Source organism: Mytilus trossulus, chromosome 9, assembly GCF_036588685.1.
Source record: "Mytilus trossulus isolate FHL-02 chromosome 9, PNRI_Mtr1.1.1.hap1, whole genome shotgun sequence".
NCBI classification, from domain to species: domain Eukaryota; kingdom Metazoa; phylum Mollusca; class Bivalvia; order Mytilida; family Mytilidae; genus Mytilus; species Mytilus trossulus.
This window is the reverse complement of record NC_086381.1, coordinates 36,898,068-37,013,284: the sequence shown is the minus strand read 5'-3', so window position 1 is coordinate 37,013,284 and position 115,217 is coordinate 36,898,068. Positions and strand designations below refer to the sequence as shown.

General features: G+C 32.4%; 3 protein-coding genes across 4 annotated transcripts; all 3 read right to left on the bottom strand.

Moving 5' to 3' along the window:
* Positions 1-13,952: 13,952 nt before the first annotated feature.
* On the bottom strand, positions 13,953-34,282 carry LOC134685662 (uncharacterized). 2 transcript variants are annotated; one of them, XM_063545620.1, is made up of 14 exons: positions 34,181-34,282; positions 29,618-29,769; positions 28,446-28,521; positions 27,806-27,917; positions 26,998-27,145; positions 25,825-26,142; positions 24,771-25,001; positions 23,181-23,323; positions 22,777-22,845; positions 22,008-22,109; positions 21,511-21,594; positions 19,526-19,740; positions 16,449-16,936; positions 13,953-15,923 (listed from the first exon to the last, which is right to left on the bottom strand). In XM_063545620.1, the coding sequence occupies exons 2-14, from the start codon at positions 29,756-29,758 to the stop codon at positions 15,828-15,830; spliced, it is 2,223 nt and encodes a 740-aa protein (XP_063401690.1). In that variant the 5' UTR covers positions 29,759-29,769; positions 34,181-34,282; the 3' UTR covers positions 13,953-15,827. The 2 variants fall into 2 exon arrangements, with proteins under 2 accessions (XP_063401690.1, XP_063401689.1); XM_063545619.1 differs by lacking the exon at positions 34,181-34,282 and adding an exon at positions 34,005-34,084.
* Positions 34,283-38,052: 3,770 nt separating this feature from the next.
* On the bottom strand, positions 38,053-58,282 carry LOC134683858 (uncharacterized). Its single transcript, XM_063543163.1, has 7 exons — positions 57,826-58,282; positions 51,600-51,706; positions 48,849-50,090; positions 47,483-47,513; positions 44,858-45,144; positions 44,397-44,424; positions 38,053-38,348 (listed from the first exon to the last, which is right to left on the bottom strand). Exons 1-7 carry the CDS (start codon positions 58,280-58,282, stop codon positions 38,053-38,055), a joined length of 2,448 nt encoding a protein of 815 aa, XP_063399233.1.
* LOC134683860 (serine/threonine-protein phosphatase 6 regulatory ankyrin repeat subunit B-like) lies at positions 58,233-73,681 on the bottom strand. The gene is made up of 8 exons (XM_063543164.1): positions 73,589-73,681; positions 72,627-72,725; positions 64,778-64,876; positions 63,613-63,711; positions 62,550-62,612; positions 60,786-60,849; positions 59,337-59,583; positions 58,233-58,332 (listed from the first exon to the last, which is right to left on the bottom strand). Exons 1-8 carry the CDS (start codon positions 73,640-73,642, stop codon positions 58,323-58,325), a joined length of 735 nt encoding a protein of 244 aa, XP_063399234.1. The 5' UTR covers positions 73,643-73,681; the 3' UTR covers positions 58,233-58,322.
* Positions 73,682-115,217: the final 41,536 nt, after the last annotated feature.

The following is a 115,217-nucleotide window of genomic DNA, read 5'->3' as shown; positions in this document are numbered from 1 at the left end:
CAGTGTGTATTGTTCGTTTTATAGAACTTGTTATTAATGTGTATTTTGCATTATAAGCAGTCAACCTGACTACAAACTATCATTATTTGTATTCCGTGTGGAAAGAGGTCGGGTCAATTTCCAGTGTTATCTGACATCTACAGATTTTTTAATTAGTTCAGACGTTGATATAACAATGAAAAGTCGACTGAACATGATTAATATTGCATCTTCTATAATTCAAAGCGGAATTCGGTTTATGAACGAGAAACCGTAAAGCGTTTTCAATTTCGGTATTAGTTATGTATGTTGTCTACGTATTATCCTGGTTCCCGGTACTTACCTTACCTCTGTATCTTTAACCTCCTATATAGGAGAACCACACCAGTGTCTTCATAGGCACCAGTATGTCTAACATGTGCAGCAATATCCTCCACCTGTGTGCTTTATATATACGTGTAGTGCAGTCCAATACCATCGAATTTGGTTTAATATATACAGTTTATTTACACATTGTTCACAGCACTGATTCTTGGTTATTACACCTTTACGTTTTTCTTGTCCTTTTTCCATCCTTTTGACAGGAAACGATATCTGGTGGTGTGTAACAAAAAGGGAAGTCGGCGGCTACAATATTCAATTTCGGCCATTAGTTGTACATCTAGTTTTAGATTTTCCCGCAGCATTGTAATGTCCAGTAGAATTTGCATCTTTACTTTTGATGATTGCTTATGAAAGTCTACATTTCTTGAATCCTTCATAATAGCACTAATTTCATCCATAATTGAATTCCTAGTATCGGCTAACCCTTCACATTCCAGGATAAAATGTTCAAGCGTTTCGTCTCCTTGGTGACATATAAGACAGATCGGGTCTGTTTCATTTTCATACATTTTGATTCTGTGTGACTGCAAAATGTATGTGCCGGTTAGCATTTTTAGCTTTGGAGGAATTCTTCCTATGTCTCTAGCTGATTGACATTTGATTTTTAGTAGAGGATGTAGCTTCCCTTGGTGAAATTCCGTGTAATTTAAGTGTTGTAGGCCTTTGTAGTAAGGAACCATTCTTGTTATTGACTCGCTCCAGTGTTTTTGGGTAGTTCGGTTTATCAATGTGGTCCATTTTTCTTTCTTCATAGGTATATCAAAGTAGGTGTTGATTTCATCCATGTTATATTTTGAAAGGATCTTTTTGAGTTGTATAAACCAGCTATTACTGTCCAGCGATTTAACACTGATTTGTCTCCGCGCCAGTTGTTTTTCCGTGCTGCTTTCATCTTGGTTACAGATGTACGTTCCGGGTATTAGCTATTTGATATATCTGATGTGTAACATTACGATCGGGTACCAGCCAATCTACGTGTGTATGTGTACATGATTTCCCGCCAAAATGACCGACTTACAGCTATGGAAAAATAGTCCATAAACGTTCCGTATAATGATATGCAAATTCATAATTAATCGTAACTTTTTTTATCTTTATATATACATAACAAAATGGATTCCACAAAATTGAAAATAGCATTATTTTACGAGGATTTCTAATATTTTTTTCACTTCCGGGCGCAGTAATACGTATGTTTTGAAGAAGCTCGAAGAACGACTGAACACAAGAGTTAATGAATGCAACAATTATATATACTGAAGACTTGGGCTGTACAATGATAGTGTACGTATATCATACTGATAATTATTCTAGCAGTAATTATGTTAATTTAGGATGTAATGACAGGAATTCATGAGCTATGCTTCAGGCTTTCTGAAAAAAATATCAATGACAATGTAAACAGGAACAAAACATTGACACGAATGATGCTCTCTTCTATGTTATAGTTATTTAGGTATGTGTGTTGCACAAGTTTAAAAAAAACTTAAGTTATAAAACTTTTTTCAGGGCACAAACCCACTTTAAAGAGACTTGTCTACTGCCATACCCATCCTATTTTCATGCACCATTTGCAAGCAAGAGACTGAATGGTTTGCAAAATTAAAAATCAGGACGGTGTCCAATTAAACCTAAAGAACTAAACTGGATGAATATTGTAGGAGAAATCTAGAGGAAAGTTTTGATTTGTGAAATTGGTTTTCCTGAAAAGTCATTCATCCTAGCCTGCAGAAAGGAACTATAACTGTCCACCACCAACTGACGAGCTAATGTTGAGCTTCACATATGGAATTACTCAAATACCATCAATGTCTATGTTTTCAGCACAGATTTCAAAAGTTATGACACAGCTGTGCTTTTTTATGCCTGTTAAAGAGTTGTATACTAAATTTTTTTATCAATAAATATATATTGTGTCATTTAAGAACTTGTATTTTGCCAAAAGATGCATACTAGTGAATGAAAGTGGTGCAGTTCATTTTGCTTTGGTATATAGAATTGAATTACAATTGTTCATGTTATTGGAATGCATATAAAAATAAGGAGATGTGGTACAATGTATATACATGATATTTAGTGAGTTTTTCAAGCAAAAGTGAATAAGAAATAGGTATAAGCAGTTACAGGTACTACTGTACAATCTCAAACAATGAGAAAAACTCATACCGTAAAGAGAATTTCATATTTACAAGTAAGTTTTGTTTTTGCGTTGAATAATTTTCTTCTATTGTTTTAATTGCAAATATGGGAAGTGGTTAAAATGCTAAAGAGACAGCTGTTATGGCCACAGAGCCTTAATTGAAAACTTCTTTTTCATTCATACCGGTAGATTTTGCCTGGAGTTAGAAACATATCTGCCAAATTTTCAAAATGCACATGGGGGTTTTACGTGAAAGATGGTTTTTATAGTCATACAAAACCTTCAAGGGGGCCTTCAAATGGAAGCAGGACACGTCGCCCCACTTTTAAAATACCTGCCACAAACTGATTTATCAAATCGCCCCACATGTGAAATTGGTTAAATCATGTTTAATATTACTCCTTCCAACTCGCCCTACTTATAAAAATACGGTAATATTTCGATTAATATATATATATATATAATTAAAAATAAAAACTCCGGCACCACTTTAATGAAAACTAATCTACACAGAATACAAACAAACCGAAAATTTTTTTAATTACTATTATTGATATACTGAAATTATAATTCTAAAAAAAATGTATTGTTGAAGAATAACTGTAAGTTTTGAAGCTTAGTTATTTGCATAACAATTGAAAAGAAACCTGTTAATTGTTTCATAATGCAATATAAGGAATTTAACTTATATTCAACGGGATAACATCTTTTTCCATAAGTGGGGCGAGTTGGCATTACTAAATTCATCCTGGTTAATAATATATTTATCTAGATTTCACTGATTTCCATTAGGTGGGACCAGTTGGCAGGAGTAATATTAACGGAATTTAACTTATATACAACGGGATAACATCTTTTTACATAAGTGGGGCGAGTTGGCATTACTAAATTCTTCCTGGTTAATAATATATTTATCTAGATATTATCGTTTTCTATTAGGTGGGGCGAGTTGGCAGGAGAAATATTAACGGGATATAACACATTTCACAAGTGGGGCGATTTGGTAGTCCAGGTTGGGGCAAGGTTTTTTTTTTTAAAGTGGGGCGAGTTAGTGAAAAAGTGGGGCTATTTGTCATTGATTTCCTTCAAATATATTCTAATGTGGTTTTTGGCTTCTTCGTGCATTAACAAGCTCATAGCCATTGTTGAATTAATTGTTTTCTTTAAAATAGTCAACAAAATTGCTCTTACAAAATTTCCATTTGGGAGCCTCGAGCTCGAGCTCGATGGGGGAAATACTCTGCAAATACTGACAGTTGGCAGGTATGGTCATCAAAAAAGTTGACATGTTACTATGTACATTTACCATTTTTGTTACTTGATGTTCTTGCTATACACACAGTACAGAGACTAGTCAATCTTTGTGAACTATTTTTTATGGGAGTCATAGAATATGCGTATACAATCAATAATTAAAAATAGTCTATTTATATTGAAAAGGAAAAGTTCTTATATGTCTAAAGAAGAGGGACGAAAGACACCAAAGGGACAGTCAAACTCATAAATTTACAGCAAACTGACAAGGCCATGGCTAAAAATGCATTTCATGGCGAGGCACAGAAAATATACTGTAAACAGTAGACTATAGATATAGGTGAACTAGGTACAAAAGAACTCTAAATCTTAAATTCTACAAACCACCTCTGTTCTATGGAAGATAATGATATTACTGGAGTAGAAATACACACAACCTGTAATTAACTGCCTTTACAGCGCTTTCGCGCTTTGATTTATATTGTATTGTAAACCAACTTATTTTGCAGATAATTATTTCTCTTTTCAGACAACCTTTTGGCAATTTCATTTATGAAGCTTTCTTTGAAATCCCTTTTTCCATGTAATAAATATATTAACAAGGGTGCACACACTGAAATGTCTCGCCTTCTTTACTAATCATTGATATTATGTTGATAGTCCTACGAATAAAGCTTTATTACATCTGTCACATAAACTTGACAATAACCAAGATAGCTAAACAAAGACCAATGAACCATAAAAATGAGTTCAAGGTCAGATGAACCATGCCAGGCAGACATGTACAGCTTACAATGCTTCCATACAACAAACATAGTTGACCTATTACTTATAGTTTAAGAAAAATAGACCAAAACACAAAAACTTAACACTGTGCAATGAACTGTGAAATTGAGGTCATGGTCAAATAAAACCTATTAGAATGACTTATAGATCATAATATATTTCCATACACCAAATATAGTTGAACTTTGGCACAAAATATAAGATAAAAAGACCAAATATTAAAAACTGAACTTTGTCCACTGAACCATGAAAATGAGGTCAAAGTCAGATGACATCTGCCTGCTAGACGCGTACTCCTTACAATCATCCCATACACCAAATATACTAGCCCTATTGCTTATAGTATCTGAGATATGGACTTGACCATCAAAACTTAACCTTGTTCACTGATCCATGAAATGAGGTCGAGGTCAAGTGAAAACTGTCTGACGGGCATGAGGACCTTGCAAGGTACGCACATCCCAAATATAGTTATCCTATTACTTGTAACAAGAGAGAATTTAACATTACAAAAATTCTGAACTTTTTTTCAAGTGGTCACTGAACCATGAATATGAGGTCAAGAACATTGGACATGTGACTGACAGAAACTTTGTAACATGAGGCATCTATATACAAAAAACCTTTGCATTGTAGCCTGTATATTCAGGGAGTGGCATACCTATTTTATTTATTTTTACGGAATTTAGGGTCTATTTCCGTACTAGTCTTTAATTTTACTATCCGTTTCAAAACTTCCGGTAGAGAATTTAACAAAAACTGCATATTTGAAATACACATTTTTTAATATTTTTGGTAAGAAGTAATCGGTTTTCAAGCTAGTCTTCGATTTAAAAACTTCTGGGCCACTTCACTGATATGAAAAAATACACCGAACACCATCTCCTCTTGGAAATAGAAGTAAAATCTTATCTGTTCTCTGCGAAAATAATGAACCGTTAAAAAATGACTCGTAGACCTATAAATTATAACTGTGAATTTGTCCTAGTACTACTTCAGAGGAATCTCTGCACATAATCGTGAGATTGATAAACAAACACTTATTAAATGAAACTCTTGTCAATACATTTTATCATACAATAAATGTTTAAGTGTTAGTTTCACTCTGGATAAATACAATATACATGTAACACTGAAATGAGCTGATGAGAGATGCATGTACATGTACAGTTAAGATGGGGTCAGCAATTTTAATTCAATTGTATATAAAGATGGTTGTTTCGTGTATCAGGATTTAAAGGTGTATGTGTATATTTGTATGTGTTTTTTAAATTTTTTTTCTTCAATTGTATTATTGCATGTACCTGTGTTGATAAAAATGCTTTGTTGTTATTATGTTGGTTTTTTTTTTTGTTTCTTTTTTTCGTTACTTTACTTTCTTTTATTTAGCATGGGGATTATAAATTAGCATGTTGACTTTTATTAATATATATGCTATTCTTTGGTATACATTGTCTGAGAATTTGTCTCTCTTAAAAACTAACAATACACAAATTAAAAATTAAAACGTGCAAATTGAGGTACAAATGAAGTTTCACAGAACTTTTTGATATATCTTTCAGTTTTACTTTAGCACAAAAATATTTGCTCATTTTATTTATACTATGATGCTCTCGACACTTTTTTTGGGGGGGTTGGGGGTAACTCTAAGTAAAAAATTGAAACATTGGGAAAACACTTTTACGTATAGATGCACATGTGTATGGTTTGTGGATACTGTTTGGATATATTGGGGTTATAGATATTTATATTTATTATTATTTAAGCTATTCTTGTTTAACCACTTGATAATATTATGTCGACTATAACTATTGGTAGTGTAAACTGCAGGGGTTTATCAGAAACAGTTAAAAGAATTGATATATTTACAAAATATAAGGACTTATATGATATAATTATATTAGTAGACACCCATAGCACATCTGAAAAAGAAAAACAATGGCTGCATGAATGGGGATATGTGGGGAAATTTAGTTCTTTTTCTAGTAAAAGTAGAGGGGTAGCTGTTCTTTTCAGAAATACTTTTGAATTTAAAATCCATGGAGAAAACATAGACTTGTCTGGTAATTTTGTTATATTAGATATCACCATTCAGGACTATCGTATAACTTTGGCAGCAATATATGGACCGAATAATGATGAACCAGCCTTTTTTGACAACATAAAAAACAAAATATCCCACTTTGGCAACTCGTCAATTGTAGTCGTGGGTGATTGGAATGTTGTTCAAGATTATGAGATGGACACATTATATTATAGAAATGAAAATAACCCCCAGTCAAAAGCTAAGTTACATGAGGTTATGCATGACCTTGATTTATTAGATATATGGCGCCTGCAACACCCTTTTGAAAAGAGGTACTCATGGAGGGGTCCAAATCGCAAACAAAGTCGTTTGGACTACTTCATGATTACCTCTGATATAGAAGCATTTGTAATTTCATCAGATATAGGAATTAGTTATAGATCGGATCATTCTCCAGTACTTATTGATTTAAAATTCTCTAGCCAGATTAGAGGGAAGGGTACATGGAAATTTAATAACAGTCTTTTGAAGGAAACTGAGTTTATTGAAAAAGTTAAAGGGGATATCAAAACTGTCATTGAAGAATATGAGTTTGATCCATCTATTGATATTGAGACAGAGGACAAACAGTTTAATATAAGCTATCAGCTTTTATGGGATATGATTAAATTGAAAGTTCGTGGATCTGCAATCTCATTTTCGTCTTTCCGGAAGAAGGAACAAAATAATAAAGAAAAAGAATTATTATACAAGATATCATTATTAGATAAAAAAACTCATAGAGAATAACTTGCCATCAGTACAACAAGAAAGGGAAGGGTTGGAACTAGAATTAAAATTAATAAGAGAAAAAAATGTTAAAGGGATAATTACAAGAGCAAAGGCAAGATGGCATGTAGAGGGGGAAAAGGGAAGTAACTATTTTTGTAATTTGGAAAAAAAACATTATACAGAAAAAATTATTCCCAAACTTATTCTGGAGGACGAATCTGAGATAACGGATCCATGTATTATTAGAAATGAACAAAAACAATTTTATAAAAAATTGTATACTAGTTCTAACCCATTGTTACTTGAGACTCACAGGAGCACATTTCTTCAGCATGACAATCCTTTTATTACAAAACCTATTGAGGAAGAGGTGAAATCATGTGAAGGACCTTTATCAGTACAGGAATGTCTGTCTTCTCTTAAACATATGAAGAACTCTAAATCACCTGGTATAGATGGATTCACTGTTGAGTTTTATAAATTTTTCTGGAATGATATTAAATTTCCACTAGTAAGATGTTTAAATGAGGCTTTAGAGTATGGAAAGTTCTCTATCACTCAAAGACAGGGACTCATTACCTGTATACCAAAGGAGGGTAAGTCAAAGTTTTATCTTAAGAACTGGCGACCTATCACACTGCTGTGTGTAGACTATAAGATAGCTACAGCCAGTCTAGCAAATAGATTTAAAAAGGTCTTGGTAAATATAATTAGTCAAACACAAAAAGGTTTTCTTAAAGGTAGGTATATTGGTGAATGAACTAGATTTATTTATGATTTAATGGAAAAGATGGAAGAAGACGACATTCCTGGACTTTTACTTTTAGTCGATTTTGAAAAAGCTTTCGACACAGTCGAATGGTCTTTCATATATGAGGCTTTGCAGTTTTATGGATTTGACCATACATTTATAAATTGGATTAAGGCTTGCTACTGTGATGCTTCTAGTGCTGTGTTGAATAATGGTTATATTTCTTTTTTTCATTAAAAAGGGGGGTCCGTCAAGGGGATCCTCTGTCTCCTTACCTTTTTATTTTAGTGCTAGAATTACTAAGTGCAGCTATTAAAAATGACCCTGAGGTTGCAGGTGTAACAATTAATGACTCTGAATTTCTGTTGAGTCAATACGCAGATGATTCTTCCGTAGTCCTGGATGGTAACCAAAAATCCCTAAATCAGTGTTTATACTTGTTTGATAAATTTTCAGAATGTGCTGGACTTAGGTGTAATGTTGACAAAACCGAAGCTGTATGGATTGGGTCAAAAAAGGGTAGTATGGAAAAACTTTTGCCAGAAAAAAATCTTGTTTGGAACCATTCTGGGAGGTTTAAACTACTAGGTATATGGTTTGAACTTGCTAAAATGGATAAAACTCTATGTAATTTTACAGCCAAGATAAACAGTATCAAGTCATTACTCAATACTTGGGCTTATAGAGAACTGACATATATTGGGAGGGTTGTAGTTATTAAGACTTTAGCACTTCCCATTTTGGTCCAAGTTCTGACTGTCCTTCCTAACCCCCCAGAAGGGGTTTTGAGGGAGATTCAGAATATATTTTTTAACTTTCTATGGAAAGGAAAACCTGATAAAGTGAAAAGGGCAGTGATAATGTCCGAACACTGTGATGGTGGTCTTAAGATGCCCAATATTTATTATTTTTGCTATAGTGTAAAAATGTCTTGGCTGTATAAATTATTAGATCCCCAAAACTACTCTCCTTGGAAAGTCTTGCTACTTAGTTATATACAAAAATTTGGGGGGGACAAGATTTTACACTTAAGTCAGGAAGGTTTACTTTATTTAGCAGAAAAAGTTAATCCATTTTGGCATGATATCCTGGTAAATTTTTCCAAGTTAAAAAATAAGCTTAAAGTTGAAAACAATACTGAAATTTTGACCCAGTCCATATGGCTGAATCCAAACATCAAAATAGATGGCAAGATGATTTTGAGGTTCAAATATGTTGAAAATAGTATATTCTTCATTAATGATCTTATGTCAGATAAAAATACATTATTCTCATATGATGAATTTTAAAAAAAGTATGATATCAATACTAACTTTGTAGAATTTTATAGTATTTTAAGTGCGATTCCAAAGAGATGGAAAAGTATGATAGAAGGTAGTTCAAAACTGGAAATTATTGAAAATAAATTAATAGATAAAGTTAAAAAGGAACCAAAATGTTGTAAATTTTTCTATACATTATTTTTGGAGGATAATAAAGTGTTATCTTTATCTTCCCGTGAAAAATGGGATAGAGATTTAGATATGCAGATTGAGGATTGGAATGCTATTTATTCCATGCCCTTCATCATAACCAGAAACTCTTTTCTGCAAAACTTCCAATTTAAGATTGTTCATAGGATTCTACCATGTAATTCATTTTTATTGAAATGTAAATTAAAAGAAACTGAACTTTGTACTTTTTGTTCAGAAATTAAAGAAAATATTTTTCACATTTTTTGGGAATGTAATGTATCACAAAACTTCTGGCTATCCGTTATAGATTGGATTAAAAATTATGGCATTCTCCTGCCTTTCAGTGCAAAAGAAGTCATTTTAGGTGTGTCTGAGGATTTTGTCAACAGTAAAATAGTTAACAATATTTTGTTGTATTTCAAATATTATATATACAAATGTAGATGTAAGAACATATTCCCCACAAAATGTGGTGGGGTAGAATATTTAAAATATTGGATTAATATAGAAAAATACTCTGTATGTTTCTTAACCCCTGTACAAAAAGTAAAAATGGATCAGAAGTGGCATTTGTTAGAAGCAGCTTTTATTTAATTTATTTGATTAATTAACAAAATCTTTTTGTAATATTTATATCTATATCTTATTATATCCATATGACTTAATTGATTTATCAAGTATTACTTTATTTTTAAAAATGTGTATCGAATACTGTAGTATGTAATTTCACATGTTTCATCATCAAAAATAAAATAATTACAAAAAATATACAAAAGTATGAAGCATCCAGGTCTTTCACAATCTAAAATATTAACCTATTAAGAAGTTAGCTAACACCGCCGCTGCAGTAGCCGCAGCCTGATCACTATCCCTATGTCGAGCTTTCTGCAACAAAAGTTGCAGGCTCGACAAAAACAAGAATGTGTCCATAGTACCAGGATGCCCCACTCTCACTATCATTTTCCATGTTTAGTGGACCATGAAATTGTGGTGAAAATTCTAATTTGGCATTAAAATCAGGAAGATCATATCATAGGGAACATGTTTACTAAGTTTCAAGTTAATTGGACTTCAACTCCATCCAAAACTACCTTGACTAAAATCTTTAACCTGAATCTTGCACTATCATTTTATGTTCAGTAGACAATTGGATTGGGGTAAAAACTCTAATTTGGCATTATCATTAGAAAGATCATATCATAAGGAACATGTGTACTAAGTTTCAAGTTGATTGGACTTCAAATTCATCAAAAACTACATTGACCAAAAACTTTAACCTGAAGCGGGACAAACAGACAGACGGAAAGACCAGAAAACATAATGCCCCTCTACTATCGTAGGTGGGGCATAAAAAGACTTCCACTGAGAATGCACAAGATGACATGACTTGATAATTGGACAGTGGCAAGAATAAGAAACTCAGTAACCAACCATGCACCAACTTCAAAATACAACAAACAAATACTGTCTAAATCATAACAATGTTTATTTCAAATATAACTCAATAACAAATGCATTTTCTTGGATGCAAATCTTTAACAAAATATAACTGGCTAATATAGTGCCGAGACAACAAAACTTAACAATAAAAACAATCCTGTTGATTATCAATAACATTCATTATCATCCAAATAATACAGGAAAAAATGGTTTCTCATTTAACTTTTGACTTGAGATGTACTTGTTAGAAATAAAAACACTGAACTGTATCTTTAGACGTGTATTCATAAATCTGAATTACAAAAGACAAAAATGAATGAACTAGCTATTGAACAGTGATGATGTTTAGATTGTTATTTTAAAATTACAGCTTGGCCGCAGTAACAGGAGAGAAAATACATACATGTTTATGTATAGCAAGCAAATCGTGCACAACATTTGAATATGAATTCATTCTTTTTTCACATAATACTTTGACAACCAACAATATGTTTCATACATGATCATGTATTTCTATGTCAACAATAAGTAATTTGAAATTACGGTAAATTCAAAAATTATAGCAGGATTTTTATTAATACAAATAATGCTACTCCTCAAGTTTTGCAATAATAAGAAATCACATTCTGATATCTAATACACATCTTTTTTTTTTTTTTTTAAATTGCAATGCATTAACTCTCATTTCTATTCATTCTTCAAAAATTGCAATAATATATGCATGTTATAATTTCTAAATTTACAGTGAACTTATATCTTTAACAGAGAAATGTTACAGCGGATTCCATTGAGTGTGTAGGGAAAGATAATATCTTTGGTTAGCTTGCTTGTAAGCTGAACCGCGAGGTCATTATTAGGTCAGGTATACTACCCTATTTTCAACAGACAGATCGAATGGGTTTCTGTTGGACTAGTTTATTCTTAAAGTAGGGTAGTTTACCTAACCTAACAATGACTTAACGGTTCAGCTATCAAGCAAGCTAACCAAAAATAATGATGTTTGGCTACACACTCAATGGAATCTGCTGTAACACTAATACTAATTACAGCCGATTCCATTGAGTGTGTAGGCTAAGGTAATATCTTTGGTTAGCTTGAGTCCTAGCTGAACCCTGAAGTCATTATTAGATAAGGTATACTACCCTTTTTTTAAGTAGCCTAGTCCGACAGACATATAGATTAGTTATCTGTCAGACTAGTCTACTCTTAAAGGAGAGTAGTTTACCTCACCTAATAATGACTTCACGGTTCAGCTAGCAAACAAACTAACTAAAGATATTACCTTTGCCTACACACTCAATGGAATAGGCTGTAGTTCAAAAAGCATTACAGCTTATAAGATACATACACAAGTTGCTATTTTGAGTACAATCATACAATGGTATTTAAATAGTGCACAACAATAAAATCATTGATACATGAAGTTGGTAAATTGGGTGACCAAAATTGAAATTTCAGACTGAGAATCATTTTGTACCATATTATTTCATTCATAATTGAATCTGAAATCAAATACGCCTAACAGTACTAAAATTTCATCCATTTCATCCTGAACTACTTGGAAAAATAATTTGACACTTTTATAACTATACCAACAATATCTATCAAAATCAGTCTAGTATCAAACAGATATAACAACAAACAATAGCCTGCTTTTCTTCTAACAATGCCATTCTACAAAAACATCTTCTCACCGGGAACCTGCCATTATATACAAGTTTGTACATTACACTAATCAAGTTCATTTCAGTCTTTGAAGATATTGTACCTCTGTTTCTTTATCAATATTTCTTATGCAATTTAAAAACAAGTATTCTTGGAATCTTTTCCATACAAATAATGAAAAAATAAATAACTGAAAGTATAATATGTTGCCTTATATAGTTTTAAATTTTTTATTCATGTTATCCCTATTTCTGTAAAGACTGAATCAGATTTAAGCACTTGTTGACACCATGATGAAAAAAATTAATCAAGAATTTGATCAGAAATTTCTATTTTGCCATTAAAAATCTTTTAAAACTATGAATGAAATTAAAATAATCCAAGGTACAGTCAGTCAAAACTGATCTATTACACTAAAATGGGGTATAAAATTGTGCCTTCTTTTATCCTGATGTACTAGTCTGAACAGGTAAAGCTTAAGCTTGCCATTTTAACCAAAAACATATACATGTTTTACCATCAATTTTTACCAAAGCTCCCCATAGCAAAATCTATATACACTCAAAGTCCCTATTTCGACTTTATTAAAAATTAAATAAAGCCATCTGATTTATTTTCTATATACATTTATACAATATTAGCTTGCCTTATCTTTATCTTTGATATGAAAAATATTTAAGTCTCTTGTAGTTTTGCCTTTAATTCCATTGTTTGCCTTAACAAATTGCTTCTGAACACCTGAAAATGCGACATTTTCTAAGCTGTTTAAAAACAAACGGTGATTACAAGCGTAAAAAACAAATGTTATTCATTTTGCTAGTCAGAAAAGTAAACACCTATAAATATAATAAATAATAGAATTAAATCTTTATTTTATATTTTTTCATTTTAAAATCTAATTCTTTAGAGCTGGAAACTTATCTGTAACATTAGGAAAAGCTAATATGTTTTTAAATATGATATCTAGAAAATCACAGTTCTAATGATATAGTATAGTCTTCTTTAATAGCATGCTTTTTGTAAAACACCCAATTGATGTAGGGTAAACTTCAATTTCTATCATAAAATATACATTTGTTTTATCATTCTTAAAACTCAGGATAATGTCTTCCTTTTCTCAACTTTAAAAAAATATACTCAATTTCATATATTTTACAAATTCTATACAGACTAAGATTCACTATTTACATACAAGTTGTTTAAAGAATGCTTAACAAAAATACTATATTACATGTACAAATAAAAGAGAGGGTTCAGCCTTATAACCAAAAGCCTGAGGGCTGTTATGCAGAAAACTATTTCAGCTTAAGAGGTTTTATGCATATCAGCCCAGACTAATAAAACATAAGGTATTAATGTACACTTCTAAATACAGCATCATCATATCAATATTTTACTTTTGTACATTGTAAATCTGGAGAAGGTTGATTAAGTATGATTTTTTGTTTCCAATTTATTTTACTTTCATTAAATGTCTGATATAAACTAGACAAGAGTTATATTACTTGGTACCTAATATGTAATGAAACTTCAGTCCTTACTATTCAAAGAGGCTGTTAAGTACGAGATACAACCTATACATAAATCTTTTGAAAAAAAAAGTTTAATTCAAGTTAATTGTTATGGAGCAGTGTTCTCAAAAAGAGGTTGTCAGAAGGTTTTAACAAAATTTTTTTTTGCTAGGACAGATACAATTTTGGTATTTTGAAATAGAAATAATAGTGAAGACCTGACAATTTTCTTCAAGGACCTCCAGGGAAAAAGGTTTCAAGAACTCTGATTTGGTAGGGGTTCATATGAAAATGGAAATGTTAACTATGCAAGTTCCGTTAAGGATGTCAAACTTTGCAGATCTTATCATACGGACCTCTAACATATTATCTTAATTAGACCTGCACATACCTGTGTGCAATTTTAGTATCCCTTTATAAAAACTGATTTTCAACATATTTCCTCAGCATTCTAGCATATTTTTACCTGTAAACTTCTTCATAATGAAAACAATGCATTCCAACTTTTATAATCCTTCTAAAAGTCTTATTCAGTTTTACAGCTCTTCTATAAAAGCATGCAAAACAAAACTTTGGTCAACTTGCTTGGATGTTTGCAAACAATAGGAAAGCAGAGTTTCAATATATACTGGGATTTGATTGGACATGAATTGAAGTTAATGTTTATTGCTCAATCAAATTCCAGTAAATAGTAAACAAACTACCTATCTGTTGTTTACAAACATAATACAAACAAACAAAGCGAGCAAGTTAATCAATGCTTTGCATTGCATGCTTTTATAGAAGAGCTGTAAATCATCTTAAATTTAGACCTGAAAATAACCTCTTACTAACGATCATTTACAAGAATAATTTCAGATGTTTTATAAAACTAGCATCAACAAACAAACTACCACATCTACTTGATACAACAGGTAACAAATTAAGTTTTAATAAAATCAACATCCACAGGGGAATTTTGCATGATCATTAACTTCATAAAATACAACATATTCAGACACAATCTTTACATCAATATCATAACTCTGATCAATCTATTATAGCTTACAAAATAATCCTATCACAATCTATAAGTCCTTACAAAAAATGAACAATTTTTCATAATTATAATTTTATTTTTTTCATTATTAATATATTTTGTGTTATCTTGTCTTTTTTTTTGCCATATTGGACATGTCTGTAAAAGAAACTTCAGAGGAAAGATTTATAATAAAGAACTTGAAATAAAAGTGCAAGTCATTGGTGAAGGAAAGACTCTTTGAAAAAGCATTTGGTCAGATTGACTTTTAAAGTTCTATTAATGATATGGTTGATTATACAATACCTCTAAACCCCGCCCCTGTCTCCACTTCACAAAACAAAATAATTTCAAAGCCCTAATGAGAAAATTTGACAAATTCACAACCTTTAACAAAATTTCATGATCAACTTTGAACAGTTCTGTACAACTAATGAAGGGAGATAATCAATATTTTTTTTTTAAATTGCCATGAGTCAGTATTATAACACATTTCCACTTAGCATATCATAACTATTATTATAACTTATTATTTCATATTCAAACATATCTATGAATTAATCAATTCAAACTAATGGCACTTAGTAATTAGTATATCATTATATTGTACAACTTATTATTTCATATTCAAATTAACATTTCTATGAATCAAACTAATGGCACTATCTGTCCTTTCCATTCTGTCAGATCTTCTGATGTAATCTGTGGACTAAACACGTGTTGGAACTCTTCATTCATACTGTTCTGTAAAAAATAATGTAAATTTGATGTATTCTAAAATACTTGTGTGAAGTATACATGATCAATCTGTCTCGAGGCATTAATTCTGAAAGGCTATTGTATCAGTCATGTAAAGTACCAAGTCACAGTACTTTTTATCATGGTTATACAAAGGTAAAGAGACAGCTTCTTGCAGACAGATGTTATATAAATGGAGGAGTTTCTCATTGGTATTCATACCACATCTTCCTATATCTATTTCACATCCAAAAGATACTGCCATTTGCTATTAAGTATTTTTTATGACATGATGATTATGTTCTGTGTATCAGTCTTTTCATTTGCTCTGAATCATGTTAAAAGCAGCTTTATTTAGGTAGTTTACCACGGCATGGTAACATTAACTTGAAACTTAATGCACACGAAAAAGTGCAAAACTTTTAAAATATATGCCATATTTTTTTTAACAACAACAAAGAGCCCTTAGTGCACCTCCTGCTTTAAGGCTAGCCATATAAATGAAATCTTTAATTCTTCTACAATGTTTACCTCATTTGATAATGAAATGAACCCAAGGTCATTGGCCCTTGTTCTGTCAAAGTGACATAACTGACTTTCTGGTACCATCTGAAAATCTCCCATATCTGCAGAAACCTCAACATTTTGTGCTATCATGTGATCCATTTGCATAACTGGTTTACTCAAAGTATAATATGGTTTGTTCATTGTGAATTCTGGAACAACTGCTGCTTCTGAGGTGTCTGGAACTGTCACCTGTTCAGAAATCTCAGGAACTAAGATCTGCTCAGATGACCTAGGTAAGACAACTCTACCAAGTGGAACTTCTTGCACATTATGTTCTGGTAAAAGGAAACGATAAGATTTTGGAATAGGTCTTTGTGGAAGGAGAATTTGTGGTTCTTGTTTGACTGAAAACATAACTTGATTGGCTCTAACTTCTTCATTTTGGAATGTGTGGTGCACATCATTGTGGAATGTCTGGTGAACATCATTGTGGAATGTCTGGTGAACATCATCTGAAATAGAAAGAGTTTTCAAGGAGAATAAATAACAATTCATGGTATAATATCAAGCAGTTTTGTTGTTTATATAAAAAAAAAGAAGATGTGGTATGATTACCAATGAGATAACTCTCCCCAAGAGACCAAATGACACAGAAATTAACAACTATATGTCACTGATATGTCACTGTATGGCTTTCAACAATGAGCAAAGACCATACTGCATAGTCAGCTATAAAAGGCCTTGAAATGACAATTGTAAAACAATTCAAGGTGAAAACTAGCAGCCTAGTTTATGTACAAATCATTGAATCAAAAACAAACATGTAACACATCAACAAACGACAAGCACTAAATTACAGGCTCCTGACTAGGGACAGGCACATACATAAAGAATGTGGTGGTGTTAAATATGTTAGTGGTATGCCAACCCTCCCCGAACCTGTGACAGTGGTGTGACAATACAACATGAGAAAGAACTATAAAAATCAGTTGAAAAAGGCTCAAATCATAAGATGGATACAAATAGAAATACATCTAAAAAAAAAATACAGAGTGGACGTTTCCAGGTAATTATATACTATGTCCTCATTTCTGAAGCATGCCAAAACTTGATCATTTATCAATTTCAACCACTGGCCTTTGTTAGTCTTGTATAATTTTTTTAATTTTCTAATTTTTGTTATTTATGTTTCTGATTTTTAGTGTCAGATGTCCATTTTTTGCTGAAATAGTACACATATGTGTTAAGAGGCCAGCTGAAACTAAACTCAGGGGGCTGGGTTTTCTTCTTTGCAAAAGACCCATCAGTGGTCTTGAGCTGTTTTTTGTCTCATTTACATGATCCCCATTTCCATTCTCAATCTTATAAATTTTGTTGGAAGAGTTTGGTGTTAGTGGTTGATGTGGTCTGTTGTACTGTGAAGTTTTTTTTATGATTCCTATTATCTATTACTACACAGTGCTGTATATTATCTGATGCTGGCCTGGTGATCTAGAATGAGTAAAGAGTTTCTGAAGCTGGCCTGGTGATCTAGAATGAGTTAAAAGTTTCTGATGCTGGCCTGGTGATCTAGAATGAGTAAAGAGTTTCTGAAGCTGGCCTGGTGATCTAGAATGAGTTAAGAGTTTCTGATGCTGGCCTGGTGATCTAGAATGAGTAAAGAGTTTCTGAAGCTGGCCTGGTGATCTAGAATGAGTATAGAGTTTCTGAAGCTGGCCTGGTGATCTAGAATGAGTAAAGAGTTTCTGAAGCTGGCCTGGTGATCTAGAATGATCTAAGAGTTTCTGATGCTGGCCTGGTGATCTAGAATGAATTAAGAGTTTCTGATGCTGGCCTGGTGATCTAGAATGAGTAAAGAGTTTCTGAAGCTGGCCTGTTGATCTAGAATGAGTAAAGAGTTTCTGAAGCTGGCCTGGTGATCTAGAATGAGTTAAGAGTTTCTGAAGCTGGCCTGGTGATCTAGAATGAATTAAGAGTTTCTGAAGCTGGCCTGGTGATCTAGAATGAATTAAGAGTTTCTGAAGCTGGCCTGGTGATCTAGAATGAATTAAGAGTTTCTGAAGCTGGCCTGGTGATCTAGAATGAGTTAAGAGTTTCTGATGCTGACCTGGTGATCTAGAATGAGTTAAGAGTTTCTGAAGCTGGTCTGGTGATCTAGAATGAATTAAGAGTTTCTGAAGCTGGCCTGGTGATCTAGAATGAGTAAAGAGTTTCTGAAGCTGGCCTGGTGATCTAGAATGAGTTAAGAGTTTCTGATGCTGGCCTGGTGATCTAGAATGAGTAAAGAGTTTCTGAAGATGGCCTGGTGATCTAGAATGAGTAAAGAGTTTCTGAAGCTGGCCTGGTGATCTAGAATGAGTAAAGAGTTTCTGAAGCTGGCCTGGTGATCTAGAATGATCTAAGAGTTTCTGATGCTGGCCTGGTGATCTAGAATGAATTAAGAGTTTCTGATGCTGGCCTGGTGATCTAGAATGAGTAAAGAGTTTCTGAAGCTGGCCTGTTGATCTAGAATGAGTAAAGAGTTTCTGAAGCTGGCCTGGTGATCTAGAATGAGTTAAGAGTTTCTGAAGCTGGCCTGGTGATCTAGAATGAATTAAGAGTTTCTGAAGCTGGCCTGGTGATCTAGAATGAATTAAGAGTTTCTGAAGCTGGCCTGGTGATCTAGAATGAATTAAGAGTTTCTGAAGCTGGCCTGGTGATCTAGAATGAGTTAAGAGTTTCTGATGCTGACCTGGTGATCTAGAATGAGTTAAGAGTTTCTGAAGCTGGTCTGGTGATCTAGAATGAATTAAGAGTTTCTGAAGCTGGCCTGGTGATCTAGAATGAGTTAAGAGTTTCTGATGCTGGCCTGGTGATCTAGAATGAGTAAAGAGTTTCTGAAGCTGGCCTGGTGATCTAGAATGAGTTAAGAGTTTCTGAAGCTGGCCTGGTGATCTAGAATGAGTTAAGAGTTTCTGATGCTGACCTGGTGATTTAGAATGAGTTAAGAGTTTCTGATGCTGGCCTGGTGATCTAGAATGAATTAAGAGTTTCTGATGCTGGACTGGTGATCTAGAAAGAGTTAAGAGTCTACATGCTTTCAATATAGTGATATTTTTTACCATTATCTTTATCAAAAGGTTTGACATCAAGTTCTATAAGGTCGTCGCTAAGGTGACTTGAATCTGATTGTGACCCTTCTAATGCTGCCATGGCAATAAATGTATCTTTTGTGTCGTCTGGCATTTCTTTCCACATCTGTGATACCTCACTGGCCATTTCACCTTTTAATGTCTCCTCTGTATCACCCGCTACAAATTGATAGAACAGGAAATATCTGAAAATGAAACAAAAATAAATAAAATTACAAAGTAGCCATCTTGACTAGCTTATTTTCAGGTCTGTTCAATCCTCAATCTTTTTAACTTGTATGCCTATTCGACATGTTATGCAGTTCATTCAGGTAGATAAGCAGTATAAACAATAACAAAATTATTAATAAAATATTCATTTATTGCTGTATGTTCATTTGATATACTGTAATTTGAAAAAATGTTTGAACAATTAGCAAACATTTGAGATTCGTCATTGCAATTTCAGGAAATACTACATACTAATATGAGATTTTAATTATTTGCGAAAAACTGTCATGTCACAACTGTAATTTACTATAATAAAATCATCACAAAAGTTATTGAAATTACAATTTTAAAAATACTCAAAGGAAGTGTTTTTTGCTTGGTGATTTTTTTTAATTCTCTAAATGGAATAGTATACATTTACTGTCTTTTGATGAGGTAAATGTCTAGTTTTATTGACTTTTGAAAAGTGAATATCAGTTTTTCATAAGTCAATTAAACCACATATTAAACGAAACAAAAGACAGTAAATGTTTTATTCCATATTCCGAGAGAAAAGAATATAATGGGAAATATTTACCAAAACAAATTGTACATCAAACATTTTTTACCAAAATTATACACGTAAAAGCATGTGACGTTTTGCGCAGTGAATATCCTTTTTCGGCAGGTGAATATGCTTATTTATCAAAAATCCCATTCATATAGAAAAACCTACTATGGCCTTAAAAAATATATGTCTGTTTCCTGCTGCTAAGGCAAATAAATCAGGGTCGGTAGGTCGGGATTTTTTTTTTGCTTTTTTTTTTGCACCCCCCGTCAGATTTGCAGTCGGTTAAATGTCATGTTTGGTTAGGGTCCTGTCATTTTGATTGTTTGGGCATAGTAAGATCGGACAAGAAATTATTTTTTCCGGACTGGAAACGATTTTTTTCCGGAATTGAATAAAAAGATCTAGGGTCGGGGGGTTTGAGTCAGGGTCGGTCGGTAGCAGGAAACGGACATATACTTTTTTTGGCCTAATATTTTATCAATATGGAACAATCCTCATTATTTGTTATGTATTTCATGAATTGTGATTGTGGAATAAAACATGAATTTCAAAGGTTCAACAAAATAAATTTTTTCTATCGGTTTCATTTAAGTAGAATTTGTTAATCCTCTAAATCAAGTGGCCACAAAGATAAGTAACCAAAATAAATCTATCCATTAGACAACCTATAAAACATTTTTTTTTCCTGTATGTAAATAGAAATAAAGTTCATTAGGTAGCATTTTAGGTTTAATATGTACCTGGTAACAATTGGTATTCAATTTTAACACATTGAGATATTTGCTACGACTGATGAGGAAATACTTTTCTCCTCAATTCTTTTTCTATACCAAAAATAGCTCTCTACATACCTGCCAACTTTTGAAAATGCCCATTGGGGTTTTGCGTGCAAGATGGCTGTCATAGTCCTAAAAAACCTTCAAGGGGGCCTTCAAATACAGTTTAATGTTGTTTTTGGCTTCTTCATTGTAAATTAACTGTTTTGTTTAAAATTGTGGACAAAATTGCTTTCAAAATTTAAATTTGGGAGCCTCCATGGGGGAAATCCCCCGCAAATAGTGACAGTTGGCAGGTATGTCTCTATATTCATTTGTTAGATTTTTTACTGCAGAGTTATCTCCCCTAGCTACAAAATCTGCTTTCAAAGGTACTGAATCCAGAGGTTTTTATTATAGCATAACATTAAAAGACATACCCATCAAAATCTAGGCAATTTGTATCAGTATTATCAAAAACACCCGTAATCACTGGCAGACTGTCTTTTTCTGCTGTGAAGCACCTGGGGGAAAAGAAAAACAACTATTCACAGTTTCCCATTGAAAAGCTCTGGCATTTATAACCTTTGGGTAACAAATGTACAAAAATTGTATGTTAACATATTTATCATTAATAAAATTACTAGTTGCAAAAAAAATCAAATTTAACTCGAGAAATGCACACATTTTTTATAATTAACTTTTACAAAAAAAATAGAAATAATTTTTCATCCTTACATGAAAAGCATATAAAATATATAACTTTATTTGTAACATATTCTTAAACTGTTGATTAAGAATATTTTCAAATAAACAGAACCTTTTTGAATTTATTGACTTGTAATCAAATTCCAAAACCTTTATTGAACAAAAATAGTTTTGTGTCAGAAAAAAAACTTTGTAAATTAACTTGTTTTTCTAAAATATCAAAACTTACTTTTCTAATTGCCTTCTACATTTGGCCTCTGTATTTCTACCCTTTCCTCCAGAGTGGCTTGTCTGGACAGAGTTACCTCCACTTGATGAACTTGACAATGATCTGAAATTTTTGCAGTTTTCAAATTCAATACTCATTTAATTTGCATCTAATTTACAGTATTTATGATGATCAATTCACAACCCTTAGAGATTTATATATGTTTCTAGCTAGATTCTATCTTATTTTCTCAATTTTGAAAGCAGGAATTGGATTCATATCCGATTTTAAAAATTGCTTACTAGCTACAACTCAACATTATAAAGCTGAAGACTATATATTAATTCATTCCCTTTCATAAAAGTCAAGAAAACTTTGCAACAAGTTTACATTCAGTCAGACGGACGGGGTCAGGCAGTTTTGCAGACCTGCTTCTGCCTACAGCAACAAAAGTCATAAAAGGTGAGGTGGTTATTCATCATAAGACAGCAACCAAACAATACACATGTAAAAATACTGTAAACCAATTAATTTTCGAGAGCAATTTATTTTCGCGACTTGAAAAATATCGCGAAGTTAAATCGTCGCAAATATGTAAAACTTGGATCTTTCATTATTTAACAACATCAAGTTAATTAGAAAATCGTGAAATTAAATTGCCGCGAAATGGACTGGAAAGGGCTAAACGCAAAATAAAGTACCCGCAAAAATAAGTTGGTTTACAGTATTCATCTTCTCTTTATTTTAGTCTATAGACAGTGTGTATATAAAACAATTTCAAATCTTTTACCTGAACTTCTTGCCTTTCTCAGCTATTTTATGTCTTTGCTCCTTTGGTTTAATACTGTTTTGAGGTGTCCTAAAATATTTGAAAAGCTACGTATGTAGAAATGTAGAAAATACAAAGATGTAGAAAATGTAAAAATTATACCATTTCATTTTTTATCCACTGGTCTGCAGCTACCTATCAATAGTTCAAATTCAGATAAATAAATGAATACTGTTAATTCAGATATTATTGCAAGGTTTTGATAAATTGGAATAATGGGACCAGTAAAGTATCCCAATAATAATAAAGAACTTGCATTCTAATATCTAAAATATAAAGGTGAATGTAGATTTTCCCCAGAATGGAAATTTAAAGTTATTTCAAATGACAATTAAAGTTTTTTTTTAAACATAATGCACAAGTACCTGGAATTTTTCTCAGCTAAATCATCTTCGTCTCCAAGATCCATGTGATCGATTGTCTCATCACATAACAAACTGGTCAATCCCATCTGCTCTGACCATGCATACTCATGGTCAAGACGTTCCTTACTATCAGGACTTAAAGACTAAAATAAATAAATGATTACAGATTCAAATATTTGTCAATCACATCTTTTCAAATTAAATGTATCACACAATTCTACCATATCTGATAAATTAAACATTTCTAGCTTCTTAATTTCAACATCTCCCCTATTAATCAGTAACTTATTAAGGCTATTCCAAAATCAAATGTATAGGGAAGTCACTTTTCCTATGAAGAACCCCTTTCATACAAGCAATAATTTTCAATATCAAACAGCTATAATTAATTGATATGAAAAATGATCTGACATGAAATCATTAAAGAAAAATTTGTAAGGGTTCCGCGGAACCCAGTGCCTCGCCTACTTTTGCTGTAAATCGCAGGCTCAACATAAAGGAGGAAAAAAATCATTAAAAATATTCCTTTTGATTGTAAGAAGCATCTGTCCAAGTTTGGTAAAAATGTAGGATAGTTAATGAATCTAATTAATGTTTTGAAAACTTAAACTGCAGACTGTATGTTATGTTAACTGGAAGAAAATGTAAGTCCCTTTAAAAGTAAAATACAGAAAAAATGGAAATATCTTTTAACAAAATTTACTTCTGGATACTATCTTATGATCATAAATAAGCTTCTGTCCAAGTTTGGTATAAACCCAGCTAGTTTAAGAAAGTTATTAAATTTTTAAAAACTTTAACCACAGAGTAAATGTGATATTTCTCTGTAGAAAAACTAAGTCCATTTAAAAGTAAAATACGGAAATAATGGATTTATTTTTTTACAAAATTTACTTCTGGATACTATCTTATGATCATAAACAAGCTTTTGTCCAAGTTTGGTTCAAACAAAGGATAGTTTAAGAAAGTTATTAAAATTCTAAAAACTTTAACCACAGAGTGAATGTAATGTTTCCCCGCAGAAAAAACTAAGTCCATTTATAAGTAAAATACGGAAAAAATGGAATTTTATTTTTACAACTTTTCTTCTGGATACTATCTTATGATCATACACAAGCTTCTGTTCAAGTTTGGTAGAAATCCAGTGTAGTTTAAGAAAGTTATTAAAATTTCAAAAACTTTAACCACAGAGTGAATATTTGTGGACGCCGCCGCCGCCGACGGAAAGTAGGATCGCTTAGTCTCGCTTTTTCGACTTAAGTCGAAGGCTCGACAAAAATACACTAAATAGGGAAAATAAATGCTTTATTTTGTGAAAAAATTGTTTGAACCCCACAACCCATACATTTTTTATGTAAGATGCCTTTCAGGATGCAGGACATTTGAGCAAGAAATTCAAAACAAATAGTGAACATTTTATAGCCAATGTTATAGCCAGTTTTATTGCAGGATTCAAAGGTAAACATAGATACTCTATTTTAGAGAAAAATTAAGAGCTAAAAATATTTTTTTTCTGGCTCAGACTTTTTTTGGAGCAAGAGCAGCCCCTGTACCAGGAATAATGTTAGTATTTTTTTACATTTGATATACCTTCATACAAATAGATGTGAACGGTGATTCAGGTAACATGGAATCCACTGTCATTTTGATGGGAGTATATCCTGATGGGACATCTGAAAACTGACTTGGTGTACCAAACTCTGTGGGAAGTTTTATGGGAGTAAAACCAGTGGGTACACTTGGAAGCTGTTGAGGTGTACCATGATCCAGTTCTCCTTGAAGTTTAACTGGAGTAAATCTACTGCAAGTTTCAGGTTTCAACTGAATATACAAGAAATAATAGTACTGTTTATATTTAATATGAGCTCTTTATCTTTGTATGATGTAAAGGGTCTTAATACAATCATACTTACAATGTTTACCAGTCTTATGCAATTTTTAAAAGCTATAAAGAACTAAAATATTTTGTTTTAATTTCCTTCAAATTATTTTTCTAAATATACCAGTATCAGACATTTTCATCCCACTTTTTGTGGAACCTGCATTTTTTCCCCCAGTTACATAATCCTATAAATTGCAATGTTTTTTGGTAATAACACTGCCTTTTGGTATTGAATGAAAATCAACAGGGCTCTATAAGGACTGTGTTATTGTGCAAATGATAACCTTAGGACCACCACTTGTTGAGAACTCATGGTGATGAATTTAAATGTATTTGGAATCTATAATCATGATGATGGAAGTGTTTAACAACCTTGACTGACTATACATCCCTGGCATGGTCAGCTTTATAATCAACATACGACTTTCAATGTATGCAATTTAAAGTCATTCAACATGTTCAAAATGAATAATTCTACTTTTTAATTGTTGTATACAACATATCAGTCTTTAACATTTTGCTAAAGAAAAGGATCAAAATCTAAATCCTGTTCAAGCTATAAAATGATTTTCATGTTGTCAATTCAGGCATGAATTCAAAATAATCAGCTAGACCTTCTATGTAATGCTAAAAAATGACAGAAATTATAAGTAGAAATTCAGACCTTTGAAATATGTGAATCTCAATAAATTCACATACAAAAAACATGTATTTATATTCTTAATTAAGGATTGAATGGCTGCTTTAAAAAGTAAAAGTTACCTTTGTTGAAATTCTGCCTGGTGTTTTGTAATGTTGATGTTTATGACTATTCTTTGGTGTCCTAGATAAGTAAGAATAAGCTTTATTTGGAGTTACTTCCCCTGGAGCATGATATTCAAAGTTCTTGACACATGATGAAGCATGATCTGTTCTTGACTTCGATTTTACTGGAGTTTTCAGCAATGATACCTGTTGAGGAACAGTCTGGAGATGTTCAAATGGAAAATGTGTTAGATGAACTCTTTCTGTGGGTTTTACAATAGGATTAAAGCCTGGTATAAATATATTTTCTCTGTTCTCTTCTAACTGCCTGGTATTCTGAAAATAAAACACATACATGTATTTAAATTGTTTATATCTTAACCCATTAATTAAGATTTAAATAAATTTTTGTTTGAATAAATTTTAAGTTAAACAAAAAAAACAATTTTATTGCATACAATACTTTAATGGAGCAAACTTTAAGCAACTTACTAATAATTTTATATAAGTAGGAACAGAATTTATTAGTTATATATTAACAATAGAGTCAAATATTGGAAACTTTGAGGTATAAACAAATTTAAGCCTTCATACTAGATTCAAAATAGCATAATTGTTTGTGTTAAATTGAAAACAAGAATGTGTCCAAAGTACACGGATGCCCCACTGGCACTATCATGTTCCATGTTCAACAGACCGTGAAATTGGGTCAAAAGTCTAATTTGGCTTTAAAATTAGACAGATCATATCATAAGCAGCAAGTGTACTAAGTTTCAAGTTGATTGGACTTCTACTTCATCAAAAACTACCTTGACCAAAAACTTTAAACCTGGAACTCCCATTTTCATTTTCTATGTTCAGTTGACCATGAAATTAGGGTCAAAAGTCTATTTTGGCTTTAAAATTAGAAAGATCATATCATAAGCAACAAGTGTACTAAGTTTCTAGTTGATTGGACTTCAGCTTCATCAAAAACTACCTTGACCAAAAACTTTAACCTGCGGACGAACGAACGAACGGAGCCACAGACCATAAAACATAATGTCCCTCTACTATCGTAGGTGGGGCATAAAAATTAAATCTGAGCATAGTTAGATAAGTTTTGATTGGACAATTTTATGCCCAAAACAGATAGCTTTTATAGATTATAAAGGTGGGCATATGCTCCACTGAAAATATTTGAGTTCTTACTGGTTCATCATTAGGTGTACTTGGAACAACTTGTTGTTGTAGACATTCAGTAGGTAATACAGTCAGAGGACAGTATGTGGATCTGAGGTTGATAATCCCTGTTTCTATATCTGATGGGATGTTACTTCTCTTTCTTTGTCCAAAATTCCTATTAAATATATTTTCATCATTAAAATAAAGTATTCTGACAATCTTATCATCAAACTTGACAGCATCAGAATGGCAAATTTTATTTTGATAATTAGAAATATTAATATTGTGTTTAACTAGGTTAATACATATTCAGTGTATTAAAATCCTTTGAGTAAATGTCATTTCATGAAAAGAAAAGTATATAGTATAGTATATAGTATATTTGCTAATGATTATAATGTGAAACTGTTAGAAAATTATCACTTCTTATAACTTTCATGCATATAGAAGGAAGGTTGAAAACAGAAGTTAAACACAGTCTTATTTTAAATTCAGAATTTTTTCAATAGTAGAACTAAAATAGGGATGAACTGATAAATAGAAGTTGATGCAAGGCCAAATAAAAATATGTGTGGTTTCAGTTACCCTACTTTTTTGTCTTAATAATAGCCAACCCTAAAGATGTTTTTGTCATTTTTCATTAAGCACTGTGAAAGTCATAATGTTGCTCCCATAGACTAAATGTAAAAAAAACACCATAAAATAAAAAGAAAATCCATAACTTTTTTCCAGATATACTTAACTGCTTGATATCACACATACTATTTTATTTGGCCTAAAGATTCTTTAAAAAGTTTAATAAGCTTTAAAAAAAAGTGTTAAGGAGAAAACCTACTGAAGATACATATTCTGCTGCTTAAAGACAAGGTCTTGCTGTACATCATCCATGTTAGCTTCTACAAGTCCCTTTTCTGTCTGATATAAAACAACTTTACCTCTAGACCGAGCTGGAATAGATATATATGTTCAGTTATCTCCCTTTTAAAGGCAATATTTAAAAACAAAATATTGCAAACAGTAAAAAATGTAAAATGAATTGTGCCATTATAAAGAAATGGTATTGCAACTTTTTAGGATGAATTTGAGTAGGTCAATATCAAAAAGGTTGTGTGTAGAGGGTTTCTAACTGTCCATTCTAAACCCTATATAGTGTTTTATGAGAATTTCTTCCAAAAATTTGTCAACCATATATTATATATCATGCAACAGAGAATTGATCATAAGACTTATCAGCATTTAGTTCATAGACAAATGATGAATTGCAAACTTACAGTAGAAAAAGAGAAAAGTAAGTGTAACATATAATTATCTGATTTATCTCCCCTTCCAGAGCAAAGTGGTTTTTTTTTTAATTCACCACAAAATTTTGGAAAACTTTAAGATTATTACCAGAAATAAACATCCTATGAATATCAATTAAAATGAACACAAATGAAAATTTGCATTTCTGTATCAAACTTCCTCCTGAAAATTACCTTTATTAGATAGTATGTCTGAAAGTACATTTTCTAAATTATTTATATGCTTCTCTGTTTCCTGCAAAATCAAGGCCTGTAAATAAAGAGTAAACAATTAAAGTGAAGTATTAATCAGGTCTGTTTGTCAATGTTACATGTCAAATCTGTGCTTTTTAAGGTCATTTCAAGACATATATACAAGACATTGATTAAGATTATGAGATGGATAGTGAAGATAACAATCAATAATTTGTACATGGCTGTGAAGAATAAAACTAATAATCATAAAGTTGTTTTGCGTTAAAAATTAAAATATGTTATTTATTTTATTTTAGGATAAAATTAACAGATTTTGTAGGACTGATAAATAATCTTGACGGATAAAAAAATGTTTTCGTGAACCTTGCAGATGTACAATAGAACTACAATGGACAAGGATAACACTTAATGTCTCCTTTGCCTATAGCGACAAGGTCATAAAAAATGTGTTCTAACCTGGAACTGAAGGCTTTAATTAACCTGCATAGTAATTGTCATACATTGTAAGGTAGAAAAAAGCAAAATTTAGCTATAAATTCCTTTTGGCTTTAGTTAATAGACTTAAAGACATCTTTTTTTATATGTTTTGTGTTGGTATGTTTGTGTGCATTGTATTAATTGATCTCACCAATTAAGCCCTTTTAAACAGATTTTTATTGACACTTTCAAGTTGCACTGTTACACCACTGTCCCAGGGGAGGGTTTTGGCAATAGTACACATGTCTAACCTCGTCACATTCTGTATGTGCCTGTCCCTCTTAGTCATCCAATGGTTGTCAATTGTTTCTGTATATCACATTTGTTTTTCATGTATTGTTTTGTTCATAAGACAATAACAATCAAAACCAAGGAGCAAACAAATACTTAAAAAAAAAAAAAGGACATTTACATCAACAGTTATAAATAATAAATAAGAACCAACACGAACTCCACAAAAAAAGGGAGTGAGATCAGGTGCTCCGGAAATATAAGCACTTCCTGAACCGTATACCGCACCCGTCATGTTATTTCTTTGTTCAGGCAGTTTGTTTCTCATTTGAATTGCTTTACATTTCTCACTTCATAGCCTTTTAATGCTTACTTTGCTGTATGAGTTTTGCTCATTGTTAAAGGCTGTACTGTGATCTATAGTTTATCAATAAAAATCTTACCTTTGAAATTTTCCTTTTTGATATTTTATCACAATCTGGTATAACATGTTTAAGTGTTTCATAGCAAGTAGCAACACTGGCCCTCCATTTGGCGTCAGATTGACGTCTTCTAACACGCATTGGTAATGATTCTCTTCGCATCTAGTTCAAAACTGCAATATTTTATGATGGAACTATACTAATTATGCATGCTTTTCATACGATGAAGATACACTCCTTCAGGCTTCAATCATTTTAATTGAGGTCTGACATTGCTGGCATGTCAGTTACTGCTGGTAGTCCTTAAAAATGTTTATTTATGCATTATTGTCATTTTGCTCTATTACTTTTGTTTCCTATTCTGACATCGGAATCATACTTCTTTTAACCTTATTTTTACTGTGTCTATTTTAAATGCATGTTTGATTTTCTGCATTGGCTAGAGGTAAATATGGGGAGTGTTGAGATCTCACTGAACAAGTTTAACCCTGCCTTGATTTTGGACCTGTCCCAAGTCAGGAGCTTTGTTCAAGTCGTGTATGCTTTTTAATCTTAGTTAATTGATATATTTTGGAGTTTGGTATGGTTTTCTGCTCTTTGGTCAGGTTGTTATCTCTTTGAGTTTGACTATACATGTATATATTCCAATTTTTATTCTCCATTTTATCATCATCTACCCCTACTGTTCTGCAGCTAACACGTTATATGTAGGTGGTCTCGGACCATAGGTGGATTTAGCGGGCCCAGGGCCCCCTTTTTCGGAAAAAAAATGGTTGCTTTTATACGGAATTACTGAAGCGAGCCCCTCTTAGCCTCTGGTCAGTCAGTGGGCCCCCACTTTTGAAAACTTCTGGATCCGGCACTGTTAAGACTCCAGTGGCCGTCCAGAAATTATCTTTTGTGGGGTCCTACTGACTGCTTAAGAAGGGTCCAGCTCAAGTCATGCTTTAATCATTCTCTATATAATATATAGTAATTTAATGTGTGGGTATTTGAATATCAATAGCCTTCGCTATAAATTTGAATGCATTAAAGACTTACTACACCGAAATCTAGTAGATATTCTCTTTTTATCAGAAACAAAAATTGATGAATCTTTTCCCAATGCTCAATTTTGTGTCGATAATTTTACAATGTGGCGTGCTGATAGAAATCAACACGGTGGAGGTCTCATTGCATATGTAAGATCTGATCTTGCAGCTGATAGAAAAATTCAACTTGAATTCTCAGATGTTAAATCCATTGGTATAGAGGCAGCAATTGGTAACAAAAAATGGTTCTTCTGTGGGATATATAAACCTCCTAGTATGTCAGATGACCATTTCAGTACAGACTGTACCAAAACTATAGACAAAATTATATCAAAATATGACAACTATATTTTTATTGGTGATTTTAATTATAACATGCTTAACTGTGATAAGAAATCTGTGATATTTTTAATTTAAAAAACATTATTAAGAAAGCTACATGTTTTACAAAAATTGCTAAAGCAACCCTTTTAGATTTGATTTTAATGAATCATGACTGTGATTTTAAAAAGATATGTAATTTTGGCACTGGAATTAGTGATGTGCACAACTTTATATCTGTGCAGTTAAATTGTGATTTACCTAAAATTTTACCAAAAAAGAAGATATGCAGAAGCTTCAAGAATTTTGATGCTTCAAATTTTTTAAATGATTTAGAAAATCAGCATTTTTATATATATCTGAATTTGATAATGTAAATACAGCATATGATAATTTTAGCAAAAGTTTCATTGAGGTAGCTGACAAACATGCACCTTTTAAGGAAAGGAAAATTTTTCCTAATCAAGTACCATATATGAATGCAGAGCTTAAAAGTGCCATTTATAAGAAAAAAAATGTTATATAATAAATTTCAAAATTCAGTGGTAGTAAGAACTGGGAGACATATAGGCGGCAACGCAACTATGTTACAAAACTAAAAAATAAATCCATTAACCAATATTTTGTAGAGAGGTGTGCTGGAGGCCCAAAGTCGAAAGATTTCTGGCCAACAGTGAAACCTTTTCTTACAAATAAGGGAAATGTACACCAAAAGGAAACTGTCCTCTCTGAAAAAAATGTTTTAATTACAAAACAGGAGGAGGTGTGTGAGATATTTAATGATTATTTTGTAAATGTTGCAAAGAATATAGGAAGCAGTCAAATAAAGGTTAATGATGATCACCCGAGTATTTTGGCCATTAAAGATAATATTCCTGATCTTGATCAAAACAATTTCACCTTTTCCCCTATTGATCAAGACTTTGTTGAGAAACGTATACGTAAAATTAATGTTAAAAAAGCCACTGGTATAGATTGCATCTCACCTAAATTACTGCATTTTGATAAACCTGCTATTGTAAAACCCCTTACTGATATTGTTAATTTGTCATTATCATCATCAACCTTCCCTGACCGTCTTAAGAAAGCTCAAGTTGCACCTATTCACAGAAAGAATAGTGTTTTAGAAAAAGGAAATTATAGACCGGTAAGTGTATTACCGGCTATTTCTAAAATTTTTGAAAATGCCATAGAAGTACAATTAGTACAGTACTTTGATAAAATCTTCAGTCCTTTTTTGGCAGCTTTTAGATCTGGTTTTGGATGTCAGTCAACTTTATTAAGAGTGATTGAAGATTGGAAATTAGCCTTAGATCAAAATAAATACCTTGCAGCTATCCTTATGGACTTGTCCAAAGCATTTGACTGTCTCCCCCATGACTTACTGCTACTGAAACTAAAAGCTTATGGTCTATCCAAATCCTCACTTGATATGTTATATAGTTATTTAACCAAAATAAAACAATGTGTGAAAGAAAACCAAAATTTAAGTGGTATGCTTGACATATTTAAAGGGGTACCACAAGGTTCTATCCTTGGACCCATCCTATTTAATATTTTTATTAACAATTTGTTCTTTTTTGTAAAAAATTGTTCTTTATATAACTGTGCTGATGACAATACTTTGTCAAAGTCTGGAAATTCCTTACAAGATGTAATTTCTGCTCTTGAGGAAGACAGCAATTATTTAATACAGTGGTTTTCTTCCAATAAAATGCAAGCCAACCCAGAGAAATTTCAAGCTATCTCTCTTGGCAAAAAAACACATGATTAAAAGATTGTGTTTGACTTGAATGGTATTTCTATATCATGTGAGGATGAGGTGAAACTTCTTGAAGTTATGATTGATTTTAAATTAAACTTTTAATTTACACATTTCAAATATTTGTAAAAAGGCTGCAAGACAATTAAATGTTTTGAAAAGAATTGGGAAACATCTATTAAAACAAACTGAGTAAGCTTACAATTTACTACTCTTTTGTTATGTCTAATTTTAGTTACTGCCCTTTGACTTGGCATTTCTGTGGGGAACAAAATACCAGAAAAATAGAAAAAATACAAGAACGAGCGCTTCGATTTATTTATGAAGACCATCTGAGCTCATACAAAACACTCCTACAGATTTCAAACCTTCCATCATTAAAAACTCATAGAATGCGCTCAATTGCCTTGGAGACCTTTAAAATAATTAATAAAAAATGTCCTTTATTTATTCAAGATTTAGTTGTAATAAAAAACAATTCATATAATTTCAGGTATGTAAACACTGCTGAGGTACCTATCCCTAGAACCTCCAGTTATGGTAAAAGATCTTTTAGATTTGAGGCAGCACAAGTATGGAACTCACTTCCTAATGAGGCTAGACTCATGACTTCTTTTGACCAGTTTAGGAATTACATAAATTCTTGGTGTGGGGGTCAAAAATGCTTCTGCAGTTCATGTCGTTTCCACCCAGTGCTGTCTCAAAGCTGAAATTTCTTTCTTTCTTTTTATAATGGCCTTTTGCTCTGCTTTTTATGCATTTTTTTAATATATCTGCCATTAAATGCTAGTGCTTATTTTTATTTATTTATTGTTTGTATGCTTTTAGTTTGTTATATTTTATGATTCAAGTGATTTGCTGATTCCCCCGTTTCAATGCACATAGAGGCGCTTGCCACATGAGCTTTGTCTCTGGAGGCTCACAAATCAAATAGAAGTTTGCTTTCATTAATACAAATATATTGCATGTTTTATTTGGTAGTATTTGTATGATGCTACATGATTTTTTATGTGATAGTCGGTTAAAGAGCTCACCAGAGCTCATGTTTTCTCTGTTATAATGTATATATATGCCGACTCTAAATAAAATTTACTTACTTACTTACTTACTTACTATATAATCTACCGAAACTTGTTTTACAAAACGTCAAAAGAGGGGGGCACCCCAAAATCCGCCTCTGGTACCTGTATTTGTTATTCTTCGGTCTCATTCTTTACGATGTTCAACTTTTCAGTAGATTTATTTATCATTTTTCGCAGGTCTGTATTATTTTAGCGATAAAATCATTGTTTACCTTTTTCTTAAGTTTATTTACATGTGTCTGCAGTCGTAAGATATAAATGGCCGATGGCGCAATTTTGTGTTTTGTAAAAGTGCGCATTTCTAACTTATTCCCACGTGACCTACTATGTTCAATAACCACTCTTTTCATCCCTCCAAATTTATATTTTGTCTTTTCAGTCTACTTACAAATTTGGATGAACACAATCATGACAACTGCAACAAATTAATAAATAAGAGATAGGTCACAGAAAGGTCACCATGATCATCCACCAGTCACGTGCGTCAGTGTACCAAACTGTCTAGTTAACGTTCGAGTTCAAGTTCGAATCGCATTATTTAATGTTTATGGTTCAAACGCGATAGTTGTTTGAGTGGGGGATATTTAGGAGAAAGGGATTGAATTTGAAAGCAGTGGTGAATATACCATAATGCACTGATCTTTTAAAATTAATACAGTACGACAGTGTCACGGAATAGAAGACTAAATACCACCGAAAAATATCTTTATAAGTAAAGAATTGTCGTATAAAAATTAAATACACAAAGTTCACGTAATCTAGTTTGATAAATAATTTTACAAAAAAAAAAAAAAAAAAAAAATCCGAGCAGAGAGGTACGCCCTCTACGCCCCCCCCCCCTGAATCCGCCACTGGAAGTTCCTTCATAATATAAGTTCCAAAAGGAAAAAAATGTTCTGGAATATTATTTCCACAGGATTAAATATTACAGTAAATTTTCCCAACGGAACAAATGGTATAAAATATTTGTTCCAACAGGGATAGATAGTATGACAATGTTTATAACAAAGTTTCCATTGGAACTTCTGTAGCCGTACGCGTGGAACTTCAAACTCAGATATACGTCGTTGACAACAGTACCGACCGTACGGCACAGGGGCTAATGACTAGAATAGTAAGTGAGTCTTACTACAGTAGGCTTACATTAAAAATCCTTGACAGCACCTGGCTACTGAATGGCTTCTTTTGTCGGTTTTAATTCAGACTTGTTCATTTGGTTGTTGTCTCTCTGCGGATCCTCTCTGACATAATTGATAACGGACTTGTGCAACACGTATCTTGTTTCATTTGTAAATCTGGGGGGGAAACTTTTCGGCATTAGCATATATAATAAGATAAGATCAGATACTTTTATTCCAATTAAAGGCCCCATGAAGAGAAAAGCAATTTATTACACTGATCTTTATAATTGTTGCAATAATGTTGGCATAAATCATAAATATGAATTTAACTATTTCAATTCTTAGATGTTAAACCACAGCCAGATCAGAGCCCTACACATAAAAAGGCATAACAATATACCCATAATTAACAGGCAAATATTCTCAACGTCTTAAATAAAACAATATCTATACTATATTGGAAGTTTTCTCAGTTCCAAACATTTATTTATATAAATAGCAATATTTTTCAATACCTATAGGTTTTCTTGAATAAAAAGCCAATTAAATTTTCATTATATGTCTTGTGAAAGACTAATGCTAAAAACAAAAACACCATACTGTATCTAAATTTTAACTATAAAAGTTCTTTCATCTGTGACAATATTGGAATTAAGAGTTATTTATTAGCTCCCTTTTTAGCTTAAGCATATTTACATTTTATATAATTACAATTGTTTACATGAATACTTGAATGTTAGATCAGTCCGTTCACACATCAATGAAAAACGTAAAAACGAGATTTAAAAATTCATTTCTAAATCATCGGCTTTTCACATATGATGAAAATAGTCCAACTTTTCCCGAGAAAAATCGTATTTACAGTCGGATTAATATAGATAACCGGTTATATATATCAATATTATATTTACACCACCTTCAACAAAATTGGACTATTCAATTACTCAAATATCCAGACAATTCCGTTTGAAATAGAAATAATTTTATTGTTTTTCAATGCAAAAATTCTATAAACTAAACAAATAAACACTTTTCTTTTAATTGTTATAAAATATATTAAAAACAATATCGTGTTTACTCCTGTTACGTCTGTTTATCTGTTCAATTTACCGCTTGTAAAAGGAGTAAACAAATACAGAGAGAGTTTGACCTACCTCTTATAGTCACAGTCAGCATACATATACAATTAAACATGAGCGTTTAAAAAGCTATTTCACTCGACTACAAACACAAATACACACAACAAAAAAACTAACTAACAGTAAACAAAGGTAATTGCGTTATAAATAAAGGCAGCAGTAGTATACTGCTTTTCAAAATCATAAAACAACAAGAATGTGTCCATAGTACACGGATGCCCCACTCGCACTATCAATTTCCATGTTCAGTGGACCGTGAAATTGAGATCAAAACTTTAATTTGGCATTTAAATTAGAAAAATCATATCATAGGGAACATGTGTACTAAGTTTTAAGTTGATTGGACTTCAACTTCATATAAAACAACTTTGAAAAAAAACTTAAACCTTAACTTCGCACTATCAGTTTCTTGTTCAGTGGACCGTGAAATTGCGATAAAAACATTAATTTGGCATTAAAATTATAAAGATCATATCATGGGGAACATGTGTACTAAGTTTAAAGCTAATCGGGCTTCCACTTAATCAAAAACTACTTTGACCAAAAACTTTAACCTGAAGCGGGACGACTGGACGCACAAACGAACTGACGGGCGGACACACAGACCAGAAAACATAACGCCCCTCTACTATCGTAGGTGGGACATAAAAATGATTTAAAATAGATATTGGAAAAGGCATTAAAGGTATGTATATTGACTTATTCAATGAAGTATCAGCTTTTGATATCGCCTGAAAACTTTGAAATTTAGGAGATTTGCAAGTTCGTACAGTGTTGATGATAAGAGATTGTCAATGAGAGAAAACAAATCCGGGTTACAAACTGTCTTGTATTGTATATGAAGTTTTGCGGACGTCAATCGGTAGTTTCAAATTGAGTTTACCTGGCGACGCGTAGGTGGACAAAAACCTAATATAGATTCAAAAGAAGATTACATCGTTTTAGGTAAATTTCGTTTAATGAAAACTTTACACCAAAAATATGATTTAAATTGAATCATTTGATTTTTCATTTTTCATCTTGATACAGATAACTGTATAGTATTGGAAGTTTTGCGGACGTCAATTGGTAGTTATGATATCGCAAATTGAGTTTACCTGGCATCACGTACTTAAGTATACATCTAACAAAAAACAATACAAAAAATCAAAAAAGCACTCGTCAATGGCATCATGAAAGCGCATTAGTAATAAATCGATCAAATAATTGAAGTACATGCACATTAAATTCACACAATAACCAAAACATGAACAGGTTTGAATAAGCAGGTAGACAAAACGTAAAAAAGTTATACCAAACGCAGGAATATAATCAGGAATGAGGCAGAGACGTTCAGCGTTATCTAGTTACAATCACTACAAATCAAGTTTTGACCACCATTCCAGCTACAGATGTGTATACATTGCCATTGTATAGTAAAAATTACCAATAACTTATTTGGTGCGTTTATAGTCATATACTTTTTTAGGGCAAAGTAGACCTTTGATTATTTTGGCTGTTATGTTAAGTAGATAATCTATCTTGAATGTATAATGCGTTTGGACTCACACACTATTGAGCAAACGGTTGTTCATGAACATTAAAGTGCTTCATTTTTATTTGGTATCAAAAGTTTTCATTTCCATCACCAAATTGGTGCCGCACCGCAGACAGTGTTCATAACTCAAAAATAAATGATGCTTGTAAATTCTGATCCTAAGGTCAGATCTGTTCAAATTTGAAAATAAGACGATTTTGATCTGTAGAGACTTCAATATAGTATAATCATACACGGATTTGTCCTGAACGTATCTAATGAAAATGATGTTGAAAAACAGTGTTATGTACATCAATTGACACCATACTTTTTAGAAACAATATTTAACTGGTGAAGTGGTTTTCTTCAAATTGAAAATGAATATGTTTCTAATTGAAAACAAAAATCTCACTATATATAATCCGACATTTGACACTATCAACCTCTTGTTCCAGCAGAGTTATTGCTCTCCGATAAAGACTGTTTAAGGATGCAAATATTCGTCTCTTAAAAATGTAAGTCCGCCAGAATCTGTACATTGGAGAGCAAGCATCAATTTATATATGGTTGGTTTTATTTTGCTGGATTGCTTCCATTTCCTCAAAATGTCATATATCTGACTATACATGTCCTTAAAGTGGTTATGCATGGTTTCCTCGATACTATTGAAACTGAGTCCTAATTCAATACCAAGCTGTATGACACAGTTTCCTATGTGTTTCGGCAGTCTGTTTAGAACTTCATCAGCAGGCACCTCTTGTAACCGACTGTCTGCAATGTCTGAAATGCCAGTAAAAATGAATTGACGAAATATAGAAAGTACCGTGTCGCTTGCAAATATGTTAAAATATTAAGTTAGTACAAGTTTTAAAATAGCATCGAGGCAATAGTATTTTTATTAATGTTATATAATATATAGATCATTTAAGATATTGTACAATAATTTTACATGAATTACTCGAATACATAAATGCCTTCGGTAATGCTCATAATAGATTTTTCCTGATTCTAATAACAATAATAAATACATGAAAGATAGTACAGTAACCCATCGAAAAAAACTGAAACTTAGGCTTCGCTTTGGCTGCATTTTATTTTCATATATTTTACCCTCTCGGGCGATTTTTCATTTATATAATGACTACGGCAACGACTATCCTTTGGACTTTTCGTGCATTTTTATTGCTAGTATATCAGCTGTTTATATTCATGATCTCATCATACAATCACATTACAACCGGTCTGTATTAGAATTTTATTCCATTGCCTGAATAGCTCCGACAATTTAAAAATCTGAGGTATATAGAGAGGGTTTCAATTTTCCATGGCTGAGGGGAAAACAATCAAAATATTTTCAAAAATTTTGTAATACTTCTGGTAATTATATAAAAAAAAAAAGAAGATGTGGTATGATTGCCAATGAGACAACTGTCCACACGAGACCAAAATGACACAGACATTAACAACTATAGGTCACCGTACGGCCATCAACAATTTGCAAAGCCCATATCGCATAGTCAGCTATAAAAGGCCCCAATATGGCAATGTAAAACAATTATAAATGCAATGTTTTACTATATAATTAAGCTGGTATAGACATGATACCATAAAAATGTAAGGTCTATTGAAATAGTTTCAATTTTCCATTTTATTCCTGCCAAGTATCGAGGATACTTACTAATGCATTACTACTACACATGCATAACAACGCTGACATATAGCTAAGGCAATTTGAAAATCTGAGGTCTATGAGTGGAGTTCACTTTTGCATTGAAGGGGGTTCAATTTTCGGTCATGGCTTAGTAAAAATAATAAAATATATTCTAACCTGCTTAATTTCTACCAAGTACTTATTAATGCATAATCATTACATAACAGAAACCAGCTAAAGCCAGAAGTTAGAAAGGAGGGTTTGAAATTTCCGCGACCGAGTACAGAACGGTTTATAATATGTTTTATTGTAGTAACACCGTGACAGTATACAATAGCTGGAATAGCTACGGAAAGTTGGTAGTAGGGGCGAAATATACCGGAGGGAGTTTCGATTTCCATGGCTTACAAAGAAACAGAAAAACAGAAAAGTACACAAAGCACAACAAAGCTTAATAAGGACTAAACAACACGAACCCCATCAAAACATGGGTACCCGGAAAGATGAGCAGATCCTGCTCCACATGTGGCAGACATTATTTTGCCCATGTCAGTACAAACCCAGTAATAAGTCTAATTCCGTAAGACACATTCGTGAAAAGGGAACAGGATTGTAGTTAAGACACATGGAACTTTTACGCTATCATCTGTGAGATAGATATTCCATTACCGTCAACCAACTCATTGGGGCGTTCGTTAAATATACAAAGTGATGATTTCAACTTCACCATTTGGAACTCTTGGTTTAATAACTTCCATGTGAGCAGCTACCCTCTATCAAGGAAATAATGGTAAAAAATAAAATCCCGGGAATATCGTTTCAATTGGGAGATATATACTTCGTATGCAGTTGCTGCTGTAATGTTGCTACATAAAAATGGAAAATTCATAATTTAAAAGCTGAAATCACCTCTTTTGTCGTAAATCTTTGTTTTCAAACGACCCTCATTGTTAATTTCTAGATGTAAGCCAAGATATGAGACACACTGTGTCTGTTTTATCCTTTATCACAATTTCGATGGGATAATTGCTTTCAAACAAGTCACCAAATTTTGAATCTGAGGTCTATAGAGAAGGGTTCAGTTGTTCATGAGTGGGATTAAATTTTCCATTGCTGAGTAAAGATTTTAAGAATCATTTCTAACATGTTTAATTTATGACATACTACTGTTGCTTTTTTTTTTTACCAAATACTTATTAATGTATTATTACTATGTAACCGAGCTTAAATAGCTATGACAATTCAAAAATCTGAGGGTAATAAGGGTCGAGGGCAGTAAGATTTCAATTGTAGGATGTCCAATTTTCCATTTTTAACATTTCTATAATTTTTTTTAAAATATTTTCTATGTTATATAGTAACAATGCATTAGTAATTACCTCTCTACATCACATTTTTAATTTGACATAGTTATTTCACCAAAGTAATATACTAATTATATATCAATAAGTACTAAGTAGGAATAAAACATTTAAGAAAATATTCATATACAATTACATTGTATTTACTTTATTTTACTCAGCCATGGAAAATTGCCCCCCCCCCCTTTTTCCACTTTAGACCATTTCATGTTGACATAACTATTCCAGCTTTAATTTGTTATAAATTAAAAATGCATTGATAAGTACTTATTTGACAGGCTTATAAATATTTGTTAAAGTTCTTACCCCTGTCACGGACAACTGAACCACCATAAAGTCTTCTAATTCAAAAATTATCATAGCTATTCCAACTATGTTATCTAGTAATAATGTATCAATAAGTAATTGATAGAAAAAAGAACAAAAAGACTCATCCTTGGAAAATGTAACCCCCACAATCGAAACTGAACCCCCTTTAGACTTCAGATTTTCAAATTGTCATGGTTATTCCAGCTAAGCTATATAATTATTATGCATTGATAAATATATAGAAGAATAGTACATGCTAGAATTATTTATGTCAAAACAAGTTTATTTGCCTATGGCAGCCCCCTCTCCATCCACAATTGAAACTGAACCCCTTAAGACCTCAGATTTTTCAAATTGGCATAGTTATTCCAGCTAAGCTATATAATTATTATGCATTGATAGAAAAGTAATACATGCTAGAATTATTTATGTTAAAAAAAAAGTTTATTTGCCTATAGCAGCACCCGCCCCCAACCGCTCCCACTAATAAATCTTAAATTTTCAAATAGACATAGCTATTCCACCTTCGCTTTAAATTATAATGCATTCAATAACAAATATGAAAGGATTTTTGAAAATGTTTATCCAGCAATAGTAAATCGAAACCAATACCATTGAAAACTGAACCTAATCTTAACCCTACCATGCATGGTAAACTGAACTATTCCAGCTAAGATGTATATTTATAATGCATTATTATAAGTAATTGAAAGGAACAAAACATGTTACAAAAAAATATGTAAATGATTTTACTCAGTAATGGAAAGTTTAACCCCTACCATATCAAACTGACCCCTCCCCCAATTAAATACCTCGGATTTTCAAATTGTCATAGCTATTTTATATAGTAATAATTCCCCAATAACTACTTGAAAGAAATGAATCATGTCAGATAGTATTGCTGAACGTTTTAATTAAGCCATGGATGATTAATGCATATACCATGGAAAACTGAACCACCAGATTTTCAAATTGTCATAGCTGTTTTAGCTTTGTTATATATAAATAATGTATTTATTTGTTCTTGGTAGGAATGAGCAGAAAATTTATTGAAAATTTATTCACTGAAAATTGTCAAATTGTCATAGCTACTTTCGCTATGTGATATAGTAATAATGCATGCATTGATACTTGGAACAAGAACAACATGAAAAAATTTGTAAGGGTTCCGCGGTACCCAGTGTCTGGCCTACTTTTGCTGAAAATCGCAGGCTCAACAAGAATGAGGAAAAAAATCAATAAAAATATTCCTCTTAATACTATCTTTTGATTGTAAGGAGCTTCTGTCCAAGTTTTGTAAAAATCCAGGATAGTTTATGAATCTAATAAATGTTTTAAAAACATTAACTGCAAATGGTATGTAATGTTAACTGAAAGAAAAACTAAGTCCATTTATAAGTAAAATACAAATACACAGGTACTAAATATTAACAAAAGGAGTAGGTCCGGTAAGGACACATTTTGACTCAAATTTCAGTTTCATCTGATGAAAGATTTTGACCCCTTTTTAAACACTTAAGTGTCTATTTCACTTGATTCAATTAGTTTATGTGAAAGATTTTAACTGATTTAGTCATTAAAAACGATCCGATTCAAGCTCAAATACAAAAAATCTCTCAAATATGCCAAAAAACGCCACTTTTCAGATGGTTTTTGTCAAAAATAAAAGTGGCCGTATCCGTGTTCATCCACAACCTTTAGATATGTTATGTATTATCATAAAATACAACTTACATTTCAATATTAAGGATGAACACGAATGCGGCCACTTTCGATTTACACGAAAACCGTCTAAAATTTAACTAAAATGATAGAATTTTGAAGATTTCAGTAATTTAGCATGACTTAATGGTGCTAAAACCCGATATATGTGCATTATATTGTAAAAAAACAGCCCATATTCATGTAGCAGAAGCATTCAACTGTCCAATAAATAACTAAAAGTTTACATTTTAACATTTTTGTAAAACTGTTATATTTTGTGGCCAAAAAGGGGTCTTACCAGACCTACTCCTTTCCTTCTAGATACTAGCTTTTGGTCATAAACAAGCTTCTGTGTAAGTTTGGTACAAATTAAAAATAGTATCAAAAAGTTATTAGTTTTTTGAAAATTTAACCACAGAGTGAATGTGTTGTTTCCTGGCCAAAAAAATAATCTAATTCCATTTAAAAGAGAATACGGAAAAAATGTAATTTTATTTCAACAAAAATTACTTCTGCATACTGTCTTATAATCATAAATAAGCTTCTGTCCATGTTTGGTAGTAATCCAGTAAAGTTTAAGAAAGTTATTAAAATTTCAAAAACTTTAACCTAAGAGTGATTGAATATAATGTTTCAGTCAGAAAAACTAAGTCCATTTATAAGTAAAATACGGAAAAGATGTAATTTTATTTCAACAAAAAATACTTCTGCATACTGTCTTATAATCATAAATAAGCTTCTGTCCATGTTTGGTAGTAATCCAGTACAGTTTAAGAAAGTTATTAAAATTTAAAAAAAACTTTAACCACAGAGTTAATATAATGTTTCAGTCAGAAAAACTAAGTCCATTTATAAGTAAAATACGGGAAAAAATGGAATTTTATTATTACAAAATTTACTTCTGCATACTATCTTATGATCATAAACAAGCTTCTGTCCATATTTGGTAGTAATCCAGTACAGTTTAAGAAAGTTATTAAAATTTCAAAAACTTTAACCACAGAGTGAATATTTTTGGACGCCGCCGCCGACGACGACGACACCGACGACACCGACGACGACGGAATGTAGGATCGCATAGTCTCGCTTTTTCGACAAAAGTCGAAGGCTCGACAAAAAGGACTATAAACATTTTGACTCAGTCAAGGAAAATTGAACCCCATGCAATGGATAACTGAACTTCTTGCATATAGGCATCATATTTTCAAACTGTCATAGTTAATATATGTATGGTATACAGTATCAATTATTTTAAAGTGTTTGGTATGATTAAACATCTTAGAAATTATTTTGAAAGCTGAATCATGGAAAATTGCCCCAAACCAGATGTCAGAATTTGAATTTATAACGGAATTTTATAACAACATATATTATCATGTAATATTTCAATTAGTTTTTTGAATAAAAAAACTGGGAGGTTTCAATTTTCAATTGGGGTTCAAATTTTCATACAAAAAAGGGAGGTAACTTTTAGTTTTTGAAAAAAAAATGTCTCTGGTGTCAATTTTCCATATGACAAAAGCGTAAATACAAACGACCCATGTTTCATTGCCAAACAAAATTGCTCAATTAGACTCTTTTTCCGTTGTATCATAAGCTTTAATGTTTTATATAAGACTTCAATGAGGATTACAAATGAAAAAGAAATAATTATTTAGTTCCAAACAAAAGAAACGTATCGAATATAAAATTCAACCGAACAAAATATTTAGACTTTAACATTCAGTGGATTTGGATAAAGCCACGCGATCATTTAACAAAATGTTTACTTCCATAAAATATAAGCTGGTCTACAAAACTTACCCATAAGACAGGTATCTTCTCTCAGAATCTTAAAAAGAAATCATTAACCAAATATACAATTTGCGTTATAATTTATAGCTGTTGTAAAGTACCAGATATAACTACATATATAAATGGCAACGATTTGAAATCTCGCTTAAAGTGAATTACTTGGATCTTGAAATTAAAGGAAAAAATATAACTCAAGAAATTTCAGTGAACAAGATTACATTCCGAACAACACAATAATAGAATTAACAAAGGACAATTGTAGAAATACCTAAAAGTTATTACCCCTTATTTTACGGCCCTTCTAAGTATCTACAGTTTTCATATTATTTTGGAAGTCCTCTTTACTTTGTTCATATACTATTAAACGAAATGACAAATTTTCTCTTATAATGTTTATTTGCATCGCGATATTGATTTTGAAAATTGAGAATGTGCATTAAATGACTATTATATTAGAAAATATAACTAACCTGGCAAAGATAATGTTGCCTGTCAACTTTTTTTAAAGCTTTAGATACATCCTTCAATCTAACTAGTTGCAGATTCGATTCTCTCTTCTTTTTCCACTCATATAAGGCCATGAGCTTCTTGCCGAGTTCTCCATTTCTGTCATATTGATATATAATTCCTTCCCATTCTGCAGTTGTCAGTCCAAGGTAAATAAGAAATTGACCAAACACGCTAACTTCTATTTGCTTCGCTAATCGAACTAAATGTTGGTCATTTGGAGATAATTTAAGGGCATCTCTCTCAAGACCTAAAATATAGTATAGTTGAAACCATGCAAATGCAGTGTATTTATAAGTCAGAAGATGTCTCACAATCCTGATAACGATTTATATCTTAAATTAAGAAGACGCGTTCAAAATGCGAATGTCGTTATGCACGTTTGATCGTTATATGTATTTATGGAATATGATCCGATTGGACCAGGGATTGTTAATTATCCGACATTGTTACCCCATTATTTCTTGATAATAATAATTCAACCACTCAGGGATTTCCCCACCCAACGAAAAAAAAAACGTGTGAGTCCAAAGTTTAACCCACATTAGTCCACTACAATGTGTTTGAATTTCTTTCCATCACTCCTGGCTAGTTTCGGGAAAAATCCGTGTTAGCCCCCTCCGGTTCTTTGTCGTTTTTACAAAAAACACCACAGTATCCAAGTTCAAAGTACCGAAGCTGCTTCATTTACGCAACAACAAAAAATAACGAAAATCGTATAGATTTTTCTCGATAAACTAAACAACTTGCATGTCCATCATTTATCATCATGCACGTCACTCAGCATAGCAATAACATTTTAATCAATATTTTATAAATTTCTGTACTCGCAAAATGTTCATATTAATCAATAGATGGAGTCTCCATTACAATTATCACATAAGATGTTCACAAAAAGTCGACTTCTGAGATGGGCAAAGAAAAAACATGCCACATGCATCCATTTCAAGGAGAATAAAAGCATGAAAAAAAAGTAAAATCTTAAAAATACTGAACTCCGAGGGAAAAAAGTTGACGTCATGATTTCATTTTGCCTAATAAAGAACCCATACCAAGCGAACCATACGTTGAAGTGTAGAACAACTGTACACGTACTTATATACAATTCTATGTGAACATAATCTGCTTCGATCGGACAAGGGATAGTTGATAACCAAACAATATTTGGTTATCAACTATCCCTTGTCCGATCGAAGCAGATTATGTTCACATAGAATTGTAATAATTATTATTGTACATATTGTATGGTTAAATTTTGTTGTTGTTGTTAAGTTTTGGAAAAATTGGAAGCGTTTAGGTAACTTCTCACATTAATTCCATCACTGAACAGAAATATAAAAGATATGAATTAATGAATTTAACCACACTGAGGAAACATTTATATCCATTGATATAATTTTGGAAGCGTTGATTCTAGAAAAAAACCGAAACCACGGTAAAATAAATAGGCTGACGTCGTAAGAATAATTCAAGTTTTTAATCAAATTTGTAGCCATCATCATCCTTTTATATATTTTGTAGACAAAACGCGCGTCTGGCCCGAATACAAAATTTCAATCTTGGTATCTATGATAGTTTTTTAGTACATGGAAAATTATGCACGTGAGGAGAAATTCAAACGTTTTGATTCGACGAAACAATGTAATAAGAGCTAAATAGCAAAAAGGTTTATATCAAATGTTTAATCTAACCCAAAAATCGGTTTGAATCCTTCCACCTGCCATTTTGGAATTCAACAAATAAAAAAAAAATCATTTATAAAGAGCATAACCTCATTAACCAAAGTTAATATTTCCAATGTTCCTAATTTATTCTTGTAAAGCTGAATATTTCTGTAAATATATTTTTCCCTGTCATATTTGTTTTTGAAAATACTGCAAAAACACATCAAAATTGACAAAACACACGTCTATACTGAACAAAAACTTTTTGAGGATAGTCGTTCTGATAATATTGGTTTATACAGCTTATAGTTAATCTTTAGGTTTTAAGCTCTTAATAAAAAACACAATTTCTCTGTCAACCGATTTCAAAACATTAGACAATAACCTGCATATGATCACGACGATTTCGGTTAAATAATGGTAGCAATTTATCTGATCATCACGGAAAACAATATGAAATGTTATACACAGAAGGATGATTGATTTTGTAAATTGACCTTATGTTTTCGAAGGTAATAGAATGTGTAAAGGTTAATGACATATTAAGGTGGTACCCAACACTTTCAATAAAATTAATTTGGCTCGTTTAATTTTCATAAAATTTTGGCAAAGTATTTACTTTGACCCTTTGACAAAAATATAAACCTTTCAAAAAATTTGAACCAATCATTTTATCAGAAAAATTACACTGGTTATATAGCTGTTTGACAATAACTAATTTTGATCATTGAGAAGCTTGATATTCCCTTAACAACACAATGTCATTAAAACGTTTAAGTGATTTTACAGAGTTATCTCACTGTAGGGTTAGGTGCTACCGTAACTAACGGACGAAGGACAAAAAAGGATGAAAATTGGTCAACATGCCCTTTGCAGTTGAAAAAAGGAAATGAAACACCTATATTCAGCAGCAGCGAATCTTACCTCTGCAACTGAGAGGACAACGTTCTTTTTTCTGAAATTGAAAGAAAGGAAATAAGTGTTATGTTATGTTAGCTGTATTGTACTAATTAAACAAACTTGCACTATAGTGAATAATGAATAAAGATTTAAAAGAGGGGATTACATTCGGAAGTCAAAAAATTTACAACGATATTACATTAAAAAGTAGATTACTCAGTATGTCAAGAGAAGGAAAATAAAAAAAAAAACCACCAACAGATCGAACAGACAATAGCATGTTTTGATTTTTTTTTTAAAAAAACAACAAAATTCTGGACTTAAACTGAATATTGAGCAATACACACTAGAACAAAAATGATGGCACTTTATGCAGAACGCATTGCAACTCTTGTTGAAAAAGTCTGTTGTTTTTTGTACGGTTATTAAGAATCAGATCATATCAGAGATAAGATTATTTGACCATCCCTAAATAAATTGAACTTGACATCCTGAAACGAAAATGGTATTCAATACTAGGGATAGAAAACAAATTAAATGGATTAGACAAAACGGTCTTAACATAAGTAAGTAGATCATTAATTTCCGCTATCTGAGGACAATTTAAAACATTTCTTTTCATTTTAACCATTCTGGTCGGTTTTCGATAACAGCTACCATGTTGATTGGTGGAAAAGAACACCACATGCCCTAAATATCATAATTACATGATTGATTACAACTGATACCTTTGCTTTTACAGAAACATGATTCAAAGACAGATGATAGTCGATAAGTGTTCATGGAGGTCAAAGTGGTCCTTGTGAATAGGTAGAACATTGACGCACAGTTTCTTATTCATAATTAAAGGACCAAACATCAAAACCACATGGTCATTCCGATTTAAGTTATACGAGTAAACTTGTACGCTGAAGTCAGATATATTTAAAACTAACAAATACCGGTATAAAAATGGATCTGCTTACTACAATAACGTAATAACGTTGTTTAACTCTTCATTACATTTACAATCCATACCAAACGTGCAATTTGACAGTTAAATGGAAAACCTCCAAGTATATGTATGTATAATTAAGAATAGAAACAGGAAATATCTCAAATATACAAAAAACGACCAAAAAGTAGAAAACAGAGAAAGACCACCAATCGTGTTTTAAGACCGCAAGGAAATCCCGCATCCTGAGACGAGTTTAATTAGCTCTTTCAATAAATTATGTCTTAGATGATAGAAGTATTAAAATCGCATATTGAATTTTAGAAGTATGATTGAAAATTGGTTGATTGCTTATGATAGATAATTTATCACGTAATTTCTCGAAATGATTGAATATCTATCAAAACAGGTGGTCAACTATGAATAAAAATGAGGGACAAAAAAAAGTCAATTTACCCTGTCAAATATCCAGTACATTGGATATTTCCTATGATGCTTTACTTCGTGCTTGCATGTCCATTTTTTGTGTCGTTGAACTGCCGACAACGAAACTAAGCAAACCTCTTCATGACAAATCAATCCAACTTTTGTTTTGAAATAACAGGACACATCTAGGTTGACTGTGAACTTTCCGGAACTCTGAAGGTAAAACTTGAGAATGTTGGTCAATGCTAATGTTAGACACTCTTGAATGCTAGCCGCCACATCTGGTGATATCAAATGTATTGATTCTGCATTTGTGAGGTACACCATTACACGCTGTCCTTCAATCAGTATACGGAGTTCATTTCGTTCATCAACATTCATCAACGCTGACTGATAATATAGACAAGGACGACCATCTTCTTCTTTTAGTGGCCACATGACCAAAGCTGAAGCAATTAACTTGAATGATAAAGCAGACGGATCAGACAGATCAGTCATTTCATATGCTAAACATAATGTTCTGTCTCCAATAACCTCCTTATCTATAAAGTTGGATGGAGCTAAAGCTTTGACAATACAAGGCACAAGGTAACTATTTGACATGGATTTTCCCTCTTTGTGACGTTTGGGTTCAATCAGAATATCAAGATGAATAAGAACCTGTAGAATGTATTCCTTAAAGTCATCGTCAGGCATTATCTCATTAAAAGGCATCTGATTCCATAGTTGAAAAAGATCACTTTTGGTAATGGAGCCACTGTCATGAAGATCTTTGTGGATCTTTGCTAGATTCTTTTTCTTTGGCCAGAAACATTCATCCGTGACAAATGACCGAAGAATATTTACCATAGCTGGCGGTTGCAGAACAATGAAGTCATTGATTCCAGGAAAGGCAAAATAGAGAAGTTTACCAAGGGAGTGTTGAATGTTCAGGAAATGTTCAAACTGAATATCATTCAGGATGAAATCATTGTGGGATTCGTTCAGAGATTTCATCTCTGCTTTGGTTATCAGTTTGACATCGCGCGACTTCATTTCGGAAATAACCATTTCCAATGGAACCCAAGCTATGGGCTTCCTTTCTCCCCATGATGGCTGCTGAAAGGCAATTTCAACCAGATGATCTGTAAGATTTTCGATTTCAGGATCGTTTTTATTGGTAGCATTTATGAAAAATACTCTACCACAAACAATATGTTTGATATGTTTATGTGCGCTGAAAATTTTCGTCAGTTCTTCTGTATACTCTTTTGCTTTTTGTTTCAGTTCTCTCTAAAATATAACAAAGGTCGGTTAAAAAACAGCATTTCAAGTTAGGTTATTAAGAAAAAAACAATAATGTCATATCAGGAAAACTGTACGGGCTACACTCAATATGTGATTGTTACTGAATAGGACATATGATTTAAAATAGAGAAAATAATACTGAGGTCTTCTACATTGGTTGCCTCAAAAAGAGGGACGAAAGATAACAAAGGGACAGTCAAACTCATAAATCTAAGACAAACTGACAACGCCATGGCTAAAATTGAAAAAGACAAAAAGACAAACATTAATATTACACATGACACAACAAAATTAGACCTTTGAAAAGGTTTATGTTATATCGACTCAGCTTCTGTTGCCGTAGGCATAAGACACAATTGTTTTACGTTTAACCTCGACACCATCTTTAAAATATGCCTGCCCCAAGTCAGAAGCTTTTAATTCTGTTGTAGCCGTTTGTTGCTTTATATATATTTTTCGTTGTTTTATACATTAATCAAGGCTTAATAATCCTCGTTCGACATGTTCGACATGTTGTACATTTTTTTCACGTCCCTGTATGACAACTTTTTTTTCTTTTTTCCAACATAACACATTCAGGTGACAACTTGTGATCTCGATATTTACTTATTTATCCGCACTATGATTTTATAAGTTCGGTGGACTGTACAAATGGGACGAAATCTCTAGTCTGTCATGTGTACGAAGTTTACCTCATCAAAAACTACCTCGACTAAATCTTTAACCTAAATACTTAGCTTGAAGTGGGACAGACGAACAGACGAACAGACGCAGTGATCAGAACATATAATGTCCATCAATGTGGCATCCTATAAGCACGAAAAATTGGCCAAAGACAAACAACAAACAGCATACTTAACATAGAGAAATAAGAATTGAACGACACGAACTCAGTGAAACCGACGAAGACATGAGGTGCTAGCAATAGTTAATATATATATGTGTAAAATTTGAAAATCGAAAAAAGTAGTAACATAATCAAATTTGAGTAAACATGATTACTAATACTCAACACTAACTTGTACCGATATTTACTTGATATAATAAGAAAATCTCCAATGTGCCAATGTTACGGTAACTTGTTTTCGTCTTCACTTATTGTGAATTTATCATTTATCGAAAAAGACAAATTAAAGATTGAACGCGTAAAGATTTTTCTAGTATTAAATTCAACTTGCATTCATTTTTTTTTAAGAAAAGCAAGAATGTGTCCATAGTAAACGGATTCCCTATCCGTACTATCATTTTCTATGTTCAAAATGGTGTATCACCTCTCATTTTGCATTAGAAATAGAAAGATCATATCATAGAGAGCATGTGTACTAATTTCAATGCAAACTGATTGAACTTTAACTTCATCAAAAACTACCTCGACCAAAACATTAACCTGAAAAATTTAACCGAAAGCAGGACAGACGAAAAAATGGACGGACGAACGGATGCATAAACCAGAAAACATAATGCCCATAAATTGAGCATAAAAAAGCAACAAACCTCTTTAAAATGGTCACTATGCGTAGCGGCAAATACTATTATTGGCATTATGTCATCACTATCTCCACAATACGCAAGGATTGAATTGACCCAATGAGTAAGGATTGCTGAAATAAAATCATAGCTATATATAGCAATTAAAGAAAATAATGATAATAAGTAAATATATCTGTTTCACAAGCCATGTCTCATTTGGGAGGATATATGATATACATAGATATGTTAACTTGTTAACGTATTGGTTTTTATGGATGATCTCTGTGTTTCTTCTGAAAGAGACATCACATGAAAGCGCATAGAGTTGAAATTGATTCACTTATAGGGTCTTTGCATCGGATTTAAACACATTTATTCAAAAACCAGTTGTTGGCATGACACGGGTTATGTTCTTCTCATATATGTTATGGTGGTATGATACTAAACCCCTAACGGGAACGATTGTACCTGATATTCATATGATGAAATCATAATCTTTCAATCGCTTTCATTGAAGTCTGGAGCTGGAATATCAGTAAACTGCTAGTAGTCTGTTGTTATTTATGTATAATTGTCATTTTGTTTATTTTCTTTGATTACATCTTCTGACATCAGACTCGGACTTCTCTTGTATTGAATTTAAAATGTACGTATTGCTATGCGTTTACTTTTCTACATTGGCTAGATGTTTATGGGAGGGTTGAGATCTCATAAACATGTTTAACCCCGCCGCATGTTTGCGCCTGTCCCAAGTTTTTTGTGTACAATTTGGAAATTAGTATGGCGTTCATTATCACTGAACTAGTATATATTTATTAAGGGGCCAGCTGAAGGACACCTCCGGGTGCGGGAATTTCTCGTTACATTGAAGACCTGTTGGTGTCCTTCTGCTGTTGTTTTTTCTATGGTAAGGTTGTTGTCTCTTTGATACATTCCCCATTTCCATTCTCAATTTATTGAACTCTTAGGAGGTCAAAAAGTGGAAGTAGGATAGTATAGAAGTTGTGTACCAGTTTAAACTCATAGAAGTCAGGTCATATACATGTTGAAAATATGCCGCACAGTTCTATATTTTGACTTTTGAATAAAATAGAAGTGTATATCAAATTTCCCTTTTGGGATATGATTTTGCACGAGACTTCATAGTAAAATAGGTCATTTGAGCCACAAAGGGAGTCACTAAGGGGAATTGCATTGCTTGTATTTACGGAATTGCAACCTTTAATTCGTTTTTGCTTATATTGCTCTTCAACTGTTTCGTTTCTTATACATCCTTGGTTTTTATTTATTCAGTTTTAAACGTTCTTAACAAAGGTTAATCTATTCATGTGCTTCCGAGGCATGACATGTATAACTTGATAACTTGTTAGTTTTTATAATTGATCTTCCAATTGATTCAGAAGGTATTGTATAATAACAAAATACTCAAAATGTTGAAATAGCAATACAAATGTTACATCATATTTAAGCGTTGTTTTCAATTAAAAATTGCAATAGATTGATTTCACGGGTGATTTGGAATAGAATAAACTAAACGTATTTTCTTGCATGCGCATATGTTTCTATTTGGTAATTTACTGAGTTTTTAATACATTTATCAAAATATTCGCCCAGCACAGCCTGTTATGACCACATAGATCGAACTATGAACAGGTGTGTCAAGTTTGGACACAATATTCAACCTACCATTATCTGAATTTGGATTGAAAACAAATTTTAGACATAAAGCCACAGTTAAATTTGGTCTGCCCAAACCTTACCCAAAAGAAGAGAAAGAATGCAGGTATGTAGTCATTTCAATCAAAGTGGCATATGTGTTTTAGTTTTCATGTCTATCTGAGTAAAGAAAATCTTTTCTCACCAGGACAGTAAAATATTTTGATCTGCGTAGGAAGGTGAGAACAATATTAGTTAAATGATTTGCTACTGACCTCCTACGGATCCCTAGAAGATTTTATTCACCTTCCATTGGCTGTAGGGGGTCATGGTTAACCGGAAAACCAAATTTATCGCACGCTGGACGGTTTTTTTTGAAAAATAAACATTGAAACACAATAACATTTATAGATGACGTTACAATTAACGCGTTATGAACCCCTATGAAAGTTACCTAGTGTGGTCAGACATACAAAATACTTTAGTATAATAGCATGATTAAATTTAGTACATAAAGAAATACCAAAACATTAGTTTTTGTGAAACAAATTCTTATTTTAAACTCTTCAAACTTTGATATAAAGTAACATTATACAAACGCAAAAATTGGTGGTATAATAATAATTATATTTATCAAAGTTGTACATATATCGATACAGTTTGTTTTGTCTGGTAAGGAACACGTGTCTATGCTATTTATAGAAAGGTCTGTTTGATTGGATATATAAAGTATGCGGGAAATTTTTTTATGCACGGGTGGTTTGTTAGTAGTTAAAGTCATTCGAGTCATTGCAGTCAAGTGCTCTAGATGCTTTTTCGAATTCTTATAATGTAATACATTCAACTTAGTATGGGAAATTCTGAAAATGAAGAGACTATTCCAATCCTTATACCCGTAGAGAATACCAATGCAACTGCTACTAGTACTTCTGATCGTAGTTTTGGTGTCTACTAGAAAAACAACAATGGACCTAAATCTACAGACTTCTGTCTTGGTTGCCAGACGATGGCTCACTGAAGACGAAACTGTTCAAAGTTTATCAAACCAACAAGTTGCGGACGAAGATATCAATGATTAGTATTATTTTGATTTTGTTGACAGTGAAATACGTTTCAAGAGAGCAGTTAAACACTTTACAACTGGATTCATATGCATATGAGCAATCTATTATCAATTAGTACACAATCTGTTCAAGGTAGACGGAAAACATATTTCGATTACTGAAAAATGATAGAACCAAATTCATATGTGTTAGACATTATTTTACACGGATATCCTATTCCTTTTAGTAAAAAAAAACAAAAAAAAACAATGGCTATTGATAATGCAAAAATTATATCTCAAGCTATTGCTGATCTTTTGGTTAATGGTTGTATTGAAGAAGTTAAAACCAGACCTCCTGTTATAAATCCGTTAACAATTTCGACATATGCTTTCCCTTTTATTAGTACATGCATTTAACCGGGGACGCCGGCTGAGTAATTTCTATGTAATGTAATTTAAAGTTAACCAGATTAATAACTAAATGTCGGTTATTGTAAAGATTGATTGAGTCACGTGTTTCATGGCACTATAGTTTTATACTGACTGAGGGAACAAGAGGTCATAAGTGAGTTACAGTTTGGAAACATAAAATGTTGCCTCAAAATTCGGAATGTTTTTCAGAGTATACAATACAATATTTTCTTTTAAAATTAAAGGGCACAGTATGAGCATAACATTGCAGAGTGATTAAAGAAACATAAATAATAGTAGTTCAATTGCACGAGGAAAGGGTCAGTGGTCAAGGGGATATACATTTTCTAGTATAAAGGTTCCTTCTTAAATTGTGTATTCGGATGCTAGCAGTTTTGCTTATGGAGCTTATATATGTCTATTAGAGAATCAGATATTTATTTATTATTTTTTTTCAAATGTTGACTGGTTGAGGGACGGGATTAAGTTTGATATGGAGAGAAAGGAAGGCTATATAATTATGTATAGATATTGTTCAAGGTCAGTCAGTTATCCATGAGGGGATGTCTTGAAGTGGTTTACGGACAGTCAGAATTGTGTGGGTATAGTGGAGTTAGGTAGTGGTAAAAACTACATAGTTTGCGATGTCAATATTTTCTTGTTGTGTAAAGTATTCTATTAATTTAGATATTAAATGGATACTTAGAGATAAAAATGTATAAGCAGATGCTATTAGTAAGGTTTTTGATTTTGATGATTGGGGCGTCAGTGTTGAGTTTTCTTTTTAAATTTATAGATTATATGTATGGACCTCATTCAGTTGATAGGTCTGCTGACAGTGATAACAAGAAAATTAAATTATTTCATAATAGATGGTATACACTAGGTTAATCAGGTGTGATTGCGTTTTGCTTTGACTGGAAGGATGGCAACACTTGGTTGTTCACCCTATACATTTTGTTTGTATATAGTTATTAAACATTATATTGCGACAATTTTGCCCTTGTCATATCAGAATAATTTGTTATGCCAACATTGTGTGGCCGAGATGCTTGAATTCAGTAATTCTAAAGACAGTTTTATTATTGTTCATTTTTATTCATGGTTCTTGAAAGAAATTATTGTCTGGTTCAAATGATTTACAGTTGTAATTGCTGTACCCATTGTGATCTAATATTGATATAATTGATTGGTTTTGAAATGTGATAATTTTCTTTACTTTGTGTAGTTTGTAATGGTTTATGTATTTTCTACCTGTGTAGTATAACATTATAGATATGCCGCTTGGCTAGAATAACAATATAAATATGCCGTTTGGCTGGAATGACAATATTTACGGGTGGCCGCTTGGCTAAAAAAACAATATAGATTGTTGCTTGGCTTAAATAACATTCAAGATATATAGCCGCTTGGCTAGAATAACATAACAAATTGCCGCTTGGCTAGAATGACAATATTTTCAAGTTGCCGCTTGGCTAGAATGACAATATTTACAGGTTGCCGCTTGGCTGAATGACAATATTTACAGGTTGCCGCTTGGCTAGAATAACAATATTTATAGGTTGCCGCTTGGCTAGAATGACAATATTTACAGGTTGCCGCTTGGCGAGAATGATATTTACAGGTGGCCGCTTGGCTGAAATGATAATACAGATTGCCGCTGGGCTAGAGGAACGCTTTGTCGCTTGGCTAGAGTAACGCTTTGTCGTTTGGCTAGAGTAACGCTTTGCCGCGTGGCTAGAGTAACGCTTTGTCGCTTGGCTAGAGTGACGCTTTGTCGCTTGCCTAGAGTAACGCTTTGCCGTTTGGCTAGAGTAACGATTTACCGCTTGCTTAGAGTAACGCTTTGTCTCTTGGCTAGAGTAACGCTTTTTCGCTTGGCTAGAGTAACGGTTTGTCGCTTGGCTAGAGTAACGCTTTGCCGCTTGGCAAGAGTAACGCTTTGTCGCTGACTAGAGTAACGCTTTGTCGCTTGGCTAGAGTAACGCTTTGTGGCTTGGCTAGAGTAACGTTTTAGAGTTGACGCATAGCTAGAATAACAATATACAGATTGCCACTGGGCTATAATAACTAAACAGATTGCCGCTTGGCAAGATAAAAATACAGGTTGCCACTAGGCTAGAATAATAATACGGATTACCACTAGTTAGAATACCATTGAAGGTATGTTGATTGTTTATAAGGTACGTTGATTGATTTGAATAAAAAAAAAAAATAAAAAAATACCACTTGGACAGAAAAACAACATGTACGCTGAATCAATATCGCTGGGCTACATGGCACTGCTTGTTCAAGGTCAATGTAATGTACATGAATGCTACATGTCGAATGTCTATAATATGCCATTAATTTACTTCAAAAGATTTACACTTTACACTTAAGTACTAAGCTAGTTTATTTTGGATATAGCTTCTTTATACGGATGAATTAATTTATAATTATGGTTTCTAATCTTGGCGCATAGATGGTGAAATGATGACAGATAGATTTATCCGAATATGCTTAAGATGGATATGTGAAGGAAAACATTATTACTCAATTATCTGTATCTCAGAATTTAGGTATCTAATTATATTAGACTAATCATACATATGCCCGATCTTTGTTTTTTCGAAAATGCACTTGACGTTTGCAAGTGGCTACTCCCATGTGAGAGTTTTGTATTATATTGTATTTATCAAAGTTGTACATATATCGGTACAGTTTGTTTTGTTTGGTAAGGAACATGTGTCTACGCTATTTATAGAAAGGTTTGTTTGATTGGATATATAAAGTATGCGGGAATTTTTTTATGCACGGGTGGTTTGTTAGTAGTTAAAGTCATTCGAGTCATTGCAGTCAAGTGCTCTAGATGCTTTTCCCAAATAAATAATTATGAAAATTATTTATTTACAGGTTGATAGTCCAAGAAGAGTCGCAAATATTGATGTTGCAGTGCTAGTTAGAGACAGACAATTTTCATAATTTTCATTGATATAAAATGAATTACGTGTACTTATTACCTGAATAAAATGCACTTGACTTTTGCAAGTGGCTACTCCCATGTGAGAGTTTTGTATTATATTGATAAATGTTTTATGTTCGGTTGAGGTTACGAATTAGAACATAAAGTGCTTATATATTTAGTAGTACACGTACATGCTGCTGTGAAAATGCCTTGTGGGTATTCCTTCAGCGGTTTGTATAAACCTATGCTTCCATCAAACATTAGGACGAAGGTTCCTTTGTGCTGAATAAATAATTGATGAGTCATATCAAATGACCGTTGTCCACCGAAGTCAACAAGGTCAGAAGGAGCAATTTCCATCTTATATTTCCCATCTTTAAGCTCCTTCAATACGTCTTTATGAATGGATATAGCTGTATGGTTTGAAATTTTGCGACACGAAAATAACTTCCTTAGTTCAACTTTAGGTATACTAGCCTCCAGTTGTTCTGACTTCGTCCTGACATCTTTCTCTGTTAAAATGGAAACCTCATCTAAAGTTATTAATTCTTCTGTCAGCATTTGGGTTGGGTTTTGTTGTTCTATATCACTTATATGACCACTTTCATTTTCATTAGGAAGATCGTCGGTTGTTGAAGTATCTTCCATGATCAAATTTGGCTTTCCACGCAGTAGTTTCAAAATTACCTCATTTTTTCCTAGAATCAAATACTGTATACAATGTGATTGAATCAAATCGAAATGTATGTTTTCAAATATTTATTTAACGATATACCAGGTCATTGAAATTTAGTGTAAATATTTAGCTTAATTATCAATACGGAATCAAAATACATTAGGCATTTCAAAATTAACATTAACAACAAACTTCTAATAACAAAAATACTGATAGGTGCAACTTTTGCCCCTTAAAAGTATACTAAAATTGATATCTTCATCTTTTTTGTGTTTTAAAAATTATAAAGGTATAACAGTAGGTATCCACTAACGCATTATGATAAATGTAAACAACAATAACTCAACACACGACCTAACTCACCAATGACTTCCGAAGTCACATTTTCATTAAACAATTATCTTTCCAACAAATCTTTTCTATTCTGAAGTGTTAATGAAGTCAAAGAATCATCCGTAAAACAGATTCCTCGACGATCTTTCAACTCAAGATAGCTTCTGTAAAGCTTTTCCATTGGCATATATATACTGACGCATAGCCGATCAGTCCTTTTTGTTAGAGCAAAGACATTTTTCTTTTTTAAAGCAGAGAATACTGAATTACAATTATTCTTATACAATGAGTGATACAAAATATAATTTATCGACAAACATGAAAAGACTACACGGCAGATGCAAAAAATGAAATACTAACATGACACAACTTAATATTATCAAGGTGGAGTCGATTTAAAAAAAAAAACTTACGACGAAGATTCATCGAAATTCATGAACAATTTAGTATACTTACGATCAATCTTAGTCCTAATTTTTTTTTGTGAAAGCTAATCCCAAATATAAACCCATTAATTTGCATATCCCATGCCACAAACAGAGTCGTGAAATACTAGATCTGTTGAAGCATTGGGAAATTTCTAGAATTTGCTTCTTTGATTTTCCTTGTATCTAAAGAGATTAAATAAATGAAAACTATATTATTGTTTAGTTTTTCTTTACTCTTTAATGAATAAGATAAAACGTCTCTCACCTATTCGTAAAGGTATCATTTTCTTTTTTTTTAAGCAAAATCCCATTTCTTCCAAAGTAAATAATTAAACCATCTGTAGAGCGCCATTTGGTTATAACCTTCCCACCTATCAAGATGCTTGCTAAACTGCTTTTCCCGGAATTACACGGGCCTGCCAAATAAACTCTATTTTCATAGGATTCGAATGTTCCCTTTGCAATCAGCTTTTTAAATTCGTTTGCGTCGCTTATTCCAGGAAACGGAAAATCTGTGAAATAAATTTTTATTTGATGGCTGCTTTATTTGAAAAAAGTATACTCAACATGATACAAAATTCATTCTCATGAAGATTAGATTCTGACCAAGATGAATTGAATTCAAATAATGATGAAAGGTTACTGTTTTCACAAAATAGTTCACTGTAAAAAGAAAGTTTGTTTTCGTCATATAAGACATTCACGGATATTAGTCAGTGTCTAGTTCAATAGTAAAACACAAGTTTCCGTCTTGAAATATCATACCGAAGAGGTGATCAACAATTTAGGCAGAAGTACAAGCAAAGTTGTTAAAGATACGGTTGATATATCTATAGGAAGATGTGATATGAGTGCCAATGAGACAACTTTCCTTCCAAATAACAATTTATAAAAGTAAACCTTAAAGTACGCACACTTTGGTGTGTAAGAACTCTTAAAAACCATGTCTAATATTGATCAAACCTTATTAGCACATAAGAATGATCTAAATATTCGCAGGACAGTATTCATCACGATGAAGTTGAATATCAGTAAACAACTGTTGCCTTAATTTACACGTTTTACTTTCAATATGCAACACCATTTGTACTACAAGTGGAACAGAAACTGCTTACTATTCAGAAAGAGGCATAATTGGTTAAACACAAGAGATAAAAATAATATATATGAAAAAACACAAGGGTTTCTGAGGGCAATTAAAAAAAACTGGCTTCACTTATCTCATTTAAATGAGTAGGTTTTTTTTTAATTTTACAAAAGTATGAATTTTTTATTTGAAGTGTGTATCTTCATTTAAGTGCCATAGATTTTAAGTATTCCTTCCTCAAATATATCTAAGAGTTCAACTACAGGTCCCAACATTTGAAAATCCAAATAACAATTATTTCTAAAACTGAATGAAAACAAATCCTAATCTGCTGGTTTTTTAAAATACAAACAAAAATATTGGCACTCCGATATCTGAAAAAAGAGAGGCAGTAAAAAAAGGTCTACTGGCTCTTAAGTGTTCTTTACTTTTTACAATGATTATGAATCCGAGATATGGAATTAATGTGCACTAGATATACATATGACTTCATTGCTGCAAATTGTAAATTATTTAGTTTATAGAAACGCAAATATTTTGTTCGAAAAAAAAAGCGAAACAATACTTTTTCAGCAACAGGACTAGCAATTGAAGATATTGACCATAGCGGAAACCCTGCAAACTTACGTTCGTTTGGAATGTTTGCATCTGAATTATCTTCTGCTTTTAACAGTGATTCTTCAGTAAAATTCTGTAACATATAAACAGAAAACTATTGATAAAGCAAACAAAAACAGTTGAATTGTTAAAACTTAAATTATTCAGTCTAACACAAATTTGAAATTTGAGATATATAAATGTATTTCAAAACCCATTTCCTTGGCGATCATACTCGAAATTAACTATACAAAAATTACAAGTACCAAGACGTAAAATTCATTCGATTATAAATTGCGCTAAAGCTAGCTTGAAAAAAACAATACATAATTTTCAAACAATAGAACGAGAGAACAATATACTCTCTCGTAAAATATTATTGAATCAATCATCATACTAAAGGTCAAAACCTTAAATCTCTTGTTAAGTGGCAAGTATTGTTCAGATGACAACTTTCGATTTTCCTTTTCAGCTTTTTACAATTAACTTGTAATATTGAATCGCATTTTAAATATTTATATAAAAGAAATGATGAAAACCGGCGTTTTACGTTATCGCATTTTAGCATTACGTTTGCGCATTTATACTCCTTTTTTCCCGCATTTTATGGTACTTTTTTCCGCCTTGTTTTACAGTGATTTTGTTACAGGTTATTTACGTTTCCGTATTCTAATTTCAACTGTTCGGATACGAATTCAATTCGATCGCGGAAATTTTTACGACCTGGTGATGTATTGCTGATAAAGACCGAATTTTGATGTAAGTTGTTGTTTGAATCTTTTACGTAATCCTATAGTTTGTAATGTAAACCACCAACTTCGACCGAGATGGAATCTGCAGCAGACTGACATCAACTGGCACTAAGACTAAATATACACTTTCTTAAATTTCAGAAGTTCAACAACACTGTTATTGACGATAATATTTCATATATTGATTTAGATATGTAACACAAGTCTTTATTGGTTTATATAAACTTAACAAAGCACTACATTTTTATGTAAAAAGAAAAAAATCTTGATAAAATACAACCACCATCATGGAAAAGAACATTCAAAGTATATAGTCATTTCAATAAAACGCAATATATAAATAGTATTGACGAGAAATATCGACAGTTAGAAATTTTAAAAAATGTTGCACTTGAAACTGAATTTTCTCTTGATCTGTGCGTTTTACAATAGATTGATCCTCTCCGTAAAACATTCAGTATGCCTTCGGAATATACAAATATTAACAAGAATTTCAACATGTTCAATAAAAGCCGGAAAACAGACTAGTTTTACAAGGGCTTGGTTATCGATTGTTTTTTAATTTTGATACGATTTTGCTGTCTTTCCAATTTGCGTTCATCAATGTTATGGCTATAGTCAACACTTTGCATTCTCGGTCAGTCCGTGTTCTACACATTCACATAATTTTTTTGTGCATCAATATGGAAAATATCACCAAAAATCAAGATCTCTTGCCTTTATTTTATTCAGAATAGAAACTTGGTAGTAGACATTCAAAATTGTATATGGGTGCATAAGTGGTGAGTACAGGATAATCATTAACATGTTTATGTAAGATGGATTTATTTTTCAAATGTTTTTGTATATTTCTACTCTAATGTAGTAACTTTTTAACTGGTAATTTCGTGCAAACGTGGATTTTTTATCGCGCAAATGTAAGACCAATCACCGCAAATGTAACTCGCCGATATATCATTGTGATAAATTACTTTTCTCTTCGTGGATTCTTTAATTTGAATAAAAATATATAATCTAATCTGAATAGAAAATAATATACAACCTGAATCAGTGTTTGCACTTCTTTCTGTCTAAATCTTTTTGCCAGATCATATGGTGTCATTCCCTGTGATTATTAATATCATATATTCTTATTCACTAAATTAAAATAAAGTAGCTAAATCGAACTGAGTTTGAGTTGGCATTCATATCAGATACGTTTTTAACTTAATACATATATTTTTAATAAATGAAAATAGCTGTCGGATAACAAACACCTTATCCAAATTGAAAGTAAAACTGTCAAATTATAAAAACTATTCATTTAAAAAAAATATAAAGACATGTTCTAATATACTGACCGTCTTTAGAAACGCAACACTAGATTTGTTTGTGTTATTTTCGAATGAAAGTGTCCCCGTCAAAAGCGATGACTGCATATTACAAACGCCAAAAATAATTGTCAGAAAGGTCAACAAATTCTGTCTGACATGTTTTGGGTTCTGTTTTACACCTTCTGGTTTGGCATTTGTTCAACCCATTAATTGGTTTTGGCACGTATGCGGTTGGAACCTGAGGGCTTTTTAGGTTTTCCTTAGGTTTTCCTTCAGTCGATTCTTTGGCAATTCAGTTAATGGGAAACATTTATGGCATGAATCTGTACAAAATGGAGATGCAACATCTTTAAACTGGTTTAAATGAGGCAAAGGATTGAAAGAACTGTTTCAAAAAGCAAAACAACTGAAACAATCTTTCATAGGTCCAAAATTTCGCTTTAAGAAATTCGTGCGACTTCAAAACTTCGGTATGTTCAATAACCACAGGTAAGTCAGATTTTAATTTTTTATACGGAGAAAGAAGTATGATAAGCATGCAAAGTAGTTGTAAGAAAATCAAACAAGATTTGATAAAAAAAATCGACAAAATGAGTGTTGCGTTTCTAAAGTCATTCAGTATACTTTTAACGATTTTCAATTTAAAAGAAAAAAGTCATACATGCGTATTCTATTTTAATTTGAGACGAATGTAACATCTTCATTAGATCACTGAAATGTGAAAAAGTTATGTAGAACATTGTACATCCGTGCGACTTATTGAAAATAGTAGAAATATCAAACGTGTCTTACTTTTTCGTCTTCAATATCCTTCTTTGCACCAACATTTAAAAGAGTTTTAACAGTATCCATGCTTCCATTGGAAGCTGCCCAGTGAAGTGCTGTCTGTCCCTATATTCAAAGAATGATAATATATACAGAAACATACCAAGGATATCAATAAGAAAATGTATTCTGTTTTCACTTTTTGTTCACTTTCTGTTCGAGTAAATATGGCGTTCACTATGAATTTACTATATATCAAACTGTTCAAAGTTTGTTCTTATTCAATTTTTAAATAAATAGAGATAATATGATCGGTAGAAGTATAAAAAATGCAAAACAAACTGTTGAAATATTTTTAAAAATGATTATCACTATTGTTATGTCATAAAAATTCTTTTTCATCACGTTTAGTATATTTCATACAATATGTTACACAGTATGTAATTGTCCTAACATGAGAATTTGATTGGGCGAAGCCAAACCCGATATGAATTTTATTGGCCAGATAAATTCCGTATTAGAACAATTGCACATTGTGTAACGAATTTATCATGATTTTTTTTATTTTACATATTATCATATTCAAATTCAATTATAAGAACAATATCAATCAAATACAAATATATCAGCCAATCAAATAGAGAGAAGTAACTCTAATCCAGAATAAATGCATATACCATCCTACATGACATAGAAAAATATTCCATATATATATGTGTGTGTTTTTGTGTCTGTTTGAATCGTTTTCGACTATCATAATGAAAAAAAAGAACAGATATATATATATGTGTCGATGAAGTAATTTACAAGCGTTTCAAATTGCTGTTAAAGCGTAATGGATTTATTATAATGAGATACTTTTGACAACTTAGATGTAGTTTTCTTTCTTTTTAAGCTGGATGGAGACTACTTTGCTCTTTTCTTTTTATGAGTCAACTACAGTATTACGAAGAAGAAACTTCGGTACAAGGTATAAAGACGAAACTTAAAATTAATACTTCATCAAATTGGACATCGATAAGACTCTGATCGATGGGACATCGTTTTTATAATACTGAATTATAGATGGTGCAAATTATGAAATACTTATTTTAGATGATTGGTTTTCGGTTAAAGAATCAAAAGTCAATCAAAGACCAGACGTTTGTCTGAGTTTGACATAAAGTAATTCTAAAACCTAAATAATACTAACTGAAACATCATGTTGATTGACAACTGCTCCATGCGATAAAAGCACTCCAATAGTATTTGAGTGACCGGCACCGGAAGCCCAATGTAAAGCTGTTGCATTCTAAAATAGAGGAGCACATATTATGTTCACTACAACAATATATACTATACATACAAGTCTAAATTGAAATCAACATTCATATATATGACTGCGGTGATGAACAAAAACGCTTTTTTTATTTATAGATATACATGCAAAAGAAATGTCTTACAAGAGGGGTCTATAAACAGCGTTGACAAAATTTCCTAAATTTTAACAAAACGTATTTGACTAGCAGGTCGAACAACTAATGTCATATTTATATTGGTAGACTGGAAATCAAGTATTCAACAGTTACTTCAGCCAAACAAATCTTTCTCTCTGAGATAAACTGACTATCAGGTTGTCTGAAAAAGGATATTTTGAAATATCTGCTGCAAGGTCACAAAATGAGGCTTTTTGTCAAGTGAGCGTAGCAAACGTGTTTCTGCTTTTTAATTGTTTAGATTTGACCTTCACTGACGTTTTTTAAGGCAAAACACGGATATAGCGTAGAAAATTGTGATCCTGGTATTTTTGTCGTGTATTTAATATTACAATTCAAATGCATTTTATAAGAGGGACTAAAGATACCAAAGGGACAGTCAAACTCATAAATCTAAAACAAACTGACAACGCCATGGCTAAATCAAAGCGCTGTAAGCACTGTAGGCAGTTAACCAAAAACCAAGGCAAACATAACAAGTGAAACTGCGAGCTACTGCTCACTGATGATACCCCCGCCGTAAAAGGATAATATTAATAGTGTAAAAATATGCAAGTGTTCGGTAAACAGGAAGTTGTCGAGTGATGAATCTGAAAACGCATCACACGGTATAGCTGACTTATATAAATCCTGAAACCAAATTTCAGAAATCCTTGTATTGTAGTTCTTGAGAAAAATATGACGAAAATTTAAAACTTGGCAATCATGTGTAAAATCATATAAGTGTTCGGTAAACAGGAAGTTGTCAAGTGATCAATCTGAAAAGGCATCACACGGTATAGCTGACTTAGATAAACCCTGAAACCAAATTTCAGAAATCCTTGTATTGTAGTTCCTGAGACAAAATGCGACGAACAATATTCATGGGACGGACGGACGGACTGACGGAAGGACAGACAGAGGTAAAACAGTATACCCCCTTTTTAAAGCGGGGGTATAATGATAATTATGAAAACTGTGGAAAAGTTGCTTCAACTTTTTTTAAAGATTTAAAAGAACAAACATTAAACATTCATATATACATTTGATATAATTATACATTTATGTTCATTTAGGCAAATAACTCATATTTTATCAAGGTTTTCAATAGCTACGCACATGACCACGAATGGTCATGAGTCTTTCATGAGTCAGCAGTTGTACAAATTTGCAATGATTGCCGTTCTTCTAGTTGATCATAATTGTTCGTATTAGTTGACTGTTAGTAGTTCAAGATGACTTTAATACGAGCTTGTAAAAGTATGATTGGACTGGACTGGAAAGAAAACTGAGTTTGTGTGGTACAGTACAAAAGTTATGAGACACAAATCAGACATATCTTTACTACTACAGGTATCAATGGTGAGATCTGACTGACCTGTCCATAGTAAATGTAAATGACTCCCACCTTCACCCCAAGTCCATGATGTCTAAGTTTGGAATAAAATGACAGGTGTTAGGGTCTAGCAAAATGATATGCATATGTGTCGCATATGAGATTGACTTTGTATGTCATTCAATCTTTTTTGAAATGACAAACAGGAATGAATATGGTTTAGGCGTTGGTATTTCAATCTTTTACAAGTTCTCAAAACACACACAAGAGGGTGTGGGGTGACCCTAGGGACTACCCCTATTTGTCATTTGATTTTTTATATTGTCCCATATATGAATATATATGGTTTATGGGTGGGGATCTCGACCGTTATCAAGTTTTCAAACAGGAGTGGGTGGGGGACCCCAGTGACTTCCCCTATATTTCATTCGATTTGTTATATTGTCAAATACATGAATATATATGGTTGAGGGGTGGGGTCTCATCTGTTTTTAAGTTATCAAGCAGGAGTGGGTAGGGTGACCCTAAGGACTCTCCCTATATTTCATTTGATAAGTTCTCATACATGAATATATATGGTTTAATTTAAAGGTGGGGATCTCGACAGTTTCCAATTTCTCAATCAGTTGACTGCAGGGACTCCCCCTATATTTCATTTAATTTAGAGTTGGGGACCCCAACTGTTTCAAAGTTCTTCAACATGAGGGGTAGGGTGACAACAGGGACTTCCCCTATATTTCATTTGATTTGTTATATAGTCTTATACATGAGTATATATGGTTAAGGGGTGATGATCTCGAATGTTTCCAAGTTCTCAACAGGAGGTGTACAGTGACCATAGGGACCCCCTTATAATTCATTTGATTTGTAATATTGTCCCATACATAAATATATATATATTGTTTAAGATTGTGGATCTCCACCATTATAAATTCTCAAACAGAAAGGGGTATGGTGGCCCCACGAACTCCACCTATATTTCATATGCTTTGTTATATTGTCTCATACATGAATATATATGGCTTAGGGGTGGGGATCTTGACCGTTACCAAGTTTTTGTCATTTTTGTCACTTGTAGATAGCTGTCTCATTGGCAATCATAGCGCAACTTTTTTTTTATAAAAGAAACTTCCAGCTATTTCAACTGACCTCTCAAAATTGAGAAGAAAAAAATACCCCTTGAAATTGCAGTAATATGTTCAACTTGAAAACCTTTAAAATGCATTACCAACATTTATCACTGATAAAAAAAAATTATACTGTTACCAGGATCATATATTGTTAGATAAACTGTTCCCAGCTGTCACAATGTATTGGATTTTCACATTAAAATTGGTGTACAAAATATTTTCTGCTTTTTCTTTCTTTTACATTATGTCTTTTGGTTTTCAATTCTAGTGTTTATATTCATTTACTATGCATAGATGTATTTTGTCACCTGTCTGGATTTTTTTAGTAGCCAAATTCGGGATTACCCTTAACCGCTTCCAGAATAGGATTCGATATTGTAATATCGCGGCAGCCATTTTGGTCTCAATATTGTTTTTGACAGATAGTGAGATACGATTTTACTCGGATTTACACATTAGTTATCGGCGATTTTATGTATAAAGCTAAGCGGTTGAACAAATTGAACATCGCTGTCATGAATAGTAATGATAAAAAAAAGTTTGAGATCGTTTATTAGGAAACTTTGGTAAAAATGTTTGCAAAGTTATTTTTTTATATTCTTTCAAGGTCCGTCGGGCATGTCGTGCGTAGCTAGTAATCAAGTAGAAAGTCTGACTGCAAAAGTGGAAGGTCGCAGACCTGGGACCACCGCTAATTTGAGCCCCTGCGTCCAAATTGAAAAAATACGAAAATGTCGTCTTCTTTTAAATTCAAAATTGCCGCCAACAGCCTGATCAGTTGAACTTATACTGACGTATATATACGTAGTTGACTACGTATTGACAACAAATATTCCTTCGACTTTTGCAATTTGGGAAATCTTAACTACTTGTCTTTAGAGATTTTCGGCGATTAGATATTTCATACATATGTTCTTTGACATCTTAGCCAAAAGCTCAGGGGATAACAAACTACATAAGGATTCCTAATGTGCTCTACTTCCTATGTGCAACTTCAAAACTTTTGGGAAAATCGACGATCATTTAAGGTTTTTCTGGTCATATTTTTTGTAATCCAGAATGAAAGTATAAAAAAACTGTCCAATAAGTTATAAATAATATAGTAGCCAGCTAGATGATAACAATGGCACGTATTTCAGCATTTATTGGGTAGCACACAAATCCAGGGTGCTTGCACAAGGCAGCTTAACTGCCTAAAAATGAAAAAGACAAACAGAAAAACAATAGTACACGTGACACAACATAGAAAAATAAAAAATAAACAACACAAACCCCACCAAAAACTAGGGGTGATCTCAGGTGCTCCGGAAGGGTAAGCAGATCCTGCTCCACATGTGGCACCCGTCGTGTTGCATATGTGAGTACAAATCCGGTAAATAGTCTAATTCGGTAGGTCAAATTCATGAAAGGGAAGGGGATTGTAGTTACGACGTACGGAACATATCCGATATCCTTTGTGAAACGGTTATTCCATAACGGTCAACCAACTCGTGATGGCGTCCGTAAAATTTACGAAAGGATGATTTCAACTTCACCATTTGGAACTCTTGGTTTAATAGCTTCCTGGTGAGCAGTAACCCTCTATCAAGTTAATCATGATAGGAAATGCAAGCACGAGAATATCGTATCAATTGGGAGATATATACCCCGTACATAAGCTACATACTTAACAAACAATACATTTTTATTTATAGAAGGAGTAAATTGCATGTTGGCTTTGAAAATGTAGGTCAGAAAGTTGTACATGTTGTAGGTCTTTAAAGTTATTATTGGTTTAATGAAAAAAATTCCTCGCATATATAAAGGCAAAAGTAGTATCCCGCTATTCGAAATACATAAATCGATAGAGGAAAACCAATCTGGTGTACACAAAAAAATCACAAAAAAATCACAAAAATACTGAACTCAGAGGAAAATCCAATCAGGAAGTCTATAATCACATGGCAGAATCTAATGACAAAACACATAAAAAAAGAATGGACAAGAACTGTCATATTTCTGACTTGGTACAGGAATTTTCAAATGTAGAAAATGGAAGATTAAACCTGGCTTTAAAGCGCTCAACCTCTCAATTTGATGACAGTATTATTATAAATAAAATAGTCAAAATACGGGTACATCAGCCATAATCGTGTAACAATTTTAAAAGGAACAATTTAACAAAACACAAAAAAACATCTATCAACAAACACATTCATTGATTCGCGTGTCTGACGTCAGAAAATTTTACACATCACATAAATTTGTCGTTCAATGTATATACAAACAATTTAAAAATTTCACATGGGCAATGTAAGCATACAGGGGTAAAAAATCAAAGCATGTAAGAACTTATTTCAAAAATAGACCGAGATTTAAAATAGTCAAAAAGCTATATAGAATTTTTAAGAATCAACAAATAGTTCATTACACTACACGATTAAATAATTTTGACGTTTGTGGTTCAACGTATTTTCTAATTCATCATAGAAATATATTATAAGTGTATTATAACATATAATAGAACAATATCACATTGACTGGATCTTTTAAAGCACCGAGTCACGTTATAAGAACCAAATTAACACAAAAAGTCGCATATACAAAACACACCAGCGAAAAATGAAAGATAATACAAACACATTTACAGGATTTTGAAGTTTAGAGCCAGATTAAATGGATATCACATATAACAATCCAAATAGTAAAAGTTATATTAATAATAGAACAATTACAAATTGAAGAACAATATAACACATTGTTAAGATGGTAAACAACATCAGTACGCAGAATCTATACATCAAGACCATCATGTATTATTTGTGAAGTTGATACGGATTATCTATCAATAAGGTCTAGGTATTTAATGCGTTTCCCTCAGTTTTAGTTTGTTATCCCGAATTTGTTTTTTGTCCATCGATTTATGAGTTTTGAACAGCGGTATAACTCTGTTGCCTTACTTGGTACCTTCCGAAGATTTTTTTTTAGAAAAAAAGGACAAGAACGAGACATTCTTTGACATACCTCTGGTTCATCAACTTTCTACTCAGACACTGATGACGTGTTACAAAGTCTGAGTAGGAGCTGCAAGCTCTTGAATATCGAATAAGTTGGGAAATATATACCCCATATGCTGGTAAAGTTGGTATATTGTTACTAAGATGGGTTTAATTAATAATTTCAAAATTAAAATCATTTCGTTTGTCATAGATTCTGGTACTGAGATGACTGTGTAAGTCAAATTCAAAATAAGTCTAAAAATGAGGCAGAGGAAGCCGTGTCTATTGTTCCTTTAATTTCTAGTTTTGGGGGATATATTAATGGAACCCAATCAGAAAAGTTCGAATTGTTTTTGAAAGAACATCCTCAATATATCTGAAAGTGAAATTAAATAATCTGGCATCTTTGATCATCTTGTTTTTGACAGGTGTCTGAAGAAACTCCGATTCATTTTAAAATAAGAAAAGGTCGGCAAGAAGTGGCGCACAGTTTGTTTCCAAAAGAATGCCGACAATTTGTTGAAAAAGTCTACCTCCAAACTCAACAAATATGTTGTCGATAAGAAACTCCAGCATACTAACCACATGTTCTTCTGTGTAGCATGTTTTACTTTTTTGTTTGTCATTATTCACAAAATATGCCTTATGATATCCCAAAGTAGTAAATTTATAGCGTATGCTACTATTTTTTTTGTGTTGAAAGGCATTGTAATTTATATCTTATAGGCGATTTTTTAAAATCACATGGATAATGGAATTATACAGGATTGAAATATCAAAAGTCTTAATATAACTAATTTCAGAAAAAGACAGATAGAAAAAAGTATTGCAACACCAAATTGACTTTCAAATTAAAAAAAACACTCTTTATTTTTCTAGATATAATTTGTTGAAATAAAACTAGTTAATCAAACATTAATTAAATCTCAGCTGAGTTGAATCAGAAAATATCGACTCGATAAGTTTTTATCTGCACATACAGCTACTGCATGTACCCGTAAACAATAAAACAGATGTTTTTGGTCCTCATTATTTTCAACACTTTAATTAACCAAGATTATAAAGTTATGTGATTCACACCTTGTAAAGGGTCCTCCACAACTCTTAACTGCAGGAAGATGGCAGATTCTCAGCATGAGAGAATCAGGTATGTCGCTGTGACAATTGCACCTATTGTTGGTCATTACCACCCCACTATAAGTCGTTTTGAGAATAAAAATTAGGCAACAAACGATGTTAAAGACCTTCCGAGATCAAGAAGATCCCAATAACATCTGATAGGGAAAATCAGGCATAACGAGGGTTGGTCAAATGGAAACACATTGTAAACAATACAATCCTTAAAGGAGAGTGTGTGCCATACATGAGACAAGAACTGTTCGAGATCGAATCCTCGCTACTAGTTATCATGCGATAGGACCATTTCGGTGACCTTTGCTTACGAACAGACATACAGTGGTACGTATCAAATCTAGTGAAGAGCCCGCCAAAATTGGAAATAAGCATCGTGGAGGAATATACATTGTTTTAATGGAATTCGGTTTGTCTTCCTTGACCCGATCGTAGCCCGGATTTGAACCATATCGAGCATATATGGGACACTATTGGGCGTAAAGTGCGCGAAAGGACCCCCTGTTCAAACACGTCATTAAATAAACAATGCCCTTCATCAGGAATGGTTGCGGTTATCTCAGCATCAAATAAGTCGACTGGTGGCAGGAATCAGAAGACGTTAAGAGGCGGTTATCCGTTTGAATAGAGGCTGCACCAAGTACTTATTCTTTGGCGTATAACGATCAAACATGATGCTAACAATCATTTTCAGATTAATTTTTAAAATGTATTGTTAAGTTCGACTACAGTAAAAGTTGTAAAATGCATTTTTTTGTACAAAATAAATACTTCATGTTGTCAAAATTGCGGTAAAATAAAACATTTTTGTTTATACATTTTTTTATACATTTTAATGCCAATGTTATCATTAACTATGTTTCAATATTATTTTACAATCATTTCATGATATAATATCAAAAATTAGAGGCTAATTTTTCTAGGTTCAAAAAATTAAGGTGTTGCAATACTTTTTTCTATGTGTATATTTCTTGTCCAAAATTATCTTGATAATTTTACAATAGCGGTCTACCTCTTGATCTTTTGCGTTTACTGATGCTCCTTTCTTAATCAGATGTCCTACGACAAGCATTTTCCCAGATTCAGCTGCCCACTGCAGCGGGGTTTTCCCCTACAACGATAATCAACACTTGAACACTCTCATGTACATTAGAATTGTGTCCAAGTATTCCTATCTTTTGTTGAATATAATTGACATTGCTAAGGTTTATTTCAAACATATTAAGACAGCATGTTTTATAACGTTAAATAATATATATTATTTTCAGACCATCAATCCGACTTAGAAAAGATATGTAAGTTTACCCATTGTTTAACAACTTAATATGCTGTTTCAGCAGATTTGATGTTTGAGTCAATCTATTAGACTGATTACAGTATGTTTCTTCAAAATTGATTTAAGAAATAATTCATTCATGTCATGCTCTATGCTCATTTTAACATTGGTAGACATTATATTTGTCGATATTTTACACTGAGCGTTAGCTAGGTGTAAAATGTGGTCAAATATAATGCCTACCCATGTTAAAATGAGCATAGAGCATGACATGAAGGAATTGTTTCGATTCTAACATGACAAATACAGTATATTTATAGGTCGAAGCGTACAAAAATACCGGAAGACTGTTTGGCTGTTCCCGTTTCCTCCCCGAGGAGCTTGTATATCACATTTCATATTTGATAAGTTTAAAAACTACGACAAGGGTAAATATATGTTGTTTGATAAAAATATATAATAAAAGTTAATGATTGCTGCTTAAATGCAAATATTTAAAAGGATATCGATGGAAATAGCGTTGATATAAAAAGTCCGTGCGCATGTGTCAAACATATTGTTTGTGCTCAATAGAGCACGGCTTTGTTAACAAAGCGTAATAAGGACGTCATATTAGAATTTAGGATATTAATAGATCATATACATGTTAAGATCCTTTTTTTTTTGAAAAATTTCTATCTTAAGTCTTACAGACTTACATATATATCAGTACAATCCACATGAGCTCTTTCTTGAAGAAGTAACTTCACCATCGATAAGATTCCAGCACCAGCTGCCCTATGCAAGGCAGTGTATCCCTATAAAGACAAGAAAAATTAGAACATAAGCGCTTCATCTCACGATAATATCTATTTCCGTGCTCTTTGTTGCTGAATAAACGGTATGTGTTTTGCTGTACAGTGACCTATAGATGTCAATTTTCTGTGTCATTTTGTCCCTTGTGGAGATTTGTCTCAAATGCAATCATAACACAACTTCTTTTTTATATGCATATCGTTAATATGAACTATGTAAACACACGGCTATTTCTAGTCGTGTTAAGCAATAATCACTATGTGTGCTTATTATTGCATACAGCGCTAGAAGGCATATTTAGTATTTAGCACTACCCTCACTCAACCCTCAACTTAGTCTAAGACAATAACAAAGCGTTCGACGCTAGGCGGCATATTAACACAGCCTATGACACTAAAAGGTACACCAAAACAGTCTTTATAGGGCGCTAGATGGCATATTTATTACAGTCTTACTATCACCCTAACTCTAATCATAACCGAGGTCTGATACAATAACAAAGCATAGGGCGCTAGGCGGCACATTGCCACAGTCTACGGCGATAGGAGGCATATTAAATAGTCTTATTATTACCCTTACTCCTAACCTAACGTAAGTCTTATACTTAACATAGCCCACAGCGCTAGGCGGCATATTGATACAGCCTATGCTAGATGGCATATTTAACACAGCTGTATAAAAATGCATAAGGCGGAATTGAGCCGGCATATCTTTACATACTACAGCACAATCAGGCGCATTGACACAGCCTCTCTTTTCTATAATAATCAATTGATAATGATTTTTGAAATAATTTTCGTGTTGGTTTGCTCATTTCAGTTGTTTATTTATTTGAATATTCTATACATACTGCTGTCATAAACTGGCTTCTACAATAACACATTTTTGTCACATAAATATTTTTCTTTCCTGAAACTTGTGGTATGAACCTTCTTTAAACTGGAATTATGTTAAAAATGTTTTATCAGTGTTAAAAGTCTTTGAAATAGTAAATTCCAATGGTTCCATTTCTGTATGCTAACATTGCCTATGTTAATTTTAAAATTGTTTGAATGCACATTGAACGACAAATGTATGTGACGTATAAAAATAATCTGACGTCAGACACTCAAATCAATCAATGTGTATGAAGATAGCAGATGTTTTTGTGTTATGTTAAATTGTTCCTTTTAAAATTGTTATACGATGATATCTGATGTACCCATTTTTTGACTATTTTATTTATTATGTCTGTATATAATAAAATCAACGGTACCAATTTTGTTGCACCAGATGCGCATTTCGACAAAACATGTCTCTTCAGTGATGCTCGTGGCCAAAATATTTGAAATCCAAAGCTTATATAAAAGATGAAGAGCTATAATCTAAAAGGTCCAAAAAGTATAGTCAAATTCGTGAAAGGAATCAGAGCTTTGCATGAGGGAGATACATTCCTTAATTTATAATAATTTCTAATATTTTGTAACAACAAATTTTAATAACACAAAAAATCCGTATTTTCATGCCAGTACCGAAGTATTTAACGCATCAATGTAAATATAACGGAATTTGATGAGACTGTCATTAAAGTAAGAGGGTTAGCGCTATAGAACCAGGTTAAATCCACCATTTTCTACATTTGAAAATGCCTGTACCAAGTGAGGAATATGACAGTTCTTGTCCATTCGTTTTTTATGCGTTTTGTTATTTGATTTTGCCATGTGATTATGGACTTTCCGAATTGATTTTCCTCACTTAGTTTTTTAGTGATTTTACTTTTTTTGTATATTTTTCAATTATGTGTACTTATTATGTTCACTATACTAATATATCCGTACCCATTCTGACAATATAATTTTAATAGAGTTTATCTCCGTCAGTGCTGAAGGAGGAAATACTAAGTACTAATAAAGAGGGAATATTGTATCAACAATGGTATTGAAACCACAAAAACAGACACAATATTTGTTCGAGACAAACTGATAGACATAGAAACATAGAATCTTAAACAAAACCTCCTGTTCTTTGCGTAGGAAAAAGAGTATGATAACATGGAATGAAATGAGTGAAAACTGTGTCGACACAGTGCTTAAATTTTGTAAACAGTTTCTAAACATTGAACATCATAGAAACAAAAGTTGAATTGAAAAGGCATACCGATTAGGAAAACCCAACACTAACGCGTCAAAGCCTAGACCAATCGTAGCTAAATTCTGCGATATGTACGGCAGAGTGTATATCCGCAGTGTATCGATTCGCCTAAAGGAAACACATTTTGGTTTATGCAGCCATTATTCAAAGATTGTGCTTGAAAAAGGAAAAAATTAAAAGAAAGCTATATATTGTCGGCGATAAGCTATTTGTTAAAGCCTCGGTCACACCTCACCGGATAAGACGAACGGACGCCAGACGGATGAAAATAAAAGTTGTCCGTTGACAAAATTGTTATCCGTTGGGAGTTCGTTGATGCACTGACCATCTAACACGGACACCTAACGAATGCAAAACGGACATGCAACGGATATGCAACGGACGAGAAACGGAGACGTACCGGACAGAACGGATATCGAACGTACATCCAACGGACGAGTACCGCATAAAACGGACACCTAACGGAAGCGTACCGGATAAAACGGATAAATAATATTTACGAAAAAATGAAAGGCAACAATAATAATACATGTAAATCGCATTAATATTGAAAATATTTTGTGTAACTGGTTTTGGTTTGTTCTTCAAAATGCCGATAAAGCGCAGTGTCTGACCTGAATAACAGCTGCTTTATTGTGAAGATGTGCCCTTACTCTAAGATCGATTATGAATAATAAGAATTCACGAACCTTAAGAAATCTAATTGGCATTTCTGATGAGAAATTTTCAATTGGCCTTTATCCGTTTCAGTTCCGTTCGTCATCCGTTTTATCCCTTATACGTCCGATAGAAGTCCGTTTCACATCCGTTCAACATCCGTTAGACGTCCGTTAGAAGTTCGTTGGTGAATTTTTCTGCCAGACCTCCAACGGACGTATAAGGATACGTTACCGATACAAAATGGAAACGAAACGGACGAGTACCGTTCAAAAAGGAATAACACGAAGGTCAAAATATGGATTTTTTTTGAAAATTATAAAGAAATACGATATTTGGTTTTTCAATGAGTGCTGGGTCAAATTCACTGGAAAAATTGATCTTAAAGGTTACGATAAAAAGTGTGTTTATATATAGAAATGTAACGGGGGTGGAGTAGTAGTGTTTTATAAAAAAAAAAATGGATTAGCCCAGTTATTGAAAATTTGAAATGTAGTGTGGATTGTTTAATTTGGTTTAAAATTGATAAAAGTATAACACCTGATGATTGAGATTTATACATATGCTCTCTATATATATGCCTCTAGATAAAAATGTGTTTTATTGTAAATATAACTGTGATGTATTCGATATTTTGCAAGAACAAATAGAATTTCTGAATAATATTGGTACAGTTGCTGTTTTAGGAGACCTAAATTGTCGTGTTGGTTTGAAACCGGACTTTTTATTGAACGATTACTTAGATCCATTATAGCAAGACAAATCTCATTTATTGATTATTAAAATGATAGGCAAGATTCCGCCTAATAGTTTCAAACAAAGAATTTTACAATTATGTAAGTCCTGCGGGTAACGCATCTGTAACGGACGTTTTGTGGAAGATAGAGGTAACATTACTTTTAATAATAAAAAATATATTTAAAATTGTAAAGAGTTTAAACGTAGGAATGTTTACTAGTTTAATTTTTCATGTCATGTTACATTCTGTTCAATTTTACCTTAAAGACAATACTGTAAATTTGATCAAAGATCAATGCTCATTTAGTAATCATGTTAATAATATTTTTAGATGCGAAGATGACGTCAGAGAGAGTTTGTTATCAAACGTCCAGTAGTTTGATGATATTTTGACCACTAAAGAAGAAAATAGTGACATTAATATCTGCGTGGGTAAATTAAATAAACTTTTGTCTGATATTTTTGAACAGTATACAAAGACAGAAATTAGTTACAAAAACATTTAAAACTACAACGGATAAACCCTAATTTACAGATGAATGTAAAAACTTATATAATGCTTACCAACAAGTACTTGAAACTTTTAAAGAACTGGTCCAATATAAATAGACTCAGTCTTAGATTAGCAAAACAGAAATATAAGTGGCTTGAACATAAACTGAAGAGAGTCACACAGTATAAGAACCAAAGAGGTAACATGATGACTTCGTTAAGAAGGACCAATCCAAAACAATTCTTTAGGAAATTTTTAAAAAGAAACGTAAACAGATATAGCAGTTTGAAGAAATTTTAAGAAATGAAATTCAAACCCAGATATACACCCTCAAGATTTATCAGGCGAACACACAAGTACTGTTTTCGATGAGCTAGATTCACCATTTACGAAAAAAGAACTTGATGATGATATTAAAGAATTAAAACGAGAAAAATTTACAAGATACGATAATATGATGAACGAATACATTGTTATGAGCAAAAATTTCATTAAGCCTGTGTTATGTAGAATATTTAACCGTATTCTTACAAATGGTGACTTTCCTGAATTTTGGGTAAAAAGTATTATTATCCATGTATTAAAAAAGGTGACGTTAATTAGCCTGGAAACTTTCGCCGAATAACTCTTGTGACCCATATTGGAAAGTTGTTTACAACTCTAATCAAAGCTCGGCTTACACAGCGGAGTAGGAATCATGATGTACTGACAGATGCCCAGACGCCATCTTTGCTCTTCATCATAAAACATATGCATTGAGTTGATTGAATCGACAAACGAAGTTCAATCATTATCGATCGTATCAGTCGTTACGATCGAGTCTCCATCATAAATAAATTGGATTGATTGAATCGACAAACAAAGTTCATTCGTTATCGATTGTATCTATCGTTAAAGTTTTTTATTAAATCAATCGTTAAGGTGTCTAATCAATTCATTCTTTTTATTTGAGTTAATTGAAAACTGAAGGAAGAATCCACTCTTCTTGAAACAATCGATTATTGAATACTGTCCCTTAATTGAGTGAATCACGAAAAAATTCAAATAGGTTTATATTGTTAAATGTATTTACCTAAGCTTAGATTTAAATCGTCTAACTAGAGATGTTTAACGAAAAGATGCTATGTATTGATCGAAATAATCTTCATTTAGAACATGTTTTTTGTCTTTATTCAAACCTTACGTTGCTGTCTTTAGAGTTGACAGAAGTTCCATTCCTGATAAAATCTTTAATCTTTAGTAAATCACCACGTTCAGCATTTTTTACGAAATTCTGAAAATAGAATAAACAATTATAGAAATGCAATATATCGTCTTCATATGAACACGTGTCGTGTGTTGTTGATGTGGTTCAGAAATATTTCTCGATTTTTTATATAAATTATACGGTTGGTTTTCTCTTTTATAGATATCACACTAGTATTTTTTGGAGCCCTTTATAGCTTAATGATGTTTGATGTGAGCCGAGGCTCCGTAATGTAGACCGTACTTTGACCTTTACTGGTTTACTTTTACAAATTTTGACTTGGATGGACAGTTTTCTAATTGACACTGATACCACAGCTTCTTATATCTAAAATAGTGGACAAGATAGCAATGATCTTTGCGTGCTCTATACTTTTTTGGAAGGGTTAACATTGGAGATTAAGTGGTATAATCGTTAATGTTCCTTTTATTTTTGCATTTATCTAAAACACACACAAACAATATTCTACAATTAAGCTCTGATCAACAGTCACGTTGAGCTATAGTTCAATTCACTTGGAGTCCGTTATTGTCATAAATAAGTAAGACACCTGGGTTTTTTTCTGGAACAACGAAGCAAATTAGAACAACACAATGTCTTATAGGTTTTTTTTCATCAATAAATAAATGTGTTTTGCTTGCCATGATACAAAGAAGGTCGCAGTCAAAATAAGTAAAAGTGAGGGTAAATTAATAAAAAAAAATAATTATGACGTATTTTGACAAAGATAGCTGTAAATGATTTCATCTTCAAGTTATGCTCGTTTGGAATCTGTAGTAATGACCCACGTGGCGGACACTACATGACATTTACAAAAAAACAGATTTTCGCAAACAATATATAGTACCCTAAATAGTACTATCTATGTCGGTGCTTTAGAAATCAATGTTTGAAGATATCAAACATGGATGATCATCGTTGCAAAGCAAAAAGCAAGGGATTAATATAAGTTGCAATAACTTGTTTCCAAATCCACTCTAAATAAATATGTTAAAACTAAAAAAAATAGCCGAAGATACGAATAATAAATTAAAAAGGGGAAAAATCTAAAAATTATGCTTCGGAAGGTTTATTTAACCTTGAAATAACACAACCGATTAATTTTTAGAACGGATATACGGATCGATAACATTTCTTTTCTTAAAATATAAAAAAATATGTTGAAGGTAGTTTACAGGTCCATTATCAGTCAAATTCACAGATCTGACTTATATTTGATTTATAATATACCAAAACATATATCCAAATTACAAAATGTCTAAAATAAAGAATAAACAATGCATAAACGCGATATTGTGTATCAAAATTTCGTGTTTTTTTTTAAACGTCATATAATGTATTTATTGAGATTACCTCTGAAGACTGACAACAATCATATACCAGCTTGTTATCAAATATTAACAAACATGTATATTAAAAGTATCATCCCAAGAATACTGAACTCAGAGGAAAATTTAAAACGGAAAGTTTCTAATCAAATGTCGAAATGAAATGATAAAACACTTCAAACGAATGGAAAACAACTTAGGTAAAAGTTTTTTTTTTTTTTTTTGTATACACAATATTTGTATTCAAGTTTTATATAGAACAGTATTTAAATGTATTGTATTTATTTTGTAGACTATTTTGTTGCAGAACATATTGTCCAAGATTCTGACATCTTGTGTTTTTGATGGACCTTATTATTTTAGTTTGATGGACTAAATATGCAGATCAGATGCATTTTGTATCAAAAATTAAATTTAAGAGGTGGTCACTGTGCCATTCAGTATCCAAACTTGTGTTTGTTTTATTAATTTTATAAAGTAAAGGGTAATGTTGAAGTGCAAATAATTGGATGTGCTCAGTTATTTACACATATGTTCAAAATAGATGGAGCATTTTAGCACATAAATACTTTATGTTTGGTTAAGGTTAATGTACCCTTCTGTAGCCATTTGTGTATGAATTTTTCAAACATCAATTGTATCAAAACTACAGATATAGTGAATAATAGAGACAGGCCATTTTGAACATATACTAGAGGGAAACTTGATGCAAAGCATTATTATTTACTGTTGCATTGCATTTAATAGAAAAAGAGTACTTTGTGGCAAATAAATCAAGATTTTTATAGAAAATCCACAGCCTTTACTTCAGAGATTTTTGTTATAAAATTTGAAACATAGATTACTCACTTGCTTTTCTATGATGTGCTAGTGTTTTTTTTTTGCAAAAAGTTCTAAACAACCTGTAAATTCCAAAATACCTCGTGATGAGTCACTAAAGTCGAGCGCACCCTAAAACGTGTACTTGATTTAATCTATATTTTCATTTGTTCTAACCAATAACTACATTAATAAACTTGTTTTAATGATATCAATGCTAGCACTGCATGCAATAATCCTATATATATCGGTCATCAAATTACCAAGTATGATAGAACAAGGACAAAGGCTGTGGATTTTCTATAAAATTTCCATATGTTTAGCATTGAAGCAACACAAGGGTACACGTGCATGAAAACATAATATACATTATTATTATTTACTTGATATATTATATGATTTGGTTTATTTCACCTTTTTTTCAAATCAGTTAAATTCACTGTTTATAAAGTAATAAAATTAACGCTACCAATTTTCTTGCACCTGATGCGCATTTCGATAATACATGTCTCCTCAGTGATGCTCGTGGCCAAAATATTTGAAATCCAAACCTTATATAAAAGATGAACTTATTCTTTTGCACTAATAAATTGCACTAATGACTACATATTTTAATAATGTATCAGGAATTAATGGCACTGCAGTTACTGTGCGGCTTCATGCAAAAGTGGTATCTGGGCATAAAAGAAGTACTGTTACATATTTACCTCAGAACAAAAGGAAGGTTTCTGTTCTAATATCAATAGGAATTAAAATAAAAAAAACGTGTGATTTTTTTGAAGACTGTAACTACACCTTCCCTTTAATGTTAAATCTGAAATTTCTAATAATCGAGAGGGAATCGAAACGCGTCTGGCGTACTAAATTGTAATCCTGTTACCTTTGATAACTATTTACACCATAAGATATAAAAAATTCGCCATTTTTTATTGGAAAATCGAGAAAACATGTTGTAGTTATTGTACGGCGTGTTGTCGACTGACAAATGGTCATACAACGGCATACCATAATTTCTCCCGTCTACATCACAGTCGAATAAAAAAGATAAAGCTGAAATTTTGAGTCATTAAAAGTTTTGATGATGTTTGGTTGAGAGTTAAAAGTACTACTAGTACTTTAAACGAAACTGTTTAAAGTCATTACAGGAAACCTAAACACGGATTTATTCGATTAGTTAAGTGACTTAATCCACTGACCCTTGTAATAGAGGGGGAACATAGAATGATTCACATCCCCCCTTTACCTTTTTTTAGGAGAAGCATTCATTATCCCTCGTCACCTGTTTCCCGCCCGACTCTCAATTCCTTCGTACCTAAACCCCACTCATTCCCAGAATCCTGTCCACCCAGTGGCTTCTTTGGGGAGGGGTTTTGTGGGTTGAATCCCCTTTTTTTGCACGATCAATGCATTTGAATGGCACATATGGTTGGACCCCCTTTTCCACTACCTTCTTGGTTGGGATACTCCTTTTAAAATTGACTATGTCTGCCATGTGTAACCTGGTGATCTAATTTGGAACAAAAATATCTTACCTGTAGTTATCATAAAACAAACTGCCTCGAGGGTATAACTGAATCTAAAGGATATCTTTAGGGGCGTTTGCGCCGATTTAAAAAATTTTCATTCTTCCATTTGCGCCGATTTAATTTGTTCATTTGCGCCGATTTTATATTTGCTCCTAATTAGATTTACAGGTAAGTTAAAACTTGTACATGTACTGTGCTATACCATTGGTAAAATCTGGTGATAATTGTTTTTCATCCATGTTTAAGTTAATTTTGATTCATATTATTCTGGAGCTTCGTTGTAACTTGATGGACAGATTGCACACTGAAACGGACCGAGGAGTCAATTCTTTAATCATCGAGAGCCATACATATCGGAAGGCCAGTCAGTGTTCTGAAACATACATTGTAACTACCATAAAATCGTGTAAAGCCAGAGTTACCATGGACTCTATTGTCAACACATAGATCAAGCATAACCATGTGGCAGATGTCCGAAAGACATATGCTAAAGAACTACGGATACGGTCAACAAGGAAAAAAAGTCTGGAGATGTATCGTGTAGGCCTGCTTCCACCTCCCAGTGGTGAGCAGGGGACACCAGTTATATACATGTTGTGATTGACAATTCATTACATTTGTATAAGTGGCAAAATGAAGAGGTCTATAATGATAAATGAAAAATAACGTGACTTGGTTGGAGAGTTCTCTCATTGACGCTCATATCACATCTTCTTATATCAATTCACCTAGCTGTAATTTAACTGTAATAAAATCGGCGCAAATGAAATGCAGATCGGCGCAAATGCAGAACGCCGATCTTTAGTATCAATTAAAGAAATGTTGTCATATTTATGAATTACCACTATTACAGCTAACAGTTATGTTAACTTTTAGAAAATAAATAAATAAAAAATATTAAAAGAAGGGAATATACATTTAATACACACACCATAAACAAATATTCGTTTGACCATGTAGTTGAAATTTTCTTTCCAACGGTATATTTATTTCGTTTTGCTTTACACTGTTATGTGAGTTTGATTTTTATACGCCTGTCAAAATTTGACGGGATGTATTATGGTATACAAATGTCCGGCGTTCGTCTGTCCGTCCGTCCGTTTGTCTGTCCGGCGTAAACATGTCGCACCGTAATTGGAGAACGACTTATCCAAGTTTCATGAAACTTAACATAGTTGTTTCTTATGATAGTCAAACGATCTGTATGCTTTTTGGTGAAAATACGTAACGACTGTTTTAGTAACGGGACTTTTTTTTTTACTAAAACAGGAGTGCTTTTTTTTCATATGTCCCACCGTATCTAAAAACGATTGATGATTATTGCTTAAACTTTACCGATTTCTTAGTTATAATAATCTTAAGATCTGTATTCTTTTTAGTGATGATAAAAAAAACCAACATTTTTTGAGTTATTGAGTATTTTGTAAAAAGGAAGAATGTTTCACATGTCGCGCCGTACCTTAAGGATGATTTATGAATATTGCTTTAAACTTTACACACTTCTTAGTAATATGAATCTAAACATTTTTATACTTTTTGGTTTTGATTCAAAATTCTGTTTTAGAGATATTGAAATCTTTAAAAAAAAAAAAAAAGGAGGGGTTCAAATGTCGCGCCGTATCACAAAAACATTTTTTTTGGAAATTTCCGACGTTTAAGAAAGCTTACCCCAGAAATGCTTTATCCTCACGTTGTAGTGCTATCCAATAACTATACGTTGGGGTTCCGTTTATAATCCCTAGCCATAAAGAATTACTGAGACAATGGGTCGGAAAGTGCGTGGTCCCCAATGCGTATTTTATCGAGTTTGGCTTTATTTCCATGTATCGGACGAGATTTTCAGCCTTTAAAAATGCTTACCGTAGAAAGGCTGTAGTACTATTCAAAAGCTGTTTATTGAAGTATAGTCTATAACCCCTAGCCATACAAAACTGCCAAGGCAATGGGTCAAAAAGTGGGTGACCCCAATGCGTATTTTATCCTATTTGACTTTTAATTAGTCTTACGGACGAAACTTTCGTCGTTTAAGAATGCTTACCCCAGAAATTATGTACCCTCACGTTGTAGTTCTATCGAATAGCTACACGTTATGGTTCCTTTTGCAATCTCTAGCCATTAAGGAACTACTGAGACAATGAGCCGGAAAGTGGGTGTCCCCAATGCGTATTTGATCGAATTTGGCTTCATTTCCATGTTTCGGGCGAGACTTTTCGGCCTTTAGAAATGCTTATCCCAGAAATTCTTTACCCTCCCGCTGTAGAACTATCCAATAGCTCTTTATTAAAGCAGAGTCTATAAATTCCTAGCCATACAGAACTGCCGAGGTAATGGGTTGGAAATGTGTGATATAAAGTTGTATTGTCGGTATACTAGTACCATGATTTTTTTTTATTTCACATCAAAATTCTATATTTTCAGTCGTTGATATGAGTTTTGAAAATCGCAAATGTGGATTAAACATGCGTTAGTACGAATCACATCCTGGACTTTAAAAGATGATACTTTGTTTGAATCGTCGTCATGATTTTTGTCGAGCCTTCGACTTTAGTCGAAAAAGCGAGACTAAGCGATCCTACATCCGTCGTCGTCGTCGGCGGCGGCGTCCACAAATATTCACACTGTGGTTAAAGTTTTTGAAATTTTAATAACTTTCTTAAACTATACTGGATCTTTCTTAAACTATACTGGATTTCTACCAAACTTGGACAGAAGCTTGTTTATGATCATAAGATAGTATTCAGAAGTAAATTTTGCAAAAAAAATAAATCTATTTTTTCCATATTTTACATTTGAATGGACTTAGTTTTTCTGCGGGGAAACATTACATTCACTCTGTGGTTAAAGTTTTTACAATTTAAATAACTTTCTTAAACTATCCTGGGTTTGTACCAAAATTGAACAGAAGCTTATTTATGATCATAAGATAATATCCAGAAGTAAATTTTGTAAAAAAATAAATCCTTTTTTCCATATTATACATTTGAATGGACTTAGTTTTTCTTCCAGTTAACATTACATATGTGTAAAGTCTGCAACTAAAGTTTTTAAAGCATTTATTAGATTCATCAACTATGCTTGATTTTTACCAAACTTGGACAGAAGATTCTTACAATCAACAGATTGTATCAAGAGGAATATTTTTATTGATTTTTTTCCTCATTTTTGTTGAGCCTGCCATTGACAGTAAACGTAGGCGAGACACTGGGTTCCGTGGAACCCTTACAATTTTTTTTTTATTGTAAATGCTAATTAAAAAGTCGTAAATATGAGTTAGAAATCTACAAACTAAAGATAGAATTTTGATAATGGGATATAAAAATCTTTGTTTTCGAACATAAAAGTTAAAAACTATGATTTTGAAGAAAAAGAAAATTGTCGCTCAAGTAGTTTTCCAAACGCAATTGCAGGATGAGAAATGCTGGATAGGTTGACACTAGTAAAACATGCATGCTGAAATTGACTTTTGAAATTGATGATTGTCGACTCGTCGTAGAAAATGCTGCTGTTATTTTTGTCTGTAATCAGAAAATTAGTTGAATTCTTATTGCTCTAAACATGCTAAAGAAATGTTCGAAAACAAACAGAAGGTATAAAAGTAAATCTTAAGTTCGCGTAAGGTCATACAATTTCAAAACTCATTCTGATGTCACACATGTTCATACAACACATGTCAATACACAAACGTAGTAGTCGCTACGATATTATACGCAACCCTGTGTATATAGATACAGCATAGTGATATCTATAGGGCGGAATCTTTATAGTTATAGTAAGACACCTAATTGTAGGATAAATATAGATTCTTACAATGATACCCGTGGATTATCGGATTTATCCAATAGAGATAGTTAAATTATCTAAGAATCTGTTTCTCTAATGATTAAAAAGGCATTTTTTTATTTATTTTTTTTACCGAAAATCCCCTTCGAGTGCCTTTCACATTGCATGAAGTTGTCAATTTCATTAACACCTGTTATCATATTTTGATTCATCCAGTTAGCTTTTAAAAGGTCATGAACCTTAAAATCATCCAATGATCTTTTGAGATCACCAGCAACCACACGTTGATTAATTTTTTTTATACAGGATAAACTTCCATTGAATTAGAGAAACTAAATTAATGATATGTTTTACAGACCAGGAAGCCTTTCCAGCATGTATTTAATATAATTTCCCCAATGAGCATTAATTACAAGACGGAGAGCCTAGTCGATCTCAAATTGAGGGGTGTGCTGATCATGTGCATTGGTCAAAGGGAATTTTTCGAAAATGTTTACAGAATTGTAAAGAAACCTGTTGACTTGCGACTTATATTTAAAACCTTTCCATCATTATTTGATGTAAATTTGTAATATAATAAATACCTTGATGGATTACATGAAAATATGCTGATGGAGAGTTTACTCGGTCCTGAAACTGAGGGGTGCAACAAATTATGGAAAATCCCCAAAAGTTGATCTAATTTGTAGTGTTGTTAATTAATTTCTTGGTCAAACAAACCGATAAATCATTTTAAGAAAGAGGTTAAATTTTAGAAACGTTTAGCTCCCCATAAGTAAACATCCTTACTAGCTAATTGATTATTAAATTCGATAAACCTTTCAAAAGTTAAAAAAAAAATCGTCTCATTTAATTTCTTAATAGAAGATTTCAAACAAACTATCAATAAACTCATCATATATACCAACCTTATTTTTTGTACGCCAGAGGCACTTTTGTCTAAAAGAAAACTCATTAGTGACACTCAAATAAAAAAGAGTAAAAACAGTCGAAATATTATAGGAAGTGAAAAAGAGCGTTTAGAACCACAATTTTGAAAGTTTTGCTAAACATAGTTAAGGTTAACCATTCCTAGAGTAGACAATCTTCAGTTTTATCAGCTGTTGGTTATTTATTTTGATCACATTAATCATAATTCATGTCAACATGGAGGTGACTACGATGTTGATACTTATAAACCTAGTACCTTTGATAACAATTGATAAGACTCAGATAAAAATCTACATGGCTTTTCTTAAAGTAACTCATTTTCTTGTTAGCAAATATTCAACACTTACGTCTTCAACATCTAAAAGCTTCCTGGCAGCCATTCCAGTGTATCCTAAAATATAATAAAACAAAATGAATTTAAGTAACTTATTAGTTAAGAATTTAAATGGCATGTACTAAAAGGTGGAGTGGAGTGGAGTATTGGAGTGAAGTGGTGGAGTGTTGGAGTGGAGTCATGGAGTGAAATATGCTTAATATATCCAAACACCAATATCAATTTAAAAATCATTTATAATTGTTTTTGGTTTTTAAATTACAGCACACAATGATTTTATATCATTTCATTTAACATACTTGATTATTCATCAAAGTTGGACAATGTTTTAGGTAGAATTTTATGACAGCTTAGATGGAGGGGTATAATGTAGTGTATCCTGTAATTTATTTTACTGTAATGAATTGTTGTGTATTTCTAATAAGAAGGGGGAGGCAAAGGCCCAGTAACCTATCATCAGTTAAAATTAATTTTGGAAGAGCTCACAAAACGTTTATAAAAATACACATATTGCTTATTTTTCAAATTGTGGTACGTATAGTCCTTAGTTAAAAAAGTATGTCTTATTTCTGACAAAATATGTTAGAATTAAACAGAGGCTAAAAAGTCAACTTGTGAAGAAAAAAAAATATTAATATTTTTGTCATCAATGGACTATGATATAATAAAATTAAATTGTCAATCAACATTTTCAGTCACTTTGATTTTTATCTTACATGTTAATTAAATGACTGTAATATTTAAAATAGTTTGTTTCTTCCAATTGAAAATAGATAAGGAAAATGCATCTAGCCACCATCGACTGTTCATAGAACCCATAAAACTGTCATTACTATAACCTTAGCAACTAAATAACTTTAATAGATGAGAAGTGTGGTTGCTTTTTGTTTATTTGATAAAATAAACAGATGTTAAAACAATACAAACGACACATTAAATGTTCTGCATATTATGAAAACACTACAGATATAAGTTTATAATGAAAACATTTTCAACAAATTTTAATGTAAAATTAAGACTTTATCTATTATTCTGAACATTTATTGTTGAATTCAGAGCGATTCTAGGAAACGCAAATGCTCATCTGATATACTTCCAACTGAATTCCAACCTTTTTTTCTTGCACAGTCACCATTTAAATGAAAATCTGTGTTTGTAGAGAAACAGATTGTTTCAAGATTTTAGATCTTGGAATTTAATACATTCTATATTTTTAACACAAGATCATTTGGAACATTTCTATGTTTGTCTGAAAATGATCGTCCACAGCCGAATCATTTTCTTATTATTCCAGCTATGAAAGTAAGATGGAAAGGTTGTTTAGGTGAATCATGTCTTTGAACTTCAGTGTCTTGTTTATGAAATTATTTACACCAGAATGTTTATCCCCAATGCTCTTCAACTTCGTACTTCATTTGGCCTTTTTATCTTTTTGGGATTCGAGCTGATGAATCTTTTGTAAAAGAAACGTGCGTCTGGCGTATATTCTTAATTTAGTCCTTGTATCTATGATGAGTTTATTGTTAACTAAGGTAAAATTGCTCTTAGAGACCCCCTCCTAAATTATAGAAATCTATCATTTAACATTAATCTTAATTTTTTTTTTAATATTCTTTATAAATATAACCTTAAAAAATGTCCCTAACATATCCAAGGTGAATAATATTGGTATAATGAACATGAATGCAGTTAGATGCTGTTGAAACATTTAATCTATGGTTGTATAGCTACACACGTATACACAATGTCTTATAAATTGGTTGTAGTTTCTAACTCATTGTTTTCACTCCGTGACTCTACTTATAAACTCCACAACTAACACTCCACTCAACTCCACAACTGCACTCGACTCCACTCCACCTTTTAGTACATGCCAATTTAAATGTAGATATAGGAAGATGTGGTGTGAGTGCCAATGAGACAACTCTCCATTCAAATAACATTTTTTTTAAAAACAAACCATTATAGCTCAATTTGGTACTCAATGCTCTTCAATTCGTACTTTTTTTTTATATTTGGCCTTTTAACCTATTTTTAATTCCACCGTCACTGATGAGTCTTTTGTGGACGAAACGAGCGTTTTGCGTAATAATAACATTTAATCCTGGTATTTATGATGAGTTTAATTCTACACAGACCCTACACGTTAAACATTCATTGTATTGAAACAAAATGTTAACTTGATCTATAACTTGTCATGGTATTGCCTTTATAACATATAATTTTTAATCAGCATGATATCAATATGCTTGATAAAAAAATCTAAGTCCAAGGACCATAACTCAGGACATAATCATTAGACCGGAACTATACTATCTGACATTATCTGGACCTCGTCATGATAAAACAATGCACCAATTATTAAATCAATATAACAAAGCATGAAAAAGACAGACAGATAGTCAAAGGGAGTGCAAATCTAAAGCCCCCTTCGAATTCGTCGGTAGGGGTCTAATAACTTTAAATATCAGCACAATAATAGTTGTCAAAGGAACCAGGATAATAATTTGATACGCCAGTTTCGTGTTTCGTCTACGTAAGACTCATCAGTGACGTTCAGACAAAATAGTTTTAAAGCCAAACAAGTACAAAGATGAAGAACGGTTGAGGACCCAAAATTCCAACAACAAAATCGTTTGGCCAAATACTTAAGAAGTAATTGCTGCAAGCTATACTTAATTGTAGTTTTAACATGAGCAGGCATTACATTTGTGATTATTTTTTTCCCGGGCGATAGAAAGGGCTAAAATAACACAAAAATAATGCCTACCCAGGTTAAGACTACAATAAAGTATATGTTCCGGACCATATGAGTATTTGGACCATACGCGTATGGTCATGACCATATGCGTATACTCATATGGTCCGACCATACGCGTATGGTCCGACCGTACGCGTATGGTCGGACCATATGAGTATAATACTCGTTTGGTTATTAACGGGCCGGAACATATGAGTATTTGGACCATACAGGTATATATATTTTTTTCAAATTACATTATAAACGTTTCAATAATACAAAAACTTTATCTAAAAAAAACAGTGATGGTTTAAAACATGACAATTTTGGTAATTTTATAATAAAAAAAAATACGTAAAATTTAATATTGATGCCATAGTTAGTTTTCATCGTTAGTTACATTCCTGCATTTAGGTTTGGGTGACATTCACTTCCACACGGTATCATAGCTTTTTTGCATTTGCAAGAAATTTGTGCACGATCTTTTTCATTTACAAATTTTGTTTGCGAGTGAAAAACAAGCCTTTTTTGCAGCTGCGTTCAGTGATACCGAGGTCTTTGGCAATTCTGATGTCTACGGTGTTTTTAAGAAGCTCTAGATCTCAAATATCGTCAAATGACTGCAATACACCATCTTCACAACACAACTTAAATAAATTAATAGTATGCTACTTTCCAGTGACTTCTTATGTAACAGTTCATTAAGAATTTTTTGGAATTTAATTTTATTGCCATTACTCGTAATAACAAATCGGTAATGACCATCGGTATAAAATGTGTTTACTTTAAATTTGACAATTAAGTAAAATTAAGTAACTATGTGAAACTTTTTATTATTATTTAGCTTTATCTTTTTATTATAATATAATGATAAAATTACCTTTATGATAGCGTATTTTGAATGAACGGTCATATCATATGAAGAGTTTAGAAGTATGAAAAGTAAACTGTAACAGAGTGTTAATTACCCCGACCATACGCGTATGGTCGGACCATATGAGTATATACCCATATGGTCATGACCATACGCGTATGGTCCAAATACTCATATGGTCCGGAACATATATAAATGATGTAGATAAAAGATAATTACAATCTTTTTCGATATTGATTGAAAAAAACGTTATCCGGAAACACATGGAAACTGATAAAAATAATCTCAAACTCAGATAAACTATGAAATTCCGAAAATGACGCCAGATGATATAAACACTTTAATATAATTAGAAATTTTTTGCATTATTTATCTATTGATGTAATATTTTTATAATATTTTGTAAACGACTAACAATATGCAGTTTATCTACCTGAGGAATCCCTGAACTTCTGGTACTAATGAAACAGGGACCTTCACTGAGATAGCTGTGTCAGTGGAGTAATTGGTAACAGCGAGCAATACTGTTGTTGATTAAAAAAAAGATTGCAATAAAGTATGAAATAAAATAAATAAAAAAATAATCTTTATTTCAAGAGGATGATCCCATTAGTTAAAACTAATCTTCCTGAGAGTCCTGAAAATAATAATAACATAGTTATAAGTACACACAGTATTATAAGGTTATATTATACACAATATACAATTGTATTGAAATAATAATGAAAAGGCATATTAATTTGCACAATTGATGAAAAATTTGTAATATCAAGAGTATCACTCATTTTGATTTCATTTGGTAAACTGTTCCATATTTGATAACCTGAATATGTAAATGTTTTCTTTAAAAAAATTGTTTTTGGTTTTGGAAGATTTAATAGTTTTTCATCAGCTGAACGTAAGTTATAGTTTTGATTGTCAGTAAAATGAAAATTTTCTTCTAAATAGTTAGGAACCATACCATTAATTGATTTAAATACAAGTTTTACCTTTTGGTATTGAATTCGTTTTTCCACATTTAACCAGTGTAAACTATTAAACAATAAACTGGATGCTGTCATTATGTCAGCTTCTTCTATAACTCTAGTAGATTTCTTTAATAACTTATTAAGTTTATTTGTTCCACTTTCACAACAACTTCTCCATATATTGCAACAATAATCAAATAATGGCAGAATATAAGCATTAAAATAGATAATACGTATATGCATAGGTAAATATTTTCTTATCTTTTGTAATAAATTGATTCTATTTGATATAGTATTTGACATTTTATCTATTTGCTGATTCCAATTTAAGTTTTTGTCAATATATAAGCCAAGTAGATTTTCACAATCTACATTTTCTATTTGTTCATTTGAAATATTGATATCTAAACTGTTTCCAGTTAAACAAAGCCTTTGTTTTGAACCAATAATCATTGATTTACACTTTTTGGCATTTAATTTCATACAATTTTGCAAACACCAGTTTTCAATTACATGAATATCATTTTGAAGGTTAGAAGCTAACTGAATTACATCATTACCTTTACAATGTAATGTGAAATCATCTGCATATAAATCTATCAATGAATGTTCTATATTAAGTGGTAAATCATTGATATATAAAATAAATAACAAAAGGCCCAGGATAGAACCTTGTGGTACACCAGTTTTTATGCATTTAGTATTAGACATGACGTTATTGACCTTAACTTGTTGGCTTCGTTCAAACAAGTATGACTTACACCAGTCTAGTGTACTATTTGAAACATTATAATATTCAAGTTTTTCCAATAAAATGATATGATTAACCAGATCAAAAGCTTTCTTTAAATCTAAAAAATAATAACTCTGTTTATCTCTCCATTATTTATATTTGCTAACCATTCATCTACTAATTTAGTAAGTGCAGTATTACACGAATGTTTAGGTCTGAAACCTGACTGTGTAGTATTAAGAAGGTCATTACTATTTAAAAATATATACAAACTATTAGCTATATGTCGTTCTATGATTTTAGAGAGACAAGGCAAAACTACTATTGGTCTATTGTTATCAGGATTACAGGCATCGCCACTTTTAAAAATTGGGCATACTCTTGCAGTTTTAAAAATACTTGGAAATTTACCACATTTGATGCTTAGATTAAATATATATGTCAAAGTTGGTGCAATGACATCGCTGCACATACTCAAAATATTTGGTCCGACATCATCTAAACCAGTTGCTTTCGACTTGTCAAGTTTTTTTTTTTTACTTAATTTATTGAGTGCATAAAACTGGCACCATCATCACTATTACATAATTTGTTATCAACTATACCTTCAGCAATATTTGTAAAATGCAAATTAAATGTATTTGCTATATCAACATCATTTTGAATTACACTATTTTTATATTCTAAATGCACGATATTATTATGTATTTTTTTTTAGGATTAAGACTTTTGACATACTTCCAAATAGTTTTACTATCTTAACAATTTGAAATAGCATTTTGAAAATATTTTTTCTTTGCCTGTTCAACTAAAAATGTAACCTTATTACGCCAAATTTTATAATTATATATATCATTAATTCTGTGAAAATTATCTCTTTGGTGTCTAGCGCTATTTATATCAGAAGTCCACCACTCTGGTTGTTGGGTATTTTTCACCCTTTTAATTTTCTTAGGAGCATGTTTCTCTAGAGTGTTCAGAAATAGATTAAACCAATAATAAGCTGCTTCATCAACATCTCCAATCGATTCAATGAGATGAAAAGGACTATTTGTTAAATTTTCAATAAATCTATTTTTATCAAATTTTTTGAATGATCTATATTCTATGGACAAGTGCTCCATTTTTGATATTTTTGGGTTAAGTTTTCTTGTTACGCAAACAGGGTAATGATCACTGACAGCATAACTAGGCACATTTACTTCTATAATATGGTCTACATCGGTCGTATATATATGGTATATGATAGTTGCACATTTATCTGTTACTCTTGTCGGTCTATGTACAATTTGTTGTAAACCATACAAATTAATACAGTCCTTCCATTTTTGATTTCCGACAACTGTATGATTTATTTGTGAATAGTTTATATTAAAATCTCCTAAGAGTATAATTTCTTTATTTTCGGCAGAAGCTTTATCTATTTCTTTTTCAGCTGAATCAATCCAAGATTGAAATGAGCTTGGTGGACGATAAAAAAAAATGCCTATTAGAATAGAGTTTGTGTTTGGAAATTTAATTTCAATCCATAAAGATTCAATACTACTTATTTCTAAATCGACTCTTCTCTGATGACATACACTATTTTGTATGTACGCAATCACACCTCCACCATAATTAATAGCGTTTCTATCTTTTCTTTCTATTTTGTAACCTTCAATTTGTAATGTTTCGGTACCAATTTCATCATTTAAAAATGTTTCTACCATACCAAATATATCAAATAATTGTTCATATTTTAATAGAAATTTTATTTCTTCAATTTTAGCTTGCATCAATCAATCGATTCTGAATAGGACAATTAAGGTAATTTCTATGTCCGATGTTCATAAGTGTAGATCGTTTGTGTAGGCACTTCAAAGAACCTCCATTGTTTGTTTATAAAAAAGCAAACGACTGGCACTGTGATTTTTTAAGGGAGAGTTTGAACAGCTATCATGAAGAAAAAAGACCTTAACACACGAGTCATTTGGGAAAAACATGGAAAATGGCCTTCCATCCTGAAAAGTGTAATGTCATGTGAATCAACCGGGGGAAGAAATCCATTCGCATATAAGTACACTGTACATAGCCACATTCTTGAACATGTTGATAAGGCAAAATACCTAGGTGTGATAATTCAATCAGACTTACTATGGCACAGTCACATAAACATCATCTGAAATAAAGCCAACAGTACACAAGATTTTCTTTGAAGGAACCTTAACATCAGTTCCTACTCACTAAATAAACAGGCATATAAATCTATAGTTAGACAATCACTAGAATATACCTGTTCAGTTTGAGACGGATTTGTTGTGTTATTAAAATTTGCGGATACAAAATGTTAGAAATTATTATAAATTAAGGAATGTATCTCCCTCATGCAAAGCTCTGATTCTAGGAATTAGTTATACTTTTTGGACCTTTTGGATTATAGCTCTTCATCTTTTATATAAGCTTTGGATTTCAAATATTTTGGCCACGAGCATCACTGAAGAGACATGTATAATCGAAATGCGCATCTGGTGTAGAAAAATTGGTAACGTTAATGTTATTACTACCACTGGGTCGATGCCTCTGCTGGTGGACTGTTAGTCCTCGAGGGTATCACCAGCCCAGTAGCCAGTACTTTGGTACTGGCATGAAAATACGGATTTTTTGTGTTATTAAAATTTGCTGTTACAAAATGTTAGAAATTGTTATAAATTAAGGAATGTATATCCCTCATGCAAAGCTCTGATTCCTTTTAGGATTTGGCTATACTTTTTGACCTTTTGGATTATAGCTCTTCATCTTTTATACAAGCTTTGGATTTCAAATATTTTGGCCACGAGCATCACTGAAGAGACATGTATTGTCGAAATGCGCATCTGGTGCAGAAAAATTGGTACCGTAAAAGTTATTGAGACCCTTGCTCTACTGAGGATATTAACAAAATAGAAAAAGTACGAAGAAAGGCTGCTAGCCGACACAGAAACGCCTCAAGCGTTAGTAACATGATAGATCATCTAAAATGGAGAGACATCGCACACAGAAGAACAGATGCACGCCTGGTTATGTTTTATAAAATCACACATCATAACATCGTAATCACCAAAAAAGACAAACCAATTCAACCGCTCAGACAGTCCTGGAACATGCACACCATCTCTCATACCAAATTACATCCTGCAGAATACAAATACCAATCATTTTTTTCCGCACACAGTGAAAATCTGCCTTCCCCTGACTATTGTGATGAGCCAATTCTACTGTATACTTCGGTGTTTCGGAAATAACTCTCGACATCATCTACTGAATGTTACACCACATATTTTTACCGTATACATTGGAGCCTGAACGTAAAACGCAATGCTGATATTCAACGAGACTTAGGCAGATGATGTAAAGATCCGTTTTTCTAATGCAGTAAATATTAGAAATATTAAACTAGATGGTACTTAGACATACCCTTTAAAAATATGCTGTCATTTTACAATAATGTTTTATGAAATGGTAAATACTCCTTTCATGCATAACGGTAATCTAATGTCCTGGTTTTTTTTTATATTGAAATGAATATATTTGAGAAGGTGTAAGAAAAATGAAAAATGGCAAGCATACTACCGTTTCTTCTACATAACAAGAAATTTAAGATGTTGCTTCGGTTGAATGCTTCTCCAACAAACTAGAATTGGCGGCTTCAAATCTTGGAAACTTCTACCTGTAATAAATATCGAATTCGACAATCCTTTTCAAACAAACAATACTTACCCCTGTACCCACAGACGCCTTGGACAGAATCACAAAGTGGACAGAAAATGTAATATTTGCGCTTCAGGGATACATAGTGAAACTTGGGCTTAAATTACAGTTAATATATTTCCACTATATCAAGCGAGACATATAAGTAGATATATAAGAAGATGTTGCATGAGTGCCAACGAGACAACTCTCCATGCAACTCGCAAGTTACAATATGCAAAAGAAAGTCATTATAGGTCAAAGTACGGTCTGAAATACGAAGCCTCGGGACACACCGAACAGCAAGCTATAAAGGGCTCTAAAGATAACTAGGCCAAACATTTCAAACTGGGAAAAATAGTCTAATCTATATAAAAAAAAATCATTAACCTTATCAACAGACGACAACTACTGAACATCAGATTCCTGACTTATGACAGGTGTAAATAAATGGAGTGGGTTTAAACGTTTTAAACGGTACCAGCCTACACACATTTTTATAAAACAATAGTGTAACATCACAACATAGAAAGACACTTTACAATATCAATTGAAATGGCATAATTGAATCAAAAGACATATTACCCCTGGTGAACATAATTATAATGAACGAATAAAGTTAATCTGTAATACAATGTAAACATAAAATCAACAAAAAGGGTTCAGTAAATAACGACAACAGAAGTAAAGTTTTGAGATATTAAACAATTTAAAAAACAATGAACTTGAACAATTTTAAGTTACAAGGGTAACTGATTGTTTTGTGTGAGGTATACAGTTTAAAGGGAGAATTGAATTACTTTCTAATTAAATGAATAATTTTGTTGTAGTACTAAGAAGTGAAAAATGATTGTATTAAATACCAAACACTTATCAAAGTTGATACAATGTATATAACCAAGATATTACCCTGAGTACACATAATACAAAAAAGCATTACAAATAGCATCAACAGGTTGAATTAAAAAGAAAGTACCTTTGCAAATACGTTTGTATATGATTTGCGCTTTTAGTACAATATTGCAGTAGAATTTAGGATGTAGAATACCTTTTGTAATAAGTTTCCTACATGTTCAACGAAATTTACTTATCTAATTTTTGTACATATGAAAGAATTAAGTAAAAGTTTCAGTAATGTATGGTATCGAAAACCCTGACTAAATATTTCACAAATGATGCATTGATTTCGATAAAATATATGACAGCAATGCACACACAGCATAACAAACACCGTATGATGATGCCAAAGGAACATCGCCGTCCAAAAAAGGAAATTTAACAATAGGGAATGAAAAATCGTCTCTTTTGTCGTACCTTTTAGTGTAGAGTATCCCTTCAGAAAATGAAATGTCTCAATCTAGAAAAAGACAATTACTGCTGTTTCTGTCAGATTTAGTTAAACTTAGTTCCTTTGTGTACATTTCGATAGTATATGACAGCACTTCACACACTAGCATAACAAAAACCGTATTATGGAGCCAAAGTAACCTCGCCGTCCGAAGAAGGAAAATTAACAATAGGGAGTGAAAAATCCTCTCTTTTGTCGTACCTTTTTGTATAGAGTTTCCCTTAAGAAATTGAAATGTCTCAATCTAGAAAAGATCAATTACTGCTGTTTATGTAAAATTAAGTTAAACAACGTTCCTTTGTGTAAATTTCGATAGTATATTTAGGATATTATATTTAACAAAACATATCATGAAGATAACGGTAGGTATTAATAAATTCATCAACCAAATGTAACAATGACGTTTTTAACTGAATTTGGTCAGAAACTGAGATTCATTGTAATACACGAATACATTTGCTATTAAAGGAGCGCAGTTTGTGCCCATAGGAATACCTACTACCGTTTGGTGCATGTAATCACCGAAACGTACATATATCTTGTCAAGGAGAAATTTTAAAGATTTAATCATATCTTCACTTTCCACTTAGTGTATCTACCATACATTCCTTTTTTCGTTACCGTATAAGGCTTTAAACGAGTTACAGCAACTAAATTTGCAATGAGAGTTTCTAAAGACCATTCAATTAAATATTGAGGAAGTGTAGTATAAATAGTAGACAAATATAAACTGTCAACAGATTTAACTGGACCATCACAAGCATTTATTTTATCTAAAAGCTCCAAAAGAATTTTAACACACAAAATATAAATATAACCATTTTTTCCACAAGCTTTATTTCAAAGGTAAATATCAAGTTCTTTGATAATAGTAAGAGAGGTAGTAAGAAGCACTGATAGATTGTAATAGAACACTTACTGGGCATGGAGATAATGCGTTATCAATTGCAGTTTTATTTGATTAATAAATATTCCGACAAACTATGATATACACATTATAATCTGTATGTTGTAAAATTATTGTGTTTTATCTGTAAAGCAATATTTCAAACATTCCTGTTTCGATACGCTGATATAGAGGTAACTTAAATACATAGATTCGATTGACCTTATAAATGTATATATATTTTTATTGGTAAAACGGCAACAAAAATATGAAATAAAATTATAGGATTTTTTTGTTTTCTCTTCTATACATTTGTTAGTTTTGTTTGACATGCTCTTTAAAGGACCACTAATGTCAAAAGGGTAAATTTGATCTTTATACTATGGGCCCTTATGATCCCTTATACATTTCAACGACATGGAGATGAATTTGAGAGAGAACACGTCTAACCACTTGTCCTCTCTTTTTTAAGTTTAGATTTAGCGACTGTACTGCATTATATAGATAAAAGCGATAATGCTGAGAGAAAAACAAACCTCTTTCGCTTATATATAATATGTTACTCGTTAGACTTACATTGCAAAGTTCATAAAAATCCCATTCAGTAGACACAGTTATGGGAACTTCCCTAAATTGTTTCAGCTATTTTTAGCATGAAAGTTTTCCGATTGCTAATTTTAAAGTAGCATTACACATGTTACACTGTATATATATAATTTTATTTCTACGTGACAGCAGAGAGATTCCTTAACTTACTTAAAAATGTGTCTTTATTCATTTTAAAGTTAATTAAAATATTATAATATTGAAATATTATAATATAAAGTAAAGTAATTTTCTAAATATTTCATTTCTAAGTTCTTTTATTTCTTTCTTTAATTGTATGTCATTGTATTTTGTAATTTACCTCTTGTTTCACATGTAAATGTGACGGATTGTTTTTGAAATAAAGCATATTGTATTGTATTGTATTGATAACACCCTTTCCAAAATTACTAGTATAGTGTCAAAGTTTACATTAAAAATTATATAATTGACCCGAATAAACAGCTGTCATGGATGCAAAGAGCTATTGGAGAAACAATTATTTTGATAAAAATCTAAATTTTTGTAAGATCTAGTTCAAATATTTATAGTTTTTCACTTGCTTTCCATCACGATAAGTACCGAGACGTGTTTTTTTCAAACACAACCAAATCACCCACCATGACAGCATTTTGTCCAATCACAGAAAGGATTTTCGAGCATGCGTATTTTGTTGCCATAGTTAAGCATCCTTAAGTACAAAGGGCACAAGCCGAAACTATACCGACTACGTCAGAAAAATACTTTTAAGATATGTTTTAATATAAATCAAAATGTCAAATACAATGATTGGCTGTTGTTGAGATTGATCAACCCCAGATATATGATATTCACCAAGAGTAGACCGCCAAGGTTGAATGTCATATCTCTAAGGTTGAAAAATTTATTAAATCAATGAAATCAAAAGACAACAGTTCTTTATTAAATTACTTTTAACTTTTTTCCAATTTTCTCAGTGTACTTTCAAAATATACAGAATGTGGGAATTAAACATGTTTTCGGAATTCCAACTACCCCCTTACCTGGGACAGTGTTGTAACAGTGCAACATAATGACGAACTATAAAAAATAGTTAAAAACACTGAACTAATGAGAAGGATACAAATAGAAATCTATCTAAGAAAACACAACGTGGACGGGATGAGGGACGGGGCATTGAGTGGCCGTTTATGTCAAAATAGCGATGGTTTCATCTAGTTTGTTATTCCATCTAGATACATGTTGAAAGCAGGAGCAGGATACCTTACACCCTAACAACAAAAATACACTAAGTACAAACCGGAGACTATTCTCAGTTACTAATTTAAAAAAAAAATATCCATCATGACACACCCGGCAACATCAAATGAGTTTAATGTATAAGACTTCATTAGCAGTCAGATATAATCGTGTTCTAGTGCAATGCTTAGGTACAAGTATCGACAGATTGTAGACTTATATTTAACCTGATTATTATTATCCTGATAAAGAACTTTATTTTAATTACTAGAGCATGTAGTGTCACTGTATTACTCATTATATAAGTACTGTACATATGTGTACTTTTTCATATAAATACGTCTTTAATCTGATAGGATATATGTAAATTCCAAAATGAACACTATTTAAATTCGTATGGCAATAAAGACCGAGCACAGACATACGGAGGAAATTAATTCCAAAGAACCATACATGAAGTTAAACTCCGAGTCACTCACGTCATAACGGTGCCTCTATTTAGAAGAACCGTGCAAAGTTTGAACGAATTTGAACAGGTCTAGTAAAACAAGATGCATTTCAGATGCATGCTCATTAATAATGACGTTTATTGCCATTTACAACGTTTCAGTGAAGTTTTTTTTATATTCAGATTACTATGGCAAGTTGTTTTCCTCCACACTATGGTTAAGCTATTTGTTTGCCGAAATAAATTAAACAGATATTAAGAAAATTAAAATCACAATGAGAATTACAAAAAATACACGTTGAGATTTCAAAGAGACAAACTAAGGGTAAACAGATAAAAATATAACACAATACAGAATTAAGAATAACATTGACGGTACCAATTTTCCTGAACCAGATGCGCATATATGAGAATATATGTCTCTTCAGTGATGCTCGTGGCCAAAATATTTGAAATCCAAAGCTTATGTAAAAGATGAAGAGCTATACTCCAAAAGATCAAAAAAGTATTGCCAAATCCGTGAAAGGAATCAGAGCTTTGCATGAGGGAGATACATTCCTTAATTTATAATGATTTCTAACATTTTGTAACAGCAAATTTTAATAACACAAAAAAATCCGTATTTTCATGACAGTACCAAAGTACTGGCTACTGGGCTGGTGATACCCTCGGGGACTAACAGACCACCAGCAGAGGCATCGACCCAGTAGTAGTAATAACATTAACGGTACCAATTTTCCTGAAACAGATGCGCATTTCGACAACCCATCTCTCTTAAGTGATGTTCGTGGCCAAAATATTTGAAATTCAAAGCTTATAAAAAAAGCAGAAGAGCTATAATCCAAAAGGTCCAAAAGGTATAGCCAAATCCATGAAAGGAATCAGAGCTTTGCATGAGAGAGATACATTCCTTAATTTATGATAATTTATTCTTTGAGAATTTAAAGAAACACAGTGAGAATATAATAATGGAAACACACACACAAAGCATTAATAAAAACTCATCGTGAAATTTCAAAAGTATACAATGAGTGTTGTATCAAGTTATTGGGATTCTTAAAATAAGTTATGCACCAAATTATACCTTAGTCACCTGGGCAACAGCCTCCTTATAATTTTAGGGGGGAGGGAGATACAAAGATGATCAACCTCAGTTATCGAACTCAAACAATTGCAGAAACTCGATGTCTGATCAAGAGGTGAAGTCATTGGTCTACCACAAACGTATTCGTATTTTACCTGTATTATTATTTACCGTCGGTTCTTTATCAGTATGTTCACATTTTCACCCCCAATTTTTCACTGTTCATTCTGTCGAGATTTTCAGTTTGACATTTTCAATTTTCCATTTTAACATCGATATTATATATCAGAGGAAACAGATTACCTTCAGACATCATGTTGGAAAGATGCGAGGTTCGACTGTTTCAGCGCTATCCACTACAACCTCAAGAGGTGCGCCGACTGGGGTGATTAAATGAAACAACTTGGCTATCCATCCATCCCTCTACACTTTTCTGCGTCCACTGCTTATACAACCACATTGGTGATGTATCTGCCTCTTGGCTCAAGTTACCAATTAGTTTACCTCTTTCCCATCATCAATACCAATCTGCCCTCCACGTAGAGCAGCGAGAAAATCCCGCACCCGGAGGCGTCCTTCAGCTGGCCCCTAAACAAATATATATACTAGTTCAGTGATAATGAACGCCATACTAAACTCCAAATTGTACACAAGAAACTAAAATTAGAAATAATACAAGATTAACAAAGGCCAGAGTCTCCTGACTCCTGACATGCGCAAAACCCTGTGCATTCCACTTTAACTGGTCATAAACATACCCTCCATCCATTATCAATTCATTTTGCAAGTAAGTCTCGATTTTTTAATATCTTTCTTTCGTTGACATCCTCTATTCATCCTCTATTCGTTCTTCCTTATATGACAATGTTAGTTCCAGCAGGATTACCTGTTCTGTTGAAGCTGACAAAATGAAGATGGTAGGTCTCTGGTGTGTTGCTGCAATCTGAAGCGGGAGTTGTAACTTCAGATCTACCAACAGTTGTGTTGTCGAAAATTCATTGGTGTCTGCAGACTTAAATTACTTAATTACTTAATAACAGTATTTGGGTATATAAAGAATAACGAAATTTTGATATTGATATATTCAAACATCCCGCGTAATAAGAAAATAAAAACAAACAAAATTATAAAACAACATATGAAAAAAATGCAATATTAATGACATAAAAGAATATATTGAAAAAGAGTTTGAGAGGTTTTACAATATTTTGTCTGTCCTGTTACCGTTTTCAGAAGAAATTGCGGACAGTTTAGGAAAGGCTTCGATCAAATTGTAAGCTTGTTTGACATAGACAATGAGATGGTTTTAAAAAGTAAAAACTTGTATATATACATTGTATTTATAAATATGATAAGATCATTTGCCAATTTTTTATGTTGTTGTACTGAAAAATACGTAAAGAAATGGTTTTCATAGGTTATAAAAAATAATCGGCATTTTTTTTCTCTCTTTCAAATAAACCCAACATCAAGTTAATCTCTCGCATGTTGATTTAATTTTGTCTTTATTGTTTTGTTACAGGCACGTACGTTTACAATATATTAAGTTGAATATTGTTAATTGTTTGTCTATTATGTTACAAATAGCAGTTTTGTACCTGTAAATATAAGATGGCGATCATGGTGACGTGATAACCTTTAGATGAGTTCAAACAACGAAATATTTCATTATTTGTGCAACTATATGCTATCATAATCTTTTCAAAGACGTTTCTGTCTATTATTTTCTTTCATGTTGTTGTAAGCATAGCAACCATATTAATACCATATGCAAAACAGGATAGACATTTATGAAATAACTACTCTCTTTGACAAAGTGATAGATTGGGTGTTTTTTTTGGGGGGGGGGGGGGATTTGTGTTTGGTATCCTCTAATTATCAAATAGTTATCAAAGGTACTAGCCTTATAATTTGTTACGCGCGTTTCGTTTACATAAGAATTGTAGAATTTATGTTCATGTCAACAACGATCTGCTGCCTACTGGGCTAGTGATACCTCGGGGACAAAACGTTTAACAGCAGTGGCATCGACCCAGTGGTGTGAATAGTTATCAAAGGCACCAAATTTGTAATTTGTTACGCCAGACGCGCGTTTCGTCTACATAAGAGTTAGCAGTGACGCTCAGATACAAAAAAGGTAAGAAAGCCAAACAAGTGTAAAGTTGAACAGTATTTAAGACTTAAAATTCCCCAAAAAGTTTTGACAAATACGACTAAGGTGTTAGTCTGATTTTTGCGTAATTTCTGTGCGAATGCATTGTCAGATTGACACATTTCAAATGATTTTTCCCCTATTGTCTTATCTCCTGGATATCTGGAAAAGGGTCTTTTTAGAACTTTAATAATAGTTCTAACGAATAATCGCAGCTTCTTTTTTATAATTATGTGTTATTTTTCTCAAAAACTAAATTCAATCAGCGTACATGAATTTTGTGTCTATCCTGTTACCGCTTCATAAAACAGCCGTTAACACATAACTGCACTTTTAACAACTATAGTATTGGTGTATGAAATCACTATGTTGGTTACAGCATTAACATAACAAAGATACCAACAATTTTTATTCTACTAAATGTTTTGAAATTCCTTTTTCCCACTCTGTTGTACAAGAAACATGATGTGTTTATTGTTAATGCTATTTCGCGTTTTTGAAATCAACACTGACTTGTTCAATATTTATGGGGAGAACAATGTAACGGCTGATTTATGTAGCGGTAACGCGATGAACTTCAGGTACGCTGATTGGATTTTTTTTAACTAGAGGCTCTCAAGAGCATGTGTCGCTCACCTTGGTCTATGTGCATAATAAACAATGGACACAGATAAATTAGTGACAAAATTTTGTTTGGTGATCATGTGTTTGTAGATCTTACTTTACTGAACATTCTTGTAGCTACAATTAGCTCTATCTATAATGAACTTGACCCAGTAATTAAAGTGGAAAATATTTTCTAAAAATTTACAAAAATCATGAAAATTGTTAAACAAGAGTGCGCACGCTGAAATGTCTCGCCTTCTTTACTAATCATTGATATTATGTTGATAGATCTAAATATAAAGCTTTATTACAACTGTCACATAAACTTGACATTAACAAAGATAACTAAACATTGATCAATGAACCATGAAAATGAGGTCAAGGTCAGATAAACTATGCCAGGAAGACATGAACAGCTAACAATTCTTCAATACAACAAATATAGTTGACTTATTGCTTATTAATTAAGAAGAACAGACCAAAACACGAACACTTAACACTAAGCAATGGACCGTGAAAATGAGGTCAAGGTCAAATAAAACCTGCGTAATAGACATATAGATCATAAAATATTACCATACAACAAATATAGTAAACCTAATGCAGAAAGTATTAGAAAAATAGACCAAAACTCAAAAACTTTACTTTGACCATTGAAGCATGAAAATGAGAACAAGGTCAGGTGACATCCGTAATTTAGACATGTACACCTTACAATCATTCCATACACCAAATATAGTAGACCTATTGCATAAAGTATAAGAAAAAAAGACCAAAACACAAAAACTTAACTATAACCACTGAACCATGAAAATGAGGTTAAGGTCATATGACACCTGCCAGTTGGACATGTTCACGTTACAGTCCTTCCATACACCGAATATACTAGACCTATTGCTTATAGTATCTGAGATATGGACTTGACCATGAAAAATTAACCTTGTTAACTGATCCATGAAATGAGGTCGAGGTCAAGTGAAAACTGTCTGACGGGCACAAGGACCTTGCAAGGTACGCACACACCAAATATAGTTATCCAATTACTTATATTTAGAGAGAGATTTACATTACAAAAAATCTTTTTTCAAGTAGTCACTGAACCATGAAAATGAGGTTAAGGACATTGGACATGTGACTGACGGAAAGTTCGTAACATGAGGCATCTATATACAAAGTATGAAGCATCCAGGTCTTCTACCTTCTAAACTATAAAGCTTTTAAGAAGTTAGCTAACTCCGCCGCCGTAGCCGCCGCCGGATCACTATCCCTATGCCGAGCTTTCTGCAACAAAAGTTGCAGGCTCGACAAAAAATTACTATAAAGAGCAATAACCCAGGAGTCAATTGACAATTTTGGTCATGTTGACTTATTTAAAGATCTCACTTTGCTGAACATTATTGCTGTTTACAGTTTATCTCTATCCATAATAAGATTCAAGTAAAAAAACAAAAACTGAAATTTCCAAAAAATTACTAATTCTGGAGCAGCAACCCAACAACGGGTTGTCCGATTTGTCTAAAAATTTCAGGGCAGATAGATCTTAGGTAGCAATACACAGTTAGAAGTTTAGTTTCGCATTATGGCCCCTGTGAAATTTTTAAATATGAAAGTTTTTGTACAATAAAATTGATTTTTAGATAATTGAAGAATAATATAGCCTTCTTAGTGGGTTTATATGAGCATTTAGATTGATTTTAACATGTTTTATAGGCCATTTCTATGATCGACAGTCCGTATTTTCCTATCCGTACCGTTCATAGGTCCATAAATTAATGTAGTGTTTATCAACAAAGATTTTGCGCTCGATCTTTTCCATTAAATTTTATGGAAAAACGAGCAGAAAGGCATATGATTTTTTTTGGACCACTTGATAGATATAAACCTATGGACTCAGGAAAGGTATCACAGGTATCCAAATTTTGGAGACTATTGTGACATGTTCACCCCCCTTTTTTGCTATATTTTGTATCTAAGAAATGCAGATTGTTGCCATGGTTACAGCCAAAAGGAATTATATTTCACCCTTAAGACCATTAGAAATCAAATCTATGGAAGATTTTCTTTCTACAAGTATATACATGCATAACACATATATAAAGCCTTCTTTGTTAGACAGGAGGGGAAAGAGGGTGTTTAAAAATTATGAGTGTCAATTTTAAGTTTTTTTCCTAACTGTGTATTGCTACCTTAACCTAATTGACAAATTTATTCATGTCAGATTTGCTCTAAATGCTTTGGTTTCAGAGTTATAAGCCAAAATCTACATTTTATCCCTATGTTCTATTTTTAATCATGGTGGCAATCTTGGTTACTAAGCAGTGTCACGCCACACATTTCTTTAAACTAGATACCCCAATGATGAGTGTGGCCTAGTTTGGTTAAATTTGGCCGAGTAGTTTCAGAGGAGAAGATTTTTGTAAAAGTTTACGGACGACTGACGACGGATGCAAAGTGATGAGAAAAGCTCACTTGACCTTTCAGGTCAGGTGAGCTAAAAAGATATTCTTCTTCGTGTCACTTATACAAAAAAATACATTTTATTTCTAAAATATTAACGATGATTGCATAAGAGAGGGACAAAAGATACCAGAGGCACAGTCAAAATCAAAGATTGAAAATAAACTGACAATGAAATGGTTAAAAAAAAAGTTAAACAGACAAATAATAGTACGTACAGAAGACACAACATAAAAAACTAAGGACTAAGCAACACAAACCCCACCAAAAACTGGGAGTGATCTCAGGTGCTCCGGAAGGGTCATCAGATCCTGCTCCACATGTGGCACCCGTCGTGTTGCTTATGTTATTACAAATCCGGTAAATTGTCTAACTCGTTAGGTCACACTCGTGAAAAGGGAAGGGTATTGCAGTATCGACCTAAGGAACATATCCGATATTATCTGTGTTACGATTATTCCATGATGATCAACCAACTCGTAATGGCGTCCGTAAAATTAACGAAGGGATGATTTCAACTTCACCATTTGGAACTCTTGGTTTAATAGCTTCCTTGTGAGCAGCAATCCTCTTTCAAGGAAATCATGATAGGAATTGCAAGCCCGGGAATATAGTATCAATACTCCGTATGCAGGCGCTTCTGGGATGTCGCTAAATAGAAATGGAAAGTTCACTATTGGGAAGCTGAAATCATCTCTTTAGTCGTAACGTTTTTTTTTAAACCAACCCTCGTTGTCAATTTCTAGATGAAAGTCAAGATGCGAGGCAGACTTAACTGTATAAAATACACTAGTAATTTTGGGGCCCTTTATAGCTTGTTGTTCGGTGTGAGCCAAGGTTCCGTGTTGAAGCCGTACATTGACCTACAATGGTTTACTTTTATCAATTGTTATTTGGATGGAGAGTTGTCTCATCGGCACACACATCACATATCTTCCTATATCTATTAACTTTGTCTGCATGTAGTATCCTTTAATACTAGTTCGATGGGATAGATTCTTTAACATAGTCAAATTTTTTTGTATTATTTAGTGAGAGAACATTATCTAAAATGTGGAACGTAATGATAAAGAATATTGATTACATCTTATCTTTCCCAAGAAAACAAGTTGTAAGAAAAGGGGCCCAATTCGTTCCCATTAGAACTCCAACAGTATGTTGAGAAACGCGACCTCCAAACGTAACATATATGTTGTCAATCAAGAAATCAATCTTGAGATTTTTTTGTTTGAATTAGAGTGATTCTTTACAAAGTACTTTTTTCCCTCACCAAGACACGATACTTGTATCTTCTTTCGTCATTCTTTTTAAAGAAACAAAGTAATACCAACTCTTTCAAATTGTCTTTTAGTTTGGACTGGGAAATGCTGTAAATTTTAAAATATATATATATACTTTGATCAATAGCAAATCATTGTTAAAGTATGTTCTCGTCCTTGTGTGATAAAAATTAGGACTCAGACAAAAACCCATACCCCCTTGAAGTTAGATGATTACCGGCTATGTTATGTCTGTTTGTTTTGTTCACTCATCGTTGTCAATATAATGGATTTTAATGCGACTGTCATACAAGTGAAAGGTTATACTAGCTATACAACCATGCAGGTCTAATATATCATTTTCTACATAAGATAATGTCTGTACTAAGTCAGGAATATGACAGTTGTTATTCATTCGTTTGATGTGTTTGAGCTTTTAATTTTGCCATTTAATAAGAAACTTTCAGTTTTGAAATTTCCTCGGAGTTCAGTATTTTTGTGAGTATACTTTATACTGCTGTTGTCTTTATTTACACAGTAGTCAACTAAACAGCATCAAATTGAGGTAAACGTATCGTTTTCAAAAATATGCATGAATGATGTGTCTATACAATGTCACGTTATCAATCAACCAGAGTTTAAACGACTGAAATATGCAACCAATCTCCTCGGTGTTTCGTGGTTATATGTAATATGTGCGGGGTTCGTTGGTTCGAACCAGTTATAACACAAAATAAATAAACATTGAATTACAGAAAAACATTACAAAAAGTACAACTAATTAAGTAAGGGGAAGGGGAAATATTTTCAAGACTTATAAAAGGCTAACGAGTGTCCCAGTACCAAATTTACCTAACTTATACATCCGAAAAACAATTAAAAAAAGAATACATATTAAGTTATGTTTTAATTTTTTGATGACAAAATCGATGCAATGTAAACAATATTAAAAGACCTTTTTACAACATCAATAAGATAGCCTTTACAAGCTACGAGAAATGAAATACATAGAATATGATTTAATGGTTGAATCATTAATAAAGGTGAATTAAAGAAATGATATTCGTTTTAACAGCCAATTTAATTCAATTTGTCAAATTAATCAAAGAAATATCGCTGATGAATTTTTCACTTGTAAGTGAATAATTTGACCTCATTAAATTTGTATATAGACCTTCAATATAACCTATTGGCTAGAAATTGGTTACGCATGCATAATTTGTGTTCGGTCATTAAAAGGAAAAGAATGTCTCTGGATTATTTAACAAAAAAATATCATCAAGATAATTAAAGATTTTCAAACGGTTGAATGTGTCAATCGAATGTAACAATAAAGTGTCTTTATTTAATTTGGTCCTAAACTGCGATTGATAGAAATGCTGAAATAAATCTGTTATAAAAGAGGAACAATTGGTGCCCATTTGAGTACCTACTGCATGTCGACACACTTTGTTGCCGAAACTTGTATATATGTTGTCGATCCAGGAGAAAGTATAAAGCTTCCATGATGTCTTCACATTTCATCAAGTGTGGTCAGCATACTTTAATCGTTATCAAAAAAAGATTTTAAAAGAGTTACAGCAAATAAACGTTTTCTAAATAAGATTGTGTGAAGATGAATTGAAATGAGTAGGAAAATTGCAACTGGCAACAATCAAATGGACCATCAAAAGCAAGTATTTTATCTTAAACCTCTAAAGATTTTTACCACTTCAAATAATTAATATCATTATATTTTCATAAACTTTATTCGAAAAGAACGTAATAAATTATTTAGTTGTAATAGAAGCACTGGCAGATTAGAAATAGAACATACACAAACTATAGATGCGGCGATGAAACGAAATTTAAATGTTTGTGTAATTTAGGTGGTGAGCAAGTACAAAGTCGGGACTTTCAAATAAAATATACTTTATGTCCTGCGACTTTCTGTCCGTTTTCAAAATCAAAGTGCTGGATAGCACCTGTGGAAAGTTTGCAACGGAAGATTGTAATATTTCAAACAGAATGTAAATGCGTAGATTGCATGGTTAACTATTTGAAAGAAAAAAAAACTTAATCAAGAAATAAACAGGATGCTTCTTGAAAGTCTCCCAAACAAAGCTCTCAAAATTAGTCATTCCAACAGTCGCCTGACATTTGGCAAAGTGGTCTGGTCTAGTAAAGTGATATGCACAAGTGACGTCTAGGTATTACACCTGTATGTCATTCAAATCTTCTTTAAATCATGTACAGTAATATTCATGGTTTATGGGTGGGGATCTAGACAGTTTACAAGTTCTTAAACAGGCAGGAGATAGAGGAAAAAGTGACCCTAAGGGACTAACTTTTTTTTCATCTGATTTGTTTAAATATTCCGTACATGAATATATGTGGTTTCAGTGTCGGAATTTCAACAGTTTTCAGTTTTCGAAAAGAATGGGGTTGATCTTGACTGTTTACAAGTTCTCAAAACAGGATGGGGTGGGGTGACACTGAGGGACTCGCCTTCAATTTCATTTGATTTGTTTCATTGTCCAGTACAAGAATATATATGGTTATGGGGTAGGGGTAGGGATCTTGGCCATTTCTAAGTTGACCTGAAGGGACTCCCATTGTATTTCAATTGATTTGTTTTGTTGCCCCATACCAAAATATATATGGTTTATGGGTGGGAATCTCAACCGTAAAAGTTCTCAAACAACAAGGGGGTGGGAGTGACCCCCGGGGATATGCTTTAATTTCATTTGATTTGTTTTATTGTCCAATACAAGAATGTATATATTGTTAAGGAGTGGGAATTTCAGCCGTTTAAAAGTTCTCAAACATAAGGGGGTTGGGGATGACCCAGAGGGACTCCCGCTATATATCATTTGATTTGTTTTGTTGCCCCATACAAAAATATATATGGTTTAGGGTGGTGATCTTGACTGTTTCCAAGTTTTCCAACAAGAGGGGGTGGGGTTGACAAAAAAAAGAGTCACCCCTGGGGACTCACCTTTTATTTCATTTGATTTGTTTTATTGTACTGTAAAAGAATATATATGGTTTAGGGGTGGGGATCATGACTGTTTTGAAGTTATCAAACATGACGGGTTGGTTGGGTGACCCCATGGACTCAACCTAAATTTAACTTGATTTATTTTATGGTCCTGTGATCATTACTGAAAACCATATGTGTCCGTCACTTACTGTTTTCAAGTTAAAGTCATTTGAAAATTTAGTGGTGCAACCCCTATGTTGTCCTGTTTCCTTGACTTAACGTACTTCCTTTAAAAAAAATCCCATAGGCTTCTATAGTTAGTTACTCCCTTCTGTTGGCCCCTCAAAATACACCTAAATAAACCCCAAGAAAAAAATAAGAAGACTGAGCAAAAACTTTTTTATGAGTTTTAAAGCAAGTACAATGTAGTTCAATTACGAAATCTGTTCAATGTAATCCCATTTTGTAATGCCGAATATGTAAAAGGCCGAGTTTATTATAGTCCGAGGTTGTTGTGGGCCGAAATTAGATGATATAATATAATACTCTCGATACTCTCGGGCTTTTAGGTATTGCACAAACATTTATAAAAATCGTAGTCAGCGTCGAAAAACGGTCATTCATGAAATATTTTAAACACAGTATTTTAATTTTCTCTTTAACCGGAGGAAGGTAGGAAACCTTTGAAACCGGGATTATAGTTCTCCCGTCTGGAGGCACACATATATGAATCTGACGCATGTCTGGAAAATACCGATAAAAGCATAACGTACGTAGAACTGCCGTCTCATGTGTGTATTGATTTTACTTTCCGCGAAGCGCAGATCTGCGAAGTATTGTTTGTTCGTCAAAATGAAGTTGAATTATTTGGTTTATGGATAAAATATCAGTATATTTTAATTGAAGCTGTATGCCATCAAAATAGGAAAGCTCAAAATCTCAAAAGCATCTTTCTATTATTAGTTTTCAAACACCAGTACTACATTGTCTAGATGTAGGACACACTTCCTAAAGTAAGATAACCTATCACTTCCGGTTAGAGGCCGATGACTTAAGAAAGTTTATTGCTATAGCAAGCTATAGCAAACTTTCCAAAAAATATTATCGATAAACTTTAAATCACAAAAAAAATTCAGTTATGCAAGATCTACAAACAAGCAGCAAAATTTTGCCAATATACGTGCTTTGTTTGGCCTTTTTGACATTTTTTGGATTCGAGCGTCGCTGGTCGGTCTTTTGTGGACGAAACGGGCGTCTGACGTATACTAAACTTAGTCCTGGTATCTATGATGAGTTTATAGTTAGTAGACTGTCGCACTTTATTGAAGTAACTTGTCCTAAATTAGTAAGCTGTTTTATCCTCTTTTATGATTTGAGTAAAAACATAAAAACATAAAACGAGATATTTGTTATGATTTTTTTTTAGTCATCAATGTTTGAGAATCTAGTAATGAATATGCAGATATACCTTGGTGAGTGACTCGTGCTCTTTATAACATCTAGTTTATATATGTAATCGGATGAAGAATTTACAATGTTATTTTTGAAAAAAGTAAAATCACAAAAATAATGAACTTAGAGAAAAATCAATTCGGAAAGTCCATAATCACATGGCAAAATCAAATAACAAAACGCATCAAAAACGAAAGGACAAGAATTGTCATATTCCTAACTTGGTACAGGCATTTTCAAATGTAGAAAATGGTGGATTAAACATGGTTCTATAGCGCTAACCCTCTCACTTTAATGACAGTCTCATGCATCAAATTCCGTTATATTTACATTGATGCGTTAAATATACAGACACAATAAATTAAATAGTCAAAATATGGGTACATCAGTCATCATCGTATAAAAGATTGAGAATTCGACAAATGATCAAAATCGAAGCAATACTTGGTTATTCTGAACAAGTAAAACAAATTTTATGTTTTATGTGTTTTTCAGAATCTGCACACGGTATACGGGCTCAATCCCCTGTATGTATTCTATATTTCCTAATGCGTTAGACGACTGAGGTTCAGAACGCAGACCGGGATTTTGACATTGTGTCCTCAACATATATGGATGATTAGTTCCTTGTTTGTATGCATGTTAAAATGTTTCTGTTTGTCATTAAAGACTTTGACTTTTTTCAAGGTTCAAAACATTATTTTGTCATGTTAAATACTCAACAATCATGCATAAATAAGGTAACTTTATTTGTTATATGGTGTATGTATGGTCTCAAAATTTCAGGGATCAGTCACTGATCAAGATTTATATTTCGTGGATAATTCAATATTTCATATACTGAAAGCAATAGGTCAACTATATTTGATGTACAGAATAATGTAATGGTGTGCATACCAGACTGGCAGGGTTTGTATGAGCTTAACCTCATTTCACATTCACTGTTCAGTGTTATTTTTTATGATTTTGATACTGTAAGCAAGAATGAGCCACTATATTTATGACTAGATTGTAAGATGTACTAGCGTGTCTGGCAGCTACCACCTGACATTGACCTCATTGTAAAAGTGCTTTCTTCGATGTTAGTTTTCGTGGTTATGCCGTTTATAAAATTCTGTTTCAAACATGTTGAATGGTTTATTTGACCGCATATTAAATTCTTTGGATCATTGGCAATCTTTATATTTTGAAATTGGGTCTGTTTCTGAGTTACTAGACACAAATAACTATATTTGGTTTATGGTATGATTGTAAGTCGACTCCTTCCTTTCATGATTCAGCATAACCTCATTTATATTGATTATTGATAATGTGAGGTTTAATTACTGTTTAAATGGTACAGTACTTGTAGCAAAACCTCCATAGTTCACCGTTCAACATGATTTTGATCAAACTAAGCAGAAGAGAAATCAGATTGTGTACTCATGCAAAAAATCCTGACTCTGCAGTTGGTTTATGTTTTCAACAAGTGTGGTCTTTTCAGATTTTTACTTGACAGAGCCACCAATTGCCACTGGAAGTGAAATGTCATGATGTTTAAGTACATGGTTAGAATTGAAATTTCATTCATTTATGGGTTGAGAAATAGGAAAGACAAGAGACATGCCTTATTTACTACAGCATGACGTTTCAATACTGGCTATTACTTATCAGAGTTTAATGTAACACAATCCCAGTCACTACATGCACTAGGAGGGAAGGAACTGATAACCATTTCTGATCACCTAGTAAGTTAATGCACAGTTTGTTTTGATGAGTTAAGTAATATGAATCTTTTTGTGTAGTGAATTGTGGAATGATGTTAGTTTGCTGGCTTTTTTATATTCAGGTAGAAATAGGAAGATGTGGTGACACAGTGGTGTGAGTGCCAATGAGACAACTCTCCATTCAAATAAAAATTTATAAAAGTAAACCATTGTCTGCCTTATGGTTTTCAATAACTCTTTTAATATCTATTACTTTTTTTGGCAATTTCCTATGAGTATGAACTCTATGGTGCCAGCAGGGACCATTAAACACAAATATGAAAGGAAAGTATCTTGATATTCTTGAAATAAATCACAGCATGTCAAAG

Excerpts from the sequence above, each read along its gene's own strand:
- LOC134683860 (XM_063543164.1), bottom strand. The coding sequence starts at position 73,642 with ATGGTGAAGTTACTTCTTCAAGAAAGAGCTCATGTGGATTGTACTGAT. Across the intron at positions 72,726-73,588 it reads TGGATTGTACTGATATATAT|GGGAAAACCCCGCTGCAGTG; the intron begins GTAAGTCTGTAA and ends TTATCGTTGTAG. Across the intron at positions 60,850-62,549 it reads AAGTGCAAACACTGATTCAG|AATTTTACTGAAGAATCACT; the intron begins GTTGTATATTAT and ends TATATGTTACAG.
- LOC134685662 (XM_063545620.1), bottom strand. The coding sequence starts at position 29,758 with ATGCGAAGAGAATCATTACCAATGCGTGTTAGAAGACGTCAATCTGAC. Across the intron at positions 26,143-26,997 it reads GTACACCTAATGATGAACCA|AATACCAGGCAGTTAGAAGA; the intron begins GTAAGAACTCAA and ends TTTTATTTTCAG. Across the intron at positions 25,002-25,824 it reads CAGGCAGAATTTCAACAAAG|TTGAAACCTGAAACTTGCAG; the intron begins GTAACTTTTACT and ends TTGTATATTCAG.
- LOC134683858 (XM_063543163.1), bottom strand. The coding sequence starts at position 58,282 with ATGGAAGATACTTCAACAACCGACGATCTTCCTAATGAAAATGAAAGT. Across the intron at positions 50,091-51,599 it reads ATAGTGACCATTTTAAAGAG|AGAGAACTGAAACAAAAAGC; the intron begins GTTTGTTGCTTT and ends GTTATATTTTAG. Across the intron at positions 38,349-44,396 it reads AGAAGATACCTGTCTTATGG|ACATTGCAGACAGTCGGTTA; the intron begins GTAAGTTTTGTA and ends CTGGCATTTCAG.